The sequence below is a fragment of the Diplotaxodon limnothrissa genome, linkage group LG3 (genome assembly GCF_057381915.1).
Source record: "Diplotaxodon limnothrissa isolate DT_005_m linkage group LG3, D_limnothrissa_male_GT1.1, whole genome shotgun sequence".
Classification (NCBI taxonomy): Eukaryota; Metazoa; Chordata; class Actinopteri; order Cichliformes; family Cichlidae; genus Diplotaxodon; species Diplotaxodon limnothrissa.
In genome coordinates, this window is record NC_140598.1 from 29517197 (window position 1) to 29636848 (window position 119652).

The window sequence follows — 119652 nt, forward strand, 5'->3', positions numbered from 1 at the left end:
TTCCTCTGGCACCAGTTCTCCAGATTCCTAATCTCTTAAAAACACACGGTGTGGAGAGTAAGGAGAAACACGCAAACATTTGTTCATAGTCCTGATACGCACACAGTAAACACATCTGTACTTGACTGGAATGCAGTTCAGCTGCTGTGTGAAGAGAATGATCACGATCAGTGTTTCATGGAATAGACTGGTTAAAGCTTCACTTCCATTCAACCTACATCAGATCTCTATGTATACGTCCTCCCTGTGTTTGTACAAACACATTCACATATTTTTGCATATAATCTGGAGTCTTCAGTCTTCATAATGACACAGCTGCCCTGCGAGCAGACTCATATTGAAACTGCTGTCACTTTGTTTCTGAATGACATGACAAAATGCTGCAATCCACATAGGCATAAAATACAGTATTTGTCTGATAAAATTTTAAACAAAATTGAAGATAACAAGCTGGCTGTTATCTTCAACTTTGTTTATTCATCAGATGAACACCACTAGGAGTTCTTTAAATCTAACCTTTCTTCTTCCTCCATTTTTCTGAAATCAGTTTGATTTTTGGCAGCTGAAATAATAACTCAACCAACACAAGTGAAAGCAAAAGTAATGAGTCTGTTTGAGTGGAGAGAACCGATATTGGTTTTAAAATGTAGGGAGGAAAAGTAAAAATCAAGCAGAACAAAAAAAACAAAAACTAGTCAACTCAAATTCAGATACCTGAATTTGATTTCAGCATGGCTGTAGCTCAGGCGGTAGAGCAGCTCATCGACTGATTGTAAGGTTGGTGGTTCGATTCCCAATACATCCATCTGTGTGTGAATGTTAGATAGGCACTAACAGCTTAGCAAAAGTGCTTGGGTGAATGAATTGGTTATAAAGTGCTTTGAGTGCTCAGATAGAGTAGAAACGTGCAACATAATTTACCATACTTGAAGTTCTACTTAAGTACAGTAATGGAGTATTTGTATCTCGTTATTTCCCACATCTGGTCTCCTTGTCAGGGTCTTTGATGCAGTTCTTGAGTTTAGTCTGAGTTTGTTATTTCTAGTTCCTGTTTTTTGTTTTATTATGTTTGTTTTGTGTTCAGTCTTTTCTTACTCTGGTCTCTGTGTCTTGTCATCAGCGTCTCCTGCTGTGTTTTACTGCTGTTTCATGCCATGAAATTGTTTCAAATTATACTTCTTTCAAACTTAAAACTGTTTGCTCCTACCATTCAGCAGGACAGGACAGTAAACAACAGAGATCTGCTGTTGCCATTAAAAAAAAACCATATAAATATTATGATCTTAAATACTCGGAGGCTAAGTGTATGAGGAGAGTGGACTCAGCAGGCAGTGGATCAGAACCACAGATCTCTGACTAAAACAGACCCTGTACTGTGGCCTGATTTGAATTTCAAATGTGCAAACAAAGTTTCTCCTCTGCTGTTATCTCTCATCTTATCTGTGTACTCTCTCCTTTGTGTGATGGCTCTGCACAGTCAGAGCAAATAAACCAAAGAAGTTTAACTGAGGCTGTTTCAGATTGAGGGGATTGGTGATTGTAAGTTATCTCTAGCTCTCTTTTGAAGAGGAGAGATGTTTATTTATGGACTTCTACTATTTATGTGAGAAACGCTCTTCAATCATATTTAATAAAAATAGAGTGGTGAATCAGAGGAGGCGCATCTCTCAGCATTCATCAGCACTGCTACACACACACACAGACACACACAGTATGTCCTGTCTCATCATGTCTGGAATGCAGTTCAACCATTTCTTAGTCAGTCTGATTCCACAATTTCTGATGATTGCTCCCACAGTTGATTTTTTCACACCAAGCTGCTTGCCTATTGTAGATTCACTCTTCCCAGTCTGGTGCAGGTCTACAATACTTTTCCTGGTGTCCTTCGAAAGCTCTTTGGTCTTGGCCATGGCGGAGTTTGGAGTCTGACTGTTTGAGGCTGTGGACAGGTGTCTTTTATACAGATGGTGAGTTCAAACAGGTGCCATTCATACAGGTAACGGGTGGGGGACAGAAAAGCTTCTTACAGAAGACGTTACAGGTCTGTGAGAGCCAGAGATTTTCCATGTTTGAGGTGACCAAATACTTATTTTCCACCCTGATTTACGAATAAAGTCTTTACAAATCCTACCATGTGGATTCATGGATTTTTTTTTCACATTCTGTCTCTCACAGTTGAAGTGTACCTCTGGTGCAAATTACTGACCTCTGTCATCATTTTAAGTGGGGGAACTTGCACAATCGGTGGCTGACTAAATACTTTTTTGCCCCACTGTACATCGGGGAAACCAAACAACCTCTGGCGAAGCAGATGGCACAACACAGAAGAGCTACCTCGTCAGGCCAGGACTCTGCAGTCTGTTTACACCTACAGGCCAGTGGACACTCTTTCTATGATGAGGATGTACACATCCTGGACAGGGAGGAACGCTGGTTTGAGCGCGGAGTCAAAGAGGCTATTTACATGAAAAGGAAAAAACCATCACTGAATCGAGGAGGGGGCCTAAGGGTACATCTTTCGCCATCTGACAATGCTGTGATTGCAGCCATTCCCCAACTCTCTGTGAATGGTACTCATGGCCATTGATCAGTGGGCTTTGGTCAGTGGGTTTTGGTCAGTGGTTGTTGATCAATGGTCATGAGAATTTGCATCGTTATAATTTGCATCCCAGCCCATTGTTCCTTCAGTGGGCTGGTTTCAGTCATTATGCAAATGTACTGTTTATAAGATTTGGGGAAACCTGCAGTCAGCTGAGACTAAAGAAGTCACTTGGATGAGTGATGAAACGTTTGTCCCACAAAATGCTATGCCCAGATGAACAGAATCAACTTTTGGAGATGCTAACTAAAATGCTCATTCATAACGAAGAAAGCTTTATAACTATCCCCATAGGAAGGCGAGTCTTGGAGGTGAGTAGAGGTCTAGGTGAGGCTTAGCCAGTTCGCGTACACTCACTGTGAAGTGTTGGGCAGGGAGGCAGGCAGTCGTATAGCGCCAAGAACAGAAAACAAACCAGCGACAGGAAATTGTTATGGTTACTGACAACAAGATCCAACCCTCAGAGAAGCTGCAGTGGAGACTAGACAGGATCAGCTTGAAGAGAAAGAAAAAAACACTGAAGAGTATTTACTGAGCTATGACTCTCACTAACGTGGGTTAGCTGACATTCCGGCGAGCAACGTTCGAGAACGCTGGTCTTAAGAGTCGGCCAGCTGATTGCAGGTGCCACAAACGAGGGGGTGTGGTGACTCTGCCCAGTGATGGGTAGACTGGGTGGGTTTACTGTTACCTGTGCTTATGTTGTTTGTTGCTGTAGTTTTCCTACTGTGCTCTTTTCATTTTGCTTGTTTGTTTTTCAGCAGTTGGCGAAGCAGATTTTTAGTGATTTTCTCTCTATCCCTCTTCTCCCCTCTTGTTCTTTCTCTCTCCTTCTGTTTACTTTACTCCCAACTTTTCTTCTTATTTCTCTTTCCTGTCCCCAAGTCCGTCCGTTCTGATTGTATTAACTTGAAATAAGAATAAATAATAAAGCTTGAATAAACTATGACAATCAAGTGGACCAGTATAGCAAAAGGACCACTTGTGGAAAAAATGAGAAGAAAAAATAATTAAATGTCGATGTAATTTATTAAAACTGGAAATAAATACTTTATTGCATGTTTTCAATAAAATAAATAGACATTTAATTGTTTATCTATTTATTAATTAATTCCAGTTTCAGTTAATTATTATCATATTTTATTCATTCATTTTGGAACTCCTGGCCCTCTTTTTCTACCTTTTAAAAAAACTTATTTTTTTACTTGAGCAAAGAAGTTGAATCTGTACTTCAGCTTTTACTTGAGTATTTTTACTGCTGGACTACAGATTGTCTGTACTTTTGCCACCTCCGATGGTATCTGTATTATTTGTGGTGGTTTTCAGAAACTAGAAAGTTGCTGCGAAGCTATTGTGGACTCACGTCATGCTACAAGAAACAGCCCCTCTCTTCCTCAGAAAAAATACAGATAAATCGCTTATTTACAGATCAATGGCTGATCAGTGATCTTTGGTGACGCTTTCAGCTGAGATGCAGAAACGAAACCTAACGTTCCCTCGTGGTGCCTTCAAAAACAACTCCTGAGGTCATGTAAAACAGAAAGCCCAGCCTTCTCGTCGGTACGCTTTCCTCCTGTCTCAAATGTGTGACTCCCGTCTCCTAACATCCTTTATATTTATGGCCATTAAATTCACGAGAGGAGAGGAGAGGAGAGGAGAGGAGAGACACGAGCAGATGGATTCTCACTTTTACTTGTTTTCAGCGGGGCCCTGAAGGCAGCAGGAGCAGGGGTGTGTGGTTTGTGTAACTGAGGTGACAGCTTCACAGATCGGTCCACGCACTCTTTGTGTTCAGTCATCACTTTGCTCAGTCTGAGGAGGAGGAGGTCTCTGTGTGCTCCAACATGAGGTCAGTCTGCCAAACCTTTGATAAATAATCGGTCATTTATCACAAATTGTCCACCTGATGGACTTTAAATCCAGCAGTAGTTTAGTTTACCTGGCGCTCAGGTGCACACAGAGGGATACAAAGTAACACAGTCCAGGAGTCTGTGAATCAGAGGAAGAGGAAAAAGTGGAGGTTATAAAATTATAAACCTGTTATGTAATAATAATAATCTGTGCTGCAGGTATCGATTATTTTAGTAAACAAATATTCTATCAGTCAAATAAGAAACAAAATAAAATTAATAACCTCCCACTTGGGTATCAAAATCCACACAATTTAGCCCTGATTGCTCAACACTACCTTGCATGCATGTTTGAGTCCGTGTCCCTGCTTGCCTACTTCAGTGCTTAACTCTTCAACAATATTAATTCCACATCATGAACACTGGTAACTGAAAAAACACGGGCAACTGATGCATCTTGTCAGGGTCCTGGGTTTTTTTGATGAAGTGTTTTGAGTTTCCTGTGTTTTTTGTCACTTTGTGTTGTAAGTTATGTCCTCATTGTTGGTCTTTAGTTACTCCCTTAAATTTAGTTTTCTTGTGCTCCATGCCTAGTATTTCCGTCTGTGTATTTTGGTCCTTAGAGTGCTCTGCCTTATGGTTTATATCTCTGTGTTTCTTAGTTGCTCTGTCTCCACGGTGTCAAGTTCACGTCTCAGTGTTGTACTTCCTGTTTTACTTTGAAGGTCTGTCTCATGTGCGTGCATCCTGCTTTGCTTCCTTGTCTCGTCAGTTCTGATTTCTCCCAGCTGTGCCCTCCTTCTGTCTCATTCCCCTCTTACTTCACAGTGTATTTAAGCCCTGTGTTTCTCTGAGTCAGTGTCGTGTCGTCCCTCATGTTGTGTGTTACTTGTGTGCCTCACTGTGAAGTTTAGTTTTGTATCCTTTCCTCAAGTCTGAAATAAAGCGGTGCTTTTGAGTTTATTTCCCGTGTCCCCGTGAGTTTGTGTTTGGGTCCTCTCCTGCCTGAACACAGCTGAAACATGACACATCTTACATCAATAACTAGACATTTTAACACTGGCATGTGATCAAATGAATTAAACATTGTATCACAACATTAGCTGTCCCCCTGTGTTTGTGTCTCACTCCACATCTAAGGTTTCTTTTGGTTCCTCAGTGTGAGATTCAAACCACAGATCTACTTCACATCACTGATTTCATTGGTTGATCACACAAACTGAATTTTTGTCAAGGAGAGGAGCTGGGAGGTGTGGGTGAACTGGCATGAGAGTTTCTGAGTGAGGATGTTTGATCATGTGCTGGTTGTAGTGTGTCAGAGCACTGAGTGAGCCTCGGTTCAGCCAGTCCTGGTTTGATGCTCTCCCTCTGATGCTCCTCACAGCGTTTTCTTTGTGACTCTCTTACAGTGAAGATAGCAGCGCTCTGCTCAGCAGGCTGCAACAGTTGCAGTGTCACTTCACCTGGGATCTGAAGCTGGACGTATCCCCGAAAAAACTGATCACCCGAACAGAGATCGACATAGAGTTTCATCAGAGTCCGTATAAAGGAGCAGGTTGCTTCTACAGCCTCTTGGCTTATTTCAGGTACAGTTTCTGTAGCTGTCTGATGAAGGAAAAGCTAAAGTGGATTTATTCTGCTCATTCAAATCTCAACACTTTTATTTCTGTGACTCTGCTACAGAAGAGAAGAGCTAACATTAGCCAGAAGAAAGACAGTTCTTCTCACTGAAGTCTGTCTGACCAAAGAGAAATTTGACTGTCAAAGGAAACAGTGGTCAGAATCAGCAGGATTTATATTTGAATGATAGAGAGATAGTTTTGTTTTCAGGATCAGATCCAACCCTGAGCTGTCTTTCTTCTGCTAATGTTACCTATCAGCAGTGCTCCTGCTGCTAACACAGATGAATTTTATTTCACATTACAACATTTTGTCTGGACTAGATATGGCTGGCTCACATTCAACTCACTTCATAAGTTAACAATATAAATGAGCCATCACCAGATTTATGCAGCTTAGCAAATACAGCTAGAAGAAAAACTTTAGCTTGCTCTACGTTTACTTCATTATTTCAACCTTAATAAGATAAGATAGAACTTTATTAATCCCTCGGGTGGGTTCCTCTGGGAAATTCGATTTCCAAAAAGCACAGCACAATAGATACACCTGATAGAAAGAGAAAACTTATTGGAGTATTGGGCTGAAGTTTCTGATTCTTTAAGAAGCTTGATATAAATCTGATACCTGAAGTTTGTTTTGACTCTTGTTTTTTCTGGTGGAAATGCAGTAATTATCTAACCCTGGAGTCAAGAACCTCAGATAAAAACCTTAATGAATCATCAACAAGTGTTAGTTGAACCCTCAAGTCAGTTTCTTGTCAGGTGTTGTAAACACCAGATGTGGAACAGCTGTTGATGACCTGTTGGTCCTCAGGTATCTTCAGGATCAACGAGAGGAAGCGCTGTCACTTTTAAACCAATCAGAGGAGACCATCAGGGAGAGTTACGGTGATGAGAGTGAGAGGCGGCTGATTGTGACGTATGGAGACATGGCCTGGCTGAAATATCACGATGGAGACTTTGCACAGTCACAAAGCTACTGTCAGAGAGTCGAGGACATACTGGTATGTACACCAATCAGATCAAACATGATGATCACTGCTGTTGAACCTCTGACGCTTCCTTCTCCCTCTGCAGGTGAAGTATGCCACTGGTTCATCAGGAAGTTTGCTTCCAGAGGTGTATGGGGAACAAGGCTGGGCCTATTTCAAGGTGTCGAGGTCTTCTATATCAAAAGCCATCGACTGTTTTCGTAAAGCACTTGAGGTACAGACTCATGATGTTGAGTGGAACACCTGCTACGCCGTTGTCCTCTTTTGCGGAGAACAGGTCAGTTTTATGATAAGAATTCTTTATTTATTCATAAGGAACCCCATCAACTTGAACAATAGTGGTTGCTAATCTTCCTGGGGCCCAAGCCATCAAGTATAATATAATAAAACATTATAAAATAAAGATGATTGTAATACAGATGCAAAACATCCACATAATTTGGCTCTTACATCCACAATAATCGTAAAAATATAAGCATTGAGGCACAATACATGTGGAAAACAGGTCACAACATTACCCACTTACAATATTTACAATATTTATTAAAACTGTATAAATAGGCTTTTAAATGTTTTTTTAATTATGAATAGTCACTAGTTCTCTAATTGCATAAGGCAGTTTATTCCACTTAAAAGATGCTCTGAATGTAACAGAGTTTTTCAAAAAGTTACTTTTTGCTCCAGGAATCACTAAATTGCTAAAAATGATGTAGCATAATTATGTAGTTTATCTGGATACTGCAGCTGAGCACAGAAGAAATGTGGTGTATTTAACAGTATTGCTTTCTTTACAAATAAAAGTAAGTCATAGTTTAATTTAGCTTTTACTGGAAGGCAAAAAAGTTTATTGTGCTTTTAAAGGATACTGGTATAGTATCAACATCTTAACACTAAGGATGAAGAGTTTATTATCTTATATGGGTCCTCCTCAATTCAATTCAAATTCTTTATTGTTCCACAAGGGGAAATTAGTTTAGCAGCAGGATAAAAGTAAACAGAACAATAATATGAAATAATAATGACAATAGTGATAGAAAGTCCAAGGACAGTTATTTGCCATTAAGGAGACAAGATGCAGTGGGGATAAAAGAGACCTGGAGTCTTTTGGTCTTCCTCTGAGGTGCTCTAAAACAGCGCCCAGAAGACAACAACTCAAACTCACTGTGAAGTGGATGGTTCACACAATTAATAATAGAATGAGCCTTACTCAGCACATTTCTATTGTAAATGGCCAAAAGTCCATCGTGCCAATGCCCTGAAATTTTGCGAGCAGTTTTTACCAGAAGTCCCAACCGATTCTTATTCCTCACCGTCAGGTTACCAAACCAGGCAGCGATACAAAAAGACATCACAGATTCGATAAAACTTCTATAAAACAAGGACAACATCTGAGAGGAGACATTAAAAGATCTCATTTAACTTAAAAAGAACAGTCTTTGTTGAACCTTTTTAGTAGTGGCATCAGCATGAGATTCAAAACACAGTTTATGGTCAAGTCAATCAGCAGCTTTAATGACAGTAGGTGATGAGCTATAAGAGGACTTCCTAAAATTGAGACAGCACCAAATGATGAGAGTAAACTTTAGGGCTCCTTCAGTGGCCTCAGTTACTTCAGCGTCAGTATATTTTTTAGAAGTTTCAATGACTGTTGGGGGAAAACTCTGTAAAAAACCCAGGAGAAATAAAGACACAATGAGACAAAGTTACTTTCTTTATCAAACGTGTACACGGGTGAGCTGCTAAGAACAACTCACACCATGCACAGTGGCTTGGTAATTTTTATAGGAAAGACAGTGAGAACAGGATAAGAAAATACAAAACAAATAAAATAAACAATTCCATATGTGGCGCTAGTCTCGTCAGCAGAGAGCTGGGAGAAGGCTGTGAGAGATAAAACAATCTAAAACAATATGTCCCAAAACAGTATGTCTTTGCTGAGAAAGTCTAAAAAGATAATTCTAAACTAATCTAACCATAGACAAAAGGGCATGCTTGCACATTTAAAAGAAGGTAAAGAAACATAGAAACATTTTTCCTGTAACATTCCCTCCTGTTTTAACTTGTTTTAAATGTATACAACAATTGTCTGTGAAGGTTATTTATTAAGTATCTTAAACAATTTTTTTAATTTTTCAAAATGTCAGCATAGCAGAAATGGCAGTCATTTGGTCTAAAGAATAAAACAAAAGAAAATAATACAAAGAAAAACATAGTAAATGAAATAACAAGTGGAATAAACAAGAAAAAATAATAAAACTAAAACTACAAAAAATAAAGGATATATTTTAAAACGAAAACTTACAAAAAATAAAAGGGTGAAAAGTAAAATGAAAACTTTATATTTAAAAATGATGAAAACCTAATATGTAAAATGAAAACTTCAAAAAATACAAGGATGGAAACCTTATATTATAAAATGAAAACTTCAAAAAAACAAGCATGAAACCTTATACTTAAAACGATGCAAACCTTAAATTGAAAACTTTATATGTAAAATAATGAAAACTTCATATTTAAAATGGAAACTTTATGTTTAAAACTGAAGACTTCAAAAAAAATAAAAGCATGAAAACTTTATATTTAAAATGAAAAACTTTGTTTAAAACTCAAGACTTCAAAAAAATAAAAGCATGAAAACTTTATATTTAAAATGAAAAACTTTGTTTAAAACTCAAGACTTCAAAAAAATAAAAGCATGAAAACTTGCATAACCTACTAATGTTTTAATCAGTGCATGATCACTTGACAAGTCATTTTTAATCACCACGTCATTTATTAGCAGCTAGTACAAGTTCTCCTCTAACAGAATTGCAACGGGATGTTGTTCTTCTTCAGGCACGGCAACATAAGCAGTCATTGTAGTTGTTATCATCTGTGAAATCATTACTCTTAGGCATGGCAACACACACAACACTAATATGAGCAGTGCTATCATGATGAGACCTAGAAGGAAAAATGGCTTTGCTACAGCAGCCAGCCATGAACCGCTGAACAGCCAGTCCAGCCAGCTTTGTGCTGTAGCTGCTCCAGGTGTGTGTTCAGTGACATATTTTTGCAGAGCGGTCAAATTCTGCAAAGCTTCATAAATGTCTCCTCCAGTTTCGTATCCATCAGGGATAAAAGTGCAACATGTTTCCCCGATCAGCTTGCAAACTCCTCCTTGTGATGCTGTTAGCAGGTCTAGTGTCAGTCTGTTCTGCAGCACCATCGTTCTGATGGCCTGCTGTTCTCCTGCTAAGGCGGTTCCCAGGGTCTTAGTTAAGTTGATGTGTCGTAGCAGAGCATATCGGTTGATTTCCACGTGATCCCGCACCTCGGCAACTCCAATGCCGGGGATCAAGCTCTGTAAGAATTTCACTCCTCCTCCCCAGATGCGAAACTCTCCCGGCACTCCAGTGTCCACGGTAATGCCGAAAGAATTGGGGGAGGCGGTGTCCACTTCACGTCTCTGCCGGCTGCTTGGGTGATGTGCAACACTTTGCATGAAGAAAACGTGATCTGATAATTCCACCAGGGCGCACAGACCTCCCCAACCTTCAGGGAGTGACAGATAAGCCTTGTTGCCACATAGGAAGTACCAGTCAGCCAAAACTCTGGTTCCTCTGCTGCTGGGTGCCGTCCGTGCACATCCTGTCTGGTACTGAGTCTTTGTTTGTAGTGGCATTCGGTAGCTGTAGTCGGAGCGACAGTTTAGGCCCATCAGCGTCGTGTTACTGGCACAGGTGGCGTTGATTGAACAGGTCATACACTTCCTCTCGTTCCTTGGTGGGCAGAAAGTGTATATGGACTTACATAGGTGAGTAGGCAGCTCCCCCACTGCCCGCGATCCATTGTTCATCACACATACTGGCAGTTGTGATGCGTTCAGTTTGTTCAGTAGAATTACATCAGGCAGTGGGTCTGAGACTTGGGGCCAGGTCAGTAGGTAGGTCTGTCCGAAACAGTTCACATTCGTGAGTGACGATGACCTCCAGGTTGCTTTTGCTGGGATGCTGTAGTTGGCCTTGGACCAAAGAGTACCGTAGCCTGGATGTGTTGCCAGGCCCAACAGGCACCAACTGCGATCTTCAGGTATGCTGTACGGCCACAGGCCAGACGTCTGTGAGGATAGGGGCATATGGGTACATGCATAGCAGTCAGTTTTATTATTCAAGTGAGCTGTAGTGTTCATAAACTGCCACCAGAAATTAGTGGCGTAGCCATGGGGAAACTTGGTGTACTTTCCTTTGTCATACAGTGTCTGCCTTTTCTTCATATAGCGTGACTTGTTGTCCCTCACGGAAGCAAAGATGAGGAGCCCGGCCAGGGTCAGGGCCGCTGCAGTTATTAGGAGCCACCACCTCATGACAACAGGACACACCCTCCTGTTGTGAGTAGACCCCTCGGCCAGAAAGGCTGATCCCTCCACCGAGCGAGATCACGACAATTGGGCGAGCCTGTGCCGGCTGAGTTTAGATGGCTTAACCTGATATGGTCCCTCCCACCTGGGTGCGCTCCAGTTTTTCCTTTGGAGCACCTTGATCAGAACCCAGTCACCGGGCTGTAATCTGCAAGACACTTGATAGACATCATTACATTCTTCGTTATTTACAATCATCTCTTTATTTTCCTACAACTTAGACATACATTTTGCTACTGAAATTGTATCTGCCTTTTTCACTGGGTAGATTTCTGGCCACTTTGAGAATACATCTATAACCACTAGGGCGTATTTTTACCCTTGGCATTCATTTAGCTCAATAAAGTCCATATGGATTGTGTGAAAAAGATAAGGTGGTGTGGGAAAACAGCCTCTTTTTGGTCTTAGGTTTCCCTGAGCATTATATTTTTGACACGTCATGCACTAGTGCTTTTAGCTGTGGCAAAGCGAGAGTCCAGTAATAATGTGGAACACCGTAGCCTGGAGAGAGACACACGCGGCTACCGTTTTCTGTGTTAGTGCTATCTGGCTCTGGTGGGGTGTCATTTAGCATGCACTCAGCAGTCATGCCATTCTTTTCTGGTATTACACCTATCTTAAGTTTTGTCAGAGCGTCTCTACCTAGCAAATTTACTGGACACGACGGGTCATATATGCATTTAATAAAGCACCTGCGGCCACTTGCTGTATATACTAGGTCTAAAGGGGCAGTTAATTGTTGTACAGTTGTGTGGCCTGAGGCTGACTTTACAACTAATTTGTCCTTTGAAAACTGTAAGTTCTTAAGTGGCTGCCTCAAAACTGTTTTGCATTATTTCTCTGTGGCCTACTCCTACAATCTCGTGTGAAGTGACCTTCCTCTCCACGGTTCTAGCAGGCGTTGTCTCTATTTTATCTGCTGTTTCTGCGTGGCTGTCTGCAGCCTTGGTGTCTGTGACGTTGCTTGCCTCTCTGTTCTGCAAATGAGTCTCTTAGTCTATTGTCAACACGTCAGCCTTATTTTTAAGTTACAGAATGCTTCTTCTCCTTTTTTTTTTTTTTTTTTTTTTTATTTATTTATTTTTTTTCTCTTGGTTTGGGAGAATAGATGCAACACTACATTTTCACTTAAGGCATTTTTAGATAATTTCTAGTTTTTCAAACAATTCATGCATCTCACACATTTCAAACTTTGAAGTTAGGGTTGTTTCCCATTTATACATATATATACCGTATATATATATTTAACTTTGCATTGCTCACAGCTCATAGCTCACAGCTCTAAACCTAGGCATTTTTCAATCATATGCCTAATCACTATGTGTCACTGTGACTCTCAATTTACAGACACTGTTTTGTCCGGCGTCTGGACTTTTTTTTTCTCACCACTACTCGTCAGCAGGAGTGAGTTTTAATTTCACTTGCTTGATTACCCATCTTATTTATGTATTTACTTATTTTTGTTTAAGTAATATATACACGATACAGCTGCTATGACCTTCGCTGGTATTAGAGACGAGAGTGGTTGCTCACACGCCCTTCGACTTTCGGACTAGTTCCGAAAGCGGTGTGAACTTTACGAGACGGAACTCGACCATTCTCTCAACTCACCAGCACGTCAGTGAACGGCAGTAAAAGAAAAACACAGTAGGAGCAGCTCAGTCTCTTATTGGACCGTGAAAATTCAGCTTGCTCCGTTAATTAAAACAATACACACACACACATTCACATTCACATTCACAGCTTTGACGCGCGCGCGACCGGAACCCTTATCATAAGGGGAGCTCCCAGAGCTACTTACTCCCTAGACCCAGTCTAGACCCAGCTGGGGGAGCTACCCAGAGCTCCAAAGCTACCAGTCGACGAGCTTCCAAAGCTACCAGTCGACGAGCTACGCTACCAGTCGACGAGCTTCCAAAGCTACCTGTCGACGAGCTACTTCCGCTATTTTAAATTCCCTGAATTTAAAATGCGCTTTTACGCAAGATTGTGTCAGTGTGTCTGTATCTACCTGGTCAGTGTCGCCGGGTCTGGTCCACCTCGATCGGGCCCCACCACCGTGGGTCGCTTTCTAAGACGTTGGCCAAGACCCGAATTTAACGCTCTTGGACTTTTATCACACACCTGGTGTGTGAGCTGTCGACAGGCGAACAACGTGGACTGGTCACGGAGATGGGACACGATGGAGGCGCTCCGGCTCTCGAAGGACCAAGAAATGTTGGGGGAAAACTCTGTAAAAGACCCAGGAGAAATAAAGACACAATGAGACAAGATCACTTTTTATGCTTTAACGTGCACACGGGTAAGCTGTTAAGAACAACTCACACCATGAACAGAGGCTTGGCACTTTTTATAGGAGAGACAGTGAGAACAGGATAAGAAAATAATAAACAGATAAAATAAACAACTCCATATGTGGCGCTAGTCTCGTCAGCAGAGAGCTGGGAGAAAGCTGTGAGAGATAAAACAATCTAAAACAATATGTCCCAAAACAGTATGTCTTCGCTGGGAAAGTCTAAAAGGATAATTCTAAACTAATCTAACCATAGACAAAGGGCATCTTTGTACATTTAAAAGAAGGTAAAGAAACATAGAATCATTTTTCCTGTAACATTCTACAAGATGGTTGTGAGACCTGCTTTGATGAACGGCTTAGAGCTGGTTCCACGAAAAGGCAGGAGGCTGAACTGAAGATGCTAAGGTTTGATTTGGAGTGAACAGGATTGACATAATTAGAATGAATATATCAGAGGTTTGGAGACAAAGTCAGAGAGGCAAGTTTGAAATGCAATGGCATAGTCCTCTTAGGAGTTGAGATGACAGACACCCCAAGCCCACTGTGCAATGCCCCCAAACTGCAAAAAAACAACAACAAACAAACAAAAAAAAAAAAACACAGGAGCGATAATTAGCATGTTAAATGTTAAGCTTTCTGAAATTCATTCATGCGATTTCATGAACTGGAGACAAATGTGAGATTTGATCATTTCAGTTATCACTTACATTGTATAAACAGCAGCTACACGTATTAAAGTAACAGTAGAGCAAGATAAACTTCATACTTACCGATTGTTCTCTTTCCTTCAGCTCTGCAGCAGGATGTGCAGGTGAAGTTTGGAGCAGACGTCACTCTTCAGTGTCAGATTTCCACAGATGAAATAATCTCAGTGCTGAAGTGGAGCAGAGCTGACCTGAACACAGACGGCTACGTCTACTTCTACAGGAACAAACGATTCTATGAAAACTACCAACATCCATCTTTTCATGGCCGAGTGAAGCTGAGGGACCCGGAGATGAAGGATGGAGACGTTTCTGTGATCCTGAAGAAGGTCACGTTTAATGATGCTGGGATGTATGAGTGTCACGTAGCTGTGAGGAACCCTGTGAGAAATAAAAGAGCTCACACTGAGATCAGTCACTTCATCAACCTCACAGTCACAGGTGAGTCTCTTCCCCAGCCCGGAAATTGCAGCACTTGCTCACTTTAAGAAGAATTTTCTGTACTTGTGTGATATAGTAAATGACCAACCAATATGTGTGTAGGTAAAATAACTCACCCACTGTCCCCTCTGCTCACTTCTACTCCGATGGCGAGTGTGAAGGGTAAAGTCATAGCAATCTTCTTCTTTCAGCTGCTCCCTTTTGGGCTTGATACAGAATCTCACTCTGATCATCCTTAGCATCCCCTTCTGTCACACCAACCCTCTATGGATGATCTGATATCCTCGTGTTGGTGTTGTTCCCAGACCATCATGAAAATGTTGTTCCAGGTTCAACATTGCAAGTGACCAATCACATTGTTGTGACGTTATTCTTTTGCGCGCCAAGCCATTCGTGCATTTATGAAATTCCAATGTTGCAATGTTGCAATTCTACTTACTGTTTATTAAAGGGTTACGGTTAAGGTTAGGATTAGGGTCAGGGTCTGTTGATCGGCGGACAGAGGCGGTTTCACGCAGCTTAAGTACAGTTTTTTGTTTTACGCCGGTTTTTCCCGAAGTCGCAAAAGTATGACGTCATAACATTCTGATTGGTCACTTGCAATGTTGATCCTGGAACAACATTTTCATGATGGTCTGGGAACAACACCAACACGAGGATATCAGATCAACCAACCCTCTATATGTCCTGCTTCACTACATCCATGAATATTCTCTGGACATATTCTCTCACACATGGATACTAAATGTACTTTGGTGGACATTGGTCATTAAAGCTATATTTTAGCTGTATATTTGAAAACTTTTTGCTGTTTTCGCAGCTGTAAAATATAATTTGCTCCAGATGAGTAACTGAAGCTGTTGTCAGTAGTTTCACCTGCAGAACACACACTCTTGTTGGTTTCTTATTTTGGTGTCTCAGCATTTCTGCTCTAACAATTCATGTTTTCTCTGCAGGTGAAACACTTAACAGCATGTTTGAGCAGCCCATCACTGAAGGAGAACATGGAGGTGGAAACATGCATTTCGTTCAAGAGAAAGAAACTCCAACTGTCCTGATGGTTGTTCCTGCTGTTGTTGTTGCTGCTGTCCTTGTTGTTACTATAGGTGGTTCTGTGCTTCTGTGGACGTTTAAAAGAAAGAAGCAGCAGACTACTGAGGCAACCACAGCTGATTTGAAATGTCCTGCTGCTAAAATTTAGAACTGAAACAGGTTTCATGGAGTGGATAGCCTGTCAGCACATCATAAACTGCCAACTGTCTCCACCTTCAGGTTTCTGGGCTCCCACATCTCTGCCTATCTCACTTGGACCCACAACAGCAATACCCTGCTAAAGAAGGCCCGGCAGCGGCTACACTTTCTGCTTGTCCTCAGGAAGAACAATCTGGACAGAAGCTGCTCCTGGCCCGTTCCCGCTCCTGAGTAGAGAGCATGCTCTCCTACCACCTGAGTGTTTGGTACACAGGAGCCACAACTGAGAACAGGAAGGCTGGCCAGAGGGTAATTAATATTGCCCAGAAACTCATTGGCTGCCCTCTGCCACCCCTGGGGGTCATCATCAGCTCCTCCTATATCCTCCTAATATATCTATATCACTAAAGCACTTCTGGATGGATGCAAACTGCATTTCGTTGCCCTGTACCTGTGCATGTGCAATGACAATAAAGTCGAATTCTATTCTATCAGGAAAACCAGGGACATCACAGGTGACCCCTTGTGCACTCTGGTTGGTGCCACAGGTCAATGACGTTCAACACCTCCAGACTCACTAACAGCTTCTCCCCTAGGCTGTGAGTAAACACGCTGTACATGTACAGTAACAATAATGGTCAATTCTATTCTATTCTATTCTATTCTATTCTATTCTCCATTCTTATAGCATTATTCATGATTCTCTTGCTCTTGACGGAGGTGGTCACACTTTTCTCCTTCTCCCTCTCCCTTATCTTTCCTGCTTGGCTTCTCGTGTCTTTTGTATTGTCTCGCTTATTCTCTAACCCTCAAAGAGTTTCTCAGTTTTGTTCTCTAAAACCTAAATAATTATGGATTTGATCAACTGGTCCAGTAATGGAATTAACACCTTCCGGGGCTTGGGAGAGCTTGATTGTCCTGAGGAGACGTTTGCTGCCGCATACTCGATGGTCGGTTGCGTCGTGTGTCTGGCGACACTCTCGATGGAGGACATTGAACGACATCTACCAATTCGGAACCACGATCTGACTGATTGGAGCTGGCTCGGACCTGGCTTATCGAAGTACAAGAAACGGCTACAGCTGTTCAAAATCCCACAAGGCTGGCCGACATTATAGATGATGGGCAGGGCTGTGAGTACTCAGACTGTGTTTTGAACTCAATATGGATAACATCTTGGAGAGAAGTCTTCCCCATGTGATGTTTGTGTAATGTATGTATGGTTGGAACGGTAAGATGGCGCTGGCAGCCTTAACCCAATTTCCCTCTGGATGAATAGTATTATCAATCAATCAATTCAATTCAATTACCTCTTTTGAAAAAAAGCAGGAAAGGAGCTCAGGCAAAACTCATTGAAAAGATGCTAAAGACATCTTTGAACATACGTCTAAGGAACGCCAACCATTTCTTCACGGGTTGCTAGGTGACAGTGACAACGCCTCAGTTAACTGCTATCCTGAGAATCGCAGCCACTTTGAGGTGGCAGTTCTAACCACTGTAACATCAGCACACTCTGACATTTCCACCCGCCTCAACTGAGGAGTGTGGCTGTAGCTCAGGCGGTAGAGCAGGTCATCTACTGATCGGAAGGTTGGTCTAGTCTGCATGCCATCCTTGGACAAGATACTAACACCAAATTGCTCTCCGATGCATCCATCGGAGTATGAATGTGTGTAAATGTTAGTTAGAAAGCACTTAGAAACATGTGCTTGTGCGAATGGGTGTGAATGGGTGAATACACAAGTTGTATAAAGCGCTTTGAAGCGCTCAGAAGAGTAGAAAAGCGCTGTATAAGAACAAGTCCATTTACCATTTACCAAAGGAAAGGCACCCAGCATAAAATCTTTGTCAAATCTTTGTTTTCTTTTAACACATCTTTTTCTATTCGTACCTAAAGCTTCTATTGTTTTATTTGTCTGTATGTATTATTTTTCAATAAATTTAACTAAAAAATTGAACTCATTATATACCAGTACTGTCTTTCTTCTACTGAGTGAGCTCACTGAAACTTTAGGATGACTGAATCTTTTCAAGCATCAAACAAAGTCTGATCAGGAAACTTGTCTTGAAAACTATTGTTAGCATTGTGTCACTTTTTTGTGTGTTGTTTTGTTTTTTAAATTTGTTGTTTTTAATCCTGTGATTAACCGTGTGAGTGAAACAATTTGTTTCCGTAATCTGAGAAAATAAAGAGGAAATCACTTTTGCAAAAGAGTATACATTTTGAAATCCTTCAAAAACATGTCAAAATATCAGCTGAGAACGACACCTCGGGTCTTACAGCAACAGGAAATTGATTTATTTCATCATGTCTGAAAATAAATTCCCACCTGACCCTTCAGAAAAAGCTGATGTTTTACTCAGTAACAAGGCAATAAATTTCCAGAACATGGGCTGTCATATGCAGTTTGTTTTCCTAGTAATACCATGTACATATACAATTTTCAGGGTAGAAATTCTCATTTAAACTCTGTTCAAAGCTGCTACCAGATCAGCTTCTCCCTCCAAGTTTTGTTAAGCGTTGTTTCTATAATGAGTTTTGAGCAACAATATCATGGGATATACCAGTGGGATGGTCCCTGGATTTCTTGAAAGCATCTGACTTTAGGTTTCTGTCTAAGCTTTTTCTTTTCTTTTCTTTGTAATAATAATGGGGAGACTTGTGTTTTGAGGATTGTATGTTTTTTTGGGTCTTTGTTTTGGTTATCCATGATCCATCTATCGACCTTCTTCTGCTTATCCGGGGCCGGTCAGGGGGGCTGCAACCTAAGCAGAAAAGCCCAGACCTCCCACTCCCCGCCCACCTCCTCCAGCTTGTCCGGGGGGATACCAAGTCGTTCCCAAGCCAGCCGAGAGATATAATCTCCCAGAAAACCGCGCCCAGGAAGCATCCAGATCCCCAAACCACCTCAACTGGCTCCTTTCGATGTGACGGAGCAGCGGCTCTACTTCTACACCCTCCCGGATGCCTGAACTGCTCACCCTATCTCTAAGGGTGAGGCCTCATTCTTTTGGTCACCACAGCTCATAACCATAAGTGAGGGTAGGGACATAGAGTGACTGTAAATCGAGAGCTTTGCTTTTACACTCAGCTCTCTCTACACCATGACAGACCAGTACAGTGTCCACCTCACTGTAATCACAGCAACAATCCATCTATCGATCTCCTGCTCCCGTCACTTGTGATCAAGACCCTGGATACTTAAACTCCTCCACTTGGGGCAGGAAGTGGAGGAGTATCCTCTTTCATTTATTGGGCATTTTCTAGTCGGTTTCACTCTGACTGTATGGTCTCACTTCAGTCTTTAAGGTTCCTTTACCTTCAGTTTTTTCAGTTGGCTCTTTGATTTATCTTGACTTACGAAAGCGAAAGCGCATCAAATCCAATTTTTTTGACCCTATGCGACCCATATCCGATCATGGTATGACAGTGTGAACGGCACAAATCCGATATTTTCAAATCCGATCTGGTACTGAATCCGATACATATCCGATGTTTCAGAAAGCGACTGCTGTTTGAACGGTTATGTCGCATTAAATCCGTCTTTTACGTCACTGACACAAGACAGACGCCAATTATCAGCTGTCACGGCGAGTGAGGTGAGCCGTGTGGAGGAAATGAAGGAGGATCCAAATGCAGGCAGTCGTGAAGGTGTGAAGGTGGTTTATTGAACATGAAAGTAAACACAAACGGCAAATGGAGCTAGAACTAAACTATACTGGGATAAACTAAACTACAGAGCACAAACCTGAACATGAGCAGAAACACTTGGCGGTTGACAGCAGGGAAACACACAGATGACGCAGGGTGGAATACACAGACGGACCAGCAACAACAATGACGGAAGACATGACTTAAATACACAGAGAAACACAGGGGAATTACACACAGGTGGTGGACACAGCTGGGAATAATCAACAAGACGAGACAAAGGTAAAACTGAACACACTCACATGAGACCCAGACCTTCACAATAAGACAGGAAATGAGAACACCACACCAAGACGCAGACCTGACACTGAGAGACAGACAGGAAATGACATAAGAAACTAAACCCACATCGTAAACCCAGATAAACAGAAACATGGAACTCTAATAATAGAAATCATAATCATCACCATAACACGACAAGAGAACAAGAACACAATCCCTGATGCAAACTTAAATCAAAACACAATAAACTCAAAATACTGGGTCCAACGGACCCAGAACCGTGACATCAGCGGCGGAGAAGACATCGTGAACGCTTCCTGGCCATCCAGTGAAACAGTTGGGAAGACAACGTGAACATTTTATTTGTACTGTATAATCTGCAGATTCTGACAGAAGTCTGCAACTATCCTTTTAAGCACCGTTCCTCTCTAAAACAGCAATAATGATCATTATTAGGTTATTTACATTATTATGTAAATAACAAAATAACCTAAAGCAAAAAATTGGGAAACGTAAAGTCAGAAGTCTTTATATTAAGGGCCATCAGTCAAACTATATTGTTTGCTCTGGGTTTAAACAGAGTGCGTCGTGTGTGACGACTTCTTTTGCGCATGCAGGCCGCTTTGAGCGTTCACACAGGAGCACGTTTGCTGTCACATTTTAGTTGTAGTGTGAACAAGCAGACAAAAAATCGGATTTGATCAAAAAATCGGAATTGAGCATTAAGACCTGCAGTGTGAACGTAGCCTTAGCCTTAGATCCTAAGGCTAAGGCTACGCCCAATTCATGGCGCATTGGGCGCCATGAATTGGGCGATTTCTTTTCTCTTCATCCAGGTAAGAAAATCGAATAAAATGGATTCTCTTTATCTGGATGTAGCAGGCAGGGCTATTTGGTTTCATTCATTGTGTTGTGCTTCATGAATCACCCAGAGTTCCCCTGTATCCTGTTCACCGTGCTTCCTGCCTTTGTGTTTAGCAAATTATTTAACTTTCAGTTTTACTTTGTCACTTTATTTTATTTTTTTGTCCTTGTCTATGATTGTTTAGTCTTTAGTCTCAGTCTGCCTCAGTGTCTGCCTCCCATGCCAGTCCTGTTATATTCTCTTTGTTTCCTTACACTTTCACATGAAAGGGGTGGTGTTGGCAGCATTAGACTAATGGGACTAAGGGGCTTTTTACAGACGATGAATCATTTTCCACAAATCTCTATGAGTGCTGCCATAAAGAACCAAAAATAAATAAATAAATAAAAATGCTACAGTGTTTCAAAAAGACAACTTATTAATGGTGAAGAGAATCAATACTGGTTTGTTAAAAAAACAAACAAAAAAGAAAAGTCATGGTGCTCCTGCATCGGCTATTTCATTCTAATTTTCTTCAGTTATATTTTTATAACAGCAAAGTCTAGCTCTTGCTGCTTCCTGTGCTTCAGCTCGATGTACCTGGGGTGAGACTTTTTTTTTTTTTTTTAACAATTATTGAATTATTACTGCTGAAATTTGCACATTTGTATGCTTTGGCTCTGTGATCTTAACTTCTGTTCTTCTCTCTGCTGAAAACCTGGATCCCTTGAGTGATTTACCTTTAGAGAGAATTTGTGGATCTAAATTGGACCAGTTGTGTGTGTGTGTGTGTGTGTTTCCCCTTTTTTGTGCACGTAGTGTGGCAGCTGCACCCTTGGACAAAAGTGGATTTATCCCAAAGACAAAACTCCTAGTTAGATAATGTGTGCGCTGCAGCGAGGAGTGTTCAGCCCTCAAAATTGGAGATTCCTCCGATGTAAGGGCCCGCATCTTTCCTCATGATTGATAGAGGGGCAGCAACCACCTCTCAACTCCTGCCGTTCAAGAGAATAACTAAAATATCATTGACTTCTACCTTTCGACCTCTCAAAGTACTTTAAATATCCGTATGACAGCTTTGACCATCATATGTTTTTGTGAAATTCTGAACCAATAACTGGATGTGCCCGCCTTGTCAGGCTCAGGAGAGACTCGGAGGCAGACCGTCTCTAAGTTTCACAATCTATTTACACACAGACACCAGGTGCAGATATATACAGTTGAGGGGGTACGGGAAGAGGGTCTCCGGGGAACACAGGCATGGGAAGGGGACACACGGGGCTATGTACACAATCCTTCGCTGATGCTCAAGTTAGCTCCGACTCCGGCTTTAGCTCACCAAACAGCGGTCCTCAGGCTGACGAGAAGTCTGGCACAGGGAGGAAGAACAGGTAAGTTGCGGCACGAAAGAAACTCGTGGAAAAGCTCAGACTTGCAATGACACTGACGAGTGTTACACAATAATCCAGCGAAGAAGCATTCTCGGCAGCCGCCTTGAGAAGTGAGCGTGGTGATGAGACGATTGCTTGCAGGTGTCTGAGCCAGGGGCTGAAGTCATCATGACTACGCCCTGGTAGAGCGCAGTGCGCAGGAGGAGAGTGAGAGACGCAACACAACAAAAACTCTTGTAGCCATACAGAGTCAGCCGAGAAGGCACAGGGTCATGACACGCCTACTTGAAATGGAGTCTTTTGCCAGCAGTTCTGTATAAGGATTATCAGGATTCTTTGCTTTTCCAGCAGAATAACTTCCAGCAGGCTGTTCTGTAACCAGAACAGCCTGCTGGAAGTTTGTCTCCGAAACACTTGCTAAAAGTCTTATTTTTTTTAATTCATATGGGAAAAAAAGTGTTTTTATTTGTTAGTGTAGAGAAACAAATTATGTGGGAATTGTGAAAACTCCGTCATTGCAAGTCACCTATGACTGAAACTGAAAAAACTGACATAAACCTTTAAAACTTTAATTTCAAAAACAACAAATTAAATCCAAATTGGGTTTTTTTTTTGTGGTTAAAAAAAAATTGGAAATATCTCAAATTTATCTTTACACAATCAGGGAATTCTGTCCCTCTATGATGCAGTATAGATATAATCTGGAATGATATTCAGTTTTTCTCACTGAGTGTCCTGAGTCAGTGTGAAACTGAAGTATTTATTTTTTATTGTTTTCTGCTTGTGTTATATTCATAGTTCACAGTCTTTAGTTTTGTCACTGTCTTCCTCGTGTTCCACATTTAGTTACTATTGTCTCCATGATTCATGTTCCCTCTCTGTTTCCCTAGTCAGTCATGTCTCCTGTTTTATTTTATAGTCCCTTGCCTAGTGTTCAGTTTATTTAGTTTTGCTTCCTCCCTGTCTCATTGTGTCTGATTAGTTCCAGTTTCCCTCCCGTTTCCCAATCCCCTCATTATCCTTTGTGTATTTAGTGTATATTTGTCTTTCTTTGCCTGTCTGTATAGCTCCCCCTCTGTTTCCCATGTTCTCTTTCACCAAAAATCACAATAATTTTTATCCATGCGCAAATACTACTAGTAGTAGTAATATTCACAGTGAGTGGGCAATTCAGGGTTCAGTATCTTGAACAGAACTCCTCAAGAAACTGGTAAATTTCATGTACCAACCAACCAGGCCATCTTAGATCTTCAAAATTAGTTAATGTTAATTTTCAAAGTGTTATTAGTCTTCATAGCTGTCACGTTAGCAGACTGTTTACCTGTAGCCTTTATTCAAAATGGTATCTTGAGCCAAAAATTATTTTATCAGACCTAAAAAACACACAACTCAGACATGAGGATTGATGTATATGTGAATATACATTATTAACCTTTCTGTCTTAATTGTAAAGTCATTCTTATTTGTGTAGCAGATTTAAATCCACAGAATCTGTCCCAAATGCTTTAAAATCAGGTAGATTTTGTCACGGTCCTGGGTCAGTGACCCAGTGTTTTGAGTTTCTTGTGCCTCTGAGTTTTCTGTATTATGTTCTTAGTTCTCTTTGTTGTCCCAGCTTATTCTTTAGTGTAGTGTCTTAGTTTGGTGTTCTTGTATTCTGTTTAGTTCTCTGAGTATTTGGTAGCTGCCCTCTGTGCTTCTTAGTTGCTTTGTCTCCCCTAGTCTAGTTTGCATCTGTGCTAATTCCTGTTTTACTTTGAAGGTCTGTGTCTCATGTGAGTGTATCTTACTTTGCTTCCTTGTCTCGTCAGTTCTGATTTCTCCCAGCTGTGCCCTCCTTCTGTGTCTCATTCCCCTTGTTACTTCCCAGTGTATTTAAACCCTGTGTTTCTCTGAGTCAGTGTCACGTTGTGCCTCATGCTGTGTGGATCGCCCTGTGTGTTTTAGTTTGTATGTTTTTTTTTCCTGCAGGCCAATAAAGCTGTGACTTTGAGTTAACACCTGCAGTCTGAGCGCCTGCATTTTGGGTCCACATCTCCTGCCTGCCACGATTCATGACAGATTTACACCACATTTACAAAAGACACGAAGAGTAACATGTATTTTTGTACTAATTTAAATAAGAGCTTTTGTTTTATCCCATAGTTGTGAAATACAGGCTTAACAGTGAAACAGTTGGTGATACACTTCATACCTAATTGCATAAACATTGCTCTCTCCTACATAAGCTCCATTATAAGTTAAAAGAATTGGTATTAGTACTTGTTAAATGCAGTACTGGCCTGTGTAGTGATCATGTGTGTCACACACACACACACACACACACACACACACACACACGACTAATCATCCTCTTTGAGATTGATTGACTTGTGTTATTATTGTGCAATAGCATGTCAAAATGCTCCTAACTGCTGATATTTGTCCGCCTAACCTGCTTACATCTCCTTGTTCATGTGAAAAAATAATTTCTGCATTTTAAACAGCTCGAATCGCATAACAAGGCAGTGACATCATTTCAGAGAAACTGAGCCTTTGGTCACGAGATATTCTAAAAACAGACACAGGCTTTATTTGGACATGCGACTTTACTGGACCTTTACTCGACACAGGCTTCAGTGTCAGACGTAACATCACTAGTCCTGTATTTACTTCTTATTGGATCAGCACCAGTCACACGTCACTGCACTTTGGGGCCCTAAAGGTAGGAGGGGCCTATTGAAAATGTCTGATCAAAGTAGCTTCCCCTCTACCTTACACTATATGCTGATATTCACAGTATTACGGTAAACACCATTACAAGAGATCCACTATATGTTTAAGCCATGATTTTATTTTGTGAACCAAACTGGACAAATTTCCTGAAACACTTTGCTGGAAAAGAGAAATGCTTATACTTCTATGAGTCACTAGAGGGAACCAAAGGACAACCAAAAACAGCTTCTTCAAAACACACAACAGTCTCAATCTATTGTAATCTAGAGTTTTAGCTTATTACCTGCAGCTGTCTGTTGTGTTTTTTTAAAGAAGACAGAAATATACAAACAGTATTTATAAAATATGAACATATTTTTCTAGTCTATGAACATGTTAATTTCCCCAACCATGATGTGGTTAGCACACAACCCTTACTAGCCGGTACACACAGAAACAAATTAATAGTAAGTTCGTGAGTAAATTTCATTGATAACACATTTAAAACCAAAGTGCTTTTATAATTCTGTCTAGAAAATAAAAAAGAGAATATACATATTCAGTCTGTATATGAAATAACCCAAGAGCACCCAATCCTTCAATCACAGTTCCAGAAATGAGAGGTCTAAAAACACAGAGACAGAAAAGGTTCATCTTCAGCTGAGTCTGAAACTGTTATCTGAGGTCTGTTGGGAGGTGATTGAAGAGACTGTGCAACAATAGCAACAACACCCACTTTTGAAATGAGCTTAAACTGCAGGATGATCACAAGTGATTAAGAAGGCCTTAATGATCTGGAGGGAAAATACAGACACACTATTTCTACCACATATGCAGGTTTGACACCATTTAGGCTTTAAACACAAACAGCGTCTTAATACTGAATTCTATCATTCACAGGGAGCTAGTGCAAGCCTGCTGACACTGTACTAATGTGATCTCTTCTCTCAGTCAATGCAAATGGATAAAAGATTAATGAGTAACTCTGGTATACAGTGTGTAACAATAGTCCAATTGAAATCAAACAAAGCTATGCATGAGCCTTTCCAAATCAGAAGACCAATCAGAGAGCACAGCACTAAAACATTAAATCAAACCTTAAAGAGTATCTGCATCATTATTCAGGGTGAGTTTGATACTAAGAGTGTGTTAATGGGTCATATAGTACTTTGTGACTTCCATGCTTCTGCTGTGTTAATCAGAGATGAGCAGACCAGTGAGAATAAATAAATCTACAGTCAAACTTTTGTGAACCTGCTCTGGAAGTATTTCAACAAAAGCAACATAGAGTAAAAAATGAGGCATGACACTCCCTCTGTCTTTGTGACATCATCAATCTCCTGGTCCAGTCCCTGTTAAGCCTGTGTAGGCGGGATCATCACTGTCACAGGAGGCATTTCATGGAGTCCAGCAAGGTCAGAAAGGAAAGTTTGATTTATTCTATTTAAAGAATTAAACAATAAACAGCTGCCAATCATTAGGTTATTAGGTCATTGATTATTGATTATTGGCTCTGGATAAATATAAAGACACCATAAGGAGAGTGGAGATAAAGTATGGACAGAACACCACCAGGTACCGGAGCAGGGTCAGCGTGAGCTGTGAGTGTGTTGAGGCAGAGGGTGGAGCTCCAGATGTGGGCTGGACAGAAACTGTGCTCAAGGAAGAGATGGGTGGTTTTAAGGCAGGAAGTGGAGCTTTGATTGGAGGTCTACCTACAGAGAGAATCCGATCTGTTCAGGTGAATAAATAAATAAAATAAAAGGTGAAATCAGAGTGAAGCTCCTCACCTGTGACAGTGATCCAGCTGGATGGAGACTCTCCATGACCACTGATGTCACACTTGTAGAGGCCTTCATCAGACCTGGAAACATGCTGGATGGTCATGTGACCTGTAGGCTCTTTCCCGATGAAGACTCCATCTTTGAAGAAAGCAGCTGGGAAGTTGGAGGGAGTGGTCTTTGTTTTACAGAGCAGAGTGACGTCATCTCCCTCCATCACAGGGAGGACAGGACTCTGCAGGATCACTGATCCACCTCAACACAGAGACAAACTACAGCATTTCATCCATTTACACACAGCTTCATCAACACTAACTCCACACACTCAGCTTACCAGCGACTGTCAGGTTAACCATGTTACTGATGGGACCCTCTCTGGACTCACACCAGTAAACTCCACTGTCCAGTGGAAAGACATAACTGATGTTACAGGAGGAACGAGCTGGTATTCCCCACCGAACTCCACACTGAGTCCTCTGTTGTTTTCTTGTGTTTCTTGTCAGATTCCATCTCGTAGAGCTGTCGTCCTCCTCACAGCTCAGAGATACAAAGTCACCTTCGAAGAACTGAGATTGGTTGGGGCTCACAGTCAGATGAGCTGTGAGGGAGAGGAGAATACAACCTCCATATTTCTTAACAATTGCAAACCTTTTAAAACCTCTAACCACTGTGATTGGCTGCTTCTCTGTATGACAGCTTGTGACTCCTAGCAGTGTGCAGGTAGCACCATTCCTAAATTGTCAATTATTGACTTGGATTGACATTTCATTTATGGTTTTCCAGATTGGTTTGCTGCTTTTTGGAACATCTGACATTCCCACTCATTTGAATTAATGGGAGAGCATTGGAGCTCTATATCCACTGGCTGGCTTAACTTAATTAAGTTTTTTTTATATATATATATTCAAAACACAACAGTGGTTGCCTTTTTCACACACACAAAAAAAGTTAATCATGGAGTTCCACAGGGTTCTATACTGAGACCATCACTTTTCACTTTCTTGATGCTCCTACCTGCACTATTATTAGAAAATAGTGACTAAATTTCAAATTATACGCCAATGATACATGTTGTCACGTTACTGTGTTATATTCTACCATGGATTGTACCATACATGCGTTTGTGTATGATACATACACGATACATACAGTAACTATGTATATTTTTAAAATGTACTAAAATTAACTTAATAGTTAACATAAACTGGAGAACTTACATACTTTGTAATGATGTACAGAACAATACTCAAAACAGACAATCTGAAGAGCATTTTTACAGATGACCAATTCATTACATTTCCTGATCAACAAACTAGTTGTTATTGTGCTTGACAAGCACAATAACAACAATCAAGATGCCAGGTCAGATCAGAATGAAAATTCTCAAGACCATTAGTGCAACCTCTACAACATTTAGTCATTTATACACATCATAGTTGCAATTTCTCCTTCCTCTGAACAAATTGCAAAGGCTCTTGGACAGTTGTATCAGTTGCTTTCATACAGTTCTCTGCTGTCGACAACATTATTATTTGCTTATGTCATGTCAGTCAAAATGAACTATACTTTTGGATGCTGAATAGTTGTTCCCAATAAAACTAATAGTCTTCATTTCATTGCTTGAATCATTACATACAAAATTGGTAAATTAGTTTTCAAATGCTCTCCAGCATTATTATTTTTTCCTGGAAATGTCCCCTAAATTGAACATTTTCTCTCAGGTGAACTGGAGCTTTCCCTGACAATGAGGTGTGTGAAGTAATAGTTGTAACCAATGACAAGCCACTTGTTCACAGTCACTCATGGATCGATCCAAAGAACCCTCAATTGGCAAGCATATATGAACCAAACAGGACATAGTGTGTACCATGTCTACAATTCTGTGACACAGAAATGGAAGGTCAGCATCGTGGAAGAGGGGTGGGGAAGAGGGAGAAGACGCCAAATACATAGGCAGATCCCTAATGAAATCAGGGCAAACTTGTGGACCATGTTGTCAATCACTGTCTCAAAATGGATGAGGCTGGTCGGAGGATCCAACCAAATGTTGGAAGAACACTGTGAATTTAATCAGTCAAAAATTTTGTAGGGAGAACAGGTATGTATAGTGTTGGACAGTAATCCAACATCTCATAATATCTCATGTTTAGTGTACATTACTGTAATTTTACTGTACACGGCTGTACAAAAAGTGTATAGTGCTGTCTTGAGCACTTTCAGGTAGTGTCACCAAGTTCTGACCTTTTTTGGAAAACACTGAGAGAATACTGTACACTGTCATAATGGAAACATGACAAAGCCACTTGACTATCTTGTTCATCAAGATGGTGTCAAGACTTCTCATTTTGATGACACTGGCAGTTTCATTGACATGAATACTTGCTTTTGAGGAATGGATTATCGATTTTGAGCAAGTGAACTGCTTTTGCAGGTTATCCACTAGGATTTGCAGCTTGCACCAAATGTTTCGAGAAACAGTTGGTTCCACTGCTGTGCAAATGTTAATAGTGATGTGAGAAAAGCACCAAAGTGACTGAGAAAAACTGTAATATCCAAATCTGGGTGCATCAAAACAAACACAATGTTTCCAAGAATATCATGTTTGTTTGTTTTGTTGTGTTTTTTGAAAAAAAAAAAGGCTCTGGATGTTAAGCAGTTAAAGTTGTACTGTCTCAGTATGACATGAAAGTGGGACAGGATGTGATGTCTCTGAGTTTCACCACAACATGCACAACAGTAACATGTAACTACTTCTCTTTTCTGGATCCCATTACTTTGAAAAATTAAAAATGTGACAAAGATCCAAAAAATAATGCATTTTCATATGGAGTTAACTGCAGGCAAGATAAAATCTGATCTATCCCACCAATGAAAAGCCTCTATGAGCTCTTCTAAAGCACTTTACAGACTTTTCTTTTATTAGAGCTGCTGAGTTTCCAACTTTGACAGACGTTTACTGACCTTGGTTTGTTGTGCAGATCAGTAAAAAGGTCACAACTAAAGAAAAATGATACTCAGGTTAGTTTCAGGTTTTAGACTCAAGAAGGCATGCACAAAGCATAAAAAGAATTTTTAAAGTCACTAAACTCCACTTTTAAAGCTTTTAACTCCACAGTATCGCAGATCAAATGCAGTGGAGAGTTTGGTCTTTGGCATCTCACCATGAACCTATTTCTATTTCACAGCAAGCATGCTTTAAACGTCATCTTTCAAAACTGGAAACACTTTAGTTTAAAAGCAATCTAAGCTGACAGAAGTGTTTTAATAACATCCTTTTTAAAAATGTCAATTTAAAAAAATATAATTTTACATTAAAAACACAAAATGAAGCTAAAATGTTGTTTAGAGTTTGTGGGGACCTTAATAATATTTAACATTTTAAGCCCCAAGCCTAACTGATCTCCTGCCTTTTGCCCCCGTATCAGGCTTAAGAGGTTAAGACTGTTGTTTCTTAAATTCTCTTTTTTAATCTATTTAGACTTTGTTAAAGAATATCATGGGAGCTGAAAAATGCTATAGGAGTACCAGAACAACTTAAATGAAATTAAATGTTATTGGAATCAAACTCAACAGAACTGCAGTGCAGATGTCAGCTAGTGTAGTAATAATTCATTATGTTGTACTTACAGAGCAGCCACAGCAGTGGTATTTCTTCCATTCTTTCTCTTAATGGTGTTATTGACATTTTGATCATAGTTAAACATCATAGTCACATCTCGTTGGACACTCCTCCTTCCTGATTCTGTGAGACACTGTGGTTTGGCTTTGCCCCCCTTTAGCTTTATGAGAAATGTTCCTTTTCATGATTCTATAAAGTGAGGAAATGAGAAATGCTTCGTTGTTTTACGAACCAGAAAGACCCAAACTACTCTTGTCATGATAGTCTTTGTTTTAATATTTATCCTAAAATTTAAACTGCTTGTTTCTTTCCACTGTTTGTGACGTCAGTTCAGCTAAGAGGAAATGAGATTGAGGTGTTTTTTTTAACCTGAAGCAGAGAGCCTCTCTCTGCTTTAACCACTAAAATGTGGTGAAAAAAAAGGGTACAGCTTGTCTGGTTCAAACTGGTTTCAACCTTTTTGCTCAGCTGACCCACATTAAACATCCTTTTCCCGTCTATTGTCGCAAACCAGGCCGCATGGTATCATTCAAAAAGCTATTTATTTGAAATGAAGAAATAAAACAGAAGCCTTATACAAACCATGGATTTTGTGGTCAGTACAAACAGTGGTGTCGATAAGTTCATCGGTGGAATAATGGCATACACAACATTGTTTAGTGCTAACCCAAACGAAACAGAACGAAAAACCACAGGGTATCTCAGAGGAAAGCACCACATAGTGACTAGAGACCCTTTTCACTCCCAATGCATAACATACAGTACCAATGATTTGTCACATGGCGTCGGTATGTTAAGTTTTGGGATTAGAACATGTTAGTGACTGAGCTCAGATGGCCTTTATAGAGCACTGGCACGCTAGGCCCAGTTCTTGCCATTGTCATTAATTGGAAATGAACTACTCTACTCCTCTAATACCTGCAAACGAGGCACAAAATAGAAAAACAAACAGGCCGACAGAAGGGCAACATGGAGTGGGTTGTCACACTATCCAAAGTTCTTGGGCAGTGGCGGTTATCCCAGCCTACTTCAGGCTATTACACAATAAAGCCTGAAATAGCACTGACCAGAGCTAACACAGCTTAGAATCACCATTTAACTTAACTTGCATATTGTCAGCCTGCTGGGGGAAGCTGAAGTACCTGCCATAAATCCATGCAGGAATAGGTTGAACATGTTAGGTGGCAGTGTAAGCCACCGATTAAGAACATCACATAGAAGTAAAAATGATTTAAGATAAAGGTGCTCATCCTCCTGCTCATCTGGGGGAACATCAGCGATTTCCCAGGCCATCCAAGATACATAATCTCTTAGGCGTGTCCTGAGTCCACCTCAGTGTCTCCTTACTCTATGACAGGCTCAGAACACCTTGCTCAGGAGATATCCCAATGAGATGCCCAAACCATTTTATCAAAGATCAAAGACATTCTTCTATTTCAATTCCCCTCCCCATCCTGTTGAATGGTGTGGGAGGCAATTAGCTGTAGTTTTAACTCCAGACATTGCAAATAAGATTCTGTGTGTCCTTATTTGGTGAGGATGTTTTACTTCCTTCCCTTTACGTCCTCACCTGTGTATATGGTCAACTGTTAAGGGAAGGTAAGCAATGTACAGGGTGAGGGGAGATGACCCTTTTGTCAGCATGAAGTTGTGTGTGTGTCTGCACTCACGTGCAGACACACACACACACACACACACACACACACACACACACACACACACACACACACACACACACACACAGTGTTTTAACCTTTTGTGACCTTTTGTGGGTGTTACAATGGGTGGTGCTTGTATTCACCGAATAAAACGCTGCAAGTGTTTCTTTGAAGTTGGCTAGGAGATAGGTGAGGAGCGTTCAGCTCCAAGAGTTCCGACCAGCCTTCCCTTGCTAGCAAGTAAAAAACCATTTTCGCCGTTGTCTTGCTTTCTTCATGAGTAATGAGTTTCTGAATTAGTGGGCCTGCTGAAGCACAGGCCCACTAGATATTATTGATTTTTGCTACATGATATTATTTTTGCTCTTATCCAATACCATGTGGCAGTTACTCACCACCAAAAAGCAAAGAAACAACTGGGGTGTTACTGTCACTTGGTGTTTGTTCTCTGCGGTAGAGTATCATTTACTATTTCTGTTCCAATACACAATGGTGTTTTTGTGTAACTGAACAGCTTATAGATAACTTCTTATTTTATACTGTAATCTTCATATGCTTCATGCAAAGATCTCTATGTATAGACTCTCTAACTTATAGTCACAGTATTCACTCACTGTGTCTTTAGGGATTTGCTAGCACATAGCCAACTCGCTAGCAGCATTGCCTCCTATCCCTCCTACACTTTCCTGCTCATTGTGTTTAATTGCTCCTCATCCTACTTCAGCAGTAATGGCACTTTTACTAAATGTAGGTAATGACACCTGGTTAGATCATCGGAAGGTCACTAAAATCAATATTGAATCGGTGTGTAACTTTGTCAAAACAATGTTGGACTGAAATCAAGGGTTGTTCTTATGGTTCTTATTTCTTCAATCAGTGATAAATAGTAAGATGTTCTAACTTTACGTGGGACTTTCTTATAAAGCAGCAAACTATTTCTCCAGGCTAAATGATGTTCTTCTAAATTTGTTATTAATCTCTGGCTCTCTTCCCCAGCATATCTTTTAATGTAAATTAACGTAAAATCACTGTAAATGTAATAAAACATAATTTTCTTGTTTTTTATGTATTTGTCTGCACATATGCATATTTAGATTGTTAAAATACATTTACAAATGTATCATAATTTCACAAATATTTGTCCGTTATTTGAAAGATTGAACTGTTAAATTCAAATGTAATAATATGGAAAAATGTATAAAATTATTCTTATAAACTTTTTTTACATCAGATAATAATAATAATTATTATTGTTATTTAGGGCGTTCGTGGCTCAAGAGTTGGCAGTTCACCTTGTAATCAGAGGGTTGCCGGTTCGAGCCCCGGCTCGGACACTCTCAGTTGTTGTGTCCTTGGGCAAGACACTTCACCTACCACCTACTGGTGATAGTCAGAGGGGAATTATAAAGCGCTTTGAGGGTCTCATAAAGCGGTATATGAATGCAATCCATTATTATTTAAACCAATTGTTAACTGTATATTTCTGTACATTTAAGTATTATTATTCATATTGCCGCATTCATTGTTTATAAGTAATTTCATTGTTTAATCACGTTAAAATGTTCCTAATTTAATGTTTAAAAGCACTTGAAAAAGGCAAAATCCCATGTAAAATTAGGGCAACAAACTGTATTGTCATTACTGAAAATAACCGTATTTTCATGGGAAAGTTATTTTCTGGTATTATTTTGGCGCCCCAGCTGCCGGGATATTACTGTTTTTTTAGGATTTTTTTTTTTTTTACGGTGTAGATTGTTTCTTTGAACCATTACCGAGGCACTAAATATGCCCACAAATCCAGCTACAGCATCATTTCATTGTGTATTTATTAGGATTTGGGTCCAGTATAAACAAAAAAATATATATTTTCTAACCTTAACCGAAAAATAAAATAAAAAAGTGGACTTACAAAGCAGTTGCAGTAGAAAGGCGTTGAAACCAAGCACACCATTGTTTTTTTGTGACATTACCAATAAGTTTGATGTGTCACATGGCCCTCTTCCTATTGAAAAAACAAAAGTTGTATCCAAGATGGCCGACTTCTAAATGGCCACCATGGTCACCACCCATCTTGAGGAGTTTGCCCCCTCACATAATATGCCACAAACAGGACTTTATTATCACCAACCATTCCGGTGTTATTCCGGTGTATCCATATAAATGGCCCACCCTGTAGATTTACAGTGGGGCAAAAAAGTATTTAGTCAGCCACCGATTGTGCAAGTTCCCCCACTTAAAATGATGACAGAGGTCAGTAATTTGCACCAGAGGTACACTTCAACTGTGAGAGACAGAATGTGAAAAAAGAATCCATGAATTCACATGGTAGGATTTGTAAAGTATTTATTCGTAAATTGGGGTGGAAAATAAGTATTTGGTCACCTCAAACAAGGAAAATCTCTGGGTCTCACAGACCTGTAACGTCTTCTGTAAGAAGCTTTTCTGTCCCCCACCCGTTACCTGTATGAATGGCACCTGTTTGAACTCACCATCTGTATAAAAGACACCTGTCCACAGCCTCAAACAGTCAGACTCCAAACTCCGCCATGGCCAAGACCAAAGAGCTTTCGAAGGACACCAGGAAAAGTATTGTAGACCTGCACCAGACTGGGAAGAGTGAATCTACAATAGGCAAGCAGCTTGGTGTGAAAAAATCAACTGTGGGAGCAATCATCAGAAAATGGAAGACATACAAGACCACTGATAATCTCCCTCGATCTGGGGCTCCACGCAAGATCTCATCCCGTGGGGTCAAAATGATCATGAGAACGGTGAGCAAAGATCCCAGAACCACACGGGGGGACCTGGTGAATGACCTGCAGAGAGCTGGGACCACAGTAACAAAGGTCACCATCAGTAACACACTACAACGGCAGGGAATCAAATCCCACAGTGCCAGACGTGTTCCGCTGCTGAAGCCAGTGCATGTCCAGGCCCGTCTGAAGTTTGCCAGAGAGCACATGGATGATACAGCAGAGGATTGGGAGAATGTCATGTGGTCAGATGAAACCAAAGTAGAACTTTTTGGTATAAACTCAACTCGTCGTGTTTGGAGGAAGAAGAATACTGAGTTGCATCCCAAGAACACCATACCTACTGTGAAGCATGGGGGTGGAAACATCATGCTATGGGGCTGTTTTTCTGCCAAGGGGACAGGACGACTGATCCGTGTTAAGGACAGAATGAATGGGGCCATGTATCGTGAGATTTTGAGCCAAAACCTCCTTCCATCAGTGAGAACTTTGAAGATGAAACGAGGCTGGGTCTTCCAACATGACAATGATCCAGAACACACCGCCCGGGCAACAAAGGAGTGGCTCCGTAAGAAGCATTTGAAAGTCCTGGAGTGGCCTAGCCAGTCTCCAGACCTCAACCCCATAGAAAATCTGTGGCGGGAGTTGAAAGTCCGTGTTGCTCGGCGACAGCCCCAAAACATCACTGCTCTCGAGAAGATCTGCATGGAGGAATGGGCCAAAATACCAGCTACTGTGTGTGCAAACCTGGTAAAGACCTATAGTAAACGTTTGACCTCTGTTATTGCCAACAAAGGTTATGTTACAAAGTATTGAGTTGTATTTTTGTTATTGACCAAATACTTATTTTCCACCCTGATTTACGAATAAATTCTTTACAAATCCTACCATGTGGATTCATGGATTTTTTTTTCACATTCTGTCTCTCACAGTTGAAGTGTACCTCTGGTGCAAATTACTGACCTCTGTCATCATTTTAAGTGGGGGAACTTGCACAATCGGTGGCTGACTAAATACTTTTTTGCCCCACTGTACACTGTCACCAGTTGTATACATGCCCACCACAAACAGGCCTTATGCTCTATCACACCTACACATAGTGGGGCATTATAAGTACATGGGAGACATTAAACTGAGACGCCTTCTGCTTATCAGGGATGTAAATGATTAGGCCATGGCTAAGCAGAAGACAAGGTCATAATTCTCTCTTTTTCAGGGAAGGTTTCAAGGACGTTTTGAGCTGAAGGTATAGACTCATGTGACATGCTGAGGAATTTTATTTGTGTGCGAGTTTGGTAAAAACAATATAAAATGAGCAACCCCACCCAAATTTCAGAGATCACCCTGGTGTTTGGCTGGGATGTTTCTCTCCATGTTGCAATGTGTTTATTAAACCCACTTCAAATGATGTTCATGAAGGGAGTGCTGCAGGTTATTGTGAACATTTCTATAACAAATCAGTCTAAAGAAAATTAAACACTGATGTTTGGGGATGTGAATGAACCTGCAGGTAACAACAGGTGTAACACAGAAACCTGAAAAACAATGTAACTGAGTGAAAGTGAAACCTGTCTGAGCCTGTCCCTGTGAAACAGACGGTTTGAAGCCTGCAGCGTTGTTGCAGTCAGAATAAAGTCTGAATAACCAAATGTTAGAGGACGGGACTTTTTTAGGGCCCAAGCAGATTCAGCAGTACTGAGAACAGGGGGTGTATTTGTGGGAGGTGCTTAAATGAAAAGAGCCCAGGCAGAAGGTTTAACAGGTCTTTGAACCCAAACATGAAGTCTGATTCAATACAACCTCAACATACACCCACCGTATACCATTACTAAGCTACATTTTCAGTTCACTCCTCTGTGAATGTTTTAAAAGAAAATTTAAAACAGTAATTTCTAGTAGACTGAAGTTGCTGATAACGTGGGACAGGATTTTTCCAGAATGTGTCATAATATTTGAATTCCTGTTTGATTTACTGTTTTATTTTTCTTCTCTAGAAACATTAGAGCATTTTATCAGGAGGCACAAACCTGAAGCTGCCTAGATTTGTGATTTCATTAGTTTAAAATAAACCATTTTATATTTCTATAGTGTGTATGTCATAATCCTGGGTCTGCTGACCCAGCGTTTTGTGTTTAGTTTATTTAGGTTTCTTCCTGTTAAAAGGGAGTTTTTCCTTCCCACTGTCGCCAAAGTGCTTGCTCATAAGGGGTCATATGATTGTTGGGTTTTTCTCTGTATCTATGAAGCGCCTTGAGGCGACTTTTGTTGTGATTTGGCGCTATATAAATAAAATTGAATTGAATTGAATTGTTTGAGTCTAATTGTTTTTTAAATTCGACTCTTAATTTCAATCTGATCCTCAAAAAGAACTCCTTGAGGAAAAACAGCAGTGGGTTTAATTTCTAGCTTGATGGTAAAAAACAAATGTGGTCCTTCATGGCAGCTACTTTTAAAACTTGATTTTTCATTTAGATTTAAAAACATCTACAAAAGTCTGAGGCAGTGAATTAAAGATAAAACATGTTTGTAAAAACAGAGAGTAGAAAACATGACGTGACCAACAGCTGAGACAGTGGAAAAACTCACTTCCTTCTAGCTGTCCTTCCTCTTACCTGCTCACCTGTGACTTCTGTAAACAGGCTGTGTCCACTTTGATGTCTCTTCCACCTACCCCTGACCACACCTCAATCTTAGCGCAAATACACACACTCAACTCAACTTCTGATTATTATCCACTAAGGCTTCAGTGTTTTGTCATCTAATATTAATCTTATTTTAAATCAGTGAGTGATTTATGATATTGTTCTGTTAATTATTTTTCTGTCTTAAATGCTTCTTGGGGACACATGACATGTAAATGAATGAATGAATAAAAAGAATTCAATTTTTAACTTCATTTTTTTCCAATGTTTTTTTTTTTTTGGATTGCACCCTTCATCACAGTTAGTTGTCGACTCTGACCAAATTTTTTAGAGGCACACAATCACAAATTTAGCCTATTATCTTCATGTATACTCATCTTCTCTTTTATCTTTAAAAGCAAACACTAGACTTTAGAAAATAAAAATAAAATCCACTAAAACCATCATTTGACCTTACAAATCATGAAAAATAGTTTCAGTTTGGTTAGATTTATCAACCAAACATGGGTGAGAGGATCTGCCCTCAAACTGTGTGTGGTTGTAAAGAAATATCTTTTTTCTGAACTTTTGAATCCAGTATATACACAAAGAAAGAATACTGAAGAAAACTTGAACTTAAAGTGACGCTAAACTGCAATAAAAACAAAATAATTTTTACAGGATGGCCAGGATGGAGCTGTTATCATTTTGGGGTGGCATACATGTCTCACAAACAATGCATTGCAATTTAAGCAGCTTAAACTACACACCTGTACAATATTTGAATGTAGGTAGTGTAGCAAAGAAGCACTATACAAATGTAGCAGTGTTAATAGACAGTAGTACTTTGTATTACTACTGTGCCGAGAAGAGATCTTCTTCAGTTTAGCAAAGTAAGTTTATTACTCGAGTGAAAGTGAAAAAGAACATGCTCTGTAATGTAGTCAAAGTAAGAAAGTAAAAAGTGATCCTTGAAGGAAGATTGAAGGAAGACCATATTGTACAAAGGTAACTAAACCTGTGCAATATTAATATAATAATGTTACTACTTAAGAATACAAATATTGTTACAAGTTAAACTATAATTTAAATAAATGGGGCTAGTTTGTAGGAGACATGCAGTAAACAAAAATAATTTACTGTTGCCTACATGGCAAAGGGTGACTTCACCTCCACACCTAAACAGTAAAATTACAACAGTCAAGGTTAAAATTGGGATTCAGCAGATGGGGAACCCTAAAAAAGGGAAAAAAAATCACAACTCATAATAATTTCTAATGTGAGCTTCAGTAGTTGGTCTTTTTTGTTTCTTTGTTTTTTGATTTGTTTTTTTAATGTACATGATGTGATCACAAGACCAGTGGCTCTTTGTGAATTTACACCATTAAATTCAACAAGATGTCAGCAGATGTTTCACAGCCATCCTGGTTGATTTCCATCCTCTACACTGACACTACACTGTTTACTTTCTCTGTGCTAGATATTTGGTTTGGTATAAAGTTGGAGTTCAAGACAAAAGTCTCGCTCGGTTTTGTTGCATAAAAAGTCCAGATTATGTTATTGTGACTTCATTACCCAGCAGCCCTTGCTCAGTCATGGGATTGCATCCTAACACACTGTCCGACTCCAAAGAAGAGCACTGTTGTGAACTAAGTGAATCTCTATTTTGACACTTTAGTTAAATACAAATTAGAAATTATCACTAAAATTGGCTCATTATTTGAGCTTATTTATCTTTTGGGGGGTTTGTTTGTTTCCTTAAATATTGAATGTGTTTTTGAACATTATATTGTGTGGCTGTGTAAAGTGGAGGCGTTGTGAAGCCATGTTTCTGCTGCGCAGAGGTTAATTAGATGTGTAGTAGTGACTGCTGACCTGCCTGAGCAGGAATGATTTCAGTCCTTGTGTTCGATCACGATCTTGTGCTGCTTATGAGAATTGTTGAGAATTTATATTCTGCCCCCTTAAAGCACAAATAAGATAATGTAATTCCTTAAAGTTGTAACATTTTTAACTAGTGCTGTCAGCGTTAACGTTAACGCTAATGCTGACAGCAGTATTTAACCAGTAAAGAGTTTCCTTTTTTGGTTAAAAAAATGTGTGTTGCATTTTTAATTAATTTTATTAGGACACGTTAGCATTGTGAGATGTGAGGATACACTGAGAGGAGGAAAAAAACTGCTCATCTTGTAAAGATGTCTATAATTTAGCATTTTCATTGTGATAGTTATAAAGCTTTTGTATGAGTTCAATAACAAAGATCTGTCATCACTCATCTGCCTGTTTGTTTGGGTTGCTTTTCCATTTTCTACATCACTACCATGTGGTAGCCGTCAGTGTCAATACTGTCATCATTACTCTTGTGGAATCATCTTCTTGCCTGCTTTCTTTGGAACCATCAGCCTCCACTTTTCGTAGTTTACATTTCTGCTCTCCATCATTCTCACTTTCAGACTCTCATTTGTGCAACCCACCTCCTCCTCACCTCCACATTAGTGACATTTCAGTTAGAGCTCCACCCAAGCCTCAGTCTTCATTTTCACTACCACCAGAGTCTAGACTCCAAGTGCTCCTGACCTAAATCCTATCACTGCTGGGATCCCTTTCTGTATCTCATTGGAATCTAATCTCCAAATACATTAGTTTCGCTATCTCAATAAATAAACAATAAATAATGTTTAATCCTTCCAAGTTCTTAAGTTCTCTCATTATTAAACCAGTTGTCTTGATTACAGATGTTATTCTTCTTTGATGAAGGAACAATATTATTTTTACAGGATTTGCAGCATCCATTTAAACATGTAAGAGTAGCAGTAAAATATAAACAAGACTCAAATTTAAATGAATGGTAAATTCTGGTGTCATTGTACATTGTTTTCAATTATCACTAATCCTCAGGTTTAGAGTCAGACAGTATGTTATTACATCTTTCAATACTTTGTAGCTTTAACACTTTTCTACAAATGATCTCTACCAACCGTATCCACCAATAAAGAACATTTTCTTTAAGTGGTTCTTAAATTAAATAGTTTTATATTGTACATGTTGTCTTTCATGTGCATGGCACAGTATTCAAGTTTAAAAAAGGAGTCTTTATGTGGCCCTGCTAACAGTCTCCCTTTAAAATCTTTTATTTTGAAGCTCATTATTCAGACATGAGTGAGACACTGAGACAGCAAACAAAGAATGTCTTCCTAAAATGAGAAATAAATAAATCTGCAGTCAAAGGGTACGATAGTTGCTCAGAAAATGTGTTGTCTTTTCCAATATGATCTGAAAACAACTGCAGGTTTGGTTTAGAAGTAAACTAACTGCCTTGTACATTACTTATTGCACAGAGCTACAGTGATACATAGGCAGCACATTATATAAATCCTTAGCAGGAATACGTTTTCATCAATATCAAGTTGAACATGAGCTCTGCTTCAGAAGTGATGCTCTATAGTGACATCTTCATAGTCATTATTCAATCCCTGCTCAGCCTCGTCGAGTGGGGTCTTTACCATTGAGGCGTGCATGTAGTTTCCTGTAAATGTTAGAAAGTTAAATCAGCTGCTTAAACAGGAAGAAATGATCAGTCTGATCAATGACCAGCATATTGACCGATCAGAGTGTTACCTTTGGCTCTGCATCGATACAAAGACACCATGAGAAGAGTGGAGATGAAGTATGGACAGAACACCACAAGGTGGAGGACCACTCGGAATACCAACTGGAGGGAGGAGGAGTCAGGGGACAGTACTGAGGAAGAGGGAGGAGCTGAGGTGGTTGGTGAAGGTGTGGTTGTAGGTTTTTCTGTGGAGAGAATCCCACCTGATCAGGTGAATATGTGGATGAAATAAGAGGTGAAATCAGAGTGAAGCTCCTCACCTGTGACAGTGATCCAGCTGGATGAAGACTCTCCATGGCCGCTGATGTTACACTTGTAGAGGCCTTCATCAGACCTGGAAACATGCTGGATGGTCATGTGACCTGTAGGCTGCTTCCTGATGAGGGAGCCATCTTTATAGAAAGCAGCTGGGAGGTTGGAGGGAGTGGTCTTTGTTTTACAGAGCAGAGTGACGTCATCTCCCTCCATCACAGGGAGGACAGGACTCTGCAGGATCACTGATCCACCTCAACACAGAGACAAACTACAGCATTTCATCCATTTACACACAGCTTCATCAACACTAACTCCACACACTCAGCTTACCAGTGACTGTCAGGTTAACCATGTTACTGATGGGACCCTCTCTGGACTCACACCAGTAAACTCCACTTTCCAGTGGGTCAATGTAGCTGATGTTACAGGAAAAACCAGCTGGTTTTCCCCACCCATCTCCACATTGAGTCCTCTGTTGTTTGCTTGTGTTTCTCCTCAGAGTCCATCCAGCAGAGCTGTCGTCCTCCTCACAGCTCAGAGACACAAAATTGTCTTTAAAAAACTGAGAGCTGCTGGGACTCACAGTCAGACGAGCTGAGAGGAACAATAAGAAATATACAGTGCATTATTTCCTTTTTGCAGCAATCAGACACCTTTCAGATCAACTGAAGTTATGAAACTTTGTGACCCTGCTGACCTGAGTGTTTTGAACTCAGTTAGGGAGAGTGGATTATGCAAATCAATAAGAAGGATTGCATTTCTAATATTTTACACTCCCATTTAATGCATCAATTTGTGCTGTTTAACAGACTCCATGTTTGCAATCTATCTATAGTAACTACTTGGTAAGTTTACACCTGCTTACTTTTACCAATGCAGCAGTATAAATTTCTACTGTGGCTTTGGCATCAATGAAAACAACTAACTCATCTATACCACAGCAACAGCGATCTTTGAGATGCTTGGCTACAAGATGAACAACAGCCACAAGGAGCTGTACCCTCCATAGAGATTGAGACCACAGCCTAAGGTCAAGGCAGCATGGAGGGAAGTTAGCCAACTATCAGAACTACAGAAAGCTGTGATAAAGAAAGGGGTGGCTCAGAGAAGACCACAGCAACTCCCCGAACAGGGTCCAGTATCCATCACAGTGGCAGACATTGAAGAAAGAGTCTAAAGCATGAAGGCTGGACAGCCCCAAGGACCTGACTTGACTAATGCCTACTGGCTAAAGAAGCTAATTGCACTAAATGAGCACCTCACAGTGTGACACCTACAAATGTATGGTCACAATTGTAATTTCTTTTGAGTATTTATTGTTATAAAATGACTTATTTACTGAATTATTGCACTGATTCTTAGTTAGGGTTATACAGATGTAATTGCATGGCTTTGCCACAAAAGGGACACAACTGAATGCAGTAGCTTGCTCCAAAGCCCCCATCTGTTTAATGAGGAAGTTACTCTAGACTGAAGGCAACAAATGTCTCCTGTCTCTACTTTTTCTGTTGGTACTCTGAGTTGTCAAATTGCATATTTAAAGGCATAAAACCTTGTTCATGTTAGTTCAATGAAAGTTGAATTTTGAAAGAAGTATATTTTCACAGATTCTCTGCTGGTTGAAATGAGAGTTGCTATTATCTAACAAAATGATGGGCCACACTGAATATGTGTTATTTATTTAAAAATGTAGCTCCTGGACAAGGTTCTATGATTGATAACATAACTTCACCCTGGTCCATTTCTCACTCATATTGTTTATGGACTGTATAGTAAATACTGATTTGGGGAGATGGGAGAATAAGACATGTTTATGGTTTTCTGATGTGAAGTATTTTTGCATATGTTAAGATATAAAGAGAGTTTACTAAGATAACAATAAGTGGATTAATCACAGTGTTAATGCTATGAAACTGGACAGCAGAATTTAGTTATAGTGCTTAAAAATACAGATAAAGGGTATTTATTATTTTGTGTATTTATACCTCAAAAATGTAAACTTGATTTAATGTCATGGTTTGTGTTACAAGAGAACGTATGGAGAAAAGATGGAGGAACATGTAAATGAGCAAAGGATTGGTCTAAAATTCTGCTTAATGAACAGCTAAGGAAGAGCCTGTAAAAGGAATACCCCTCATGTCTCCTGTACCTACTTTTCCTGTATAACACAGCTAAAGGCCTGTAACATAGTTTTGGAGATCAGCAAGCTGCACAGGCAGCTGATCCTGATCCTTTATTTAACAAACCTGAGGCAGACATCACTGTACAGGTATGTTGGAGCAGAGCAGCAGACAGCTAACTATGGAGGACTACCCTTGCAACTACACAGACACCTTAGCCTAGAGCTGGGAGTGAAACCAGTTAGCGACTTTACAGCAGCCATGGGACACTGTAAGCCTGATCATACAGTCATACATGAGAAGGACCATGAGTGCCAGAAGGAGTGTGGCTTGTGAATAGAAGAGGAGCGTAGCGTGTGTGGACCCACTGGGGGCTCTGTGGGTCTGCCCACATTGCCCCCACACATTTGTTAGGTAAGGCACAGAAGCAGCACCTGCCTGTCTTTCAAGCTTGTGTTTGATAAGGACAGCTTATTTTAAAGTGAGTTGGTTTAAAGGGGAGGAGCTAAAAAACAGCTAGTTTAGGACAGAGGATGAATTTAGAGAATACAGGACCAAGGCCCTGTATAAAATAAAGAATTATGAAAATGAAAACTTTAGAGTGTGACAGAAGAAGGTTACTGACCTTGCTTTGTTGTGCAGCACAGTAGGGAGATGACGGCTACAAAGGAAGACAGCTGGGTTAGCTTGAGGTTTTGCAGCAGTGTGTGCAACATTCAGAGGAAGTAAAACCATGCAAACCGCAATCATGTATGTACAAAGCAAAAAGCATGTATGGAAAAAGTGCAGACAAAGTCTTTTTTTAAACGTACACACAGTTTTCTTTCACAGACTAAACTGAGAGAGCCACTTGACAAAAAAAGAACAGTTTATTTATTCAATTTATTGATTCAAGGGTGCAATGTATTATCATCAGTAGTGTTCCCTGGTTTTGTAAAAACACATTAACTCTGTTAATCTCCTTGATCTTTGAGCTACTCATTTTTTGGGGATCATCATAGCAGGTCAGCTTCCTCAATCTCTCCCTATCCCTAGTATAGTGGGGATATCAGGAATAGACACGGTTGGCACTGATTCACCCTGGTGTGTCGGCCAGAACACCACTTAAGGCCAAATTATCCCAGAGTACAGAAGAAGGAGCTTGATGTTTGGTTTGAGGATCTTTATTCTCTCACAGCTCAATTCCTGTGGCTGTGTGGTTTTCTACAAAAGAAGTACACAATACCAATAAATGTGTGTTTGTGTTACCAATACCAATACAGTGTAGAGATAAATGACATACTCAGATGTCATTTATCATTACATACAACATCCCAGTGTATTTCAGACCCAGCAACACGCTCAGACAAAAACTGGTTCACCCGAAAGACAAAACGCCAAAACACAAACTTAACAACGTGGTGTATGCTGTACAGTGCAGCGAGGAATGCCCAGACCTCTACATTGGAGAGACCAAACAGCCACTTCACAAGCGCATGGCACAACATAGAAGAGCCACCTCCACAGGACAAGACTCAGCTGTCCATCTGCATCTTAAGGATAAAGGACACTCTTTCGAGGATGCCAATGTTCACATTCTGGACAGAGAGGACAGATGGTTTGAAAGAGGAGTGAAAGAAGCCATCTATGTCCACTGTGAGCGACCATCTTTGAACAGAGGCGGGGGTTTACGACACCAACTCTCTGCCATCTATAATCCAGTTTTGAGATCCCTTCCCAGACGCCTTAACGCCCACTCACATCCTGGGCCATCTGACCTCAGGAATTCGCATGATAAGGTGGGGCCAGGTTTCACAATGAACACACCCGAAACTCTGGCTGATTGGGACCCACGCCCAGTTTCACACCTTGGCTCAAGAGATTAGAGGATCATCAGGAGGTCCTTTTGTCCCTCTGTGGGGGGTTTCTCCCACTAGGTTTATATCTGGGACTCTCCACCATTTGACCTTAGAACTGAAGAAGCTTCTCGGATGAGAGGTGAAACGTCTTCAAGTAACTTAAAGAAGTCCAGACGCTTTTCTTTGCAAGCTCCTGTTGTTGCGACAAATGCGTCCTTCATTTCCCCAAATTTGAAGGATGGGTCGGTGTGTCCTTCGTGGCCCACCATATCCCAGAATTCATAGCGCGGCCCAGCCAAACTGCAGTTTCCAACAACTACTAAGTTTTAAAATTACTCTTATTAATCCTTCTGGGTCACAAAATAAACTTTTAACATATTTTAAGGCGAGAAAGTAGCCGTGTAAATTACAAATATCTGCTTGGTTTATCAAGACATCGCATATTTGCAAAAGTGTGCCGACGTTTTCGGAGACGTCTGTTACCCACCAGCTTGATAGCAAGCCGGGGGGTTCAATGGTCACTCCAGCCGGCAAGAGCAGTGGACTCCCGGCTTCATCGATTTCCGACCCCCGGTCTTTCGCTACTCAGGTTAAACATGATATATAAGTCACTCGGATAACTTAAAAATGTAATTGTTTGCCTTTTTTCTGTGTTTTATTTGTTCCGGAGTAAATTGGTTTGGCTGAGATCAAAGTTATTAGATTATTAGATTAAAAAAAAACTTTATTAATCCATCGGGTGGGTTCCTCCGGGGTTTTCACACAGCTGAATAAACGTTAAACAGAAAACTGATTAAACAGAAGTGTGAGGCGGTTGACAATTTACGCCAGTGTCCTGATATATTTTAGATAGCAAGGAGCAGACAGCCGAGTTTATTAAATTCCACCGACACAGCGGTGATGCCAATCTGAAGGCTAGACCAGACTCATGTCCAGACCATCTCAGCCTTGCCTCTTTCACTTTGTCTGTAAATTGATCAACCTAAGCGTTCCCTCTGATGCATTCATTTCTTTTCTTGTCCACCTCGGTCATTCCCTATGAAACCCTTAACATCTTCAGCTCAGTCTCCTTTCTTTTTGTCAGTGTCAACATCTCCAAACCATACATTATAGCAGGTCTCACGATCATCTTGTAAATGTTCCCTTTCACTCTTGCTGCTATCCTTCTGTCACCCCTGATACTCATTTCCACCTATACCACCCAGCCTGTACTCTCTTTTACACCACTCTTGTGCACTGTCCATTGATTTGAGTGGTTGGCCCTAAGTATTAAAACTCTTGTACATCTTCACTTTTTCACCATCCTCCCTCTCACCCACACAAGTATTCTTTCCTACATCTACTTTCTTTAATTCCTCCTCTCTCCAGAGCATATGGCCACCTCTGCAGGCTCTCTTCCAACTGCTCCCTGATCTCACTACAGGTCAAAATGTTGCCTGCTAACATCAAAGTCTAGAGATTCCTGCCTGGCCTCAGCCTGGTTCCAGCAGATTGCCACTGCTCCCCGAGTCTGGTTCTGCCAGAGGGTTCTTTCTGTTAAAAGAAAGTTTTTCCTTCCCACTGTCAACTTGGTTATAGGGGTTATCTGATTGTTCAGGTTTTCTCTTTTCTCTGGAGGGTCTTTATGTTGCTATATAAAGCACTTTTAGGTAACTGTTGTAATTTGGCAATATATGAATAAAATTTAATTGGTTTTGGTATCTTATTTCTTTTACTGCTGCAACATGGTGAGTTAGATTTTTTCTGTGAACCAGTGCTGAGTCACTAAATATATTCATAAATCCGATCAAAGCATGGTTCAGTGGCATATTTATTAGGATTTGGGCCCAGTATAAACGGAAAATGTATTTTCTAATCTTAACCCAAAAATAAAATCAAAAAGTGAACTTACAGAGCAGTCGGAGTAGAGAAGCTCTGTTCATCATGCTGTTTATGTCTTTGATCAGTTCACATCAGATAAGACAACCCTCCTCCGTCCTGACCGAGCATCGCTGTCAGCACTGTGGTTTCCTTTTCAGAGAAAATTCAACACCTTTCTTTTTTTTTTTTCTGTTTGTTTCTATAGAGATGAGATATTATTAAAACAAGAGACTGGAATATGTCACAAAGATGAAAATATTTAGAAGTTGAAATCAAAATCAAAGGAGAATATTTGTATAACCAGTATATGTTTATCGTTAATGCTAAAATGACACATATCTGCACTAAAATTCAGATTAGATAGTTCCTGTTTCATATTGGTAGAAACAAGTTTTGTCTTGCGGTAGCTGTCAGTGTTTCAGCTGTACACAAGGCCTTTTGTTTCTGCATTTCACACAGACCTCTGCTCTACCTTAACCACAAACTTTTTTTTAACTACATGCTATAATGCTTAACTATTGAAAGTCCACCCATCTATCACCCATCTGCTTTCTGCAGCTTATTCAGGTGGACTTTCTCCAGAACTTCTGTAGGTTCATCAATGCTTTCTTAACCCAGCCAAGAGACAAGTAATGGTGCATGAAGAACCAGCTGGTTTCCCTCATGGCTGTGTTTCTGGACATGGTTTTACAGTTTTTTTCTTCATTTGTGAGTTCTCATCAGTCTGGACTAATATGCCCTTCATATATATGCCAGAATGTAATATTTGCAACATTTACAAAGCAAATTCTGTATATTCTGTAATGAAGCAGATCATCTAAACTGTCATGCTATTTGTGTGTACTGACCACGTAAGATCCCCTGTACATCTGGCTGAGGATCTTACGTGGTCAGTACACACAAACAAAACAGTGAAGAAGGCGCAGCAGCGCCTCTTCTTTCTCAGGAGACTGAAAAGATTCGGCATGAGCCCCCGCATCCTCAGGACCTTCTATCACTGTGCCATTGAGAGCATCCTCACTGGATGCATCACCACCTGGTATGGCAACAGCACCGCCTACAACTGCAAAGCTCTCCAGAGAGTAGTGCGGTGCTCTGAACGGATAATTGGAGGTGAGCTTCCCTCCCTCCAAGACATCTACAGGAAGCGCTGCCTGAGGAAAGCGGGGAGGATCATCAAGGACTCCAGTCACCCCAGCCATAAACTGTTCAGACTACTTCCCTCAGGAAGGAGGTTCTGCAGCATCCGGTCCCGAACCAGCAGACTGAGAGACAGCTTCTTCCATCAGGCCATCAGACTGCTGAACACTTCATAGACACCTCAGCTTCACTACTGGAACTTCAACATTATGCACTCCATACTGTACAGTAATGCCACTGTTTTGCACATGTCTCAACTCTGTATATTTTTATATATTTTATTTATTGTTTACTCTATTTAATTTGTAAAATATGTGTATACACACACACACACACACGTAGAAAAATATTTAGTATACACATCCAGAAATGCATATACTATTATATATTGTACATATATTTATTAGTTTCAGATGTAGCCATTCTTGTATTTTGCTTGTTTACGTTATTGTATTTTGCACAACTCTGTTGCTTGTGAAGCTCGCACACAAGAATTTCACTCACATGTACTGTACCAATGTACCTGCACATGTGATGTGACAATAAAAGTGATTTGATAAAAGTGATTTGATTTGATTTGATTTGATTTGCTAGAACCTCAAGGTTGACTCATAACATTTTTTAGTAATTTTTTGTATAATTTCTAATTTTGACTAGAGACCGGCCCACCATTATAGGAAAAATCATTAAGCTTTTGAATGCACACAAACGCTGTTGCGACAGTGATGTACACTGTTTTGATGGTATATATGCATCAATCTATCAATCGTTTATTGTAAGATTCAGATAATTATTTTTTAAAAGCTTGATATTTTAAATGAGAATAAGAAAGAAAAGTATTTCTTTGCGCCCCCCTCTTCCTGTTAATGCCCTACATGGCCCCCCTGGCAACACTTTCCTAGACTCGCCCCTGCACAGTTACCAGCTGTCAGCTACGTAAAGAAAAAAACGATCATGGGGTTATTTGTCTCTCAGAAACAGTTCATAACTTCCCTTCAACTCATTCATGTCACCTAAAAGGTAAACCTGTTTCTCCATCACAACTCTGATGATTCAGTAAGGACATCTCCTGGTTTCATCCTCATGTTTCCCTCTCACCAGATAACCAAACCGTATCATGACCAGCAGCTTTACAGCTGTGGCTCCAGCAAACATCAGCTGATACTAGAAATTAATATGAAATCAATTCTAACAAAAGCTGATCAAGCTTAAACATGCTGCTGTTGTTTAACAGACCTCCGCTGGTTTCTTCTTTCTGGGGCAAAGTGGGCGATAAACAAACAAGAGAGAAAAGCCGATCAGCTGATCATTGATCTTTTTCATGATTGAAGTAGAAACAGGAGAGGGAGGGGGAGAGAATGAGAGAAGAGGCAGCTGTGCAGCAAAGACACAGTAACTCCAGCTTTGTGTCTTTTTCATTGTAGCTGAATTACGGGACAAACTGTGCTCCTTTTCACCTCAATACGAAACGCGTAATATTTTCTCTGAATGCGAGACCATTCCGTTTTTTATGGAACGGTTGGCAACTCTAATAATTAACCTTATGAACAAAATAAAGTTCAACATCAGTAACATCATAGCACCCACCCAGCTGTATAGAAACTCCGTCATGCTAGCTAGTACGCAGTAAGAAAAAGTCAGCATAATGAAAATAAACTCCACCTAAACTTGGTTCATATCTGACCCAGATGGACTGCATATCATAACTTCTTACCTGAAGTTCAGTTCACCTGACACTCTCGGACCAGCGGCCGCCTCGAGTCTGTCCCCTTTCCCCTATCCACCTGCTGGCCTCCACCACTTGCTAATGTTACTGAATCTGTGGAAGCTCCGCGATAGCCACCACACGAAGTAACGAATAACGACCCTATCTAAATCCCAGTAACGACTAACGCGTTCTTGGTTTTGGCATAATAACTAGTTACCGTGCTCGTTACCACAATAATAACGTAGTTACTGTAAAGCGTTACTTAATAACGCGTTAGTCCCAACACTGACTATAACTTGGTTAAGGTTAGGGATTAAAAACTACTGGATTAAGTGTATACAAAGATCCCAATTTGGGTTCAAATACAACAACTGCCACTTCTTTCAAAGCTCAGAGCTACTGGAACAAGATGGAATCAGTGGGCAAGAGTTGAACCCATCCAAGATTGGGTACCAAGTCCCAAATCCAATGGAAGAAGGATCATTGAGTGTGAAAGGAACTAACTTGAAAGACAGGATCATGGCGAAGCTTGAAACCTGGATCCTCTGGAGCCGGTTACCAAGACTACATGAAGTACCTTTTCTACTAGATGATGTGAATGCAGCACTACAGACAATATCTGCCCACTGCACTTCACGAGCATCTGGCAGCATAAATGAGCCAGCTGCTAGTCAATAAGAAACACCCAGAATGGCTAACTGAAGGCTGGACAGTCCTGATCCACAAGGATCCCCAGAAGGGACCGGTCACATCCAACTACCAGCCAATAACCTCCCTCGGTACCACATGGAAACTCCTGTCAGGTATCATAGCGGCTAAGATGAACAGGCACATGGCTCAATACATGAGTTGGGCACAGAAAGGAATTGGCAAGAATACCAGAGAATACCAAATCACCAGCTTCTGGTAGACAGAGTAGCCGCCCAAGACTGCAAGACCAGGCTGACCAACCTGTGCTCTGCCTAAATTGATTACAAGAAGGCCTATGACTCAATACCCCACACCTGGATCCTGGAATGCCTAGACCTGCACAAGATCAACAGAACCCTAAGAGCCTTCATCAGGAACTCAATGTGGATGTAACGAACAACACTAGAGGCCAACTTCAAGCCCATAGCACAGGTCACCATCAAGTGTTGAATATATCAAAGAGGTTCTGTCCCCGCTGCTGTTCATGCATAGGCTTGAACCCCCTCAGTGAGATCATTAACAAGTGTATAGGAATTTCTTTTACTTATGTATTCATCACATTATTTTATTCTATAATGCCTTGGTGCCACTGGATTGTCTCACACTCATACAGTAAGACAAATGGTGGGGGTCTAGTAAGGAAGTTGGGGGAAGCAGACAACTCCACAGGAAGAATATTTTGTCTCTTTGAGGTCTCTGGGAGGTAGCAAGGGAGTGTGAATCTTAAGGTGTGAAACAGCCGTGTACTGCCTTTTGTTCCTGGAGAAGGTATTTAACTGAGAGCCATGGTAGGCTCAGGAGAGTTTCTGCTGACCGTTTGTCCCGCGATCATGCAGCCTCTCCACAAGCTTGGTTTTTCTGTTCTTTGTGTTTTGATTAAAGAATGTTAGCTACCGCTCACCGCTCGTCTGCAGGCTTTATTTAACGGAAAACTTCCACAACACAAGACTGGCTACGGATACCGACCATGGAATGGAGCAGTTGTCAGCCACCTCCTGTACATGGATGACATCAAGCTGTATGTCAAGAGTGAACGAGACATAGATTCACTGATCCACACCACCAGGATATACAGCAAGGACATCAGAATGTCATTCGGACTGGAGAAGTGTGGTCAGATGATAACAAAGAGAGGGAAGGTAGTCCGAACTGAGGGGAAAGAACTACTAGAAGGCAACATTGCAGACCTGGAAACCAAATGGGAACCATGAAGACACTGCTAGGAAAGCTGCAATCACCAACTACCTGCAGAGGGTCAGACAGGGGTGGCTGTAGCTCAGGAGGTAGAGCAGATCATCTACTTATCAGAAGATTGCTGGTCTGCATTTCAAATATCCTTGGGCAAGATATTAACCCTTTAAGACCTACCATAGAACCAAGTCCGGTGGTGTAGTGCCATTTTTGGGAGCATTTCAAGTTGCTATACATCAATACAACAATTATAGCCCAGATTTTAATAATATGTATTCATTAAGTGCATAGTAATTACATAAATTGCAAAAAAGTGCAATAAACTACAAAAAAATTGAAAATCGTTTTTGCTTTTTTAACATGTATTTCTAGTTAGAGAAATTTAAGAGGCTTATCCCTCAAAACTGTAAATACAAAAAAGTTGCACAAAATAGTTTCCTACCACAGGAAATTTAGTTTGAGTGTCTTCATAGTTTTATTTTTGAAATACACCAATTTTTATATACTGCAGGAAAAACAAAAATAAATATTAAACTGCAAATTTGCAAAAAAGCAGCATGTGCATCAAAATAAACTATTTCCAGCAGTGCAATATGAGTCCTAAGCATCCCAGAAACGACACAGAAAGTCATAAAGTCAAAGATAACTTTTAAAAACACCAGAATAGGCCCTGTGGCCCTGATGGTAAAAAAAAAAACTACATTTCCGCGAAAACGACGTCACTTCTGGTTTCGGGCAGGTAATGGTGGACATGCAAAAGTTCGTGCTGACGTCTATTCCAACGTAGGAAGTGTTATGAACAGCTGATTGGATCGGCAAAGCGTGTTTCTGGAATATTATGTTTTTGTTGCTGCAAGCGCTTTTTATGCAGTTTTTGCAAAGCTATATGTGGAAGGAAACTGTGACCTGGGACAAGCTGATGGCATAAGATGTAAGTACAACTCCTCCGGTTTCATATGCAAAAAAAATTATTGCGCTAGCTTACGTGGTTGCAGAGCTACCGGGATTTAAAAATAGTTACGCAAAACAGAGCGTGCCCGCTCCGACCGGCTCTGAAGGGTTAACCCCAAGTTGCTCACTGATGCATCCATCGGTGGATGAATGTGTGTGAATTGTAGTTCGTAGGCACTTAAAAGCATAGAAAACAGTGCTCTTGAGAATGTGGTATGTTGTATAAAGCACTTTCAGTACTCTGGGTGAGTAGAAAAGGGCTATATAAGAATCAGTCCATTTACCATTAACAAGTCCTTAGGAGTCAGCTGAATGCTAAGAACAAGATCTCTCGCTTTAAGCCGAAAGACTCCACCAGCCAAGTAAGCCAAGTTCCTCCCTTAACCTTCATTTCCTTCTGGATAACTTTCATATGACTACTATCTCCTCTGTTAAGGAATCCTTGCAAAGTAGGATTTTGAAATTCATAACATATATACTAAAGTCTCAGAGTTTGAATCTGATTGACTTTAAGGTCAAGGTTAGAGGTCAAGTGCCAGGTTCAGGGAAAGAACAGTAAATAACAGGAAAAACAGGATCCAAACGCAAGACTTCCTGGTTAGGGTTAAGTTTATTTATAGTGAATAAAGAACAGCATATGTGAATTGCAAAATCAAAATGTTTCATTGGTTTTCCAGTCTGGCTTTAAATCCTTACATGGCATCGAATTAGCCCTTTTAACAATTCTTATCGACATATTTTTAGCTACTGATGCTGGCAACTGTGTTGTTCTCATGCTTTTAGGTCTGACAGCTGGACTTTGATAAAGTGGATCATGCTATTTTACTGTCTCGTTTGCAGCAGTAGGTTTGTATTAGGAACACAGCACTGCAGGTCCTACTTGGCAGAGTGACCTCTTTGTGTCAGTCTCTGTGACTATACCAAAAATTAATGGAGTTAATTTTTGGTAGACCCACTGAGACCTGCAATGTGTATTTAGATTTTTTTGGCCCAGTATAATAAGCTAACTATCATGAACCTGGGGGTCAAACCAGGGGGTCTGAACTGAAGCTTAACAGTCAGATTCAGGCAGTAATAAAATCAAACTTCTTTTTGGCGAGACAGTTGGCTAAAATAAAGCCAATTCTTTTACGGCAGCACTATGAGGCAGTTATCCACGCCTTGGATTACTGTAATGCCCTTTATATAGAGGTCAGTGCTTCATACATTACTCATCTGCAGAGGGTGCAAAATTTTCTTATCTCTCTGAGCTGCCTTATGTTGATTTTAGTGAGATGTTGCTTTTTAGTTTATTTTTCTTAGTTTATATTAATTGAATCTATATTGTTTTTTGTTGTTACAGCCCTGGACCTCTTAGGGAGTGAGATCGCCTTTCTCTTCAAGCAAATCCAAGAGTGCCAGGACTCACCGATGATTGGCTAGCTGGAGACCCGTGCCAGCCCTCCTATATGCAGATTGCAGTGTGTCAACCCTCCTAGACAATTGGCTACCTGGATCCTGTAGTGCTCTAGGAAGCAATGAGTGGTTGATTGTACTTGCCTTTGGCTACAAAAGGCTGGAGATCCTTCACTTAATTGCTGATGCTTAGGGCTGAACATGTAGTTTGCCCTTCGTGCCTCTGGCACGGTTGGGTGTACGTCACAATCAGCCAAGGTTTCGGATGAGCTCATTGTGAAACCTAGCCCCGCCCTATTATGTGAATTCCTGAGGTCAGATGACCCAGGATGTGAGTGGGCGTTAAGGTGTCTGGGAACGGATCTCAAAACTGGATTATAGATGGCAGACAGTTGGTGTCATAAACCACCACCTCTCTTTAAAGATTGTCGTTCACAGTGGACATAGATGGCTTCTTTCACGCCTCTTTCAAACCATCTATCTTCTCTGTCCAAAATGTGAACATTGGCATCCTCGAAAGAGTGACCTTTGTCCTTTAGATTTGGATGAACCGCCAAGTCTTGTCCCATTGATGTGGCCCTTCTATGTTGTGCCATGCGTTTACGAAGTGGCTGTTTGGTTTGGTGGGGCTAGGTTTCACAATGAGCTCACCAAATATTGGCTGATAGTGACCTATACCCATTCTCACACCTTAGCTCATGTGATTAGGTAGAGGATCATTAGGGGGTCCATTGTCCCTCTCGGAGGGTTACTCCCACAGAGCTTAAATCTGGGACTCGGATGAGAGGTGAAACGTTTTCAAGCAACTTAAAGAAGTCCAGATCCTTTTCTTTCCAAACTCCTTAGACTACGATGACCTGGATGACTGAGAACCTTCACATACATACTGTTTAAAGATAGTCTACCCTACCCTAAAAAGAGATATGTTAGATACCAAATGCACTCTGATGGCAGTATGCTGGTATACTTTGAGTGTGTTTAATATTCTTTTGTTTTATATAGTTTGTCATCCTCTTGTGGTCCCAGTTGGAACTTGGAAAGCTTGTTATACCCAACTAGCTCATGTCTGATAGAGGATTCTAGCCTCTCAATACATCCATGTCTTTGTCCGATTTTTCATTTAATTATGTTTTTGGCTGGTAAAAGTCATAGGTCAGTTTGAGGTAGGTCAGTTTGACACTTGAACTTTTAACCTATGCTGTTGTAATAGATGCATTAATATGGTTTAGGATCGTGCAATTGAAAAATGTAAGGCCTTCCCAGAAAGGGACATTTGTCAGGGACATGTCTACAGGCTATTCTGCTCTAAAACCTGTATGTACTTTTCAACATTAATGGTGCTTTTTCAGATATTCAGCCTGTGACTCCAAAGGTATATCTGGCTTCTCCTTTGTATGAGAGAGCTTTAACCTACATCTGTGGAAGTTTTTTCTTAAACTGTTCCTGAGCCCATGCAGTGATTTCTTTAACAGAATCATCCCAATTTTCAATACAGCATTGCCTGAGGGCCTAAAGATCATAAGCCTCCAACTGTGATCTTTGGTCCCTTGTGCACAGAGCTTTGTCAGATTACTAGAATCTTTAGTGGTCAAAGGAGCTTGCTAAGAAAAGCGTCTGGACTTCTTTAAGTTGCTTGAAGACGTTTCACCTCTCATCCGAGAAGCTTCTTCAGTTCTAAGGTCAAATGGTGGAGAGTCCCAGATATAAACCTCGTGGGAGTAACCCCCCACAGAGGGACAAAAGGACCCCCTGATGATCCTCTAATCACCTGAGCCAAGGTGTGAAATCTTTAGTGAACTTCTACCCATCCTTACTTTTGAGAAGCTTTGCAACTTCTCTGAGGAGGAAACCACTAAAAACCCAGTCCTTCCTGACGGTATGTTTCTTGTCACACATGCGAACGCAGCTAAGATCTTATAGCATCATCAATCAGCATGATGGAGGGAACATATCTGCTGTGGCTGCTCTGTAAGTTGTCTTTATTTTTATATCCAGACTCAGATTTGAATAAAGCCTTTTAAATTACTCTAGATTTAAACTACATTACTACATTAGGAAATAAAGCTGCAGTTGGTTAGTAACTGGGCATATTCAGTGCTTTAGTAGGGGATTACAGAACGACTCTAAATGATCATGTGACAATAAGGAACATAAGAAAGAAGATGCAAATAACACACTCTTAGAATATTTTTTATTGCTGGTAATATAAGTTCTTTAGGTTTCACATAGGTCTTTTAATTTGATAAGTTACAAATCAACCACATATTCGGTGATGGTGATTTTTTTGAGGAGTGGCAAGTCATAAGATGTGGAAAGAAGAATTCTAAAAGGTTTACACAATTACTAAGACACTTTCCATTATTCTTTTATTCAAAATATATATATAATATTGAGAGATTTTGATTTGTGCTCAAAACCACACAGTGTTTTGTTTAGTTTTTTTTTTTTATGTTAGATCGTGTGCAAGGCCAGGAAAACACTAACAGAAATTAATTGCACACTTCAAGATGAAATGGAACAACAAAAATATCCAGTCTACTGTCTCGTGTTCTTTGGCCAGTAAAAGAAAAACAGGTTGATATAAACTGTTTAAATGTGAAGAAGCCTTTCTGCCTACTTGTTTTTTGTAATTGCAAACATCCGGCCTGCTCTACGGAAGACGTTTCCTGCTTCTTGTCAGTCGCCTTAACCTCAACTAACGAAACGCACGCATGTTATTCACACTTGTTTGTTGCTCTTTCTTTCTGTGAAAATTCACCTGACTATCCTTCTTCTATCTTTCTTTGCAGTTCTGAACTCAGTGCTGACTTGTTCAACAAAGCAAGGTGAATAATCTTCTTCAATCACAGTTTCAAGTTTTCCTTTAAATATTTTTATCATTGGACTCTAATCGAGTAGCTTTGCAAATTTCATATCCCAAAATAGTTCTTATTTATCTTATACTGGGCTCAGGACTAGAAAGAAAGTTCAACATATCCAGAATATTGCTAGATGGTTTTACTTAGCCTAATTACCAATGTTAAGGATAAGTAGTTACATGATGGTGAGCAACTTTATAAGTTAGCTCAGAATTTGTCATTGTGTTAGAGCTACAGGCCTCCAGGCAGGTTTGCTCTGTGTGTGTGTGTATGTGTGTTTGGTGCAGCAGTAGTGTCCAAAATAGAGATTCAGGAGATGGCTGAAACTACAGAAAACATGGCTGGTGTTCGGAGAGGCTATTTAAAACTCAGAGAAGAGCTCACTTCTTGAGTGCTAACAGAAATTCATTGCACACTTCAAGATGAAATGGAACAACAAAAATATCCAGTTCTCGCGTTCCTTCTTCGTGTTGCTCTCATTTGGGATCGTTACATCTATCACTACGGCCGTCTTCTTCTGCTTATCTACCACCATTAAAACTGTTGCTGGGCAAGGAGGGCTCCCACTATCTTTGCTCCAGGAAGCACCTGGCACAGGCCTCCCTGGGAATCCTCACACTCACTATCTCCCTCTTCTCTATCTGAGTCTAAACTTTGCAAAATATGCAAAATATTATTAACGGTACAATGGAAAAATAAAAACTTCCAAGAATATCAGATTACACATGGAAAAAGTGTGAAACAGTGTTAGTTGTTCACCTGCAAAAAGAGAGAGCTTTAACATTTTAGTTAAATGAATTTGTTCATTAATGAAAAACTGTTTTTTTTTTTTTTTTTTTCTTTTTTGTCCCGTTTGGATCTATAGCCATCAGAATTGTTGTCTTAAGGCCAAGAAAGATGCCAAGCGGATTTATTTTATCAAGTGGATCATCGTGGCCTTGCCATATTGGTCCATTTGATTGACCTTTATTATAATTATGAGTTTATTTTATTTTCAGTTGTTACAAACGGGACAGACATGACTGTGGGATAGGACAGGGGGAAAGAATGAAAGAGAGGGAGAGAAAGAAAACCAAAGGGGAGAAGAGACAGTGAGAAGGGGGGGAAGAGAGAAAAAACAAACAAACAAACAAAAAAAACAAAACACCTGGATCACAAAACAAAACAAACAACAAAGCGCAACATAATAATAAGAAAAAAAAAGCACCATCACAATAAACTAGCTAGCAATAGATATCAATAATTACTAAATAATAAACGATATTGTGCAGCACGCAAGATAGACAGCGCACAATGTGCTTTGAGGCAGCAGCCAAGAAAGCTGTAGTCCACGTCTGTGAATACCCGTGTGTACACCTGTGTGCATACCTGTGTGGATCAGCATGCTTGCATTCCAAAGGTTTCTCCATGTAATGATCTGCTAGGGAGTGTGGGGGAGCCACAGCCCTGTCCTCTATGGTATGAAGCAGGTATGGAGGAGATCAAAACTCCAGACATCCAGAGGCCCCCAGAGCACAAGAGACCAAGGAAGACCAACAGAGGGGCAGCCGCGCCACTGTTCTAGTAAGAGCTGAGGAGAGTCCCAGATGAGGGCTCACTCAGCAGCCGCGGAGCAGAAGCCAGGGGGAGCTGCAGTGACCTGCCCGTGAGCTCTGCCGGCAGCCAGCTGTGCCTGAGTGACCGAGCCCTAGGCCGAGAGGCTGGGGGCACCCCACCTCCGAAATGGCCCGAGCGAGCCCCAGTAAGCAGCCGCCAAGGAGTGAGCCAGTGTGTACCCGGACGCCCACCCCCAGACACAAAGAACCACCAACGCACCGACACCTGAGGGAGTCCGCCACCGGCAGGGGAAGTGGTGGTGGGTGGAGATAGGCCCTCCAAGGTTTGGAGGCCTGAGATGTCCCCAGAGAGGTGGCGTCTGATACCCAACCTGACATATAGACACAGACATACAGGCACACACAGACACAAACATCCATTCCCACCCTCATGCTCTCATATGCACTTACACCACACTCAACCGACGTGGAGACAGACATAAAGAGACGCTGTACACACGATCACACTCCCCAAGCGTACTCTACCAACCGGGTCTAGGTACCCTTGCCCCTGGAGGGGGGAACTGCACCCAGACCCAGGTGGTGTTACCCTTTTCCCTGCGGTGGGGAGAGGCAGACCGCCCCGACTCCGCAGCAGCAGGGAGGCCCCACACCCCAGACCGCAGTCGGACGGCCAACTCCTCCTAGCCCCCCCGCTCCAGCAGGTCGCAGAGAATGGGGGTGGGAGAAGACTCCAAACCTCCCTCCACCCGCTCATTGTAGTGTTGATGCATATGTGTTCTAAGGTGCAATTAAAACCCAGGAGGGCATGGAGCTACCTGCCAAGGAGCAGCAGGTAAGCGCATAGTCCCTCCTGCTAGCCCTGTGAGACTTGTTTATCAAACTCATCCATTATCCAATGTTTCCAATTTAGTGATTGTTTCCATAAAGGAGCAATTACCAGCAGTATTTTTTAGTGATGAAAATACACATGCATCACCAAACATGACACACACTCTTTTGTGCCGTTCTATTTTGCCATGTCTAGATGTTTGCCGTCAGGGACAGTGAACACGACTCAACCTGTGGATGAATTATTCCAACATACATCTAACTTTGATATTAGTGCCTTTCAAAGTCTTTGATAAACCCCTGAAGCAGTCCCACATAGCAAACAGGTCTGGCCCAGATCTGGTATCAAGCCAGCACAGCTGGCTGACTTCTGGCATGATAAGACGTATGTCATCCAGATATGGGCCAGGCCTGGCGTAGATGGCACTGTTTATGTTTAGGGATGGGTATCGTTTAGGTTTTATCCAATACCAGTACCAAACCGGTACTTTTGAAATGGTGCCGGTGCTTAAACGGTGCTCGAACTGGTGCTTAAAGAATGGAGAACACACACTTTGTCCAAAAACCTCTCATGTTTAGCTGTTTTTTTGTAAAAAGGTAACAATGTTAGCCTTTTCTGCAGCTATACGGCATATATGGTATCACTCTTGGCTGGAAGCAGTGCATAAACAATGGAAAAAACACCAATTTTGCCTAAACACCTTTAGCTGTTTCCCACTTTTTCTTTGGTCATTTTAGCCATTTTGGCCAGGGTGAACGGAGTATCTGCCATCAAACAAGAAGACAGCCGCATGTAGCTACGACGGTGTTTGCTAGTTCACCTTACATGCATTAATTTAATAACGTGGTTAGCCTACTCAATGTAAATTACACACGAACAACATTAAGCTGCTCACGCAGAGAAGAACGGCTGCTGCTGCATCATCATCCGTCATCATTTCTGCTACACTGGCAGGGCTAGGGGCCAGGACTCTACTCTTCGGGTTCTTGGGGGATATTGCTAACTCCGGGTCCGATAACAGGCACCACACCTGCAGTAGATGTGCTCGGTGTGATATCTTGCAGCAAGCTATCAAATACAGTGCATTTCTCGGCTTTTAACAAAATGCTATATGTCGCCAGGTCAGATTTGAGGTGTTACCTCCTTTGCACAGTATCACCTTAAAGCACTTGTTGCAGGCTGCTGAGTTTGCATCTTTTGCTGTGAAGTACAGCCAGACTTTTGACCGCTTTGCCTTGGGCATTTTTAATCTGTAGGACGTACGTACCTGGGCTTGCCTACTATGCTTGCAAAGGTAAAATGATTGGCTAGAATCCAAAGTGTATGACATCTCAGGGAAAAAAATGTGCGCTGCTTTTCGGTCTGGTTACTACCGTTTATGTCAGAACCAGTGCCATAATGGCACCGGATACCGGTACCCATCCCTATTTATGTTCCCATTTTCCTATTTTGGTTGGAAGACCCAAATGCCATGTTGCAATACTATACTGCTATGGTAGCCAACGTTTCAAATGCAGGTTTGACAGTTTTGTGAGTATGCACTTTACCACTGGGTGGCTGTAGCTCAGGTGGTAGAGCAGGTCACCTACTTGTCAGAAGGTTAGTGGTTTGATCCCTGGCTCCTTCACTCTGCATGTTAAGAGAGTGTGAATGTGTATGAATGTAGTTAGGAAGCACTCAGTTTAGAAAAAGTGTGTGATTGGGTGAATGTGGCATGTTGTATAGAGCAGCGGTCCCCAACCTTTTTTGCACCATGGACCGGTTTATGCTCGACAATATTTTCACAGACAGGCCTTTAAGGTGTCGCGGATAAATACAACAAAATAAAACTAGTACCGGTACCAAAATAAGAAGATTTATTCATAACACACGTGAAAAGACCCAGGAAAACCGAGTTATGTTAGGTGTGGCTGTGTGCAGGCAGGAATAGGACCCAAGGTGCAGACTCCGGAGACAGACGTGAACTCAAAAAAGGCTTTAATTTAATACTCCAAATATAACATAACTGAAAAAACTCAAAACAAACTTAAACTAGAGAAATGGCAGAACACACAGCTAAGAAAACGGTAGATCGCGACACGGACACAGAGAAACACAGGGCTTAAATACACAGAGGGAGCAATCAGGAAATGAGTAACAGGAGGGAAACACAGCTGGGGCAAATCAGAACTGACGAGACCAAAGAAGCATAAACTGAACACACTGAGAAAAGACAGAGACCTTCAAAGTAAAACAGGAAACACATAACACAGACTGAACAAAGACACAGACTCACATGCAGGCACTACAAAGGGAACAGAGACGTGGGAACAGGGCAGACACAAACACTGACTGAACACGGGGATATAGGAACTTAGGATACACATAGACGCGAACTAGACAAGGGGATGCAGGTGATAGGGGAGACAGAGCAACTAAAGAAGACAGAGACATAAGCCATAAGACAGAACTCAAAGAAACCAAAAACTAGAAAGTATACATAATATTATAAACTCAAAAAACCCTGGGTCGACGACCCAGGCATCCTAACAAGTTAACGATAAAATCGATAACAAAATAACGCTGAAAAATGATAAAAACCCTGAAAACCATACATTTCACACCTGAGCCTAAACTCTTGCGGCCCGGTACCAAACGACTCACGGACCGGTACCGGTCCGAGGCCCAGGGATTGGGGACCGCTGGTATAGAGCACCTGAGCTACAGCCACCCACTGGCAAAGATGAGTAAACCCTCACTAGGTTTTGGATAAAGTGTACACTAACTAAACTAACTAGCTAAAATAGGAAAATAGGAACATAAATAGTGGCGTCATTGCCAGACCTGGCCCACATCTGGTTGACATACACTCTGCCATGTCACCAGTCTGTCAGAAGTGCCAGCTTGATGCCAGATCTGGGCCAGGCCTGTTTTCTATGAGCCTGGGTTATAGGTTTGTAGCTTAAACCTATTAGCTGGAATGTTCAAGACAATTCAACTACACAGCAAAAAGCATTGACACCTAGAAGAGCTCTTTATGATTCTCGTATAAGAGGGAGACCAATTGGACAAGCGCCGTTCCTTTGCTTGACCCCAGTTGCTCTCGTCCGCTCCCCCATAACACTGATCTTTTATTTAGGTTACATGAATATGCATAGGTTCATTAACATATGACGTATACATACAAACAAAGAGTACCTTGCCTGTGCGTTGTGTGTGTGTGTGTGTGTGTGTGTGTGTGTGTGTGTGTGTGTGTGTGTGTGGGGTCAGATTGTGATCCCATAAACGACTTCCCTAAACCTGCTGGTCTGGAAGTCCAGCAGTTCATCTAAACCAGGGGTGCTCAATACGTCGATCGTGATCGACCAGTCGATCGCAAAGGTAGTATTGGTAGATCGCATGGCATTAAAAAAAATAGATGCCAGCCTATCATCCATCCCGTCACTTGATTGATACAGGGAAGCCAGTCAGATGACATCAGATTTTTTCTGACGCTTAGGTCGCTGCGCATGCGCAAACAGCGGCGCGAAGTGTAGTAAAACTGACAAGCTAGTCAGCGAGTTAACTCCAATTTTTAGCTCTCGGTTTTTTCTCTTAAACCTAAGAAAGGGTTAAAAATGAGTGAGGGAGCTGGACCAAGTAAGAAGACAAAAATGTATCACTTTCATACGGAATGGGAGGAGGACTTTTTTTTCTACGATGTCATTTTCGAAGTGCGTTTGCCTCATCTGCCAGGCTACCATCGCAATGCCAAAGAAGGGAAATGTGGAGCGGCATTTTCGAACTGTTCACGGAAAATGACAGGTAATGACAAAAAAAATTTACATTGTTAATTGTGTTGTGAAATATTGGATATTGCGGTTATGCATGTATATATATTGTAGATATAAAGAATCCTCAATATATTTATAAATAAGTATATGTTTTGGATTTTTGTAGTGGGTAGATCATTTTGACTTGGTCATTTTATAAGTAGCTCACATGCGGAAAAAGTGTGAGCACACCTGATCTAAACAAAAGGCACTTAGACTGAAACAGATATAGACACCACAAAACAATAAGAGAAGGTACAACCTCTCCCATGCTCCCAGGACGTGGGTGTGAATGCCAGAACACTCTGGAATGTACACAAAGTCTTTGCAGACAACTAAGGATCAACCCTCTACCAACATGACATTGATTATACAACTCTAAGCATATATGAGTAGATATTTCTAAGCATAAATGACAATCAACAATACAAATCTAACACTGGGCCACATAAACCAAACCACAGTCGAGCCAGATGTGGCATGCCACCACATTGACAGTGCCATCTATGCCAGGCCATATCTGGATGACATACATCTTATCATGCCAGAAGTCAGCCAGCAGTGCTGGCTTGATACCTGGTCCTGGGCAGACCTCCTTGCTATGTGGGGAGCAGAGTTTTGTCATGTTACTTTTACACTATTGCACATGTTGTTATTGCATGGCTTGATTAAGGTACACATTAGTCTGACATCTGGGGCCAGAGCTGAAACTGTTCTGGGCCAGCAGAGAGCCAGCTGTGTGTCTCCAACTGGCCCGTGGCTGCACATGACTTACACATGGGCCACATACCGCAAAGAATGACGGCCCTTTGGTGGCCCAGATCAGATTTACCAGAGGTAATCCATACACTGGCCAGCACAGGACCAGCACTGTGTCTGCAACTGGCCTTGTGCTGGCCCATGCGTAGGCCACCTCTGGCAAACCTGATCTGGGCCACCAAAGGGCCGTCATTCTTTGTGGTATGTGGGCCATGTGTAAGCACATTGTGTGGGCCAGATCCGGGCCATACCAATTTTGCTATGTTGGGTCAGACAAAGAGCGATTCAGAAGACCCTTATGAAAAGAATATCGAGGGAACAGTTTACCCTGCCCGGGATAGGGTTACCGGGGCCCCGCCCTGGAGCCAGGGAGGGTGCCCGAGGGCGAGCGTCTGGTGGCCGGGCCTTAGTCCATGGGGCCCGGCCGGGCACAGCCCGAAGAGGAGACATGGGCCCATCCTCCCGCAGGCCCACCACCCGCAGGAGGCGCTATAAGGGTCGGGTGCATTGTGTGCCGGGTGGCGGCCAGGAGCGGAGGCCCTGGCGGACTGACCCCCGGCTGCCAAGACTGGCAATAGGGACATGGAATGTCACCTCTCTGGTGGGGAAGGAGCCTGAGTTAGTGCGTGAGGTTGAGAGATACCGGCTAGATATAGTTGGGCTCACCTCTACGCATTGCCTGGGCTCTGGAACCAGTCTCCTGGAGAGGGGCTGGACTCTGTCTCAGTCTGGAGTTGCCCCTGGTGAGAGGCGGCGGACTGGGGTGGGTATTCTAATATCCCCTCGGCTTGCTGCCGGTACGTTGGGGTTTTTCCCGGTGGACGAGAGGGTTTGTTCCCTGCGACTTAGGGTCGGGGAACGGGTCCTGACTGTCATCTGCGCTTATGCGCCGAGTGGCAGCTCGGAGTACCCAGCCTTCTTAGAGTCCCTGGGGGGGGGGGGGGGGGGGTGCTGGAAGGTGCTCCACCTGGAGACTCTGTTGTCCTGCTGGGAGACTTCAATGCTCACGTGGGTAATGACAGCGAGACCTGGAGGGGCGTGATTGGGAGGAACGGCATCCCTGATCTGAACCCGAGCGGTGCTTTGTTATTGGACTTCTGTGCTAATCACAGTTTGGCCATAACGAACACCCTGTTCGAACATAAGAGTGTCCATAAGTCACTTAGAAAAAAAAAAAAAAAAAAAAAAGAGTGTCCATAAGTGCACGTGGCACCAGGATGCTCTAGGCCGTAGGTCGATGATCGATTTTGTAATCGTATCACCAGACCTGCGACCATATGTTCTGGACACTCGGGTAAAGAGAGGGGCTGAGCTGTCAACTGATCACCACCTGGTGGTGAGTTGGATCAGGTGGCGGGGGAGGACGCTGGTGCACCTAAACGCGTAGTGAGGGTGTGCTGGGAACGTCTAGCAGAGGCCCCAGTCCGCGAGATCTTCAACGCACACCTCTGGCAGAGCTTCAACAGCATTCCGAGGGAGACTGGGGACATTGAGTCCGAATGGACCATGTTCAGCGTCTCCATTGCCGAAGCTGCTGCATTGAGCTGCGGCCGCAAGGTGGTTGGTGCCTGCCGTGGTGGTAATCCCCGAACCAAATGGTGGACACCAGAGGTGAAGGGAGCCACCAGGCTGAAGAAGGAGTCCTATCGGGCTTGGTTAGCCTGTGGGACTCCGGAGGCAGCCGACAGGTATCGACAGGCCAAGCGGAATGCGGCTCGGGCAGTGGCTGAAGCAAAAACTCGGGTGTGGGAGGAGTTCGGAGAGGCCATGGAAAAAGACTTTTGGACTGCCTCGAAGAGATTCTGGCAAACCGTCAGGCGTCTCAGGAGGGGAAAGCGGTGCTCTACCTGCACTGTGTATAGTGCTGGCGGAGCGCTGCTGACGTCGACTGAGAAAATTGTCGGGCGGTGGAAGGAATACTTCGAGGACCTCCTTAATCCCACTGACACGTCTTCCGAGGAGGAAGCAGAGTCTGGGGTTTGAGGGGAATGACCCGCCAATTTCCGGGGGCGAGGTCACTGAGGCAGTTAAACAACTCCTTGGTGGCAGAGCCCCTGGTGTTGATGAGGTCCGCCCCGAGTTCCTGAAGGCTCTGGACGTTGTAGGGCTGTCCTGGTTGACACGCCTCTGCAATGTTGCGTGGAGATCAGGGGCAGTACCTGTGGACTGGCAGACCGGGGTGGTGGTCCCCATCTTTAAGAAGGGGGACCGGAGGGTGTGTTCCAACTACAGGGGGATCACACTCCTCAGCCTCCCTGGGAAAGTCTATGCCAGGGTGCTGGAAAGGAGAGTTCGTCCGCTAGTCGAACCTCGGATACAGGAGGAACAATGCGGTTTTCGTCCTGGTCGTGGAACACTGGACCAGCTCTTTATCCTCTCGAGGATACTTGAGAGTGCATGGGAGTTTGCCCAACCAGTCTACATGTGTTTTGTGGACTTGGAGAAGGCATTCGACCGTGTCCCTCGGGGTGTCCTGTGGGAGGTGTTGCGGGAGTATGGGGTGTCTGGCCCATTGCTACGGGCCATCCGATCCCTATACAACCGTTGCAAGAGCTTGGTTTGCATTGCCGGCAATAAGTCGGACTCGTTCCCGGTGGGTGATGGGCTCCGCCAGGGCTGCCCTTTGTCTCCGGTTCTGTTCATAATTTTTATGGACAGGATTTCTAGGCGCAGCCAAGTGGCGGAGGGCTTTCGCTTTGGTGGCCTCAGAATCTCATCTCTGATTTTTGCAGATGATGTGGTTCTGTTGGCTTCATCGGGTGAGGACCTCCAGCTCGCACTGGAACGGTTCGCAGCCGAGTGTGAAGCAGCGGGAATGAGGATCAGCACCTCCAAATCTGAGGCCATGGTTCTCAGCCGGAAAAGGGTGGAGTGCCCACTCCGGGTCGGGGATGAGTTCCTGCCCCAAGTGGAGGAGTTCAAGTATCTCGGGGTCTTGTTCACGAGTGATGGGAGAAGGGAGCCGGAGATCGACAGACGGATTGGGGCTGCAGCTGCAGTAATGCGGACGCTGCACCGGTCAGTCGTGGTGAAGAGGGAGCTGAGTGTAAAAGCGAAGCTCTCGATTTACCGGTTGATCTACGTCCCTACCCTCACCTATGGCCACGAGCTGTGGGTAGTGACCGAAAGAACGAGATCGCGGATACAAGCGGCGGAAATGAGCTTCCTCCGAAGGGTGGCTGGCCTCTCCCTTAGAGATAGGGTGAGAAGTTCGGCCATCCGGGAGGGGCTCAGAGTAGAGCAGCTGCTGCTCCACATCGAAAGGAGCCAGCTGAGGTGGTTCGGGCATCTGACAAGGAAGCCCCCTGGGCGCCTCCTGGGCGAGGTGTTCCAGGCATGTCCCACCGGGAGGAGGCCCCGGGGCAGACCCAGGACACGCTGGAGAGATTATATCTCTCGGCTGGCCTGGGAACGCCTTGGTATTCCCCCGGACAGGCTGGAGGAGGTGGCTGGGGAGAGGGAGGTCTGGGCCTCTTTGCTTAGGCTGCTGCCCCCGCGACCCGGCCTCGGATAAAGCGGATGAAGATGGATGGATGGATGGATGGGGTCATGTGTTTTCATGGAGCCACCACACATCAAACATCAAATTTTACAGCAGAGTCATAGATCACCATTTTCTATCTATACAGTGCTTTGTGATCTTTACTGTTAAGGTAATCAGTTTGTTTAAAGTATCCAAAAGGTATTTACAAATATCATTTCACCAGCTGGGACTGGCTCCTCAGTTACAATGAGCGATGGTGGATAGAATAGAATAATCCTTTATTCGTCCCACAAGGGGAAATTTGGTTGTATCAGCAGCAAAAACACACATATACAAACAGAACAGGACACGGAACAGAAACATACTCTATTTTTACATATTTATATCATGGACATTAGTTACCAAACAGTGTACTGTACAGTTAATAAAATTAAAGTACAGATAAGTGGCAAACTTAGGTTGTAAGTGTGCAAACAGAGCAGGATACTGAAAGATGTTTAAATAGTTAAGAATATTTAGAATAATTAGAAAAGTGCAAATTGTGTATTGTACCTGTGCATTAAAAAGTGGACATGTAACTTCCATTAAGTTAGTGTATATATATAAACTGTGAAAAGTAATGTGCAAGTTATAGCAGTAGAAGTTGTTACAGCACTGATGTAAACATCTATGTTTGTTGGGAGCAGTTTTGATTGTACAGTCTGACAGCTGCAGGGAGGAAGGACCTGTGGAAACGCTCCTTCATGCAACAGTCTGTCACTGAAGGAGCTCTGCAGTTCAGCAACATTTATATACATGGGGTGGGAGAGATGTTATTTTGGCCAGAGTCTTTTTGTCTCCCACCACCTGCACTGGATCCAGGGTGCATCCCAGAACAGAGCTGGTCATCATGATGAGTTTATCCAACCTCTTCCTCTCAGCTGCCAATAAACCGCTGCTCCAACATACAACACTGTAAAAAAATGACAGATGCCACCAGAGTCATAGAAGGTCTTTAACAGCGCTCCCTGGATTCCAAATGACCTCAGCTGCTTCAGCAGGTAGAGTCTGCTCTGACCCTTCCTGTAAAGAGCATCAGTGTTGTGGCTACAGTCCAGTTTATTACTCAGGTGAACACCCAGGTACATATAAGAGTCCACTATCTCAATCTCTACTCCTTGGATGTTCACCGGTGTCAGTGTGGTGGGTCTACATCTCCGGAAGTCCATCACCGACTCCTTGGTTTTACCGGTGTTGATCAGCAGGTGGTTCTGCTGACACCAGTCCACAAAGTACAGAGTCCACTGTCTGTACTCTGAGACATCCTCACCTGTGATGAGGCCGACTATGGCAGAGTCGTCAGAGAACTTCTGTAGGTGGCAGCGTGGGGAGTTGATGAAGAAGTCTACAGTGTAGAGGGTGAAGAGGATAAGATAAAAGGATAAGATAAAACGCCAAAACACAGACTTGTGGTGTATGCTGTACAGTGCAGCGAGGAATGCCCAGACCTCTACATTGGAGAGACCAAACAGCCACTTCACAAGCGCATGGCACAACATAGAAGAGCCACCTCCACAGGACAAGACTCAGCAGTCCATCTGCATCTTAAGGATAAAGGACACTCTTTCGAGGATGCCAATGTTCACATTTTGGACAGAGAGGACAGATGGTTTGAAAGAGGAGTGAAAGAAGCCATCTATGTCCACTGTGAGCGACCATCTTTGAACAGAGGCGGGGGTTTACGACACCAACTCTCTGCCATCTATAATCCAGTTTTGAGATCCCTTCCCAGACGCCTTAACGCCCACTCACATCCTGGGCCATCTGATCTCAGGAATTCGCATGATAAGGTGGGGCCAGGTTTCACAATGAACCCACCCGAAACTCTGGCTGATTGGGGCCCACACCCAATTTCACACCTTGGCTCAGGCAATTAGAGGATCATCAGGGGGTCCTTTTGTCCCTCTGTGGGGGGTCTCTCCCACTAGGTTTATATCTGGGACTCTCCACCATTTGACCTTAGAACTGAAGAAGCTTCTCGGATGAGAGGTGAAACGTCTTCAAGTAACTTAAAGAAGTCCAGATGCTTTTCTTTGCAAGCTCCTTTGACTACGATGACCTGGATGACTGAGAACCTTCACAGACATATGATTGCTCAGATTTCCGGGAAGGTCTGTAGGCCTGAAGACGCAATCAGGAGTGGAGATGCGCTGCAAACTTTTGCTGGTGTAATCTTCCTCTAATCAAAGTTAAAAGGTTATAGTTTTGGGGGATCAAGAGTGAATCGAGTGGAGAGAGGAATTCTGAGAAATGGATATAGCAGACTGTATAGCTGAGCGGGTAGAATGGCTGCTGGAAGGCTCCCCAGGCAGGCCAGAATTCATTAGATATGTCAAAGTAACTTACTGTTGAACGAACTGTTGTTGATACATACAATATAAAAAAAATAAGTGCATACACCCACCCTTTTCCCAGTGTCTGGGTGAATTGTTTAACTAAATTTATTTTCTAATCAGTGGTTGGTAACACCAGAGTCACTTCCCTCTGTCTCAAAAAATTAATCTGTTGTCCTCCAAACTGAAGAGTTAATTGTCATTTCTCATCAGGACATTCTCTCCAAAAATATCTCTCTTTCCCACTGCGGTAGTAATTTTTTTTTTTTGCCACCTTGGTAAATGGTAAATGGCCTGTATTTATATAGTGCTTTACTAGTCCCTAAGGACCCCAAAGCGCTTTACATATCCAGTCATCCACCCATTCACACACTGGTGATGGCAAGCTACATTGTAGCCACAGCCACCCTGGGGCGCACTGACAGAGGCGAGGCTGCCAGACACTGGCGCCACCGGGCCCTCTGACCACCACCAGTAGGCAATGGGTGAAGTGTCTTGCCCAAGGCTGTCCAAGCCGGGGCTCGAACCAGCAACCTTCCGATTACAAGGCGAACGCCCAACTCTTGAGCCACGATCGCCCCACCTTGTGGTGTTTCACTGAGGACTTGCCTCACAACTCCCCATTTTTAAAGCTTTGGTGAGACAGAGGGTTGATTTTTTTTCTCTCGGGGACATCAGCCATCTTGGAGTTGTTCCTCAGCACCCACACTCAGACCATACTGTTTGTGACGCCAAGCTTGTGGTGGAATTTTCTGTTAATAAATTCTGCAAAGCGGGAGAGCAAACAGCAAACATCCCATTTCTACAGCCATGAGAGCTCTGCCCTTGAGACATCGCAGCGCCTCTTTTATACTCTCACACACGACTCTCTGTATCTTTTCAGTTACAACAGTTCTTTGTCCCACCTGGGCTGTTGCTGGGCAGGGAGCATTCATGAAGCACCTGACGCTGGTCTCCCTTGGAATTTTCATACAATTAGCAGATAACATAGTTAAACGAGCAACACCAGGTCATATTGACCTTTACCTAAGAAAAAAAGGCTAGATTTTGTCAGTGAAATTCTAACCACCTAAATCTAAATGTTAAAATAAACTAGAGTTTTGCCATCACTAGCTCAAGCTCGGGACCTCCCAGAAGGTACCAAAGGCCTGGAAGCTTGAGGGTCCTGCACAGTATCTTAGCTGTTCCTAGGACTGCGCTCTTCTTGACAGAAATCTCCGACGTTGTTCCCGGGATCTGCTGGAGCCACTCGCCTAGTTTGGGAGTCACTGCACAGAGTGCTCCGATTACCACTGGGATCACTGCTATCTTCAACCTCCACATCTTCTTGAGCTCTTCTCTGAGTCCTTGGTATTTCTCCTGCTTCTTGTGTTCCTTTTTTCTCATGTTCACCATGTCTAACACTATGGGTGTCTTCCTCTGCTTGTCCAAAGTTATTAAGTTAGCTAAAGAGTTGGGATGCTGTGTAAGACATAAATAAAGCTAAAATACAAAGGTTTGGACACTGTTTTGCATGTTTCCCTACTGCAGGGGTCTCTGCAAGCATACAGAGGGGGTACTCTGAGAGGGTACAAGATGACAACTCTGGAATTCTCCTAGAAACAGTCGATCATATTTGTTTGTCAAAGCTGAATTCAGGGCAAACTACGCTAAATTAGCGTTTTTAGCTAACAGCTACAATAAGCATAACAGTTACCTTACGGCTATCATTTGTTAACATGACGCTTGTTCTTATGCATGTAATACATTTAATACCAACCTGAGAGTTTATCCGCTGGTCATTCGACATGACGAATGACTTCTGAAGTCTTAATTCAGCTCAAGACGCTGTAGATTCCCGTCAGTAACACTTTCGGTCCGCCAGTAAAACGTAGTTCTATTAATCTGCGCTTGAACCGGAACCGGATGTAAGTTCCAAAAAACTGAATTTTGGAACTGAAATTGAATTGTAGAACTGAAACTGAATGGTGAGAAGTGAAACTGAAATTATTCGAGAACTGAATTTTTAAAGGATAAAATGCACAGATTTCTGCCCATACGACATGTTGTTGTTGTTATTATTATTATTATTATTATTATTGATCCAGCACAGTCCTACAGCTTACAGTGTGTACTCTAAATAGGTAAAAGTAATCCTATGGAACAGCCCAAAACTGGTAACTTGAAATATTCACAAAATGATGCATTTGGGAATATTAGGGATAGTCAGAAATCTAATTGCCAGTGCTAATGTATTGGACTGAATTAAATATGAAATGCTTACTTTAAAAAAAGTGGCTGTAGAGTGTGTTTCATGTGAACCATTTTTTTCTTAATAATTTGCATAATCCGCTCTCCCTCACAGCTCGTTTGACTGTGAGTCCCAGCAGCTCTCAGCTGTTTAAAGATGAGTTTGTGACTCTGAGCTGTGAGGAGGACGACAGCTCTCCTGGATGGACTCTGAGGAGAAACACAAGCAGACAGCAGAACACTCAGTGTGGAGATGGGTGGGGGAAACTAGCTGGTTCTAACTGTAACATCAGTTACATTGACCCACTTGAAAGTGGAGTTTACTGGTGTGAGTCCAGAGAGGGTCCCATCAGTAACATGGTTAACCTGACAGTCGCTGGTAAGCTGAGTGTGTGGAGTTAGTGTTGATGAAGCTGTGTGTAAATGGATGAAATGCTGTAGTTTGTCTCTGTGCTCAGATAAATCAGTGATCCTGCAGAGTCCTGTCCTCCCTGTGATGGAGGGAGATGACGTCACTCTGCTCTGTAAAACAAAGACCACTCCCTCCAACCTCACAGCTGCTTTCTTTAAAAATGGCATCTTCATTGGAAACAAGATTACAGGTCACATGACCATCCAGCATGTTTCCAGGTCTGATGAAGGCCTCTACAAGTGTGACATCAGCGGTCATGGAGAGTCTCCATCCAGCTGGATCACTGTCACAGGTGAGGAGCTTCACTCTGATTTCACCTCTTCTTTCATCCACACATTAACCTGAACATGTGGGATTCTCTCTGCAGAAAAACCTCTAATTACATCTGGAGCTCCGCCCCCCGCAATATCCCTCCTGCATTTTGAGTTTACTCTGATGGGCTACCTGGTGTTTGTTGTTCTGTCCATAGTACATCTCCACTCTCCTCAAGGTGAATCTCTAACATCACACAGCCATGGGCAACACACTGACCTGTCAATCAGTTATTAACAACCTGATGATTATGAGCTGTCTCTAACTGAAACCATGATAAAGTTAAATCCTTTCTATTCCAATTTTAGGTAACTGAGCTGCCTGCCCCCAGATGATAACCAGATCCACCAATGGTGAGCAGGATTTGGGCAAGGAGGTTAATGATGTCACCTTATGGCTCGTGCTAATCTATTTCTGTGTTTTATCAACTGTTTCCACTTTGCTTTTGTTCTCTGATCCAGTTCATAAACTTTTGACTGCAACTCTGTTCCATATTTATTTACGTTTGGCTCTTCTGATTAGATTGTATATGGGTGTTAATGCACCCATCGTTGCTGTTCATTGTTAGGATAAAGGATTTTGAAAAAGTCTTTGTAAATCATGAATTGTAAATGTTTAACCAAATTCTGGGTTCTTTGCAATAGGGGTGGGGTTTCAATTATCAATTTTCCAATTAAAATCGATTCTAGCTTGAATAACTTGTTATTGATTCATTAAAATCCTGAATCATTTTTAAATATAAATGTATTTTGCCAGAATCTCAGGTTAAAGCTGTCATTCCAAAACCACCAAACAGCAAAAACAGTAAATCAGATAAATGGATTCCACACAAAGACGTAAACACAAAGCTGTTTTTTTTCCGTCTCCTTCATGTTTTTCTGTGTTTTATCCTCAGTTACTTTGACACAAAGACATCTGCTGTGATGCTTACACCTCTGATAAAGTGTCAGCTTTGATTTTATAGATATAAAAATATGGATATGTACTTACTCATAGGTGATCAGAAATATAATATTTCTGACTGTGTGAGGCAAAAATTTCCCAGATTCAAATAGAATCAAATTGAGTTGAAATCAGGGATCAAATCGATTTGGGACCTTGTGAATCGGAATCGAATCAATTATTATGATACTTTGCAGCAGTAGGAGTAGCTTTTTTAAAATTTTGACTTCCAATCGTTGCAATCCACTAGTACCGCCTGTGGCAACGTTTCACAGTCTACGACGGGATTAACTCGTGACACACCGGCACCTGGCTCTATCATGACACTTCCTTCATGCACAATAATGTTCTTCTGTTCTTGCTTCTTGCAAATAAACTGTTACCTAAATAAAATGTCCCTGTGTATTTATTTTCAGCTTGATGAAATGTCCAATTATGAAAATTAAATTTTAAAAATCACCACTACTTTTGTTCAGGATGATTTTCAAATTAAATAGATTCAATAACAAGAAATTATGTATTCATGAAAAGTTTATACACTAATGTTTGGCATTCAGCACAATGTCTGTTTTTGCTTATTAAATAAATTTGAAAATCATCTGAAATGAATGAGTAGTGCCTTTTAATATTTCATTGGTGTAATTTCAGTCATGTGAGACAATCATAAAGTGTGTGTCAGGAACATTTGGGGCAAATACACATAATTAATCAGCACACTTGGAGTGGATTGGTAGTTACATACTGGCTCAGCTAATGTAAACATTTTGGATTTAGTGAGGAGACAGCAGAACAATTAGAGACATCGTGAATGAGTATTGATTGTGTGTGTGACATGAGTGATGGAGGTGTGCTGAATGGTTAGTACTGTGTTTTTATTTTTGAGTTTGTTGTGCAGTGGAGCATAAGCTGTTCTTGATAATGGATAATGAATGGATGCCAAATTTGTGAAAGAGCTTCTGAAATTTAAACTCCAGAAGTTAAAAGGTCAACCAGAAGGGAGAGATTTACAGATTTACATGAGCCCTGAGGAGCTCCTGTGCTCACCCTGATGGTGCTGGAGATGTTGTCACCGATTCGGATGGACTGAGGACAGCTTGACAGAAAATCTAGTATCCAGTTGCAGAGAGAGGTGCTCAGTTCCAGCTTGCTGAGTTTGTTAAACAGTTTTTGGGGGATAATGGTGTTGAATGCTAAAGTCTATGAACAGCATTCTGACATAACTGTTTTTCTTGTCCAGGTGGGAGAGAGAGAAGTGAAGCATCCTCGGTCGACTTGTTTGGCCAGTATGCAAACTGCAGCGGATCCAGTGAGCAGGGGAGGTTGCTTTTCATGTGTGCCATGACAAGTCTCTCGGAGCACTTCATGATGATGTCAGGGCGATGAGATGGTAGTCATTCAGGCAGGATACTGAGGATTACTTTCTGCGTGAGGAAAATTCTTGAGAGTAAGAATTGTTTGTAGAGCAGCATCTGCATTACAAAGGCAGTGGTGTGTAAAGTGCAATTGTGTGTGCGTGTGTATGTGTGTGTGCGCGCGTGTGTGTCTGTGTGAAAACAGAAGCAGTTGCATGAAAAAGATTAATTCAGTAATTACTGATTACAAAAAATGATCCTGCCGCCTCACAATGATGAATCACAATAAATCCAGGGGTGTCTGTTTAGTCGTGATGACGTGAGTTGTGGGCGTTTCAAACCAGGCTTCGGAGCAGTGTTTCGGAGGCTCGACACACCGTCAAAACGCCATAAACATATTAAACTTCCCATTCTCGGAAGAAGAAGTGAGAAGAAGAAGAAAGCAGAGTTGAGTTGAGTCCGATGTTTCTCGTGAAAGTTGAGCCTGGATGACCAGCGCCCCGATGAAATTTCTGCTTCTTTCTTTCAGGTAACCGCATTAGTGAAGCCCACTTGTTACCTGGCGTATTTTGTCAGCGATGTGTAACATCGGTAATGCTCCATTGTAAATATCAAAACAAACACGTTAACTTTCGGTAACATTTGTTATAGAGTCCCTTTCGACTGTAATGGCGGCGTTACGACCATGGACTGTCCTGACGGGAGTATTTATCTTCTATCTGCTGGGACATCTTGACTGTGAAGGTAACCTGGGTTTAAACATCTGCTATCCTTGTAATGTGCGGAGTTGGGAGGTTTATATAGTTACTGTAACAGTTCGTGGATCGATGTAACTCTGTAATGGTGAAAGTCACAACTTCTAAGTCAAAGTCTAATTCAAGTCGTGGTTTCACTTTCACTTCCAATGGCGCAGCTGCTGAATAAAATAAGTTTAAAAGTGGAATTTTAACTTAAACTTAACAGTAGATTTGTTTTAGAGCTGAGTGACTACATTATTAAGACAATTACCGCAAAGCAACTTTTTAGCTAGAAATATAGAAATACAGGCCATTTACCATCGATATAAAATCAAAGACCAATGCTCCACCCCAGAAGAAAGTCCCCTCTTCACCATCGCCACGTGATTTATTTACATTTCAGCCATTTGCCATAAGAGGCCAGCAGGCAGTTACAATATGTGGGTATAGGAAGACAGAGTAATAAATGCATTTATCCAAAATAGTTTTTTTTAATATATCACAGTGAAGTGTATGTAGTTATACTTTTGTGTGTATATTTCTAAGTGAAAAAGGAAGTGTGTATTATCACTAGTGTTATCAGCGCTAATTTTCCACAGACGGAGATGCTTAAAAAACAAACAAAAACCAGAGTGCATGCTAAACACCAGTCAGTTTTATTTATTGCTGTTTTGATGGAATATAAATAATATTAATATAGTGTTATAAATCTATCAAATTAATTATTTTCTACCTGCCTGTTTTTATTCACAGTGCTTTCAGTAATGCCTTAAAAACACAGACTGCAAATAATCTTAATAAAAAAAAAAAATGTAAGTAACAGACTGAGTGCAGGTCTCCAGGTCCGGCTGTTCAAAGATGTTCAAAACAGTCCTGTTTTAATGACCCGGGTGCTTGGAGGGGTTTGTTTCCTAAGAGGGGTGCAGGGAGGGATGGAGATGATCAGCTTGTCCAAGGTGGGGGTGGGCTATCACTTCATAGGCCTGCTTGATGTTATTGTACACATGTTACACATCCCATGTTGTAATTTCTGTGGATTTTTGCCTCTAATTTTTCTAAAACTATATTTTTTGAGACACCACTATTCACAGGTAGAGTCTGTTTTTCTTAGGGCTCAGGAAAGTCTTAACACCAGTCTGCTCTTGTAGGTGAAACAAGTAGCAAACTGGCATGTCATTCCACCAGCTACATATTGAGACATCGCTTATCTTGTATTATTAGAGTGGGAACATGTGAACTTCCCAATATCTTTTCTCTAATATCCAAGCCATCTATTTCTCTTCAAAAAGAGTTGTTGAGAGTACACCACAGTGAAACCAAGAAACCAAACAACCAAATAAAAGTTACAGAACAAGAGTTAGGAGAAATAAACAGACATGTTCTGGTCCTGTAGCTGAAGCAGGTTGCAAACTGACTGCAATACAGTTAGATCCATGATTATGTGGACAGAGACAACTTGTTTCTAATTTTGGTTTTGTACATTACCAGAATGAATTTTAAATGACATGACTCAGGCGCAGTTGAAGTGCAGACTTTCAGCTAGTGATGGTGAGATGAAGCCTCATGATGAACTGAAGCTTTCCACCCAATTGGTCGACTCATGGTTTGAAGCATTGTGATGATTCATTTGCTCTACTGCGCCATCAAGTGGACAATTCAAGTGAAGCGGGCTCTGTGATTATAATGATGTGTAAACCTCTAAACTGAATAAATAAATTGTTTTCTTGGTTATTTATCCCGAATATTGTCTCAGTATGTGTGATACAAAAGAGAAAGTGGAAACTATCAGGACAGCGTTTTGGTATGAAACTGTTAGCCTCAGACAGTCTGTCAATAGTATAATTCAGATCATAGATCAGTACATTTGCATATTTGTATAACTATAAAAAGAAAGCTGACACTTTCGAGACTTTATCTAATGTGTAAGCATCACAGCAGATGCCTTTGTGTCAACATAGCTGAGGCTAAAACAGAAAAACGATTCTATAAAAATATTCTGCAGTAGATCAAAACCAAAAGAAAACCATCAATCAACAAATGAACATTACCTGATGCTGCTGAACTGAAGCAGAGCAAATAGAGGTTTTATTAGAGACACACCTTAGCGTTTTGCAATTTTGCATAATGTTAAAAAGTTTAAATTATTTTAGTAGCCTATTGAACGGCAGAAATTAGGTTTTCTTTTCGGAAGTATTTAAATGGGAAAAAACAGCGGCTGACAGCGCTGTAAACAACGGAGGTCTTATGCGTAACAAACAAGCGAATAATGCAGAAAACAGATTTTTAGACGGGAAACTGTTCTTGAAGTATTGTGTGTGTGTGTGTGTGTGTGTGTGTGTGTGAGAGAGAGAGAGAAAGCTGTGCATGAAGTGTGATTTTATCCTGGTGAAAGCAAAACAGCAAAAGTCAGAGGAAATTCATGACGATGTTTATGTGAAGCGTAGTTTGGATCTTCTTTTGCTGCTGGTTCGGTCAATATTGTTTGAAGAGAAATAAAACCTGCAGCTTCAGAATCAGCGCAAAAAAGGCGTAAACACGAAGCCCGGACCCGCCGACGGATACTTTATTAGGATACTTAATATTAATATTAGGATACTTTATGTGCATACTTTATTAGGAGAGACAAAATTAAAAAAAAACATCTCTTCCTTGCTGGTTCCATCGAAGAAGAAATGCTCAAGTAACTATGTAACACGTACGTAATCCAATTCCACAACACAGTGTGATGGGAAATCAGCTGTATTTTGCTGCCCATTTAATTTCGAATCTGGCGCGAACCAGTGAACCAGTCCCTGAATCAGTCACGTGGTACGGACTGCCCGCGAGGCCTCGAACGTCACTGCATACGTAATCAAAGCAAGCCTCGATACGCGCTTCACAAAAACGCCCCCGAGATTACCCGACACACGATTCGACGCTTCGACACACAGGACACATCACTACTTTCAGCTTTAATTCAGGTAGTTAAACAGAAAGGTACATAAGAGATGCATAAACATGTGAGGAACTAAAGCATATTTTAACACGTTCCTTTCTTTTCAGGGGCTCAAAGGTAATTGGACAAATTAAATAACTGTCAGTAAAATGTTCATTTCTAATACTTGGTTGAAAACACTTTGCTGGTAATGACAGCCTGAAGTCTTGAACCCATGGACATCACCACATGCTGGGTTTCCTCCTTTTTAATGCCCTGCCAGACCTTTACTGCAGCTGCTTTCAGTTGGTCTTTCCAAGTATTCGATCCTGAGTATCTGGTTCTCTTCAAAGAGATAAGACTACACCACCATGAATCCTAGAAACAAAACCCCCAAGCAACGATTTAGAAACATGCAGAAATAACAGGCAGTGTGGTGATTTACGCTGTGCGGACACCCTCACACCCATCAGTGTCACCCAGATTAAAAGAGTCAAAACAGAATGGTGATGAGAACCCACATGAGTCCAGAAATCCAAACTGACTGTAGGTGTTGTGGGCTGAGATGGTGGTCACATCGTGGGTGTGACTCCAGACAATAATGTTCATTGCTGTTTTTGCTCAGCACACTCGTGTCTACTGCAGTGAATATAATGGGACCTTAAGAGAAATGACTACTTGGCTGTTGGCTCTCCACTGTACACAAAGGTGTAACTAAAGCTTATGCTTGTTCTATGGTATTGCAGATGTCGCTGTTTCCATAGGTAGGGCATTTGCTGCATTCTCTATTGATGTTGTGTTTTTGTTGTTGTATAGCACTTTGTGACTTGTGCTTGTGAATATAAATACATTTTATAAACTTCCCTTCATTATTGAGCTGTTTGATATTCATCCTGTCAGGGATTCAAATCTGTGCAGACATTATTTTATTAGTCCTTCCTGGATTTTCAAGCAAGAGGAACTTTGTTTTTAATACAATTATTAGTAAAAAAACAAACAAAAAAACAAAAGCAAAACAAACAAAAAAACACATTAAAAGCAAATGGGTGCATCACAGTGGCTACATCTACATTTATTACAATCCGTGAATAGAAGAGACCACTACATGGACTCAGTCAAACATACAGACTTTTCACGTGGGGGCAGCTTCTGCTTAAAACTCTCTACAAACTGCGAGTCTCATGAAACTGATCTGTGAAACAATCCAATTAATAGTTCATAGATGGTACTGTAACATTTACACTGGATATCAGTATTTTAACTAGGGATGGGTATCGTTTAGGTTTTATCCGATACCGGTGCCAAACCGGTACTTTTGAAATGGTGCCGGTGCTTAAACGGTGCTCAAACCGGTGCTTAAAGAATGGAGAACACAAAATTGGTCCAAAAACCTCTCATGTTCAGCTGTTTTTTTGTAAAAAGACAACAATGTTAGCCTTTTCTGCAGCTATAGGGGATTTATGGCATCACTCTTGGCTGGAAGCAGTGCTTAAACAATGGAAAAAACACAAACTTTTGTAAATTTGTAAACACTGAGAATCACTGTTATAATGGTTTTTCATTTCTGAGACACGAAATGATTTATTCATGTAGAATTTTTTTTTTTTTTTAACATTTGTTTGATTTCTTTTTAAACTCAAACAAATGTTAATCTCATTATGGTTCATAAATCACATGGTTCCGTTTAGGCGAGCACTGTTCAACAAACCGAATTTTAACTTGATGTCATGGCTCCATCCTGTGTCTGTGAAAACACCTGAAAGCACTATGACTGTGACTTTGACTTCATGACTTTATGGAGCACTGTAACAAAAAAATAATTTCCCCAATAGATCAATAAAGTATTCTGATTCTGATTCTGATTAAAAGGTACATTTTAAGTGTAAACCATTTTTAATATGCATTTTATATTTATTTAAATCAGCAACAACATGTTTAAAGTTAATTTTCAAAAATGTCTCTAGATTTAAAGCAAAACATTAGTTTTTAAAGGTTAGACATTTTTTTCATCATCTAAAGACAGAAACATATATCATCACTGCTTTAAAAGTAAAGTAAAGCAAGTAAAGCTTCGTTATTCACTTATCAACTCTCATACATATTTTTCTTTTTCCATCATCTTATCATCCTTTTTGTGGTACGTTCAGTTTAAAGTGAGAAGACTGCTTGAATTATTGCATTGAAATTAAATAGTTTGTTAGAACTGTGTTACTGATTTTTCTTCCTTTTTTTTCTCATCTTTTCCTTCTGTAGGCCAAAAGGAGGTCAAAGTCAGACGAGGAGAAAATGCCACTCTGGAGTGTTACGGCCCCAGTGATGCTACTGAAATAATGTTAAGGTGGACCAAACCTGACCTGCAGACAGATGATTATGTCATTTACTTAAAAGATGGTCATTTTCAGAAAGACTTCCAGCATAAGTTGTTTAAAGGTCGGGTGGAGCTGAAGGATTCAAAATGGATGATGAATGGAAACTTCTCAGTGATTCTCCAGAATGTCACCATGAACGATTCTGGAACATATGAATGTTATGCAGCATACAACAATCAGGCTGCTAAGCTTTTGAACAACATCAGCCTGAAGGTAGAAGAACCAGGTGAGTGAGTAGAGTTGAGTGTGTGTGTGATCAGAGGTGAAGCTGCTTCCTGGTTGTTGATGTTTGTTTCTAAAGATGTTGTTGATGAGACTTTGTAGAAAGCAGCTGGTCTGAGTGATGTGATCAGAGTGCAGTAGATAATGTCTGACAGCAGTTTGAAGAGGAAATGGATTCTGTTCTGTTCTTCACTCATCACCTACCTGACAGCTGACACCTCACACCTGTTTCTCACCAGCAGATCAGAGAGGACAAAGTGGAGATGGAGGGAAGGAGGATGAAGGAGAGAAGAGTGGATCTGTTGGACTGATCGTTGGTCTGTCAGTTCCTGCTGTGCTTGTTGTTATTGTTGGTGTTGGTGCTGTTTTTATCTACAGAACATGTAGATGTAGACAAAATCAAGATTACCAGCCCCCTGACGATCAGGGGCTTTGAAATTCCATCAGTGGCTTCCAAACTGAACTGTGAGTCCTGCTGCTTGTTTCAGATTCATGAATAGCCAGTTCAACATTCAGAGTGACTGATGTTGGTCCAACAGTGGACTCACAGACACCTCACACCTGTTTCTCACCAGCAGATCAACCAAGAGGACAAAGTGGAGGGAAGGAGGATGAAGGAGAGAAGAGTGGATCTGTTGGACTGATCGTTGGTCTGTCAATTTCTGCTGTGCTTGTTGTTGTTGTTGTTGTTGTTGTTGCTGTTGTTGGTTTTGTGATCTACAGAAAATGTAGGAATTCAAAGTACCAGTCTCCTTCTGAACAAGGACAGCAGATGGAAATGTCTTAATAGCTGACCTGTGAGTCCTGCTGCTGTTCCAGGTTTTTATCATTACGTTTAACACTCAGAGTGACAGATGTTCTGAGGAGGAGGATGGGGGAGAGAATAGTATTAGGGTTGGGTGATATGTAAAAAATTTCCAACCGGCAATCGTAAGTCCAATAACCAACGGTGGGTGATACATTCGCGCATGCGCAGACTTTTTGATGGGCGTGGCCCACCATATCCCAGAATTCATAGCACGGCCCAGTTTCCTACAATGGTGGCAGCTGCTTAGTTTTAATATAACTCTTATTACTCTTTCTGGGTCACAAACTAAACTTTTAAGATATTTTCAGGCAAGAATGTAGCTGTGTAAATATCTGCTCGGTTTATCAAGACATCACACATTAAATGTCTGTTACTCAACAGCCTGATAGCTCGCCGGGGTTCAAGGGTCACTAGAGCTGGTAAGAACAGCAAACTCCCGACACATCGTTTTCAAACCCAGCCTATTAATTTGGACACGTCTGTAATCATGCACAGTCTGATTTGAGCATTTACAACACAGAAAAAGTCCAAACACGAACTAATTGCCAAAAAAAGTAGCCAGTTTGGATGCATGAGCATGTACGTGTCCTCCATCCAACTGGTTTTTTCTGAGGCTACCGCCTTTCTGTTATGAGATTGAGTAAATGACTCGTTGCATATGGGCGCACTCTGAGCATTTGCTTGCAGATGAAAGAGGGTCCTGTTAAAACAGCGCTTTGATTTTATTTTTCTGTTGACTGCTTCTGTTAGCTCTATCATTATTAGCAAACGTACTCATGGGCAAATAAATAAACAAATCGCTCTTGTAAAAACTATCGACGATGGGATAGTCGATATATTCGTCCAATCACCCAACCCTAAAAGGTAGATCTGTTGGAGTCATAGTTGGTCTTTCAGTTTTTGCTGTTAGTGGTGTTGTTGGTTTTTGGATCAACAACACATTCTGTCAGTGTCTTTACCAGCGTGCACTGCCTTATTATTTCTCTGTAATTCAAGTTAATTGTAAATTCAGAAGAATGCTGTGAAATGACTTTGCAAACACTGTGATCTGTAGTGAGAACAGGAAGCAAGTGGAGTTATGCACTGGTGAGAAGACGAATGAAAGTCAGTATAAACAACACAGAATACATGTGAGTGAATGACAGAGAGACATACAAGGAGTAGAAGTAGTGACTGTTTGCCCCAAATCAAAAGTGTTTTGTTTGTTTGTTTAGAAACATGTTTTTATAAATAAAGTTTTAAGATGTATCAGTGTTTTGTATTTCTTTTTCAGTCCTTAGTGTGTTAGTGGGAGGTGCTTAAATGAAAAGGCCATCAAACTTTTGTAATTTGAAGTAAGATTTGATAAAAGTAGCATTTGAGATTTTTTTTTGTATGCTTTATCAATTAAGTTAATTTACTGTGGTGGTTTGTGGCTCAGCTGCAGGGTGACCCACACAGGTGACCTCCATCATGTAATCATGCCGCCCTATTGGAGCAGGATGCTGAGCTGTGCTGCACTGGAGGGCTCGAAAGCTGTAGAAGCAAGAGTGAACACACTGTACATAAAATATTCACGTGCCTGCAGTGTTATGTGCCTCAGGTCCTTTCAGTCACAAATACAGATTAGAGTAAACTAATAAAGAGTACAATAAAAAAACACAATGGCTAACACACAAATAATTTTATTATGAAAATCCCAAATGAATTTATGTGTGTAGGTGTGAAACAGATTAAACAGCTGATTGCCAAAATGTTAAAACTGACCTCACAGCTGGATACAAAAACAAGAACATTGAATTGTGTGACTGTTAAGCAGAGGAGTTATGGAGCTGTATTCCTGGTGCACAGAGGTTAGTTGGAGGACCTGATCGCTGACCTGCCTGAGCAGGTATAATTTCATTCCTTGTGTTGGAGTGCCATCTTGTGGAGCTTTTTAGAATTTGTTTGGTACAGCACAATTTGGAGTTTGAGGCCTGTTTTTATTCCTTATTTATTTTGTAATGAACCTTTTGCGAGATCTCGGAATAGTTCATCTTTTTTTTTCTCTCCAATGTTTCTTGTGATTCTCTGTTAAACTCAGGCTTTGGAACTCAAAGATCAAAAATATGTTTCATGTGTTTTTTGTGTGTGCTCCTGAATCTGCTCCTGAAAGATGTCTCAGTGAGTTTATAGCTTTGGAGGGAGTCATGTTTCGCTCCCTCTAATTTAGCAATGAGAAGCATTCAATAATTTATTAACTTTTACTTTCAAAAAGATCCAGACTTGGTGTGTTTGTTACTTCAGTTTAAACTTGATTAGAAGAGCTGTGTTCCCACCTGGAAGCTAAATTATGTGAGGACCTTCAATGTGATCACACAAATTGAGAAAAGACAAAAATCACAGTTGGCATACGTCAGTCATTCATGTTCTTCTATCCAGTCACAGTCTTTACTTAATCATCTATATTTGCCCAAAGTGTCCCAGGTGACTATAGTTACACAAAAACAAAAAAGTTCAGTACCCCATCATTTTAGAGGCATTTAAAATTTAATTTATTTCCCAAGCAAAAACAGAAGCAGTCTATGCCAACAGAACATGATAACATACAGTGGGGCAAAAAAGTATTTAGTCAGCCACCGATTGTGCAAGTTCCCCCACCTAAAATGATGACAGAGGTCAGTAATTTGCACCAGAGGTACACTTCAACTGTGAGAGACAGAATGTGAAAAAAAAAAATCCATGAATCCACATGGTAGGATTTGTAAAGAATTTATTCGTAAATCAGGGTGGAAAATAAGTATTTGGTCAATAACAAAAATACAACTCAATACTTTGTAACATAACCTTTGTTGGCAATAACAGAGGTCAAACGTTTACTATAGGTCTTTACCAGGTTTGCACACACAGTAGCTGGTATTTTGGCCCATTCCTCCATGCAGATCTTCTTGAGAGCAGTGATGTTTTGGGGCTGTCGCCGAGCAACACGGACTTTCAACTCCCGCCACAGATTTTCTATGGGGTTGAGGTCTGGAGACTGGCTAGGCCACTCCAGGACTTTCAAATGCTTCTTACGGAGCCACTCCTTTGTTGCCCGGGCGGTGTGTTTTGGATCATTGTCATGTTGGAAGACCCAGCCTCGTTTCATCTTCAAAGTTCTCACTGATGGAAGGAGGTTTTGGCTCAAAATCTCACGATACATGGCCCCATTCATTCTGTCCTTAACACGGATCAGTCGTCCTGTCCCCTTGGCAGAAAAACAGCCCCATAGCATGATGTTTCCACCCCCATGCTTCACAGTAGGTATGGTGTTCTTGGGATGCAACTCAGTATTCTTCTTCCTCCAAACACGACGAGTTGAGTTTATACCAAAAAGTTCTACTTTGGTTTCATCTGACCACATGACATTCTCCCAATCCTCTGCTGTATCATCCATGTGCTCTCTGGCAAACTTCAGACGGGCCTGGACATGCACTGGCTTCAGCAGCGGAACACGTCTGGCACTGCGGGATTTGATTCCCTGCCGTTGTAGTGTGTTACTGATGGTGACCTTTGTTACTGTGGTCCCAGCTCTCTGCAGGTCATTCACCAGGTCCCCCCGTGTGGTTCCGGGATCTTTGCTCACCGTTCTCATGATCATTTTGACCCCACGGGATGAGATCTTGCGTGGAGCCCCAGATCGAGGGAGATTATCAGTGGTCTTGTATGTCTTCCATTTTCTGATGATTGCTCCCACAGTTGATTTTTTCACACCAAGCTGCTTGCCTATTGTAGATTCACTCTTCCCAGTCTGGTGCAGGTCTACAATACTTTTCCTGGTGTCCTTCGAGAGCTCTTTGGTCTTGGCCATGGCGGAGTTTGGAGTCTGACTGTTTGAGGCTGTGGACAGGTGTCTTTTATACAGATGATGAGTTCAAACAGGTGCCATTCATACAGGTAACGAGTGGGGGACAGAAAAGCGTCTTACAGAAGACGTTACAGGTCTGTGAGAGCCAGAGATTTTCCTTGTTTGAGGTGACCAAATACTTATTTTCCACCCTGATTTACGAATAAATTCTTTACAAATCCTACCATGTGGATTCATGGATTTTTTTTTCCACATTCTGTCTCTCACAGTTGAAGTGTACCTCTGGTGCAAATTACTGACCTCTGTCATCATTTTAAGTGGGGGAACTTGCACAATCGGTGGCTGACTAAATACTTTTTTGCCCCACTGTAGATATAAACAAATATGGGACATGATCATGGATCATAATAAAGTCTTCCTGAAAACACATAAGAAATCTAGAGTCAAAAGTTGTGTATAATTTTTCTATTGGTTTATTTTTCAGAGGCAACAATATTTGAACTGAACTAAAGAAGAAGGTAACATGGCAATAACAATCTCAGTGGACTGCGTCAGTAGGACGTATAGTTATATTTCAAGGGCATACAGCTGTGACATACCTACAGCAAAGATTTACTATAGAAGCATAAACCCTTTCTTAGACCCAAGCCAGAGTGAAAGCCTGTACAGTTCAGTTCATCTGATGTCCACTTAGGACTTTCTCCAAAACAGGGTCCATGCCCACAGAAGCATCTAAGAGAGAATTCATCTATCTGGATACCTGATGTGACCTCTTTCACTGACAGATACCAGTGTCAGTTGTGCTACCCAAAACTTAAACTTGACCTCTGTACTGTTTATGTGCTTCTGGTGTATTTTAGAACATTTTTAACTGCACAGCAGTTAAAAATGCTGATTTTCTATCACATTTATGACTTTTTTTCCCATGATGATTTTTTACCAGGATAAATAAAGGACTAATGATAAAAAATTATTTTGTTGCGGTTGATTTTCAAAGGTTCACATAATGGGGTCAGTGTTTGTGAGCCAAACAACACTGCTTGGCTGTGTAAGTGGGGCTACCTGTCATTTGGGCCGGTCATTTTTTTGAGTTATGATATTTTGTTAAAATTTTTTAAGTAGAATTCTGTTCATTTCCCCTCTTTTATGGGCCGACTTAGTTCTTAAAACAGCTTGTTTCTCTCATTTAAAATGTTTGTATTAACTTTGTCTTTTTGGGGTATAATGAAACCCAATCACCAAGCATCTGAACTGTACATGTGAAATAATAACAAGAGCACTCAGAGCACAACTCCCTTTGAAGAGCAATAATGAAACGGAAACATCCAGTTTTAAGACGTTATTACAGTATGCTGATGTCTGACCTGTGACCTATGACTGTTGCATACTAAAATGACCTATTTTATTATGTTTACCCATATGATTGGAGCAGAATTAAAATTTTCCATATCTACATCACACAAAATCTAAACGTGATATCTTTAACTGTGGATGCTAGACTGCTAATTGATTGCCCCTCTACCTTAGAGGGGCGAATAAAAGACAAAAATATACCATGTAAACAAGTGTTCACAGCATTTTCCGTGAGACTCACCTGCTTACAGCCTGACGCTGCTTTTAACATGTTTGGTGCTAAGGTAAAGAATGCAGTTATCTGCATAGGTCACCGTGGTGGTGCGGTGCTTAGCACTGTTGCCTCACAGGAAGTATGACCTGACTTTAAATCTACCTTTCTGGCCTTTCTGTGTGGAGTTTGCATTTTCTCCCTGAGCTTCATTATTTAGTGAGTAAAACTGGCTGTGATTGGAAAAATGGAAGAACAGGGATTCTAAAGAGGACCAGGTATTCACCACATTTTATACTGACAGCAGTGGAAATGTTAAGGAGGTTAAACTGTTGCCATTTATAAAGCAGCTACTGTGCTACCAGTTTCACCAGTAGATGGCAGCAAAATGTAAATGTGGCTCATGTCCAACTCTGGCTTTACAGAGCCAGAGCTTTAGGAGGGACTCTGTGCTGTTTCTGGAGATGGGAGTCAGAAAATACCCAGCCTCAATTATACATATTCATGAGTTTTCAGTTTATGACTGAACGCTTATGTTAATAGACCTCTCTGCACTGAATCATATCTGTTATTAATCTCTGTCTCTCTTCCACAGCATGTCTTTATCCTGTCTTCCTTCTCTCATCCCAGCCGGTCGCAGCAGATGGCCCCGCCCCTCCTTAAACCTGGTTCTGCTGGAGGTTTCTTCCTGTTAAAAGGGAGTTTTTCCTTCCCACTGTTACCAAAGTGTTTGTTCATTGGGTCATTTGATTGTTGGGTTTTTGTCTGTATGTATTATTGTAGGGTCTATCTTACAATATAAAGCACCTTGAGGCAACTGTTATTGTGAGTTGGCGCTATATAAATAAAATTGAATTGAAAGCTCTTTGTTTTCATCTTAAACTATCAAGTGTGACACTAGAAAGTTTCCATGAGAAAGATTGATACAAATACTATGATGTTTTGTAAAAGTGAGGTTAACTGTAAAATGATGATCACCCAATCATAAAATTAAGTTTCTCTGAGAATACATCATTTAATTTATCACAACTCATGTCATTAATTATTCACTAAAGTTCAAAATAACTTGTTGGAGTTGGGTTTTTTCTTTCTCTCCAGAGTTTTTCCATCATACAAATCATGAAAATCAAGAAAAAAAAAAGTCTCAAAATGTTTTCTTTGGTCGGTTTACTTGGAATATTTTTGTACATAAAGATGAGATCTTTTCAGTCTCAAACACATATGTCATGCACTGAGGCTTTCTGCACAGTTTGCAGCCACTCAAGCGTGCCCATGCTGTTCTTAGTCTGTGGTTGTGGTTTATTCTTTATTTTTTGCTCTGAAGACACAAGTGTATCGGTTAACCAAAATGGAACAACTCCAATTTTTTTTTTATCTGACCCTTTGGTGAAACCTACACAGAGCCACACGAGAAAAACTAGTGAAAAAATATTTTACTGAACATGATCTCTACACCTCTACTGTGGGAAGAAGAGCAGGATCTAACAAACATGAAAAAAACACAAATAACAGTGATTAACTGCATGTTTGTATTAGTCTTAAATAAGTGTGTGTGTGTGTGTGTGTGTGTGTGTGTGTGTGTGTGTGTGTGTGTGTGTGTGTGTGTGTGTGTGTGTGTGTGTTTGTGCCTTTAAGTGATATGTAGGTTTTGGTTAGGTTCACTGTAATTGTAATTAGGCAGGTATAGACATAAAATATACTTTTGAACATGTTGATGTCCTCTGGTTTGAGGTGTTGGCGGGGTCTGTTGGAGACCAGCAGCTGGATTGCGGCTGTGGTTGGACTGGTGGACTACTGCAGCCCAGAGTAGATGACGTTTGGCACTAGTTTAAAGCCTGAAAACAAACACACAGTCCAAAGAACAGGACACACGATTACAATCTTTGTAGTTCAATCAAAACCTCAAATCCATCCATTTTCTACCACTTATCTGGGTTCAGGTCCTCGAGGAAGATCAGTCTAAGTAGAAAAACCTAGACACAGTATGCCCACACCTAGAGTGTGGGCATACTGTGGGTACATTGCGGGCCCACAGTGGACCTCATTGTTGGCCCCCCTCTTTGATTAGTGTAGGTAGCCTACAGTAGTGTGACACCCACATTGGCCCACACAGCCCTAGCCTGGACCCCAAAGGGGCATATTGCTGGATACATCCCAGCTTTGGAGAAACCTTAGCTTAACACGATTCCCATGTTCCAAAGAATCTGCAGTCCATAACAAAACTTCAGGGTGAGCATGGCAGAAACTGCAAATGAAAACATTCTCACATATAATGATCTAACTTACATCAAATGAAAACAAAAGGAAACACAGGCGTCTTATCTGCCCCCCTGATATAAACAGGAGAGAAACATTTAAAAAAAAGCTTCCCATCAGGCCATTTTCCATTTTCATAGTTTAAAAATTACAATTCAAGGGTAGCACCTGTGCTCCAGTGAGTGGTAGAAGCTGCACTTCTTAACAGATTGGAGATGTAATGCATTCAAAATCAGAAACTGTGAAAACTGTATGGCTTCCCTCTTTTGCATAAACAGCTTTTTTTTATAGAAATGATTTTTTCTGTTTTGCTTTAAAAAATAAATTGACATCCAGACTTTGGTGAGCCATGAGATTTGTTACAAAGTTATATGTTTTTTTTATTTGGTTGGTTTTCCTAAATTCAGCACAAATTCAAACATTAAGACGTGGAACTGACTCCTGTCAGAATAACTAATTTTAAAGATGTTTTGTTAAAATAAATAGGTCATGTCAAATTGTTTGAAGTGGACCTAATATGATTTCAGCACAACATTTTTATCTTTAAATTACACTGGTCCATTGGGATCCTCAGTCCATCCTGGTGCCTACGTTGACTGCTTTATTTGAAGCTTTAAACACACTTAATATGAACATCCAACAGTGAAAAAGGATATATATGCCAGGGAATAAGAAAAGTAGAATAGGTCCATTTTTACATTGGCTATACCTCTCGTACCTCTTGGTCTGTTGGCTATTTGTCCTTCACTGACATCTTCATATATTCTCACTGTTGAGTAGACTGCATCTGGATCACTTCCTGTTCAATGAATAACATTTAGATTACTGCAGGTACAAAAGCTGCAAATTTAGCAAGAACAGTGTTATATTAGAAGGAAATAACAGGAGTTGCAATAAGGGCAATAAGAGAAATCTAACAATGATTATACATAAAATGACATAAAACATTCAAGTCCAGGCACCTATGCTAGGTTTGAAAAAAAGAAATGATTTGGTAAAATACATTAAAAATATACCAACACATATTGGATTACTCTTCCATCCCAGTGCAGAGATACAAAGATACAACAGAGCAGCTTCACTCACCATGTGCAACACTATGTGCATGCTGTTATGGTCTGTTAAAAGCACTTTTGTAACAGAAGATTGTGTCAACAGAGGACATTTAAATCAACTTTATAATCAACATAATAACAATAAACAACACTGTTAGTAAAGCAATTGAAATAAATACACAACAAGCCAGTCCAGAGATATAAAACCTCCACTGTGTCCTGGATCTGCCTCCAGTCCCAAACCTCTCGCCTACTGTAGGAGGTGCCCAGGAGACATCCTGGTCAGATTATGAGTCACCTTAAATGAATCCTTTCCAATGTGGAGGATTAACGTCTCTACTCTGAGCCGTTTCTGAATGACCAGATCAAGCTGTAAATCATCAACTCTCTCTTTACTACAACAGGCAGAGCAGCATCCCAGTTACTGTAGCTGCAGTGACTTCCAGTCATGTTGCAGTTTATGAAACTGGTGATATGATCTATTTTATTGCCAAACATATTTAAAGTGTCAGCTTTCATGTTCTCAAAATAACTGCAGTTACCACAGTCTGTAGGCCACCAAAGCCAAGTTCTAGGTTTGAGAGCAGAAAGGTGACTTTGACAAGTTTGTCTCTGATTAGCAGGGATTCAGTAAAAATCTCTAAAAGTGTTTCTCTCAAGAATGTCTCATTTTTTTTCTTTAGGAAGTTTTGATCAAGACAGCCTCTCTGCTTTACCATGTGACAATGCAGTTATAGTCGAGCTATGACTGCTCTGTCAATATCTTTGTCTCTACACCCTGAAAAAGGCTGATCCGTGATGGTATTTTCAAATGTTTTTAGCTCTTTACTTTAGTTTAGATTACTTTTCATAACCTACATCAAATGCCTGGACTTGGATCTTCACCTGTGTCAGGCCCATCAGGGTTCAAGTAATTCAAGGAGCCCTATTTGTGACTGTGGCCCAGGTGGTAGTGGTTCATCTATGAGTCAGGAAGTGTGTGGATCAATCCATGACTCCCCCACTCCATGTGCTGCAGTATTCTGGGGCAAGATACTGAATCCTGAGTCTCCCCCAATGCATCTGTTAGAGCAGTGGTTCCCAAACTTTCTTCGCTGGGCCCCCCTTTGTTTTACAGAAAAAGGTTCGCTCCCCCCCCCCCCCCCCCCCCCCCCCCCACACACACACACACACACGCACGCACTAACACATCCTCCAACCACACACACCCATATTTTGCTCAATTGCGGTTTATTTCACACCTCAAACATTTAGTCAACAATTAAGCAAATATAAGTAATCTGCAGGTAGTAAGAAAATAAACTACTAACTCTTTTACGCTGCGTCCACACCTACACGGGTATTTTTGAAAACGCAGCTGTTTCATCCACACGTAAACGGCGTTTCGAATCACCGAAAACTGAGATTTTTTAAAACTCCTTTTTTGCGTTTACGTGTGGACGAGGAATACAGAGTTTGTCATGCAATGTCACAGGTATGTGCCTTTATTCACGTCAGCTGTGCGCCACGTAATTGTTTACATGAGAGGAATTGCAGAATAGCAGATAAACAGTATTTTGTCTCTATCTTCAGGTTTTACACGCAGTTCCTGTCCCTCCATTTACAGAGGCAGAGGCATCACGGTGTGATTATTTTACATGCAGTTGTTTTTTTCCTGTGTAATAATATTCAACATTGCTATTAATAAATTTTTTTTAAAAAAGGCCTCTCTGTGCAAAATGCGTTTAAAAATATAAACAGCTGTCGGATACTGTTTGTCCGTGATTTAGACAGGGGGACAAATTGTGGCAGGATCAGCCTGATATTATTTGTATCCCACTGTAACTTTACTGTATAAAGAGCTAACATCTCCAAAATGTCAGGAGTAGTTAGTCATTACAACAATTTTTTCTGAACTAAAAATCAAGAATGTGGGATCCTGTTTGTCCGTGATTTGAACAGCCCAGCGCTGCTCCCTACGAAGGGAAAACCAATCCTGCAGGGGAGACCTACCTCGGCACTTGTGCAGGTGAAGCCAAAGGGCAGATATGCTTCACTATATTTTCTAGTCTTTGGCTTAGAATGAGGTTGGTTTGGAAACATATTCATTGATGCTTCATCTCCTGCTTTGCGTTTCTGTGGGCGCCCGTGCTAGCAGTTTCCAAGCGTTTTGTCCCGGGGGGGGGGGACACACACACACTTTGGGAAGGTCTGTGTTAGAGTGTTATACACTTAGGCATAAATAGGCCAAGTGGGGCTTTCTCAGCGCTTCAGGACTGTTTTGAGTGCACAGACTGGAACATGTTTAAAGAGGCAGCCACCCAAAATGACTTCTTGGACCTGGACGAGTTCACTGAATCCGTGACCTGTTACATCAGTAAGTGCACAGAAGATGTAACTGTAACTGGAGATGTCACACTCCCTGAGGAGCTGAACAAATTCTACGCGTGGTATGATGCCCTGAACAACACACAAGCAAAGAAAGCCACGCCCCCCACCACCGACCAGACCATCTCTTTGCCTGCAGCCGACGTGAGGAGATCTCTCACCAAGGTCAACCCACGAAAAGCTGCTGGTCCAGAAAACATCCCAGGTCGTGTGCTGAGAGAGTGCGCTGATCAGCTGGGTGATGTCTTCACAGACATTTTCAACTCATCACTGAGCCTGATGATCGTCCCAGCGTGCTTCAAGTCCACCGCCATCATCCCAGTGCCAAGGAAATCCTCAGTATCCTGCCTGAATGACTACTGTCCCATCGCACTGACCCCCATCATCATGAAGTGCTTTGAGAGACTTGTCATGGAACACATGAAGAGCAACCTCTCCTGCTCACTGGACCCGCTGCAGTTTGCATATCGGCCAAACAGATCGACCGAAGATGCTATTTCCACTGCACTTCACCTCTCCCTCTCCCACCTGGACAAGAAAGACAGTTATGTCAGAATGCTGTTCATAGACTTCAGCTCAGCATTCAACACCACTATCCCCCAAAACCTGTTTAACAAACTCAGCAAGTTGGGACTGAGCACCTCTCTCTGCAACTGGATACTAGATTTCCTGTCAGAGAGGCCTCAGTCCGTCCGTATCGGCGACAACATCTCCAGCACCATCAGGCTGAGCACAGGAGCTCCTCAGAGCTGTGTTCTCAGCCCTCTGTTGTTCATCCTCCTGACACACGACTGCACCGCCCTACACAGCTCTAACCACATCATCAAGTTCGCTGACAACGCAACCTTGGTTGGACTCATCAACAGCAACGACAAGTCAGCGTACAGAGATGAGGTTCAGCAGCTGGCGTTCTGGTGCAGCGAGAACAACCTGTCACTAAATGTGGACAAAACCAAGGAGATGATCGTTGACTTCAGGAAAACTCGCTCCACCCACACACCGCTCAGCATCCACGGTTCCATTGTTAACTGTTAACTGCACCAAGTTCCTGGGAGTTCATACCTCAGACGACCTCACCTGGACCACTAACACCACTTCCATCACCAAAAAGGCCCAACAGCGCCTCCACTTCCTGAAATGCCTGAAGCGGGAGAACCTCCCTCCTCCCACCCTCACCATATTCTACAGGGGCATCATAGAGAGCGTTCTGACCAGCTGCATCTCCGTGTGGTTTGGAAACTGCAAAGTCGGTGACCTCAACCAGCTACATCGGATCATCAAAGCAGCTGCCAAGATCATCGGAACATCTCTCCCTCTGCTACAGGACATCTTTCACAAACGCTGCATCAGTAAGGCCTCCTGCATCGTGTGTGACCCCTCACACCCCTCACATGGACTCTTTTCCCTCCTGCCATCTGGCAGACGCTATCGCAGCATTGGCGCCCGATCCTCCTGACAGATAGCTTTCTCAAAGTGTATACTCACTCCCCTTACCTCAGTCTCAAGTGTGTATATATGTATATATATTCTTCTTAACTTATTTTTCCTATATTTATTGTTGCTCTTTTGCACTGTATGGAACTGGAGCCTCGTCGTCTTGTCTCTCTATGTACTGAACTGTACATAGCAGAGATGACAATGAGGTTGACTTTGACTTTGACTAAAAGTGCTTTATAAATGTGTGAGTGAGCTATGCAGTAATAAGCACTTTGAGTGCTCAACTGAGTAGGAAGTTACTAAATAAGTTTATTTAACATCATGCCATCTTTACATTTTTTCTTAATAAGACTGTTTTAATACACTATGTCTATGACACACACTTTTATTATTTGTAATTTCGCATCATGAAGAGAATAATAAATGATATTTATAAACACCATCAACTGTGAACAGCTTTATTTCCCGTAACGCTGTGAAACACAGAGAACAGGGGGCTGTAAATAACCACAAAGCTGCACAAAGTTCATCTGTTAATGCAAACTGACACTTGTAGGAAAACACCTTCTTACTACATGAACCCTACTATAAGCTAAACCAGAACACCTAGCAGTGCAAATTCTTTTTTTTCTTCTTTTTTTTGTGTCCCGTTTGGATCTTTAGCCATCAGAATTGTTGTCTTAAGGCCAAGAAAGATGCCAAGCGGATTTATTTTACCAAGTGGATCATCATGGCCTTGCCATATTGGTCCATTTAATTGACCTTTATTATAATTATGAATTTATTTTATTTTCGGTTGCTACAAACGGGACAGTCATGTCTGTCCCGTTTGTAGATGTGCAAATTCCGATCAGCGTCAGACTACAGTTAACTGGAAACAACAAGAGGGAAGAGGTGCTGTGGTCTTACACAGAACTTTAAAGTGGTCAAAATGATTGAAGGTCAGTTTGAGCTACAGGTAATGACAGTTAATGATCTTTTGTCTGTTCAGTCTTTCTAACAACTTGTTCAGCCTCTTCTAGGCTGCTTTATTTTCCCCTTTGTGCACTGCTGGAATGTTCAAAGGCCCAGATGTGGTTTAAAAGTCACAACACGCCTGACTTTATAAAAGCTTTAACACATGAAACCCTTGGTGAATAAGGGCTTGCCTGCCTTTGCAAGAAAAGAATGGATATAGCAAGCTCTGCATCTTATCTTGAAGACCTCTTAGTACCGTATCATTCCAATAGAGCTCATCGCTCTCAGACTGGAACTGTTGTTCCTAGAGTATTTAAAAGTAGAATGGGAGGCAGAGTCTTCAGTTTTCAGGCCCCTCTTCTATGGAACCAGCTTCCAGTTTGGATTTGGGAGCCAGACGCCATCTCTATTTTTAAATTTTCCTTTTTGAGAAAGCATATAGTTGGGCTTGATCAGGTGACCCTGAATCCTCCTTCAGTTATGCTGCAATAGGTGTAGGCTGCCGGGGATTTTCATGAGTGTTTCTCCTTTACTTAGAATGCGTTTATACACCTCTCTGATTTAAATCATTCATTATTATTAATCTCTCGCTCTCTTCCATCTTTTTTCTGGTTTCACTCCCTTCACCCCCAACTGACAGTGGCAGATGGCTGCTCCACAATGCAATGTAATGTTGGACAGACCATCACACCATAGTTTGAAGTAACAACTGAATTTAACGGATTGTATTTTGTTAGATCATGAAGCATTCATGCATCAACCCCCCACCTCCACGCCCCCACAGTCTGAATCTCACCTTCACGTTTCCTGTAAACACATCGTCTCACCAGCAGAACCAGTAACACCAGTAGAGCCACAACACAGACTGATCCAACACATGACAAAACAGAGAGAACAGCAGGAGAGAGTGATGGAGGAAGAATGATGGAGGTGGATGTAGGTGGAGGTGTGGTGGTGTGTTTCCCTAAAATAAAGCAAACACAGTCATTAAGTTGTCGTCACATTGTGAATGTTGAAACCTGCAGAAACACAGACAGGTGAGTGTGTCACCTGTGACAGTGATCCAGCTGGATGGAGACTCTCCATGACCGCTGATGTCACACTTGTAGAGGCCTTCATCAGACCTGGAAACATGCTGGATGGTCATGTGACCTGTAGGCTGCTTCCTGATGAGGGAGCCATCTTTATAGAAAGCAGCTGGGAGGTTGGAGGGAGTGGTCTTTGTTTTACAGAGCAGAGTGACGTCATCTCCCTCCATCACAGGGAGGACAGGACTCTGCAGGATCACTGATCCACCTCAACACAGAGACAAACTACAGCATTTCATCCATTTACACACAGCTTCATCAACACTAACTCCACACACTCAGCTTACCAGTGACTGTCAGGTTAACCATGTTACTGATGGGACCCTCTCTGGACTCACACCAGTAAACTCCACTGTCCAATGGGTCGATGTAGCTGATGTTACAGGAAGAACCAGCTGGTTTCCCCCACCCATCTCCACACTGAGTCCTCTGTCGTGTCTTTGGGTTTCTCCTCAGAGTCCATCCAGCAGAGCTGTCGTCCTCCTCACAGCTCAGAGACACAAAGTCTCCTTTAAAGAACTGAGAGCTGCTGGGACTCACAGTCAGACGAGCTGCCAGGAAGAGGATATGATGTGAATCAATTTTCAAAAGAGAACGACCAACTGAGTTTCAAAATCTTTTACTGTTTCAACAACAGTAACACAGCCACCCAAAATAAAACATATTTTGGGTGGCTGTGTATATTGCACTATAAACATATAATGCAGTAAACATCACGTGTCTTCAGTATTCCTAAATCACTTTACATTTAAAATGTGATACTGATAGTAAAGACAGTAGCCAAGCATGCAGTCAGATCCTGGCTGGTCCAGGTTCAGTGCTCTCAGATGCACAGTTATAATTAATGTTATTAAAAACACCAAAAAAAAAAAGGTGGTTTTGGATTTAATGCCTCAGTTTTTAGAGACAAGCTTTATTGAAAGTTTATACGTGGCAGACAGCATTAAAAATAAGATGCAGAAAATGTCTATTTAAGACTCTTTGAGATGTTTTGGATTATCACGATGAGGTCACTGACCTTGGTTTGTTGTGCAGCACAGCAGTAAGTTCAGACCTAAAGAGAAATGATATCAGTCAATCTGAGTTTTCAGCTGGTTCACATTACAGCAAAGCTCCTTCTGGTACCACGTCTCCCCTTTAGGGGACTTTTAGCTTCTGCTTAGGCCTTTTCTAGCTGTTCGTTTGTCTGTTTTTGTTTTTGTTTTTAAAACTATATCCATAAATATCATGAATGTGTCACAGAGACACAGACAGCTGCTAATCAGTGTCAGTAACAGACAAATAAAAGAGGTTCAGTTTCCCACTTCTGGGATAGCTGAGGTGAACGGCAGCAGACAGAAGGTACAGCCCCTGTGTCAACATCCGCCTGTCAATCAAACAGGCCACACCTACAATAATATCAACTTTAAGCCTTCATTCCTCAAGATACAAATTAAAAATACACACTTTAAAATATGTTCTTTCCTGATTTCTCTGTTTTATGTACAAACAACACTGGTTCATCTGTGATTCATAAGTCAGTGTTAAATAGCTTAACACTTAAAACTGTGGCTCAAGACTTTTGCACAGTACTCTGTCTCACAACATATGTCACCACCCTTGTATAACTCAGCTGATATGCTATAAAAACAGTTAACTGCATTTGGAAGTGAAAGATTGAACTTACAGAGCAGCTGCTGAAGAGATGCTGGGTTCATCTTGACTGAGCTCAGACACAGCAGTTAAATCAACTTCCTTCTGCATGCAAGGCTACATTTACTGCTTTGTGGTTTTCTTGTTGCCATTACGACAGCTGATTTAAAATAGCACAGATGATCAAACTCCATGTGACCTTTCTATGTTATGCTTTAAAGCGTTGTACTTTTGTTAAAATGGTAAAAAACAACAACAACCCTGTTTTTCAACTGTCAACTTGAGAAATAATGTTTTATAGCAGGTAGCTGTTGTGTGTTTGGGGCTAGTATGAGACCCTCTCTCTCCCACCCTCCCCCACTAAGTGAGTTGGAGGAAGGAGCTGTTGTTAAGGAAAGAGGGCCATACAAGCAGGAGGCCTAAAATAGTTAGTGCATACCTTTGTCAGTGTGTTAACTCCAAATATTTGTAATTCACTTCTTCAGTCAGCAAAGTAGAACTCTTTGAACACAACCATTTTTCACCCAAGCCTTTGGTGATTGCAGAGATACTCAGAATTCCACCTTAAGGCATAGTAGACCCTAAATTTCATCACAGCACCCCTAAAAATAACTACAGTAATACTAGTACTGATGATGTATTTTACTATTATTTTGATATTGTTTTCTAATGTTATATTTGCCAACTGGAGAGAGTGAAAAGCGGCCAGTATTATTGATGTCTTAAAGAGACAGTGACCTCACACAGAGGCGTTTCTGCTTGTTGATGATGAAGAGGTAATTTAATGACACAAATCAGTGATGCCGATTTAAAGAACACTTTAACTACGGCAAAAGTTCAAATTGTTCTGATGTTGTGACTTTGTCTGCTTCTTTATATTTGTTCTCTAAACACCGTCAAAAAAGTGTTGCAAAGCACGAGACATAATCCACATGTAAACTAAGCTTTGCAAATGTGTGCAATGATTTGCGTGTAAATTTTGAGGACCCACACGCAGGTGCTTCAATCCACACACATATACGAGGCAATCTGACCACCACGTAAAACTATTTTACAAACGTGCAAAAGCCAAATAATTACTGATCGTTTAAGCACAGTTTACTAAGTTCAGCTTCCTGAATTTGAAAATTTTACCTTTTGAAAACCTTTCTGAACGTACAAATATCTAAAAGTACACACGACATCACTCTTGCCCACAAAAGCTTATCCTCCTAGGACCCTGCGTCCACATATGTGGACATCACATTTTGGGTTATTTAGACCAAAATACTCAATTTTGCTCTACATGGGCCTGATAGCCACTTACGAGGACATTATACTGCTACTCTTGTATCAAAATTTTAAATGAATATCCTCATATGTTGCTCTTATTTTTCTTAAAAACAAAAATAAGGTAAAAAAAAAAAATCTGGTAATTCTTTATTTTCACATTCATCGGGCCCCAATCAGCCCAAATATCAAAGAGAAATTAAAAATGCTGTGGAAGAGTTCGGGTCTTAGGAGGTTAAATATGTGTGTGCGAATCACCGCACGGATCACTTCTCACACCCATGAGGGGTTTGAGACAAATGTAACGCTGGCAGCTTCCCACAGAGCCACATATGTAAGATGCGTTCAAGTCCCAGGGTAAAACTGACATCTGGGCTTCCACTGCATGTATGTGTTTTTTCTTTCAAATAAAATGCACGCTTCTTTTTCTACATAAACGGAAGATAGATTTACCATTATCAGCTTTATTATTTTACTTTGTTAAACATTTCTATTCCTATTGAAGATCAGGGGTGTGTGAGTATACCCACTCCTGTTTCTTCACATCCCAACTCTGGATTAAAATGTAAAGGTGCAAAAAAACGAAACTGTCACAGCTGTCGAGGAGAGCCGTGTGGAGGTAAAAGGACCCTAATGCAGGCAGTTGACTGATAGTGCAAGTGACGTTTATTTACAAGTAATAGAGTGACGGAACAGGCAGTGAGGAATAGTGATGTGACTTTCTGTATCGAGGCTTCAAAGCTTGTGTCGAGTAATGGAGGGGGCGTTTCCGCGATGCGCGTTTCGAGGCTTGCTTCATTTATGGGAGGAGCTGAAAATGATGACGTCCGAAGCTTCGCTGCCCGGCTGTACCACGTGACTGGTTCATGAAGTGGTTCGAACTTTGCCGCGAGCTATGACAGATATAAACCCCTCAGACTTCATTCAAAAATGTGGGTGTTTGATGGAGAGTTGCGGTTAGTGAGAGTTTGGAGACAGTTTGGAGGTTTATGAGAGTGAGGAGAGAAAGTCAGGAGAGAATGGAGCCAGCTAAGAAGAGGAGGATGTCCTCCCCTGTGTGGGAACATTTTAATTTTATTCCTCCCAGCAAGGTATGTAAATTTCCACAGAAGATGTATTTTCATAATACTGATGGTGCAATACAATTTATGTTAAGCTGTCTGTACTTTTGTACAAGGTGAAGTGTTTGCTATGTGCCAGGGAGCTGGGATATAACAACAACACCTCATCCATGCTTAGGCACTACAGAGCTTTGCATGAGAATAAGGGGAACACCGATTGTGGAGCAAGACCAGGTGAGCCATCAAATGCAATGATAATATAGGATGCAGTAATGTTACTAAATGATATAACAATATTATACAACTGTTATAAGTTACGTGTGTGCTATTTATATTTGTGCTTTATCTTTATTGTCTTTCCTCAGGAGAACAATCTCAAATAGATGAAGACCTGGTTAGCATGGTGATTGAGGACTCCCAGCCATTTAGCATTGTGGAGGACAAAGGATTCAAAAGATTTGTTAAATCATTAAATCCTAGCTATGTTCTCCCCACTAAAAAGGTCATAAAAGCAGTGAAAATTTAGTTTTTACAGAATAAAATGTGAACAGGCAGGACTGAGGCCTCAGTGTGTAGCTGTCCATACCTCAACGTTACAAAAGCACAACCACTGTCCACACCTCACCTCACAGTAAATGATCATTTCCATTTCAAGCATTTCCAAATGATCATTTTCCATACTGCCAGTATAAATATACACAGTATACTGCCATCTCAGGAGACTGAAAAGATTCGGCATGAGCCCCCGCATCCTCAGGACCTTCTATCACTGTGCCATTGAGAGCATCCTCACTGGATGCATCACCACCTGGTATGGCAACACCACCGCCTACAACTGCAAAGCTCTCCAGCGTGTAGTGCGGTGCTCTGAACGGATAATTGGAGGTGAGCTTCCCTCCCTCCAAGACATCTACAGGAAGCGCTGCCTGAGGAAAGCGGGGAGGATCATCAAGGACTCCAGTCACCCCAGCCATAAACTGTTCAGACTGCTTCCATCAGGAAGGAGGTTCTGCAGCATCCGGTCCCGTACCAGCAGACTGAGAGACAGCTTCTTCCATCAGGCCATCAGACTGCTGAACACTTCATAGACACCTCAGCTTCACTACTGGAACTTCAACACTATGCACTCCACACACTGTACAGTAATGCCACTGTTTTGCACATATTCAACTCTGTATATTTTTATATTTTATTTTTTTTTTACTATTTAATTTGTAAAAATGTGTATACACACACACACACACACACACACACACACACACACACACACACACGTAGGATAATATTTAGTATACACATCCAGAAATGCATACACTATTATATATTGTACATATATTTATTAGTTTCAGATTAGCCATTCTTGTATTTTGCTTGTTTGTGTTGTTGTGTTTGCATATCCCTGTTGCTTGTGGGGCTCGCACACAAGAATTTCACTCGCATGTGCTGTGCCAGTGTGCCTGCACATGTGAGGTGACAATAAAAGTGATTTGATTTGATCACTACAATATAGATGTTTGACACACTCCTTTTGTTGTTGACATTTGCAGGCTGTGTGCAAAAGGCCACGCTCTTCAAATTCATGCCAACTAATATTTCTACGTCCAGTAGGTGTCCTACTAGAGCACATGAAGCTTCACGCTGGGGTGAACCAACTGGATTAAGAGCTTCAGTGCTTCATGAAGCTTCATCTGCCCATCACTAGTGAGGAATGACAAATGACTGGAAAACCTAAACTGGGAAAACTAAATGATAAACATAAGAAACGGGGTGCAGCGCAGAGCGCCGCAGACAGAGGAACAAAACACCATGAAACACAGACGAACAGGCAGGAGAACACACAGGGCTTAAATACACACAGCAGTAATCAGGGGATGAGAGACAGGAGGGCAACACAGCTGGGAGAAATCAGAGCTGAGGGGACAGGGGAAACGTAACCTGAACACACTCACATGAGACGGAGACCTTCAGAATAAAACAGGAAACTCAGACACAGAGAACCAGACAAGACAATGAACCACACAGACAGATTCACAAACAGACAGTGTGACACCAGAGGCAGACAGAACACAGAAGTGGGACCAGGGCAGGCACAGAACAGAAACCTAACAAATGGCAAATTATAACAGAATACATACTCAGAATAAACAAAAGCATAAAGAAACACAAAACACTGAGTCGGCAGACTCAGGACCATGACAGAAACAAACAGCCTCAATGTCCTGTCATCAGTGACAGGACCGTGATGGATGCCTGGTGGAATTCTGACTGACTGTCAGCTGGTGGGTGACTGTAACCATATCCCCCACCTGTGACCAGGACGATGCAACCATGATTATTAAATCCCATAATAGCATCATTTACATCATTTACTACATTTATAACTTTCAAATGTGTTCAGGGATTTATAATTATCACAGAATCACAATGTTGAGGCTGACTATAAAATATTGATGTACGCTTACAGCAAATAAAACACAGGTTGTGCACACCTGACAGAAAGTGATGCTTGCATTTTATGATTTTATGATTATTGCTGACTTGTGTTTCTGAACATGAATGAATATTTTATTGCACAGCTCATGGTCTAATGTTCAAATGTAAATACTTTTGTGTATATGCTGACAGCCTCCTGCAGCAGCTCACCCACACTGGACACCTTTTGAGAAGAGAACTGTTTTCCCTCCCGAGCAACCTGACAGTTTGCTAATTTTTTTTAGAGGCAGACCAAAAATCTTTTTCAATTTTTAACATCTTCATCATGTTTTGTACAATACGTCCACCACCCCTCCTGTGGACAAGTCCTTGCTTTTCTTCCATCTATTGTCCCTCACACCCAACATATCTGTCCTCCTCCTATCTTCATTCTCTCTGGTGTGATTTTACAGAACATAAAAACATTTACAGTGACTGCTCTCATCAGCACAATCCTGCCTTTCCTGCTATCCTGCTGCCTCCTAACATTCTTTTTTAATGACCTCCATGTTTTGCAGTTGCTTCCTGACACATTTCCTTCCTGACAAAGCCCTGCCCATGTATCCGGGTTTGAGATCGACAGTAAGAGTGCATACTGGGCTGGGCTTCCCTGTCGTGTACACACTCTGTACTACAAACATTTATCACACTTTCATTGAGAGTTTTAATGCAATTAAGCATTTATTTTCTGCTATACAAAGACTCTACAGGTGCCTAGAGCTCTACACCTGTAGATTTTTTTTTTTTTATCAAGCTAAGCTTCCTCGTGTGTTTAGTGAAATACTTCCATGCTTACCAAGTGTAGCTTATAAACAATGTAAGCTGCAAAGAGAGGGAAGCAGTGGTTTGTGTTTTTGGAATGATAGATAAAAGTCCTCATCAGTGTAGTAGGACTTGACTTAAGCGGCCAAAGAAATGCAGGAGACTGATGCTGTCACCGTTTTGTGACCCAAACAATATTTACAAAGAAACAAATAAGAAACTCAACTCCAAATTAACTCAGTTCAAATAAACATAACTGAACTTAAATCAATGAAAATTACGGTCAAACTGCACACAGCTACACTGACCTGGTCCTTTCTCCTCAAACACCTGAGTTCTGCTTAAATAATAATAATGGATTGCATTTATATAGCGCTTTTCGGGACCCCTCAAAGCTTTAAAATACCACTATTCATTCACTCTCACACACTGGTGAAGGCAAGCTACAGTTGTAGCCACAGCTGCCCTGGGGTAGACTGACAGAGGCGAGGCTGCCATATCGCGCCATCGGCCCCTCTGGCCATCACCAGTAGGCGGTGGGTGAAGTGTCTTGCCCAAGGACACAACGACCGAGACTGTCCGAGACGTGGCTCGAACCGGCAACCTTCCGATTACAAGACGAACACCCAACTCTTCAGCCACGATTACCCCAAATAATCCACTTAACCAAACAATTTCACCACTGGACTATTCCATTCAGTAGGTAGATAAGATGAAAATGATTATATTCAAACCTCTACTGCCACTCTTTACTAGCAACATAAACTCTGGTGTAATCAATACACATGACAATAAATCTATTTCTCCATAAACCCTCTAAAATCAACTTTCTTAAATTACAAGAGTTTTCCCCCTTCGCTTGGTCTCTTCCTGTGACCTCAGATGAACCCAGAAGGTATAAAGCAGGAAGTAAAACTACTTTCCTCCTTTTGTTTCTGGAAGACAGGTAGGTAAGGTTAGTTCTAACTAAACCAATTAACAGTTGAAATAAATAACATGTTAACTTAACAAATTTGTAGGAATTGATTTAAACCAAAATGTTATATTATATAATCTGTAAAAGTGCAAAACATAAACAAACCCGGGATAGTAGACGTTTGCCTATTGCAGACTACATATGAAATATGGTTAAATCGTGATCGTGTGGAAACGCAACCTGATCGTGGCTCAAGAGTTGGGAGTTCGCCTTGTAATCGGAAGGTTGCTGTTTCGAGCCACGTCTTGGACAGTCTCGGTCGTTGTGTCCTTGGGCAAGACACTTCACCCACCGCCTACTGGTGATGGCCAGAGGGGCCGATGGAGCAATATGGCAGCCTTGCCTCTGTCAGTGCGCCCCAGGGCAGCTGTGGCTACAACTGTAGCTTGCCTTCACCAGTGTGTGAATGGGTGGATGACTGGGTGTGTAAAGTGCTTTGGGGTCCCTAGGCGGGACTAGCAAAAGTGCTATATAAATACAGACCATTTACCAATATTATCATAAAATAAATAATGTATTAATGACTTAAAAAAATCACACTTTTTAAACTCATGTAATGGTTTATTTAACTCCTGGTAAAGGTGTATAAACTCTTAATTTAGCCTTTGAAAACCAGTTCTGAAGTTCATGATTTAACATACTAGATGTGTGACTGTAGCTGGGTGTGAATATATAATAGAACTTATAAGTTAAGTTATATAATAAGTTATAACTTATAAAATTGTAAAAATTATCGTAAAGTGTATAATTTATTAACAACTTTTTTTTAATCACACTTTTTAAACTCGTGTAAATGTTTATTTCTGACACCCCTGGTCCTCCATACTGATCAGGTGAAACAGTGGTTTATTAGCTGGTATGACATCATACCATCCAATGAAGGCCTCACATTATTATTTTACATTCATTATTAACATTTAACCTTCACACCTTTAGAAGCTTTTACATTTTAAACTATGATATTTTTGAACTCGAACCTAAAACAGAAAAAATCTTTTTACTAGATTCTAAACACTTGATTATACAGACAGACGAATAGGCGCCACCTTACCTCATAATTTCCTGTAATTTCCTTTTTTTCATGCAGTGGAATTTCCTCTCACAGGGGCACAGGGATATTGCTCAGGGTATCAGTCATACACCGCATAAAATAACTTTAGGTAAATTTAATAGCTTTAAAGAGCATCTGTATATTGTTTATTATTGTTTTTTTAATCCAGGAAACTACAACAATGAAGCTGTGGGAGATAAGAAAGGAAATGCTGTTAAAAACAGCTTTAACCGCGTTTGTCCTCTCATGTTTCCTGGGACGTCTGGACTGTGAAGGTAAGATGTGTTAATCCTGTAAAACATTAAATTGTAGTTAAATTCAAATGCTAATATACAGTACAGGTTCAGTACATCAGCCTCTCAACTGTCTGGCCTTATGTACAGGTCCTTTAGAAATAAACTATGAAATAAATAACAAGCCATCGCTGTCTGGTACACAAACATCAACAAATTTCTGTATTAAACACCCTGAATGTGACTGACAAGTACAAACAGGTTTTTATACCTTTGTTTTATCATTTTGTACAGACTCTGGGCTTTTCCACAGAGTATGTGAAGCCATTTTACCCATTTTAGCTCAGTAAAACCCACACCACAGTCTACAAATGTTAAAAAAAGCGTATAAACTCTGAAGTTAGACATTCAAAACCCACTGAAGTTCATGATTTAACATGCTTGTGATGGACCGAGTTGAAAAACAGGAGGAGCCCAGGAATTATTAGAAAAATATGGTTTCCATTTATTTAACCCCCAAAAATTATATTTACAAGACTAATAAAGGTTGAGCTCATAAAAGAGGTCAAAGAATCAAAACTGAACCCAGGCAAAGACTGCAAACTTAACAAACCAAATGACTGCTCAAACATACATAATTGACTTAAACATGAAATATGTTTAGGTCATATATGAAAAATGACATACAAGGGTATATATAATGGCTGATCAGACCATTGTGACACATGAGGGGTAACAAACAAAACACAATCATAAATCACAAACGATGCAGTACAATCTAGTTTGTTAATAAACTAAACACTAAAGAAGAAAATCAAAAACCCCATTAAACCCTAAACTCAAATATTTAATTAAATACAAATACTTTGTTTTTAAAGTAAAGAAAACACATCCCCCCCCCCCCCCCCCCCCCTTCTGCAGGAAGTGGTGGTATGGTCCAATTATCTTCCTTTGTATTTAATGGTTTCAAACCCTGGCTACCATATTTTTGTCCGGCAACTCCCAGGGATGATAGCAGGTAAGAAATAAAAAGACAAAGGTTAGTCAGAAAGCAAAGAAATGAAGTAGTATGAATACATAAGTAAACTAAATGTGCGTGCTTACAAATAGAACAAATGTATCCAAACCAATCAATAAAGTTATTGGAAACTAAAATGTATTACTATGTTCAAATGAAGAATGAAAATACAAAAGTTACCGACTTTAGAGTGTGGCCACGGGTTTGGCCATCACAATGCTGGATGTGTAAACATATCTGGGTCTGAATGTAACGCAGTAAAGCTTTTTTTACTCGCTTATAAATTCCCACAGAATTTACACAAAAATAAAAACTCAGGTTTCTGATATTTGAAGCACAATAATAAGCGTGTTTGAATTATTGGATGCATATTATCTTTATGACTGACCTGTTTTCTTCTTATTTTAGAGCTAACAGTCAAACAAGCAAAGGATGTAACTCTGGAGTGCTATGGCCCCAGTGATGCTAACATAATGATAAGCTGGCAAAAGCCTGACCTGCAGTCAGAGTATTATGTGTTCTACTTCAGCGATGAACACATTCACAAAGACAAACAGCATGAATCATTTAAAGGTCGAGTGGAGCTGAAAGATCCAGAGATAAAGGATGGAAACTTTTCTGTGATTCTCAAAAATGTCGCCATGAACGACGCTGGAAAATATGAATGTTATGCTGGATACAACAGACAGAGACCTCAGCTTTTGAAGAGCATCAACCTGAAGGTAAAAGAAGGTGAGTGTGAAGTTGAGCTGCTTCCTGGTTGTTGTTTGTTTCTAAAGATGTTGTTGATGAGACTTTGTAGAAAGCAGCTGGTCTGAGTGATGTGATCAGAGTGCAGTAGATAATGTCTGACAGCAGTTTGAAGAGGAAATGGGTTCTGTTCTGTTCTTCACTCATCACCTACCTGACAGCTGACACCTCACACCTGTTTCTCACCTGCAGGTCAGACAGTACTCGATAAGGACAAAGACCAGAGGAGTGGAGCTGATGGTGTAGAAGTTGACATGTCGATTTCCGTTGTGCTTGCTGCTGCTGTTTTGTTGTTTTAGCCGTCTGTTGAACTGCAGCCAGTTTGAAAGGCCACAGATGGAAATATCACAGTGTATATTCACTCCACCCACCCACTCAGCATTCACAGTGACAGATGTGCTGAGGACAGACAGAAGTTAACGATGCACAATTAAACTGGAATTTAGCACCTGGAGGAAACATTAAGTTATGTTTGTGTTTGTGATTATCTGAAGTTTCCTGCTCAACATACATGTTTGTTTACATTGTTATCTGCTGCCTTTTTTAGTCACCATCAAATATCACTGAGCTATTATGAATTCTGAATTTTACATTTTGATATTTTTGTCCTACATATTTTTCATTTTACATTTTATTTTTTATATTTTACATGTTTTTTGCATTTTTAAAGGCTTAAAATACTGTTGAGAAGGAAGGTTACATTATATGTAAAGAGGGCCAAATATAAGCCCTGACGGCCATCACTAGTCCACTGGATGTCTTTGAAAAATATAAAATGTGAATTAAAAAAGAAAAAGTAAGATGTTGGACTATTTACTGTATTTTGTCATTAAAAGTGGATAACATCATGAGAATCGATCATAGATTAAATTTTTTTTAAACTATTAGTATAAAGAACAAAGTTTTTATAACAAATTTTCAGGATTGATGAATCTGTAACATCAGCAAAATGTTTTACACTTGGTCATGTGCAATAAAGGACATGTGAATGAATCCAGTGCATGTACGAGCAGATTAACACCAGCCTGGCTTGCAACAAACACTCTGAGAGATATCGTTGTATTATTGTTAGATATGCTGTTTCTACTACTTTACTTTCAAACCATCTGTCCTCTCTGTCCAAAACGTGAACATCGGCATCCTTGAAAGTGTGACCTTTGACCTTTAGGTGCAGATGTAGAGCTGAGTCTTGCCCTGTCGAGGTGGCGCGTCTATGTTTTGTGGCTGTTTGGTCTCACCAGTGTAGAGGTCTGAGCACTCCTCGCTGTACTGCACAGCACACACTATGTTGACTGGCTTGTGTTTGGGAGTTTTGTCCTTGGGATGAAACATCTGTGAACGACCATCTCTGAACAGAGGAGGTGGCTCACAACACCGACTGTCCGCCACCTACAACCCAGTTTTGAGATCTTGATCACATCCTGCAACAGCTGATCTCAGTATCACATGACAGGATGAGGCAAGATCTCACAATGGTGGTAAATGTGGTATTGGAACCATTTTACCGGTTGTAGGTTGATTGGTGGGTGTGATTGCAGACCTGCTTGATCAGGGATGAGTTCATTCCTTGTGTTACAGTGCCATCTTGTGGTGGTTTTGAGAATCGTTGCGAATAGAGTTTGTGCAGTACATTTAAGAATGGTGCGCTTCTTTAATCGGACTGTTAAGAGGCCCGTTCCAATAATTTTTATTCCATATTTATGCTGTAATGATTTTTGTCCTTTTTCAGAGAATCCACATATTATTTAACACTCATCTACTATCACACTACATATAAAATGAATTGCATCTCTTACAGCTCGATCCCGTGGTGTAAGCCTCTCCTAATGACCGAGGATAACCAGAGTAGCACAAAGTTGAACAGACGCGCCTCATTCTGAGCAGAATTATTCAATTATGTTTTCATACATGTGCGGATGCAGGTGTGTGAGTGAGAGAGCAAGAGAAGGACTGAAAGAAAGCATGGAGGACTTGACTAAACCATGTAATCAAGATGTAAATCAACTTTGGGTTTGAATCAGCTCCAAGTACACAGCTGAGTGTGACAAGTGTTGTTGGCTTGTTTAGAAACATTTTGTGTCCTGATAGAATCAAAATTGTATTAACATAAGCTTCTTTTCAGCAGTTAGTAAGTTTGTGTCTCTTGACACTGTGGGGAAAATTGTATTTTCTTATTTAACCTCACTGTATAAGGCAGGTACCTACATGACCACGACAAAAAAACAAACAAAAAAAAACCTTCCTACAGCTGATTCTATCCACTCATGAGTTTTTTTCTCTTCTTAAGAGATAAGATAAGATAAGATAAGATAGAACTTTATTAATCCCTCGGGTGGGTTCCTCTGGGAAATTCGATTTCCAAAAAAAGCACAGCAACGACCGAAGTTACAGTTACAGAATTGTTATATATATATATATATATATATATATATATATATATATATATATATATATATATACACACACACACACACACATATATAAATACAGAAACAAATATAAATAAAATATACAAAGGGGATAAATAGAATAAATAGGAATAAAAAATAAAAATACAAGTGAATTGCACATTTCAAGTATTGAGTCTATTGCACTGTTGACTATTTACAAAAAGTATTGCACAAGGTATTGTACAGTGAGGTGAAGAGGCACTACAGCTTAGTTGTTCCCCCCTCCTTTCTCCTCCCTCTCCCCTCCAGAGAGGAGTTAAACAGTTTGATGGCGTGTGGGACAAAGGAGTTTTTAAGTCTGTTAGTTCTTGTCTTTGGGAGAAGCAACCTGTCACTGAACAGACTCTTCTGGTTGTTAATGGCCGTGTGCAGAGGATGCCCAGCATTGTTCATAATGTCCAGCAGTTTCTTTAGTGTCCTTTTCTCTGCCACTGTCACCAGAGTGTCCAGCTTCATGCCGACCACAGAGCTAGCCCTCCTGATCAGTTTCTCCAGCCTGGATGAGTCCTTCTTTGCTGTGCTGCTCCCCCAGCACACCACAGCATAGAAAAGTACTCCAGCAACCACCGACTGGTAAAACATCCTCAGGAGCTTCCTGCAGATGTTAAAAGACCTCAGCCTCCTGAGGAAGTACAGTCGGCCTTGGGCTTTTTTATACAGGTGCTCTGTGTTGCATGACCAGTCCAGTTTATTGTCCACCCACAGCCCGAGGTACTTGTACTTGTTGACCACCTCCTCCCCCTCTATCTGAACCGGCAGGGGACCTTCTCTGGACCTCCCGAAGTCCACAACCAGTTCCTTAGTCTTTGAGGTGTTGAGTTGCAGGTGGTTTGTGTGACTCCATGCGACAAAGTTCCTCACCAGACTTCTCTACTCCTCTTCCTGATCATCCCAGATACACCCCATGATGGCTCTGTCATCTGCAAACTTCTGAATATGGCATAATTCAGAGTTGTAGCAGAAGTCAGAGGTGTACAGGGTGAAGAGAAGAGGGGACAGCACAGTTCCCTGTGGTGCTCCTGTGCTGCTGACCACTGTGTCAGACGTGATGTCCTTCAGCCTGACGTACTGTGGTCTGTCGGTGAGGTAGTCGGAGATCCAGGCCACCAGGCAGGGGTCCACCTCCATCCTGTTCAGTTTTTCCTGAAGCATACAGGGCCGGATGGTATTAAAGGCACTGGAAAAGTCAAGAAACAGGATCCTGACCGTGCCTTTTCCCCCATCCAGGTGTGAGTGGGCTCTGTGTAGGAGGTACAGGATGGCATCCTCCACTCCGACACCCGCCTTGTATGCAAACTGTAGTGGGTCCTGGGCATGTTGTACCTGTGGTCGGAGGAGGTTGAGGAAGAGCCGCTCTAGAGTCTTCATAAGATGTGACATCCTGCATTGATTCCTTTGCAAATGATTTTATTAATAAATCTGAGGATATCAGTTTTGGTTTCAATGGTCAGTTTATTTTTCCACAGCAGATGCCAGCTGGATTGGGAATTATGACCATGTTTAGTTAGATCTGGTGACTACTCTTTGCTTCTTTGCCTCTCACTGGCAGGTCACAGTATATGTTAAAAACAGTATATGCTAAAAGTACACAGGGGTCAAAATTTGACCACCTTTCACAATTTTTTCCCATCATGTTGGAGGCTTCGTAGCTTCATTAGTACAGATGATAAACTGATTAAGTGCTAATCAAAAACTGCAACCAAAATAGTTTTATAATCCCAATTCCAAAAACAGGATCCCGTGTAAAATGTAAAGAATCACATAATGCAATGATTTGCAAATCTCAGAAACACAACTTTTAATCACTGTAGAAAATAAAATCGTCAAATGTTTAAACTGGTAAAATGAACTGCTTTAAGAAAAAAATGTCTGCTTAATTTGTATTTAACTTATAGAGAAAATTGATGTAGAAAACATCAGGCAGGATCTTTTAGGCTGTGTTTGGCCCTGTGTCATCACACAGACAAGTATCTGCCTTTTTCCCTAAAGCCTCTTAAGATCCTGCTGAAACAGGTCATAAGATTGGGACCGGAATCTCTGTGGTGACAAAAGAGCCTAGAGAAAGTGTGTAAGCAGCATCATACAGTCAGGAGGAGTGAAATGTATCATTAAACTCACAGCTCAGCTCCTGGAAGCAGTCTCCTATAGACGGGCTGGACTTAGACTGGAGTTTCCCTCAGTGAGAGGCAGCGAGAGGGCATGAGTGTTTCTTCGGTTCAGTACCTGTAAACTGAGGTTTCCTGTGATGGATGAGACAGTTGTCTTATTTCACTTTGAGCTGAATGTTTGTAAAAGGACCCAGAAATACTATTCAAGTGCACTGAAACCTGGCAGTTCATCAGTCACCATTACAGGTCTGGGACCCTGCATTCTCACGCTGTATAATCTGCTGCTGTCACTTCATTCGGCTTGGTGCTCTCCTGCCTGCCATTGTGTAATAATGACTCTTAGCTTCTTTGTTTGTTGATGTTTTCTGTTCCATAAATCTGTCTGATACAACACCCTATGTGACCGATCTCCTTTCCTCACTCGATTAGTTTCTATTTCGGTGTAATTAAAAAGCAGTATGTCCAAAACCAACAACAGGCCACCAGGAAACAGATTTAAAGGCTGCTCTGAGAGTCCTGACAGGGACTAGAAAGAGAGAGCATATTTCTCCTGTTTTGGCTTCCCTTCATTGGCTTCCTGTTAAATCCAGAATTGAATTCAAAATCCTGCTCCTCACATACAAGGTCTTAAATAATCAGGCCCCATCTTATCTTAATGACCTTGTAGTACCATATCACCCTATTAGAGCGCTCCGCTCTTGCTCTGCAGGCCTACTTGTTGTTCCTAGAGTATTTAAAAGTAGAATGGGAGGGAGAGCCTTCAGTTTTCAGGCCCCTCTTCTGTGGAACCAGCTTCCAGTTTGGATTCAGGAGACAGACACTATCTCTACTTTTAAGATTAAGCTTAAAACTTTCCTTTTTGCTAAAGTATATAGTTAGGGCTGGACCAGGTGACCCTGAATCCTCCCTTAGTTATGCTGCAATAGATGTAGGCTGCCGGGGGATTCCCATGATGCACTGAGTATTTTTTCTTCAGTCACCTTTTTCACTCACTATGTGTTAATTGTCCTCTCTGCATTAAATCATACTTGCTATTAATCTCTGGATGTTTTCCACAGCATGTATTTTATCCTGTCTTTCTCCCCTCACCCTCAACTGGTCACAGGCCTCCCTGAGCCTGGCTCTGCTGGAGGTCTCTTACTGTTTTCCTTCCCTTTGTTGCCAAGTGCTTGATCATAGGGGGTCTTCTGATTGTTGTGTTTTTTCTCTGTATTATGGCAAGATCTTCACATTACAATATGAAGCATCCCAAAGGAAACCGTTGTTGCGATTTGGTGCTTTTGTATTGACATTATATTGGATGGGTGTTCTAAACCAGAATTTGTCTTATACTGTCACAAGATACATCATTTCGATGAGGCCTTTCAGGTGAAGCTCTTTTTTAAAGATGAACAGCTCTGAAACAGGATCCTGTGTTTTTTAGAACTCCACCCTTGTTTTTCTTTTTCGTTCTGAAACAGATTAACTCCACCTTCCTTGAAAGGCAAACACAGCGAGCTGCTGAAAATAAACACACCAGTCATCCCACTCACTTTAGTTCAACAACTTTGGGGTAATGTAGGCAGATTTAAAGTTTAATGTTTTTAATGTTTGCCTCAGCAGGTGAAATCTAGCTTGTACACACACACACACACACACACACACACACACACACACACACACACACACACACACACACACACACACACATGCTCATTTTCATATCTTAGTGAGGATATCTCATTGACATAATGCTTTCCCTAGCTGCTAACCCTAACCATCAAAAATGAATGCCTAAACCTAACTTTAACCTAATTGTAACCCTGACACTAAAGCAACATTTTGTGCCTCAAAAATCCCTTCAAACTCATGTGGATCCATATTTTGTGCCCATAAGTGACTGTTGATCTCCACAAGTAGAGCTGTAGAGTAGCATGCCAATTTTCTGTTCTCACAAATATGTCTAAACATGACCACACACAGTACAGGTCAGTCTGGGAACATTCCTGGAATGCATTGTTGTGTTGTTATCTTAGTGCTCTCCCAGAGTATACTACCAAGCCAGTTTACTTATACTGACAAATCCAAGCCAACATATATGGGAGTAAGGGCAATCAGTCTTTGGCAGATCCAACATCCTGACTCTAAATTTCAAAACAACACCACACACTGATGTGACCTGTGCTCATTGATTCATTCCCGTGGCTTGACACTGCGCCACAAATAAAGAGTTAAAGCAGCCTAAAACTGATCTGTTTCAGAAAGGAGGTTCAGCGCAAAGTCTGATAACCTGGATATGAGTGTCTGTTACCACCTGACTCCTCCCCTTCTTCTATACCTGCTCTATTTACTTTTTAGCTACACTCAAAGCTTTTGTCTGCAAGTTTATTACTTTACAAACATTGAAATCAGGGTTAAATCAGTTCTTAGACAACAATCTCTCATCAGTGTGAAGGCAGGGAGGGCTCACAATGAAATCTATACATTTTTTCAACTCTGTGACAGTGAACGGTCCAGCTGCTGTTCCTACTGTAATAATTGCTGTTTAAATAAAGTCTGTTTGCTTATGACTCATTTGTTATTTTGGGATCTGTCACACTGAAGGAACAGATCACACCATACCTGTGCTCTCTGTTTGCTTCTCCCTGTGAGCTGAGCAGTTTGTCCCCTTACCTCTCTGCTCTGTGTTGTTTCCTCTTTCCGACCAGAAGATCTTCACAGCTTAGTCTGGACAGAACGTCACTCTGACATGTCGAGCTCCAAATATCAGTGTTCCCATCAGAGCTGTGGAGTGGTTCAGACTTGACCTGCTGGAAGGACATGTTCTCATGTACCGGGGTGAGCAGTTTGTTTCATTCAACCAGCTTCCATCGTTTGTGAACCGGGTAGATCTGCAGAACAGACGGATGCAGGACGGAGACGTGTCTTTGGTTCTGAAGGATGTGACAAGAAATGACACTGGAACATATCAGTGTTATGTCATTCAGAGAGGAAAGAACCACAGGAAGTGCACTGTGGAACATATCAGCATCATCTACCTGAGTGTTGTTGATCCTCCAGGTGAGTGAGTAGAGTTGAGTGTGTGTGTGATCAGAGGTGAAGCTGCTTCCTGGTTGTTGATGTTTGTTTCTAAAGATGTTGTTGATGAGACTTTGTAGAAAGCAGCTGGTCTGAGTGATGTGATCAGAGTGCAGTAGATAATGTCTGACAGCAGTTTGAAGAGGAAATGGATTCTGTTCTGTTCTTCACTCATCACCTACCTGACCGCTGACACCTCACACCTGTTTCTCACCTGCAGGTCAACAAGGAGGACACACAGAGGATGGACCTGCTGGACTGAATGTTTGTCACTTTTTGCTTCTGTTGTTGCTTTTTCTATGACCTCTTTTCACAGAAAAGAGGTCCCCGTGTCATGGTCCCCGTGCCTGCTCAGCTGGCCCTGTGTGGCTACATGTTATGTTTTGTCTATTCTCTCTCTCCTCTCTCTCTGCTCGCTGCCTGGGCGGAGCTCATTGTGAGCTCCCGGCCTCCACCACCTGTAGGCAATCACCTGTGGCTCCTCACCTTGTTTGGTAAATGGCCTGCATTTGTATAGCGCTTTTCTAGTCCATAGGATCCCAAAGCGCTTTACACTACATTCAGTCATCCACCCATTCACACACACATTCACACACAGGTGATGGCAGCTACATTGTAGCCACAGCTGCCCTGGGGCGCACTGACAGAGGCGAGGCTGCCGGACACAGGTGCCACCGGGCCCTCTGACCACCACCAGTAGGCAAACATGGGGTTAGTATCTTGCCTAAGGATATTTGGCATGCAGCCAGGAGGCAGCCTGGGATCGAACCACCAACCTTCTGATTAGTGGCTGACCTGCTCTGCCACCTGAGCTACAGCCACCCATGTTTGCTCCCGCTACTTAAGGCAGTGACTGAGAGCACCTCGCCGCTGGACTATTGAGTAACGCTCGTCAGTGCTACTTTAGCCTCAGCCAGTTTTGAGCTCCGTGAAAGTTCCGTGCTAACTCTTGTTCTCTGTATGCAGATTTCTCGTGCTTGGTTTGGGGACTCTGGACGCTTTTCCCGACTCCTCTCTGCACCCCTGGGAACCCTGGCCCCCTTCTCCTTCACCTGTATATAGTGCACCTGGAGTGTGTAAATAAATCTGTTTTTCTGAGATTTCAGTCTGCGCCGAGTCCTCCCTGCTCCTCCGTCACAGAGGTAAAAACAAATCTTTTTTACGAGTACAAAATATTTATGACCACATTTTGAGCCCATAGAGTTTTCCTTTTTTTGAGTTGTTTCTGTATGTGGCATCCCTGTCCCCCCACTGGTAAACTCATCTATATTGATGCGCCTGTTTGTGCTTTTATGTGCTATTTTAAATAGTTACTAATAAATTGACAATTTGCTTTATCACTAGACCACGGCCCTCTATTGAGTATAACAGACCTGAGCGTCTTCCTGGTAATTAGCATTACTTCGATCCAGTGTTCTCCGGGTGAAATTCCAGGGTGGCGTTGTCGGTTGTCTGTTAAATTGTGAAGAGTATTTATTCCATCCCAGCCTTGTGCTGCCACGTTTAGTTTAAGATCTACATTCTGATATTCTGATGAGAGAGAGGTTGAGTCTCCATGAACAGCTTTACTGCTGCTGTTTGACATCTTCGATCCAGCTTAGATTATTCCCACTGATGATGAAATGCACTAGCTTAAAAAAAGTCAGAATGTGGAGTATAAGATGTCATATTTAAATCCAGTAACTTGAAAAAATGATGAAAAAATGATTTATTGTAAATCTCTTCTTTTGGTCCATCTGTGCCTCTTTCTTGGACCAACAGGGGGGCCGTGATCCACACTTTGGGAATCACTGCTATAGTGACTCAATGATCTATTTTTTTTCTGGGGTAGCATGTAGATTACTTTATATTCCTGTAAGAGTATATTTGTTTTATTTGTTTGTTATTAACAAATTTTCAACATGTATTATTACTGAGTGACGGCTTTGCTAAATCCAGCTGTGAGCTTTTTGACTGTTTCTGGGGACACTGAGCAGCAGCACAGATCTATACTGTGACAGTATAATGGATGGTATGTGTGTTTATTTATTTAATCACTTAGTCTCAGCTCAGCCTTTTTGCATATAAATATCTTCCAGTCATACAATATGCCAGCATGATTTCAAGATAGTAAGTTTAGACTGATCGAAGCAGGAACTGAGTAAAAATGTGACCTGAGTGTGAGGTATGTCTGAAAGACATACCTCACACTCAGACACTCAGGTTAGACCTGACTAACCCACAATAAATAAATAATCAAGTAACTAAAAATTATTTTTACTCAGGCCATGGTGTAATAATGATCACTAAACCTTTGAAAATAGTCCCTTTAACCTTCCTAACATTAAAAATAATATTTTAATAACACCGCAACATATTTACTTTTACAAATAGAGACAATATGAACCAGAAAAACCTGTGTGGGCCTGTCACTGTGAAAATTTGAAGCCTCCAGTTTTTGTTTTTTTGTTTTATCTGAACCAGGAGGTGTTTTGAATGCAGGGCAGAGCTCTGACTCTGCAACCAAAGGGTAAGGTTGAGGGTAAAAACCTGTTTCAGTGTAGCGTACAGGTGTTCAGCAGTACTGGGAACAGTGGGTGTGTTAGTGGAGGCGCTTAATGAAATGATCCCAGGAAGCAGGTTGTGAGATTTTTATACTATCCTATGCCACCTTATACTTCTAATCAAAGAATTGTCGAATCATTATACAGCTATAGGCCACATTATGTCTTGGATTAAAGATGTAAAATCATTACTGTTTTATGATGCACTATACTGCTGATTTATAAGAAATACTGTTTGTGAAGAATCATGGCCTTCCTTTTCTGAGTACAAAGAGAACAGAACATACCGTAGAGCTTTTCTGCCCTATCTCATCAGGAGGAGATAAAACAGGAAGCCAAGGTCGTCACGTAGGTGCCGTAAGAGAGAAAGAATGTGAATGCTTAGTGTGGCGGAGGGCTGAAGCTATAAGACTGTGAGAAACGGTCAGACACTTTGACATTTTGCAGGAAACCCCACCTTGCTCATCTCCTGTCAGGACGTTTAAGCTCAAAGTGTGTAAGGAATTATGAGAAGTGTATGGAATAAAGAGATTGTTGATTGAGCATTTATATACTGAGTGTTTATACACCCACACACCATCAGGCTGTTTAACTCCTCTCTGGAGGGGAGAGGGAGGGGAAACAGGAGGACAAAGGAGGGGGGAACAACTAAGCTGTAGTGCCTCTTCACTGTGCAAGGCTTTTTGTTAATAACCAACAGTGCAATAGACTCACAACATTTGAAATGTACAATTCCCTTGTATTCTTATTCCTATTTATTCTATTTATCCCTTTTGTATCCTCTGTATTTATATATGTGTATATATGCTATTCTGCTCACATTCTGTAACTTCTGTTGGTGCTGTGCTATTGGAAACTGAATTTCTCAGAGGAATCCACCCGAGGGATTAATAAAGTTTTATCTTATCTTGTCTCTCTTGTTGTTCTTCCTTCAGCCCAAACAACAAAGATTTGGGATATTTAACAAGGTGTAGCAGGCCTGCTATTTTCATTACAGATAACTCGGTTCAAACTTTAAATGTTGTTTGACAACATCTCACAGCTGTGTTTCAACATGTTTTTTGACAGCATTTCCTTTATAACCTTTTAACCTTTATAACAGGATTAAATATGCTGGGATCAGTGAAGTAGAAAAAGTTCACAGTGTGACATTGATGAGTGTTTCTAACTCAAACTGTGAACTTCTGCTGATTAAAACACTTTAATGTTGTATTGAGTGACTGTAATAATAAAAACAGGTGCAGCAGGAAGAAAACGGGATGGAAAACAAAGCGGTAACTGACTTGAAAATCCAAACATAGCTCTCAGTGCTGCGTTACTATTTGTGAATCCAGCTGAATTTAAAGCGAGTTCAGTGTCACCTGTAGAGGCAAACAGGAGGCAGGGAGTGAAATCCAGCAAACAGACACACATGTCCCAGCAGGCATTTCATCCACTTCTGCTCACCAAAACTGAATAAAACTATTCTGAATTTCCAGATGATGAACAGAATAATCTCTGTGTCTTCTGATGATGGATGTGTTAAAGTTCTTTATTATGAAACCTGAGACTAATCAAAAAACACGCCTAAGGGTTGATGGTGCACCAAAACATAAATACAAATAAGTGCCTCTAATTATTTTATGGTGTCTGTTTCCACACGTGCCCC

At 41.4% G+C, this 119652-nt stretch overlaps 7 protein-coding genes across 8 annotated transcripts; 4 read left to right on the forward strand and 3 right to left on the reverse strand.

Moving 5' to 3' along the window:
- Window positions 1-4443: 4443 nt before the first annotated feature.
- Window positions 4444-8037, forward strand: LOC146635276 (protein IFIT1 homolog B-like). The gene is made up of 5 exons (XM_085350076.1): window positions 4444-4448; window positions 5859-6035; window positions 6883-7072; window positions 7146-7337; window positions 8023-8037. The coding sequence occupies exons 1-5, from the start codon at window positions 4444-4446 to the stop codon at window positions 8035-8037; spliced, it is 579 nt and encodes a 192-aa protein (XP_085206202.1).
- Window positions 8038-9798: 1761 nt separating this feature from the next.
- Window positions 9799-11405, reverse strand: LOC146635277 (uncharacterized). The gene has a single exon (XM_085345414.1). It carries the CDS (start codon window positions 11403-11405, stop codon window positions 9843-9845), a length of 1563 nt encoding a protein of 520 aa, XP_085201540.1. The 3' UTR covers window positions 9799-9842.
- Window positions 11406-14081: 2676 nt separating this feature from the next.
- On the forward strand, window positions 14082-81826 carry LOC146635278 (polymeric immunoglobulin receptor-like). The gene is made up of 5 exons (XM_085350077.1): window positions 14082-14133; window positions 14547-14900; window positions 48141-48151; window positions 80956-81289; window positions 81528-81826. The coding sequence occupies exons 1-5, from the start codon at window positions 14082-14084 to the stop codon at window positions 81719-81721; spliced, it is 945 nt and encodes a 314-aa protein (XP_085206203.1). The 3' UTR covers window positions 81722-81826.
- Window positions 26452-30429, reverse strand: LOC146635279 (Fc receptor-like protein 1). The gene is made up of 5 exons (XM_085345894.1): window positions 30363-30429; window positions 29697-29732; window positions 27070-27333; window positions 26745-26990; window positions 26452-26669 (listed from the first exon to the last, which is right to left on the reverse strand). Exons 1-5 carry the CDS (start codon window positions 30427-30429, stop codon window positions 26452-26454), a joined length of 831 nt encoding a protein of 276 aa, XP_085202020.1.
- LOC146635280 (Fc receptor-like protein 5) lies at window positions 40812-47134 on the reverse strand. Of its 2 annotated transcripts, none has more exons than XM_085345824.1 (6): window positions 47101-47134; window positions 43997-44032; window positions 41582-41845; window positions 41257-41502; window positions 41005-41181; window positions 40812-40912 (listed from the first exon to the last, which is right to left on the reverse strand). In XM_085345824.1, the coding sequence occupies exons 1-6, from the start codon at window positions 47132-47134 to the stop codon at window positions 40812-40814; spliced, it is 858 nt and encodes a 285-aa protein (XP_085201950.1). The 2 variants fall into 2 exon arrangements, with proteins under 2 accessions (XP_085201950.1, XP_085201958.1); XM_085345832.1 differs by having other exon boundaries at window positions 41005-41112; window positions 41248-41502; window positions 47101-47131.
- LOC146635281 (low affinity immunoglobulin gamma Fc region receptor III-like) lies at window positions 71934-75074 on the forward strand. Its single transcript, XM_085349843.1, has 5 exons — window positions 71934-71952; window positions 72141-72404; window positions 72484-72729; window positions 72805-72927; window positions 74929-75074. Exons 1-5 carry the CDS (start codon window positions 71934-71936, stop codon window positions 75072-75074), a joined length of 798 nt encoding a protein of 265 aa, XP_085205969.1.
- A 24107-nt stretch (window positions 81827-105933) lies between the features above and the next one.
- Window positions 105934-108448, forward strand: LOC146635282 (V-set domain-containing T-cell activation inhibitor 1-like). Its single transcript, XM_085346479.1, has 3 exons — window positions 105934-106120; window positions 107505-107828; window positions 108039-108448. The coding sequence occupies exons 1-3, from the start codon at window positions 106027-106029 to the stop codon at window positions 108143-108145; spliced, it is 525 nt and encodes a 174-aa protein (XP_085202605.1). The 5' UTR covers window positions 105934-106026; the 3' UTR covers window positions 108146-108448.
- Window positions 108449-119652: the final 11204 nt, after the last annotated feature.

Bases quoted from the DNA above. Each gene is read 5' to 3' on its own strand.
- LOC146635279 (XM_085345894.1), bottom strand. From the start codon at position 30,429: ATGATCAAAATGTCAATAACACCATTAAGAGAAAGAATGGAAGAAATA. The intron at 29,733-30,362 runs GTAAGTACAACA...ATTTTTCTTTAG, and splicing joins ACCACTGCTGTGGCTGCTCT to TTGTGACCTTTTTACTGATC. The intron at 26,670-26,744 runs GTGAGGAGCTTC...TTCTCTCTGTAG, and splicing joins CAGCTGGATCACTGTCACAG to GTAGACCTCCAATCAAAGCT.
- LOC146635277 (XM_085345414.1), bottom strand. From the start codon at position 11,405: ATGAGGTGGTGGCTCCTAATAACTGCAGCGGCCCTGACCCTGGCCGGG.
- LOC146635280 (XM_085345824.1), bottom strand. From the start codon at position 47,134: ATGATGAACAGAGCTTCTCTACTCCGACTGCTCT. The intron at 41,846-43,996 runs GTCAGTAACCTT...TGTTCCTCTCAG, and splicing joins GTGCTGCACAACAAAGCAAG to CTCGTCTGACTGTGAGTCCC. The intron at 41,503-41,581 runs GTAAGCTGAGTG...CTCTGTGTTGAG, and splicing joins GGTTAACCTGACAGTCACTG to GTGGATCAGTGATCCTGCAG.
- LOC146635281 (XM_085349843.1), top strand. The intron at 72,730-72,804 runs GTGAGGAGCTTC...TTCTCTCTGCAG, and splicing joins CAGCTGGATCACTGTCACAG to AAAAACCTCTAATTACATCT. The intron at 72,928-74,928 runs GTGAATCTCTAA...TTTCTTGTCCAG, and splicing joins ACATCTCCACTCTCCTCAAG to GTGGGAGAGAGAGAAGTGAA.
- LOC146635282 (XM_085346479.1), top strand. From the start codon at position 106,027: ATGAAGCTGTGGGAGATAAGAAAGGAAATGCTGTTAAAAACAGCTTTA. The intron at 106,121-107,504 runs GTAAGATGTGTT...TTCTTATTTTAG, and splicing joins GGGACGTCTGGACTGTGAAG to AGCTAACAGTCAAACAAGCA. The intron at 107,829-108,038 runs GTGAGTGTGAAG...TCTCACCTGCAG, and splicing joins CAACCTGAAGGTAAAAGAAG to GTCAGACAGTACTCGATAAG.
- LOC146635276 (XM_085350076.1), top strand. The intron at 6,036-6,882 runs GTACAGTTTCTG...GTTGGTCCTCAG, and splicing joins AGCCTCTTGGCTTATTTCAG to GTATCTTCAGGATCAACGAG. The intron at 7,073-7,145 runs GTATGTACACCA...CTCCCTCTGCAG, and splicing joins AGAGAGTCGAGGACATACTG to GTGAAGTATGCCACTGGTTC.
- LOC146635278 (XM_085350077.1), top strand. From the start codon at position 14,082: ATGGTTGTGAGACCTGCTTTGATGAACGGCTTAGAGCTGGTTCCACGA. The intron at 14,134-14,546 runs GCAGGAGGCTGA...TCTTTCCTTCAG, and splicing joins AGAGCTGGTTCCACGAAAAG to CTCTGCAGCAGGATGTGCAG. The intron at 81,290-81,527 runs GTGAGTGAGTAG...TCTCACCAGCAG, and splicing joins CCTGAAGGTAGAAGAACCAG to ATCAGAGAGGACAAAGTGGA.